This window comes from Protopterus annectens, chromosome 4.part0 (genome assembly GCF_019279795.1).
Source record: "Protopterus annectens isolate FY-2018-M chromosome 4.part0, PAN1.0, whole genome shotgun sequence".
Classification (NCBI taxonomy): domain Eukaryota; kingdom Metazoa; phylum Chordata; order Ceratodontiformes; family Protopteridae; genus Protopterus; species Protopterus annectens.
Window position 1 is genome coordinate 1,747,525,641 of NC_056733.1, and position 144,179 is coordinate 1,747,669,819.

The following is a 144,179-nucleotide window of genomic DNA, read 5'->3' on the forward strand; positions in this document are numbered from 1 at the left end:
TGATGCCTAAGAGTTTGGTTTGCACATCTGAGGAGATAATGGTACCTTTATTAGATTTTATGGTAAAGAGCAGTGAGGAAGACTTACAAGTGGGGGAGAAAAGAAGCAACTTTGTTTTGTTAGGGTTTAACATCGACTGACGGTTAGAGAGCCAGTTTTCAACTATATTGAAAGTATTCTGGGTTAATGTCATTAGATCTGTCAGGGAGGTGGCTGAACAAATCAAGGTGGAGTCATCCACATATTAGATACAGGTAGCATTTGGGATGAAAGTGGGAAGGTCATTATTAAAGAGAGAGAAAAGAAGGGGTCCTAGTATGGAGCCCTGGGGGGCATCTATGGTGACGGGTAGATGGGTTGATAGTTTGTCCTGCCATAGGATGGCTTGTTGTCTACTACACAGGTAAGACTGGAACCATTGAAGCACATGGCTATTTAGTGAGAATGCATTAAGGGTGTGCATGAGTATTTGGTGGTTGACCATATCAAAGGCCTTAGAGAGATGTAAAAAGAGGGCTGAGGAAAGCTTGTTATTATTTCAGTCATGGTCTATGGTGTTAGAGAATGATAGAAGGGCTGAGGTGGTACTGTAGTGTGGCCTAACAGAATGCTGAGAGTTAGCCAACAGCTTATTCTGGGTAAGATAATGGATAAGTTGTTTATGGACACACTTCTCCATAATTTTAGCCAATGGTGACAGACTAGCTATGGGTCTAAAGTTTGACAGTTTGAAGGAGTTACCTTCTTTATGGAGTGGTATTACATGAGATATTTTCCAAATGGAGGGGATGGTGGCTTCAGATAAGGTTCTGTTCATTATGATGGAGATGAGGTATGCTATGGCATCTGCTGCTTTTTGCAGATACTCTGGGGGGAGGAGATCAGCTACCAGAGTAGTTGGTTTTAATTTCTTTATTAGAGATCTGACAAGTGATGTAAAAACAGGCTGAAAGCTAAAGGACAATGGGGTATTGGTTTGGCAGAATCTGGGTTGGCTGGCTAGGGATTGGATAACCATTGTGAAGAAACTGTTTACTGTATTTGCAATATCCTCTGGGGATTTATGGTTGGAAGCTGATGGGGTAGGAGTGGAGGACTGTCCTGGATGAAGAAGTTTGTTTATTCCTGCCCAAACCTTTTGACATTTGTTATGATGTTTTTGTTGTAGATGGTAGTAGAAGATTTTTTGTCTAGTATAATAGATTTTTTGTGTGATTCCTTAGCTGTCGGTATCTGAGTTGATCTAGTGGGTCTTTTGTGGCACACCATTTGTGCTATGCCTTATTTCTAACTATGATTTTAGATTTGGTCTCTTTTGAGTGCCACGGGGCAGTTTTTGTGTTGGTTCTAATGGAGCGAGCAGGAGCGTGAGAATCAAGAATAGTATAGAATATGGAATTAAAGTATGCTACTGCATTGTCCAGTGAAAGGTGCTTTAGGATTGACCAATTGCAAGTTTTATGTTCATTTTGAAAACTGGTGGAGTTGAAGTTCTTATTATTTCTGAAGGTTGTAAAGGTGGTCTGGTGGGGGTTGTCCACCTTGTGCTTGATAATGTACGTAAGTAAGTGGTCACTTAAGTCATCTAGGAGGGTCCCTGACATATAGGGGTGGCTATTGATAAGTATCCAATTTAGGATACTGTCTTTGTTATTGGGTTTGCCTATCCTGGTGGGGGAGGATATGAGCTGTGTAAAACTGTGTAGGTTGACATGGGTTGTAGGAGATTTCAAGGAACAGGTGTTCCAATCAATTTTAAAATCTACAAGCACCATAGTTTATTGGGGGTAGGTTCTAGATAACCAGTGGAGGATGTCCTCTAGGGTGTTTGTATTATTAGCTGGGGGAATGTAAACACAGACAATGTTTATGCATTTGTTATTGTTAAACTGTAGTTTGTTAATAAGAATTTCTGCATTATTAAACTGGGGTGGTTGTAGGAAGACCATAGTAACATCTACTGTATTTTTATAGAGTACAGCTACCCCATCACCCTTCCTAGTAGTATGATCTAATCTACGTATGTCGTACCTTGGAGGTATTACCTCATTGTTACAGTACAGTTACTCCACCACCCTTCCTAGTAGTACGATCTAATCTAAGTATGTCATACCCTGGTGGTATTACCTCATTGTCTTTAGTTACCGGTTTTAGCCAGGTCTCCGTAAGACATAATGCATCGGGAGAGTAAACTGCTAAGAGGGCATGCAGATTATGGACCTTATTGTTACTGCTTTTGCTATTTAGTTGTCAGGTCAGGTGAGAATTAGGGGGTCTATTAGCCAGTGTCATGTCAGAAGGAATATTAGTTTGGGAACTGGAATCAGCAGGTGGGGATGGGCCAGGGTTTGGGTGGATGTCTCCATCCATTGTCAGGCTGTAATGTAAGCTAACTATGAGTTTCATAATTTTGTTTATAAATTTTTGGCAATGTTTAGTTTTGGGGCTGATATACCCTGGTCTAATCGGGTAGTAGTTTTTAGGAATGGTGGGGTCTGGTATGTGGAGAATTATGAAGTGGTCAGCATTGTTTGATAATGATGTAGTGATAGTTTTGGATTTTGGGTAGTGGAAACCTAGGTAGGGCTGATTTTCATAGGTGCTGAGGAGATATGGAATGAGTAACAGGGGTAACAGTGAAAACAGTAGCAGTATTTTGAGGGATAACATAGTGCCTGGCTGGGGCATTATGCTGGAACTGTATTTGGAGCAGGAGCAAATTAAGAAGACTAGGAAGATTAGTGGCAGGTAGAGTGGGGTTGATCTAGCTGGTTATCTTTGATAGGTTATAGTGGAGTGGGTGTGGTTTTTAGAGCTTTAAATTTAGCACTACTGGGAACGGGTGGGATTTGGGGGCAGGGTGGGGTGTGGAGCAAGTCTGAGCACAGTGAGGGAAGCGGATCGGGGCCAAACCATAAGGTACCTGATTTCTGCGCATGCAAGGTAAGTAACTGTAAATGCTATATTTTATTTCTCTAGTTTTATACTGCAGATTGATAGTACACACTTGGAGAGGTAAAGAAGATTATATTTGCCACTAGTAGCTTTTAACTAGCTCTTTATGACCTTTGTTATTTTTCTATCAAATTTCATTTATCAGCCATTTCAGCATATCTGCCCATGATTGCTCCTCTTTCAATACAGTCTTATTCCAAAATGTTCTTGAAAGGGATTTTCATAAATGCCTCCAAGAAAACTGATGCCCCCTGCTTGGGATCTTTATTATTGCATTAGAGAAGCTAACACTTACTCCATTTGAACCAGATAATGTGGCTGACTTGATATCCTTAACTTGGAAAACGGTTTTACTGGGTGCTCTGATCTCTACAAGAAGGCTGAGTTGCAAGGTCTTATGGTGAGCCAATCCTATCTCATTTTCCACAGGGACAGGATTTTTTGAGAATTAATTATTGTTTGGTTAAAGTGGTATCTGAGTTTACTTTAAGCCAAGTTATCCATCTCCCCATTTTCTTTTCTGAACCTAAAAATGTGGGAGAAAGGGTACTCCATACCACTGATGTCCACAGACAACTCAGGTAATATCCCGACAGAACTAAACTTTTTAGATCTTCAGATCACTTTTTCATTTCTTGTGAAGGTAAGAAGAAGTCTGTGAAAACAGACTATTTCCAAATGGTTGTCTAAGGGTATTACTTTTTGTTATACTCAACATAACAAAACTATTCCAAGCAGGGCCAAATCCCACTTTACCTGGGCCTTGGCTTCATGTGTGGCTTTTTGGAAAAGGATAGATTCTAGAAGTGTTCTAGAAACTGCTACTTGTTTTTTTTTTTCTACATACTTACATACAAGTTTTGCTAGGACCATTCTCCAGGGGCTCCTGGACTCTTCTCCTTCCACCTCCCAAATGTAGTTAGCTATGCTAATCTATCCATATAGCTAAGACTACTACAGCAGTGATCAATATAATGAACATAATACACTTGTCAAACTTAAACTTACTGTAAGAGTAGATGTTCAAATAATCACTACTGCAGTAGCTGCTCCCTCCCAACATTCCCCTTGTTTTTTCTGTGTGTTTTTTATGCCATGGCGCGTAGACATTTGTTTTTGCTGTTCATAGCTTTGTCCTTTCAGGGTCTCCCTCTCTCTGCTGGCAGGAAAGCTCTGAAGGACTTCACGCCCAAACTTACCTTTTAGTCAGCTCATCTTGATCTGCTGTACATTTTGGGGCACATGGAAGGTACCCTGAGGCTTTGGAAGCTGGATAGTTGTTATACCCTTCACAGGCTATAACTCACATTGCTAAGGCTACTGTAGTAGTAATCATTCACACATCTATTGTTATGATAAGTTTAGCTTACACAGCTGTACTTCATTTTAGTGAAACCATTTTGATTAACTGCACTGGGCTGCTTCTAAAATGGAAATACATTTCTAGCTTAATAAAAAAAATTGTGGGACTGTTGAAACAGTACAGATACATACTGACTGCAACTTGGATAAAGTCTGAGTTCATATAAGGCAAATAATTAAGGAAAGAATGTCATTCAGAATATCTCTCCCTGAGTTAATACAATGAGGTTGACAGCCAGATACATATTTGTGTATAGTTAGGATTACATGTGATGTATCTGCAGAAGAGATCTCAGAAAGCATGTTGTTAATTTACAGCTGTAGAATTTACTATATGATCAGAAACAAATGACAAACGTGCAATGTATGTTTTCCTAGTTATAGCAAGACGTTATCAGAAATCAAAATTCTATTCTGTCGTGCAATACTCCATAATGTACTTTTTTAAAAAATGAGATAAATGCAAGATATTTGCTAACATTATCAGGAAAATATTTAAAAAATATCCTGCACAGGATCAACATTTGTTTTTGTAGGTATGGAGAAAAAATTCTAGAATAAAGACCAAACTTTTAGTAGAGAGGAAGAATTCCCAGGAACCTTAGGAGAATGAGGCATTCATAAAATGCTGCAGTGACTATAAACTTTAGAAAGTTGAATTCTGCTACGTCTGGATTTAAAAAAAATGACACCATCATCTTTATATACTGTTTGTTTTTTCTTGGATTGTCCATTCTACCATTCAATAAACAAGAAATTTTGTTACACAGGCAGTGCTCTGAGTGACTATATATATATATATATATATATATATATATATATATATATATATATATATATATATACATACACACACACACACACACACATTCCTTCCATATTTACAACCAGCTGCATCTGCTCAAACATGGTGCAAAGAAACATATAAGCCAGAAGGATTTTATTTCACAAAAGCAATTTATATCATTTGTCAACAGCTCTAGGTGGAGCTGCTGTTAAGAACATTCATCTGCCTGGGACAGGGCTTAGAGATGCTAAGCCAGTCAGACTTTTCCAGGACACAGTGCAGTTATAAATATCAGTGTTAAAATACATCAACAAGTAGAGTCTATTTAAAAAAATCAAGATGTTGTTACTGACACATTTGTCTACAGGCAAACTATGGACAAGTGTCTGCTTCTTTCAGCATGTTAACAAAACCAAGATTATGAATATCTGATACAAAGTAAAATAATGAAACTGCAATTATAAGCTAAGTAGAACACACTTTTTTCATGTTAATTTGTTCACTCTATAAACAGCTGCGCATGTGAAAGTGTCCTCTAATAGGATTAATGCCGACAATTTTGATTATAATATACCATAAATCATAATCAGCAAGATGCATGACTATCACAGTTCAGGTACACAAACTCAACAAGGTTATCATACGGTCTAATATGGCTTGATATCATAAGACATTTGTTGTAACTAGGTATGTGGTTATCTATTAGGCATGCAGTTCAGGTAATTGAAGAGCCTGCACCAATTTTTCAATTGCCCAGAGCACTGTCTTTCTCAGGGTTGCACAGTACATAAACTGTGGTTAAGGGAATCAAACCCTCAATTATAGGAAGCAGCTCATTCATAGATCATTTCCTTAATCTACTGAAGTTTGACCCCGCAACCTTTTATGCGTGAAGCAGACATGCTAGCTACTACAAATGAACCAAGCTCAGTACAGTCCCTGTTTTGCTTCTGCAAAGAATTAAATATGAGGCTGGCAATGGTGCACAAAATGTATTTTTTCATAGTAATTAAACAAATCATCTCCATCCAGTGTATTTGTAAAGTTAGCATCCTCACCTCCTTCTCCATGTGAAGCCTCATATAGAATTTCTAGCTTTTTAAAATATCTGTATCAGCTTTTTCTTCTAGGCAGAAGCACACTAAAATTAAATATTTCACCTTGACTATAGAAATTCATCTTGAGACTTTCAGTCTAAAGGAAAGCATCCTGCGTCTGTCCTCTTTTTATGACTGAAAAGGATACTTGTGCAACATCCTGTGTTGTTACACTGCTGATTAATTTCCCCATCACATCTCAACATCCTGTACTGAGAGCAAACCTCTGTCTCTGTGGACTGTAACCCACTCCAAACTGTCTAAAGATCTGTTACAATTGCAGAATATCCTAGCGATTGTTCTCATCAGTTTGATAATAATACTGAATCACGTCACCATCACCTTTCAGCAGTCTGTACCATGATCACACCTCCATCCCTGTGAATTTCAACCCATGTCCAGCTGCTTGAAAATCTGCTGCAAGTGAGACATATCTTACATAGTTCTATTCCATTATCGAGAAAGCAACAGGTAGCATGCTCATCTTTGGTGCAGAAGGCTGTGGGATCTATTCCCACACCAGGTAGATGGATTGCTGACACTGCAGTGTAGAATAGGGGGTGCTGCACTCCTGAGTGTGCTATCCTTCAGATGAAACATTAAACCAAGGCCCCATTTGCTTGAGTTAGTTGTAGCTCAGGTATAAAATATCCCAGTGCACCTCACAAAAAGAGTAGGGGAAGAGCCATGATGCCCTGGCCAAATTTTCCCCTAGTAGCATAAATACCACCCTGGGTCTCATCTAATAAGAAGCTACTAGCTTAGTGGGACTAACCCAGTAAATAAAGGACAAATAAATAAAAAAAAAAGTATTTGGACTGTCTGAATCGTATTCTGTCAGTCCATCTCATTGGTTGTACAAATAAAATGTTCTTCTGGATTACATGTAACTGCCACCCCTCCAGTACTACTGTTTAGTCCAGGGCAAAGGTTCATCAGTGGTATATTTCTTATAGCTCTGCTGTCTTATAGGTTCATAGGTTCATAGGTAGGTACTAGGCTATCTGCCCGAAGGCATTTATATACCTATCCAGAATGTGTTGGCATTTGCCGCCGCCCCCGTAGATTAGTTCCCTGTGCCTCTGTCCAGCAGAGCCAGTGAAGTGATCCCTGGGGTAAACGTTCTGTTTTCCATCCACTCATCAAGGTTTCTCTTGAAGAGTGCTAGCGAGGAGCTCTGCCTAATATAGATTGGAATCTTGTTCCAAAGCATGGGAAGTCTCTGTGACAGGAATCTATCCCTCCAGCACGTCCTATTTATTGTTGTGGTGAGGTTTAGATCCCTAGAGCGTGTAGGTGGAGCATGTCGACCAGTTCTGGGTTGGACATGGCCTTGTATGTCAGGCAGAGATCACCTCTGAGTAGGTGGTATGCAACCGAGTACAGCTTGAGTTTCTTCAGTCAAGCTGCATAGGGCATCTGTTTGAGGCCAGTGATCCTCTTGGTGAGGTACTTCTGTGGTCTCTCCAGTTGTTGCAGGTGTCTTGTAAGATACATCCCAAATGGGGTGTTGTACTCTATGATGGTTCTGATGAGCAATGAGTAGAGGGGCACAATGACCTCTTTTGATCTGGATGCGAACCCTTTTGTGATAAGGTGTGCCATGTAGAAGGATTTTCTAACTACTTTGGCAATGTAATTATCAAAGGAGAGTTTACTATCTACTTGGGTCCCCAGATCCCTTATTTCCTCTTCTGTATTTAGGGGACTACCACCTATGTGGTAGTTTGTGGGTACTTTGTTTTTTCCAAAGGGGATGACTATGCACTTTTTGACATTTAGCTTGAGGCCATGATTTTGACACCAGGTGTCTGTCTCAGTGAGACCCTTTTGGAGGATGTCTTTGTCAGCCAGAGAGTCAATCATAGCCCCTAGTTTGCAGTTGTCTGTGAAGTTGGTCAGTCATAGTCCTCCTGTGCTTGCCTGTACCTCTGAAAAGTATATGCTGAACAGGAGGGGTCCTAGGACTGAGCTCTGGGGAATGCCACTTGTAACCGGTTTAGAGTCAGACCTAGCTCATGCAACTCTTACCATGTGGGTTCTGTCCGTGAGCCAGTTGGCAACCCATCTTGTGACATAGGGGTTTATGTTCAGGCTGGTGAGCTTGTCAATCAAATATGTATATAAAATAATTTTTCATTGTTAAATATAGGCATTTATATACTTTGGTAATGCACAATATATTTAGGCAGGTCATAACTATATATTGTATTTGTTATGTAATTAGTATTTACTGCAGGATTATATCTTACATTTGATATTGTTCCTTTTATGTACTCCATGCATTTGTCATATTTTATATGAAACATTCATCTAGTATGTATTATTAGAGTTGGGGTATGGTTCATATTCCACCGATAGAGAACTTTTATTATATGATTGAATTTTTATGCTGTTTTAGGCATTTTTTAACCATTATTAATACTGATAATATTTAGAAGGCTGTTTATATGGGTTTTACCAAATCTATGTTCTTATGTCTTTAAAACTTAATGGTAGTTTTATTGGTCAGGTGGTGTTTTAGGCGGGAATTTTAAACTATTTAAGAGACAAGGTTTGATATATTCAGTGTTCTGATGAAATCTACATTGGGTAGATGAAAGCGCTCAACCTTCGTTTTGTACTTCAATAAAAGAAGTTCTTTGTGACATATTCGTGGATCGTGGTTTGTTCTGGGAACAGTTTTTGGTGCTGTCTTTCTTGTGGTGAGCTTGTCTATAATACCAGAATGGGAAATGGTGTCAAAGACCTTTGTGAGGCCTAGGTAGGCTGTGTGTACCACCTTTCCCTCATCTATAGCCTTGGTAACTGTCTCAAAGAAGTCTACCAGGTTTAGGAGGCATGATCTGCCCTTAACAAAGTCAAACTGGGTAGGGTCCAGTGTTCAGAGATTCCTAATGTCTCTGTTAATGAGTTCCATGATTATGTGCTCCATAGCGTTGCAGACCAAGCTAGTCAGGCTTATAGGGCAACAGTTCCCAGGGTCTGTTGTGGCTTCACCTTTGTGGAGCGGAATAACCGTTGCTGTGCAACACTCTATGGGTACGTAACCTGTGGAGAGGCTGAGTTTGAATGGTGTATTTAGGTGAGGGGTTAGTTAATCTTTGAGTTCATGTAGGATGCAGCCTGGGACACCAGCAACATTGCCAGGCAAATACAGATGAGAAGTGCTGAAGATGGATGTGTTCAGATATAGCTTTTAAATTACTATCAAACATTTCTGCTGGATTTCTCAGATTGCATCATTCTTGTCACTTCTGCCTTTAGTTCCCACGCTAACAGGAACTTAAAATATAACACCTCTGTGTTAAAATTACTTATCTCTTAGACATTTTGCCTAAAACTGGAAGTTGTAAAGCTGTTAAACACTTTTACCTTGGAAATCTGCAATTATTTCTGTTTCCAGACAACAGAAAGAACTCTTAGCTGTAGACATCCTGTCTCCTAGCTGAAACTGAGAGACACTACAGTCATAAACAATTTTAGCTTATTTTCTTAGAGTTTTTATCTTTTCCAGTAGGGTGCACTGTGGTTACAATTTTGAAGCTCAGTACATAACATATAGTTTTCTTACATTTGTAAGACAAGCATGTAAACCATATTACTATTCACAGCTGACATAGAATTATTTACAAAATTCCAGCTAGCTGGGCTGGCAGAATTCACAGTCAGTAGGGTGGCTTTTCAGGATTGATCAAGGGGGAGCTCAGTGGATGGATATTTCTGCTTGTTTTTTTTTTTTGGCTGGTAATTTAATAGGTTTCAGCTCACTAGCAGTATTTCTTTGACTGGGAAAGTACTAAGGGTAAGGGCTATACTAATGTGCTACAGCTGTAACTAAGGGAAAAACTGTTTAATTAATCTGTCCGTCTATGGTTCACAATTGTGTGGCAGTGCACAATCCTCCATGACTCCCAAACAATCAGAAACCTGCTCAAATGCAGGGCTTAAATACCAGAAGCTAAAAACTTGAACAAACATTTAAAAGGTTCAAAAGCACCAATGAGGATGCTTATTCCAAGCCCTAGACCAACTACCCATCACCAGATAGGTTCCAATCAATACAATTCTCTCACTAGAGTACAGAAAGGCTCCTTCCAATTCAGGATGGCCTGAAAAATGTGCCCAGGACAAACAGCCACTACAAACAGACTCAGATGCAGCACACCTGTATCTGGATTATGCTACAGTGACTAGCTACCCTAATTTCAGCAGAAACCACTAGAAAATGTTTAACACATCAGAAAAAATAGCAGTGAGACATTAAAAAAAAATAAAACAGCAGAAAATCAGCAAGGAGATCTAAAGAATTTTTTAAACAGCTAACAAATCAGTTATTATAACATCACTTGGAGGAAAAAAACAGAACAAGCAGAACAGATTTCTTTGCAACAGTGAAAAAACACCAGAAAGTGCTTAACAGTGAAAATAGCAAAAAGAACTTAATAAACAGGAAAACAGCAATCAAATTTGATTTAACAGGTACAGTAAGGCAGACAATTTCAGTACAACAGTGTAGATTAGTACACAATATATAGATACAGTATTAAAATAGGCATCAGGCAATTAAACAGTGCAGTTAAATAAACAACATAAATAAATAAATAAATAATAGATATGATGCAGCTTTTCCTCACCTTTTGCCAGTACAACTCCTGTTGCAATTGGTAGACTGCTGTTAACATCAAGAGACTAACTGGCACACAGAAGAGATAGATTTTGTTTTTTGTAAGTTTTAATATGCTCTTTAACATTTTAAGGAATTTCTGTATTCTGTGTTTACTGGTGGTGTTGCCTTACTGTTGTAGTTTTCTTTCTTTTATTAACACTGCTACTCTGTACAAGCTTTTTCAGTGTGAATTGCTGGCTAGCTATTCATAACTTACTACATAATCCATACTTCAGATCACTTGTACGGGGTCTGTTCTTCTGTTCACTTATAGCAGCAGATGTGTTATTTGTCTGCATTTGGTTAGTCAGTAATTGTGGAAACATGAGTCTGTTTCAGTCCAGTAACCCTCTTGGAAATCTAATCTATGTATTTTATTTTGTCACAATGTATACATGCTGCACACATGCTTGCCTATGTATCTTATTTTGATACAATGTATACATGCTGCACACATGCTTGTCTATGTATCTTATTTTGTCACAATGTATAGACGCTGCACACTTGTCACAATATATACATGCTGCACACATGCTTGTCTGTGTATCTTATTTTGGCACAATGTATACATGCTTCACACATGCTTGTCTATGTATCTTATTTTGTCACAATGTATACATGCTGCACACATGTTTGTCTATGTATCTTATTTTGGCTACTCTTATATAACTTTCTAGCTGCTAATGTAGTTACTGATCATTTAATTCTTTGAGAAGGTTGTTTTCTGACCTTAGGTATATACCTCTCAACTGTCCAGAAAGTTCAAATTTGCTTCATATTTTTTGTATGGTCTTCATAAAATAAATATTAAAGACTAAACTGGACTACTTAAATGATCTGGTAGCTTGGTTTAAGCTGAAAATCTGCAAGGAACTTAGAATGCAGCACTAAAAACAGTGAGTGTACAGGTCATGCCTTGATGAGTTGATCCTTACTGCTGGATCTGCCAGTGTCTGCTTCTACAAGTTTCCTGTTTCTGTCACTTTTATTTATTTGGCAATATTGTTGTGTGCCTTGTTCCTTTACACAAGGGCACTGATTGATGGAATATTTCCAGGAATATTTTGAAATGGATTAATGAAACATCTGTTGCACATTTTCCTTAGACCTGATTAATTTTGGAGCAGGTTGCTGTGAATAAAACTGAAAGTACAGATCCCTGCATATATCTTGAAATGATAGGATGATGCAAAATGGAATAGCTGATGGCTTAGGCACACCAATCCTCATCAACTCTGTATGTCACTTCTTAGGGGAGGAAGGTTGTTAGCTGCTTAGTTGCCCACTTTAGAAGATCTTTCATTTGAAATATAATGCTTCCCCAAGCAAGACATAGAATGTGACTGATTAACTGATTAAAGGGATTATTCATGTCCAGAATCATTACATAAAGCAGCTATTGAGTTTTCTTTGTCCTTTTAAGAAATTAAAATAAAACCCATGGTAAATAGTAAATTATATTAATTCATTAAAATAACCTTTAATTAGTATTAATATATCTTAACTGTGCTGTGAGATTCCTAGTTGAAGTACTTAGTATGTTGGAGGTATAGTATTCCTCATTTTCTAGATGGAAGGTTGAGGGCTATGTGCTCCATGTAAAATGTGTCATTCTCAGGCAGAGTGCTGTGGATTTCAGACATTTGAGTTTTAGACTTCATATCCTTCTGAAAACATACTGTAATGCAAAAGATGTTATCATACCAAACTTATTAGTCAACAAGAGCAAAAGGTAAAATCTGTTTCTGATTTGGGACCTTAGTCTCCTTGATCAGCTGTGTGTTTTCACAAGCTGATAGTAATTTACATTACTAAACATATGAATGTCTCTGATTTTGTTTCACATCTTTGTTATGTTCTTCATGAAATACACGGTTCTCCAGCAAACTGATTTATGTCATAAACACTTGAGTTTCAGGCTGCATATTCTTCATAAACTATATATTAATGCAAAAGCCATTTTTGTAGCAAGTAGCAGCCCTATTATCCATCTATCCCTTGTTGACTGGGTTGGTCCCACTAGGCTAGTATTTTTTTTACAGGGTAGACCTGAGGTGGTAGTTAAACTAATAAGGGAAATTGGGCTAGGGTGCCTGGAAACTTAGAGGGTTCATAGGTACTAACTAGGTTATTGATCTCCGAAGACCTTAGGAATCTTAGCCTTGCATTCCCATGGTAGGTATTAGCATCTATATTTCACAATAAAAACAACCCAACAATGGTCTGAACAGGGATATGCTGGGGTATTTACATGTTTCCCCTATCCATAAGAGACAGTGGTGTTTAACTGGGGGTGAATTTTTTATTAACCATCCATTCGCCCAAATTACATTTGAATAGAACATGAGAAGTACTTTGCTTTATGTGGAGTAGAAGACTCTTCCACAGAAGAGACATTCTCTGTGATACCTACATATCCCTAATACATGTTCTGTTAATTTTGCAAAAGAGATTGAGGACTCTTGAGTGGGTGTTTATAACAAAAGTGGACTTGCAAATATGTAATAGGTTTGATAGAATAGGGTCTGTTGAGGCTATAGGTGAAGCAGAGGTCACCTCTCTGTAGGGTGTCAGACACAGACAAGACAGAAACAAGGCTTTGAGATAGTCTGCATAGTTTTTTTTATGATTTAGACCTCTGACTTTTTTTTTAGGGAGGAAGCATTGTGGTCATTTTGAATTATGACAAGTGTTTGGATAGGCACATATCAAAATGGGAATTATACTCAATGACCAGCATGCTTCCTAAGACAGAAGTGTCAAACTTCATAACACCGATGCAGATGGACAATACAGTTATGACTGCTGAATCCTACACAAATGCACTCTATAAGCACTTACATGAGTGCATGGATTGTGCTATCCCAAACAGACCCAATACACTATCCTCCAAACAAAAGAAGCCAATCTGCTGGTCCCCTGCCATAAACAAACTGTACAAGAGAAGGAAGAAACTGTTGCAAAACAAGAGTAAAATCCCCATGAGTGGAGGAGCTCCCTGGTCAACCTCAGTAAGAAGCTGAGATCCCTTATAAGATCCAAAGTTAGCTACGAAAACAAAATCGCCACTGATTCTAAGGACAACCACAAAGCATTCTATAACTATGTCAAGAATATCAATGGCAACACCAAGATCTGCTCTGAGTTACAGCACAATGGCACAAAAGTTACAGAACCAACTGATATTGTCAACATCCTGGCAGATAGGTTCAGTGCTAACTTTATCCCCCTCTCACCCCCTAAAGGGCCCATATCTATACAGGAAGAATGCAGAGTACCTGTAATCACAACTATGCAGAGGTGTACTCTCTAAAGCCAAAAACACAGCATCCATGGGACCGGACAACATCCCAGGCTGTGTTTTACATGGACTTCAGAATGAACTGGCTCCCAACCTAAGTACCATGTTCAATTATAGCCTCACATCAGGCTTTGTGCCCACTGAATGGTGCACAGCAACAGTTATCCCACTCCACAAAGGAGCCACCACTGATGCCGGGAACTATCACCCTATTAACCTGTCGAGCCTGGTCTGCAAGGCCATGGAACGTATCATTATGGAACTCATAAACAAAGACATTGGTAACCTCCAAACTCTGAACTCCACCCAGTTCGGGTTTGTGAAAGGCAGGTCATGCCTCTTGAACCTGATCAACATCTTTGAGGCAGTCACCAAAGCCGTAGATGAGGGTAAGGTGGTTCACCCAGCCTATCTTGACCACACCAAGCCTTTCGACACCATCCCCCATTCTGGAATTATAGCTAAACTCACTAAACTAGGTATAAATCCCTACATCACAAGATGGGTTGCCAACTGGCTCACTGATAGAACCTACACTGTAAAAGTTGCGGACTCCAAATCTGACTTCAAACCAGTTACAAGTGGAGTACCTCTCCTGTTTGGTATCTACTTCTCTGAAGTCTAGGCTAACACAGAAGGCCTCTGGCTAATGAAGTTCGCAGATGACTGCAAACTAGGAGCCATAGTTGAGTCCCCAAATGGTGTGGACATCCTACAGAAGGGCCTCACTGAGACAGATGCCTGGTGTCAGAGCCATGGCCTCAAGCTCAATGCCAAAAAGTGCATTGTCATCCCCTTTGGTAAAAACTCTGTACCCATGAACTACCACATAGGCAGCAGTCTATTAACACCAAATGTGTGATGAGAGACATTGGGACCCAGGTGGACAGTAGTCTCTCCTTTGATAATCACATTGCCACAGTAGTCAGGAAGTCCTGTGTGGGTTCTCATCCAGGAAAAAAGAGGTAATTGTTCCCCTCTACTCGACACTCATTTGACCCATTATAGAGTACAATGCCCCCTTTGGAATGTACCTCACAAGACATCTGCAGCAACTGGAAAGGCCAAAGAAGGACCTCACAAAGAGGATTACTGGCCTCAAACAGATGCCCTACACTGACCATCTCAAAAAACTCCAGCTTTACTCTGTAGCATATCACCTACTCTGAGGTGATCACTGCCTAACATATAAAGCTATGTCAAACCCAGAGCTTTTGGACATGCTACACCTAAAGAAATACCAATCCCTCCGAGCTACACGCTCCAGGGACCTAAACCTTGTCACCACAATAAACAGAACATGCTGGAGGGATAGATTCCTGTCCCAGAGACTTCCCATACTCTGGAACAAGCTACCCATCTATGTCAAGCAAAGTTCCTCATTAGCACTCTTCAAGAAAAATCTTGGTTTGTGGATGGAAAATAGGAAATACTCCCTGGGGATCACTTCTGTGACTCTGCTCGACAGTGGCACAAGAAAATAACTTTCTTGGGTGGCATAACCCAGAGAACCTTTTTGGTTAGGCTTACTTAGGCCCTTGGGCCAATAGCCTAGTACCTACCTATAAACCTATGAACCTATAATAAGAGCCAAACAGTGGAATGATTATGTCCCTGGACCTGAATACCATACCTTTAGATTTAGACTGTGAAATGAAAAATGATTTCCACAAGCAGTGGCCATATGGTGTTCAAAGGACAGTTTATTTTTAACATAGATTTCCAGATCTCTAACTACAGGGTCAATTTTTAGGGGTGTGTTGTCAGTGTGATAGTTAGGTTCATAGATTAGTACTAGGCTAACTGCCCTTGCGAGCCATTTTTAAGCCTAGCCAATTATCCCTTGTGAGACTCAAACCCTGCACCTTGTGTTTGTAAGGCAAACACTTTAACCATTAGGCCACCCTCCACTTTATTGCAAGTAGAGTTTTGCTTGCTAAAGGATGTGATTATATACTTCACAACATTAAGTTTTAGGCCATGGTTTTGACACAGACTATTAGTTTGGGATTAGCCTTCTTGTAAGAATTTGGTGTCCTCTGGGTGTTTATGATGGTACCAAATTTACAATCATAGCAAACTTGGCCAGCCACAAAACTCTAACATTAACTATGACCTCAGAAAATGCTAAAGAGGAGTGGCTCATGGACGGAACCCAAGAGTACTTTGCTAGTGGCATGTTTTTTTGCAGGAAGCAGACCCACCCACCTTTACTTCCTGAGTTCTGTTTGTAAGCTAATTTGCTATTCAACAAGATACATAGGTGTTTATATTTAGTTGAGAGAGTTTATCTATGATACCAAAATGTGGGATGGTATTAAATGCCTTTGAGAGGTCTACCTAAGCAGTGTACACTGATCTGCCTTGTCCATTGCTTCAGACTTTTTCAAAGAAGTTGAGCAGATTAAGTAGGCAGAACCTGCCCTTAATGAATCTGAAGTGGGCTGGGCCAAGAGTATGTAGATTGCCTATATCCTTATGTATCAGTTCCATAAAGATCCTTTTCATAGCCTTAGAGATGATACTGGTGAGGCTTATGGGACTATAATCACCTGGATCTGTTGCAAGTAACCCCACCTTTCTGCAAGAGTATGATTATTGCTATACTCCATTCATCCATCCCAAAGCTTGTAATGAGGCTGATATTGAATATCCTCTGTAAGGAGTCTGACAAGGCATATTTTAGGCTGAGTAGTAGGTAGCCAGGTATGTTATCAGACCCCATAGACATAGTGTTCCTGGCCTTAGATAGTGCCTTGAGAACTTGATCATGGAAGATCTAAAGAGTGGGGTGTAGATGTATGAATGTGATCTGAGTATACTGGAGATGAGAGGGGGGATGAAGTTCAAACTAAATTTGTCTACTAGTAGACTGTCTATGTCCTATGGGACCATATGGTATAATTTACTACTGGCTCCACATAGTGGCAGGCATCATTTTTTGAGACTGTTGACACTTAAATAAATCTTTTCTTCTACTCTTTTTTGATAAGTGCCATGGGATCCTTTATAGCCAGCAAAGCTACCACCTGCTCAATTGTTAGAATATTAAAGTAATACTTAAAATCCATCCTAACTTGGGACAGACTTCATTTCCTTCAGATAACATATGGTACAGCTCCCACTGAAGTGAGGTCTGCCTGAGTGTAAATGGAAAGGCATTTTGTGGTTTTCCACCTAAGGAAAATGCACTTTTGGAATAAATACCCACACTGGTTCTTCATGGAAGTGACTAACATCCTGACATATGGCTGTCAGTGATGAATTCAGAGGGCAGCATCATGAAGGGGGCATGTAACGGGGAGCAGTTTGGAAGGGAGTGGACATAAGCAATGTGTTGATGTGGTTGTGGCTTGGTGGAGGCAGTAGTCTGGGAGCTGTGAGTACAAATTTGAAAATCCTGGTTACACTCTTGACTGCCCATATATCTTGCAGAATAAAAACACTAAAATGGCACATGTTTTTAGTTCTTTTTTCTTTCCAGCAAAACATACCCTGTTGTGGACTGAAGTTCCTACTGTCTTAGCCCCTGCCACTCCCTATCTCCATATTTATGTCCAGATGGTCTGTTCTGTGGGATAATTCTGGGATCATCGGATCCTGTTTCCTTCTGCCATTTCCTTTGCTATCTGTTCTTCATATCTGCTGTCTGTGTCATAAATTTTAGAGGCAGATGAAATAACATGCTAGGTTCTTTTAGAAAAACTGGCTAAGCTCACCAATGTTAAGAGGTTCCTTACTACTATCAATTTTCAGTAAATCCACTGAGACACAAAAGCAGTTCAAGGCAAGACATTTATGGATTAGAACAGATTAGCAGCATAGTCTGAAGTCTAACATGATTTTACATAATCTAAAACTACACTGACATGGCAGAGCTGCAGACTTTTTTATTATATGAAACAAAGAGCAGACTAGTTCCGGAAAATTCCTTTCAATCATAATTCATATCCTGGATTGACAATAGAAATATGCAATTATTATTCAGAACCAGGCAAATTGTTACATCTCACCACATTCTATTTACTGTCCTGGTTTTCACTACGTCATCTATGCAGTACACAAACAAGACTGTACCCATTATAGAGCATATAACAAAACAAGGCCAAACTATAATAGTCTATTTTCATAACAAAGCAGTTCAACAAGCTTTATCTAGTTTGTAGCATACAGTTGCTGTACCCATGCCTTTCAGAATACAAACATGTTTCTAATCTGAAATACAGAAATCCATTTTGTCAGTTGTAATATCTAAAATAATTATACTAGAGAAAATATATTTTATGATATATCAGTATTATGTTCTACAGGTTGCATTATTTTTCATTAAATCTCCCCAGTACTATCCCATGGGGCTGGGATTGCACTGTGGTGAGTGGGACAGGTGAAGTAGAGTTCTGCAGGCTGCAGCATCAGATACTGTGGACCTGTACACCAAGCAGTATTTTTAGCATACCCTGAATGCTACTTGAATGCCATCTTATCATTCCACTGCAGTTCTACAGTGGACAATAAGCTGAGAACATGAAGACTTCCCTATATTTGCATTGGAGTTTGATTAACATGAATCTGTTAGTGAGTTTCATGACATCCCTCACTGTCTTAAGAGGAATCTCTGTCACCACAGTTCCCACACCATTTTTTATTCACTCCTTGCAGTGAACAGTAATCTCTGCATCCCAGTCCAACAAACTTCACTGCACTGCTCTCCACCTTGTCTTATGAATACACAGACTATCCAGTCTCCTCCTTACCATCATGTAATCCTCCACCTCCTCTTTATCATCATGTTGTTCATTTACAAACTGCATCTGCCCAATGAGCTTATATTCAGCATAACAATTCTTAGATCATTTTCAGTATGTTGGTTTTACATTCAGCTTTCATTCAATAGAATTATTCCTAATCTGGGTAACTAAACACTGGCCATCCAGTATCTTATTGACCCAAGGATGCTAGGCTTTATGGCGGGCGCTCACTGGACAATAGGAGCACATAGACTCCTCCCACCATTAGTATAGTTTCCTGATGTAGCTCAGAGTAGGCTTGGTCCTCAACCCACTTAGCATTGGCAAATGCCCATGTCCTTTCCTGGTGACACTAGCTGACATGGGACCCTATAATTTACAACAAATTTATACACAGGCAAGTGTCTAACCCTGACATGGTACACAGTATGTGGCCCTTGATCTTCCAATTAAAGGATACTCTGCACCACAACAGATACAAAACATTGTTAGTCCACATGACTCATGCCCTGATAGGCACTACCTAGGGTATGTGCTGCTGCTGCCCATTGCTTTGTACAGTTTTGTGTGCCCTGTGATGACAGACCTTCTAAGTACAACTGGAAGGGCTGAGTTTGAACCTGACACCTTCCATCTTTATGGTGGAAACACTCAAAATGTTTTGGGAGGTGGAAGGAAACCCACACAGAGATGTGAATAAATACAGTCACCAGAGGTCAAGAAGAAACCCTAGACCTTTTGTCTGTGAAGAACTGAGCATAACCATTAAATATCTGTGTCATACACAATTATACTCGCTCACACACAATGTTCAAGTTTATGTGCTTATTTCATAAGCCCAATTACAAGCACAACTTAAACATATTAATAGTTTGAAAACCATTTCAAATAAAATTGCATGTAAAGAGTTACTATTACAGCATGCTACTAGTGGTGGATCCAACAGGAAAATAAACTGTAAACTGCTATGTTTAATAAAATTGCAAACATAGCAAATAAAGGTAGCTGAAGGAGGAACCAAGCCAAAACATAAAGCAAAAAAAAAAAAAAAAAGCATAAAAGGCCGAGTTTAATAAAAAAAACAAAATGTAAGCTTTCACACTATTCCAGTACTTCAACAGGCAGTAAAATGTTTCTTTCACATACACTACTCATTAAATAACAAATGGTTGTTTTATCAATATAAAAACTAATAGAAAATTAAAAGAAAGTATATGTCAACATCTATCAGATATTAGGAGAGGTGTGGGTACAAATGCTTTATACGAGCATTCTAGGGACAAGGGTGTTGCCCATCGATTTAAGTTTGCGGTGTTAACTGTTTTTAAACAAAATATTAGAGAGGTGACATTGTTTCTATAACAGAGAGTGAAGAGTACAGGTGGATTTCCATTCTTAGAGCTGACTGCACTCCCATTTTAAATGAAGTCGTGTCAAGTAAATCTGTTTTGACATGCAAACATTTTAGATGAAATTGTTTTTATTGATGTTTTATAACATGCGACTGCGACCATTTATTTAATGAGCATTGTATGTGAAAGAAACTTTTCATTGCCTGATGAAGCACTGATATGATGTAAAAGCTTGTGTTTGTTTTTTATTAAACTCTGTGAATTTAACTGAGCCTTGAGTGTTTATTTATGTTTAATAAAATCATGAATTACTGTGTAAAACAACAATTTGCCAAAATGGTGTTAACAGAATTGATAAAAAAGTCCAGCTTCCAAATAAGCATAATGTTCTATCAAAATGTCCATAATATTAGATACACTGACAACAAAACCCAACACTTGACTATGCCATCTCAACAATCCAGAATACACCGGCCCAAAGTCACCACCCAACACTGATTCATCCAAATGCGGTTGAAGGCATGAGTAAATTCACTGCCACAAACTGAAGACTGGACTCAAATCCCTTTCTAGAACTTCAATAACAAATCATAGCTGTTGAAGCTACCAGCAACACAAAACACAGAAACCAGTGCAGTTACCACTACAGTTCCTGTTGCATCCACACTAGTCTGTAACTAAAGCCCTGAATATAACAATAATTTAGTAGTTCAAAAGTTTGACAACTTAAATCCAAATTCATTTAATTTTAATAACCAACAAGCAGATGGAATAATAAAACTAATGAATAAAATCAGGATCTCATCCATAGGCAGTCAACTATAATCATCTTGAAACAAGGACAGCTGATCAAGAGAACTCTGTCAGCTGTGCATTTTTCTTTCTATCTCTCCCACCAACACACACACACACACACACACACACACACACACACACACACACACACACACACACACACACACACACACACACACACATGCAATTACACATATCTCTCTAATCTAGTTGTATTAGATTAGAATAAGAATTATTATGATGTTTGCATGATGTAGCAGCAGTTACATTTTAACAATTTAAAAAGTGTGTTAAGATATATGTTGGATATTTACTAAAGTTAGCTAAATGCTTTCAAAAAGTAGACTGGAATATTTTGCACCCAATTAAACTGACACCTTCTGAATTAAAAGGAATCACTGCTCCATATCTTATCTGAAGGATAACACCTCAGAAGTCTAGCAACCCTGTGACATCCCTACTCTGGCCCAGTAATCAATGAGCCTGAATTCTCATCACTGGCCCTAGAGAGGGACATTCACTTGGAACAAAAATGGATACATTCAGTATATCCAGATGCAGCTCTCTGCATCAAGCACAATTTCTCTTAAGCACACACAGGGAACACACCCAGTCTGGGGTCTGGGTTTCTCTATCTGTCTCCCTCCAGGTTCATAATAAGACTCTCCAGTGCTACAGCTATAGAGTTGAGACCTCAGCTGAGTGTCCAAGCCAAGTTCTCCGCCACTCTCTCTGTGAAACCAGTGCTTTGTGCCCCTGCTCCAAGCAGCTGACACACACACACACACACACACACACACACACACACACACACACACACACACACACACACACACACACACACACACACACACATACACACACACACCCTGGGAATGACTGGCACAGATTTACTTGCTATGCCCCCTTCAGCCCAGACTATAAGGTAGTTACACCACCACCAGACACTCCAAAGCCAGCTACTCTAATGCTCTTGCAAGGGTACCCATTTATACTCATTGAAATTAATATTAATACAAATGGTAATGTTGATCAAACAGCAAGGCTTTCAGGAGTAGCCACAGTGCCACTAAATAAATATAAGCACCCTCAAAGGTTAAAATATTCTCTAAAGGACCAGCCACAATGAAAGTTTAAATATATTTAATAATAAATAATAAAAGAACATGAAAATACTAAATGTCCATTTACAATAAACACCAGAGTTTCAATCACAGGAAATACTAAAAATAACACAGGTGGTATGAAAACAGCAGATGAGGCAAATATTTGTTCCACTCTCTCTTAAACTGGTCTGCAAATGCATATAGCATGATCTTTTGTTTAGAGTTTAACCTCTCCACAAGACCATTAGTCTGGGGATGGTAGGGAGACACCTTTAGGTGTCTCACCCCACAGCACTTCTACAGACAAGCCAGCAGGTCTGACATGAAATTGGCACCTCTGTCAGTCAGTATTTCTCTCAGGAAACCTACCCTGCTGAAAATCTCTAACAAAGCATTTGCCACCTTTTCTGCCTCAATGGAGGACACAGCCACAACCTCAGGGTATCTAGTAGCATAGTCTACTACCACCAGGATATACTTCTTCCCTGTGATACTTGGGGTACTCAGAGGCCCCACAATATCCATAGCTACCCTCTAAAATGGCTCCTGAATCACAGGCAAAGGCCTCAAAGGAGCTTTGACCTTGTTTCCTGCCTTGCTTACTTTTTGGCATTGCTCACAGATCCTGCAGTACCCTGTTACATCCCTTGCAATCCCAGGCCAATAAAAGTTCTGCATAATACGTCTCTTAGTATGCTTTATGCCCATATGACCTGCAAAAGGAATTTCATAGGCTATTGTTAGAAGTGCCAGTTGGTAGGCTCTAGGCACTACCAACTGCTGTATTATCTCACCCTCTAGTCCTCCCTCAGGAGTCCATTCTCTATACAGTAACCCTTTGTTCCAGTATACAGACTCCCCTTTTTCTCAAGAATCAGGCACCTTCTTAGCTACCTCCCTCCAAGCCTCTTAGTGTAGGGTCTGAGAGCTGAGCCTGTCTCAGCCCTGTCTTTGTTACTCTTCCCAGCTCCCCTTCTGCAGGAAGTGTGGTATCCTCTGACAGAAGTGCCTCACTGTCAGCCTGGGTACTACCACTCACCTCTGCCCTTCCAGTCACTCTGTCCAAGGGAATATCAGTACCTACCAGTAGCTGTGGCTCACTTTCAGGCTCACTGCTACAGGGGATCTCCCTCCTTGAAATAGCCAACTCACTACCTCTGCCTTCAGGTGTGGGGTCCATATGTGTCTCCCCCAGACTATCACACCCACATGCCTGTTTCCAAGACTGACTTTGTGTAACTGCATGCACACAAGGTACGGCATTATCAAAATCATTCCTTATCAAGACATCTGTAGGGATATCCTCAAATATACCTCCTTGCTTGCTTCATTTTCTACCCTCCCAGTCAAAGTGAACCATGGCCAAAGGAATTTAGAATGGAGTCCCTCCTAAAGATCTGACTGGAGTGGACTGCCCAAGCAAGTACTGCTTTTCTTTAACCACTGCAGGCTTAACAATGGTTATGTCAGAGGCTGTGTCTCTGTCAGCAGTGGCCTGTTTTCCATCTACTAAGAAAGCATATAACCTCTGGTGATAGTTTGGTACCCCTGTTGTCTCCAGACAACTTACCACTGGCATACTGTTATTCCCACTTGCTGGATCCCCCACCATTTTTCCTCCAACTTGCCTCAGTGGGCATCTATATGATACATGACCCCACTGGTTACATTTAAAAAAAATAAAACTTGATCCTGGCCATGTACCTGAACTAGTGACTTCCCCTGTTGCTGGTGGACTCTGTTGGAGTGGTTTAGACTGGCCACCATGGGTTCCCTTATATCCATGTGCAGCACTGGATATCCCCTTCTTGTGCAGTGATGCCCTGCTTGCTAAGTAGAGAGCCTCCTTTTTCCCTAGCTCATGTGCAGAGTTACACTTTCAGTCTGACAATCAAATTCTCATGTCCTTAGGCAAAGTGCTAAGGGCTTCTTCCCTCATCAAAAGGTCTGTTAGTCCTTCAAAAGTGGTGACCTGACACCCACTCACCCACTCTCTGAAAATAAGTGTTTAACTCAGCACTATAATCACACACATTTTCATCTGCCTTGCTTCTATGTTCAAAAAACTTTTTTTTCTGTAAGCTTCAGGTGTTAACTTAAAACATTCAAGTATACATTTCTTTACTTTATCATAGTTTAAACAATAAATATCAGACAATTTAGAAAGAGCAGTTACAGCTTTACCATGGAGCAAGGGGTCAGGAACCATACCCAGAGCCCTTGGTCAACAGTATAGTGTTTACATACTCTTTCAAATATATGAATAAAACTATCAAAATTATCACCTTCTGTAAATTGTTGAAGAAATGTACTGACTTTTGTTGCTTCTGTGGTTTGGTTATTCCCTTCTGCATTACCTCCATGACCCTGACAAAGAGTCAGCATCTCCCTCTCATGTTGACACTGCTTCTCATTTTCTTCAGCATCTAAAAGCCACAGTCTCTCTGCTGATTCTAATTCCATCTGTTTCTCCTGCCCAGGTCTCTCTGCTGATTCTAATTCCAAACACTTGGCCAACAGTTCAAGTCTCTTTCACTCCAGATAGATTTTTAAGTCCTCTGAGGAAAAGGTGATCTGTCCTGTTTCTGAGGTTTGTACATCACCATCACCAAACTGGTTGTCCTCCTGGTTGCTGGTCTGATTTGCGACTAAGGCAGAAATCATTTTCTCTTTAGACTGGTTGGCATACACCAGTCCTTTGGCTTCACACACCTTGGCCAACTGGTTCTTTGTCAGCTTGCCATAATCCTCTGCTGACATCTTTGCCTGATTTACATGACTAAATTAAACTAATAAAATAAATAAATAAATAAATAAAAGTGCTGAGAAATGAAACACTGTATGTTTACCTTGTGGATAATTGAGAGTACACCCACCTTCAGTAACAGCTGCCTACCGACTACAGAAGTTCAATTAATAGCCACACCACTGCTCACCAATATGTGATGTCACCACTATGGGCCAGTAATCAAGGAGCCTGAATCCTCACCACCAGCACTAGAGAAGGGCGTGCATTTGGAACACAAATGGATACATCCCAGTATTTCCTGACGCAACTTTCTCTATCAAGCACAATTTCCTTAAGAGCACATAGGGAATAAACTGAGCCTGGGTCTGGGCTTCTCTATTTGTCTCCCTCCATGTCCAGAGTAAGACTTTCTAGTGGCACAGCTATAGAGCTGAGACCCCAACTGAATTTCCAAGCCAAGATCTCCACCACTGTCTCTCTCTCTGTGAAATCAGTCCTTCATGCCCCTGCTCCAAGGAGCTGACACACACACTGTTTGAGATTTGATTTTCAGACTCACACACACACACACACACACACACACACACACACACACACACACACACACACACACACACACACACGCGCGCGCGCGCGCACGCACACACCTGGGTAAGGTTGGCAGAGATTTACTAGCTATGTCTCCTTCTACCCAGACTATAAGATAGTTACACCACCACCAGATGCTCCAAAGCTAGCTACTCTAAGGATCTTGCAAGGGTACCCAATTTTACTGAGTGAAATTAATATTAATACAAATGGTAATGTTGACCAAACAGCAAGGATTTCAGGAGTGGCTGTAGTGCCACCAAATAAATATAAGCACTCTGAAAATTAAAATATTCTCTAAAGGACCAGCTAGTGAAAGTTGAAATATATTTAATAATAAATAATAAAATAACAGAAAAATACTAAATATGTATTTACAATAAACGCCAGAGTTTGAAACACAGAAAATATTAAAAATAATACAGGTGGACAGGTTCACACATTTACAGAAAAAACAGTACTTAACTAATCTCACAATATTTTCCTGATTGGTCTAAAGAATTATTATTCCCTAGTTACTTACTAGAGCAAGGTTAGATGAAGTAGGTGAGAGATCCTTCTTTGTCAGGTTACAAAAACAGAGTGCCCTGAGACTTCAGTCTCACCTAGTATTAAACATTATTTTTAGTGATGGGTTACAGAATGACATCACATACGTCTGGTCATCTGGCTTCTGGTTCCCATGCTTCCCCCTTTGCCTAGAAGCTGTCAGTAACACATATGTGTCAATCATACACACACACACACACACACACACACACACACACACACACACACACACACACACACACACACACACACACACACACACACAGCCTTGCTAAGATCTGCTGCAGCTCCTGGAAGTCATAAACAATTTCAAACCTCCACCCTTCCAGAGTAGCAATTCGTTCACTCCAATGACAATGCAGGAAGCTTCCTAGTACAGACTTTCTGTCTTTGGCTGCATTGAGAACTGTAAGATACAATCTTTATGGCCTAAGCCAGGTAATTTAATTTCAAACTATTTTCAAAGTTTGAGATTAACATCTTCTTTTTCAGTATCCTCTGTTAAAGCATATACATTTAAACAGTTAAATTAATACATGTATATTTCTTTTTCTGTCTAGCAGACATACTGTTGGTATATTTTTAACACAAGCAGCTTTACAAATGCATTTTTCAACACAAGCATCTGTACAAATCAGTTTGATATATAAATGACATATAATTATTTACAAAACTCCAGCTTGCTGTGCTGGCATATGTTACATATCCACTGCCCTATTTCTCCTGGCATAGCTGGCAACACCTCACATCATCACAATCCCCATGACACTACAATGCATTGTAAGTAATGAATCAAGAATCCAAGATTTTGGCACAGGAGAAGAACCTGTTGCCGTCCAATCTTTTCAGCATCAAAGATGAATATATAGCCTTCTGGGTCTGGGCTTCTCTATTTGTCTCCCTCCATGTCCCCAGTAAGACTTTCCAGTGGCACAGCTATAGAGCTGAGACCCCAACTGAATTTCCAAGCCAAGATCTCCACCACTGTCTCTCTCTCTCTGTGAAATCAGTCCTTCATGCCCCTGCTCCAAGGAGCTGACACACACACTGTTTGAGATTTGATTTTCAGACTCACACACACACACACACACACACACACACACACACACACACACACACACACACACACACACACACACACACACACACACACACGCACGCGCACACCCCTGGGTAAGGTTGGCAGAGATTTACTAGCTATGTCTCCTTCTACCCAGACTATAAGATAGTTACACCACCACCAGACACTCCAAAGCTAGCTACTCTAAGGATCTTGCAAGGGTACCCAATTATACTGAGTGAAATTAATATTAATACAAATGGTAATGTTGACCAAACAGCAAGGATTTCAGGAGTGGCTGTAGTGCCACCAAATAAATATAAGCACTCTGAAAAGTTAAAATATTCTCTAAAGGACCAGCTAGTGAAAGTTGAAATATATTTAATAATAAATAATAAAATAACACAAAAATACTAAATATGTATTTACAATAAACGCCAGAGTTTGAAATACAGAAAATATTATAATACAGGTGGACAGGTTCACACATTTACAGAAAAAACAGTACTTAACTAATCTCACAATATTTTCCTGATTGGTCTAAAGAATTATTATTCCCTAGTTACTTACTAGAGCAAGGTTAGATGAAGTAGGTGAGAGATCCTTCTTTGTCAGGTTACAAAAACAGAGTGCCCTGAGACTTCAGTCTCACCTAGTATTAAACATTATTTTTAGTGATGGGTTACAGAATGACATCACATACGTCTGGTCATCTGGCTTCTGGTTCCCATGCTTCCCCCTTTGCCTAGAAGCTTGTCAGTAACACATATGTGTCAATCATACACACACACACACACACACACACACACACACACACACACACACACACACACACACACACACACACAGCCTTGCTAAGATCTGCTGCAGCTCCTGGAAGTCATAAACAATTTCAAACCTCCACCCTTCCAGAGTAGCAATTCGTTCACTCCAATGACAATGCAGGAAGCTTCCTAGTACAGACTTTTTGTCTTTGGCTGCATTGAGAACTGTAAGATACAATCTTTATGGCCTAAGCCAGGTAATTTAATTTCAAACTAATTTCAAAGTTTGAGATTAACCTCTTCTTTTTCAGTATCCTCTGTTAAAGCATATACATTTAAACAGTTAAATTAATACATGTATATTTCTTTTTCTGTCTAGCAGACATACTGTTGGTATATTTTTAACACAAGCAGCTTTACAAATGCATTTTTCAAAACAAGCATCTGTACAAATCAGTTTGATATATAAATGACATATAATTATTTACAAAACTCCAGCTTGCTGTGCTGGCATATGTTACATATCCACTGCCCTATTTCTCCTAGCATAGCTGGCAACACCTCAGATCATCACAATCCCCATGACACTACAATGCATTGTAAGTAATGAATCAAGAATCCAAGATTTTGGCACAGGAGAAGAACCTGTTGCCGTCCAATCTTTTCAGCATCAAAGATGAATATATAGCCTTCTATGCCATAGGCAGTACAGGTGTATGCTGTAATGTTTTTTATCATATGAGTACTGCCTTGACTTTATAATCTTATTTCTGTAATTGAAGAGGATACAATATACTAATTATCTTATTTTGGCTTTTCCCGGTTAGGGGTTGCCACAGAGGATCACCTTGTCTGCTCATGATTGGCAGTAGAGTTTTATGGTGTCGAGTTGCCAGCCCGGCACCCAACCTTCCACAGAAGGCACACACACGCACTCATGCACTTATGCCTAGGGCCAATTTAGAGTGTCCAATCCACCTACAGTATGTCTTTGGGAGGAAACCAGAGCACCCGGAAGAAACCCACGTGACCACAGGAAGGACATGCAGACTCCTCACAGAAGGCACCCCAGCCGAGAATTGAACTGGAGAACCTCTTGCTGTGAGGCAACAATGCTAACTGCTGCACCACTGCGGCCACCTAAAGTATACTAATTATAATCGTGGAAGTACAAATTTGTTTATTTTTCATGACCTTACCTGAAAGGTTTTAAAGCTAAAATATACTAATTATAAGAGCTTTAAAACCTTTCAGGTAAGGTCACAAAAAATAAACAAATTTGTATTTCCACGATTTTTGCACCACTTGGAAAAAAATACTGCACTTAATTAAATCGAGTTATTCTTCTATAGCCTGCATACACCTTCATTTCTTGTTTAATGTACTTTATCTCAGAAGTGTAGAAATACAATAAACTTTACTTTTGGCCCTAGAGTCATAACAATAGCATGTAGTCTTCTCAATGGGAGCTCAGCACTACCATCTGGTGGCTTAGCTGACTAATGTCCGTTATCTTGCGTGTTCATTTTTACTGCTTCTCAACTGCTTTATTATCCTGATGCAGCATCCATGGTAGTTCTCCAATAAATCTTGTATTATTTCAGTGGAAATTATTTGTATTAGGTTTGATTGCAATATATGTGTTTTCCAAGGAGACTTGGCATTATTTGCATGATTTTGTTATCCTGTAAGTATTCCATTGCTGCATCTTCACTCATCCACTTCCCATTTATCCCCTTTCCATGTAAAACAAACATCATTGTGTCAAATTAATTTTCTGGAATGTCTCATTCCTCACTGTTCCAGTTACTTTCTTTGTACATATATATATCATACAGAACATTTGATTCTGCTATGGCACCTTTAATGAAAAAACAGAGTAACCAAAACACTGAAAACTAATGCCTGAAACAGAGAAGTGCAAAAAATGAAATTGTATTGTATAAATTGGTGGTCAAAGCTTTGATTTCTGTTTGCATATTTTCATGTAGGTTCTGTGTTTGTTTCTATCATATGATAAATGCAAATATTTAAAAAAGAATGTATATATATGAATGTATAAGAATGTATATATATATATATATATATATATATATATATATATATATATATATATATATATATATATATATCATCATTATGACAGCAAAGCTCACATCTACTTGGAATATAATATGCAGGGCGAGTGCAGCCTACTAGTATTTGCAGTCAGTACTATTAAGTAAAGAAAAAATGTAATTTGTTAGAAAGTAAGCTGATTTGATAACATTCCAAATTTTACTTCATTATTTATTTTATTTAACATTTGTTGACCAGGAAAGTCCAAGTAGGTTCCACAGAGCCTATTTTCAGCAGAGACCTGTGGAGAAATGCTCCAGGCACATGTCTTTGGGAGGAAACCCATGCAAACACAGGGAGAACATGCAAACTCCGCACAGAAGGCACCCCAGCTGAGAATCGAACCAGAGAACCTCTTGCTGTGAAGTGACAACGTTAACTGCTGCACCACTGTGCCACCCATTAGATATTTGAAGTAAATATACTCACATATTTAAACATATTATAGTCATGTATCTTAAATTTTTAAAAGTGTCTTTCTTTTAGAGGTAGTCATTTAATTTTTTTTTGATAGAAAACAAAAGTCAACTCTAAAATGGTCTTTGGAGTCTTTAGGAACATGTGTATTCCTCCACTGTCTTTATATTATAATTTATATCCATTGCAATGTTAGAAATATATTTACACAATGTTATCTATGAACTTGCTAGTTGAAGTTAGTTGTGACATTTTCATTTTTTTTTCATATTTTGAAAAGAACTGTTTCACATTTGAGAGGTTTTTCTCCTTCATACTCATTTTCTTTTGGGCAGGATGCTTCATGTAATTTTGCAGTGTTCCTGACCTCTAGTGGTTATGTTAAATTACTGCACAATATCCCTCTGCTCACAGAGTAGAGCCCTTGCTTCTGCAGTGACTTATAATGATCAGGCATAGGAATGTGCAACATGGCCCAAATGTAAATTGTGATATCTAAACATTGCCCCACCTTTGTACAACCTAAATGGATTATACTTTAAATTACCAAGTTATTTAAGGATGCAAATTCATTTCCACATGAATTGTGGCAGATTTAAACCTTTGGATGCTGAACCCATTGTCTCTATGAATGTATTAACATCTAAAAACAGTATTTACCACATTTAAGAGATGCCCACCTAGATTTATTGAACAATAATAAAAAAAAAAAACATATAGGATACTACTTTTGCTGTGATGTGCAATTTTATTTTTGGAATTCTATTTCTCTTTAGGGATAGTAATTCCAGTGAGAATTTTAGATAATGTCATAAAATAAGACAAAAGTACAGACGAACAAAAAACTTGACATTTCTTGTTTTCCCCTTTCTTTCCTGAAGAAAAGCACAATGCAATTAACAATAAGAAGAAGAAGAAAAAGAAAATTTCATCAGAACAATTACAGGAAGACTGCCATATAAGTGTACATACAGAAGGGGAAGGGAACTTAATTATAAAGAACGAAAGTCTTTGCATCTTAGAACTTTAGACATCTAGTATGACTCTGGGTAACATTATTAACACAGTTCATTAGTCCATAACCTCACAGGAGCTAGTTGGGCCTACCGCAATCTCCAAAGGAACTATCCCTATCATGTACTGCCAGTTTTTACTTGCAAACTGGTATTGCTGACATTAAACCTTCACTTGTAGAACCTGGATCCCCACATATGGGAACATAAAAAAAAAGAATCTTTAATTAGGGGATCACTGACATAATACAATTATACCTAAGGTTAGTAATTTAGAGACATGTTTACTCTCTAAACAAAGCTGTTATTTATTATATGGAAATAAGAGTTTCAGGGCAAATGACTAAAACAATAAAGTGATACAGGCAGTAGAAGAAAGAGCAGTTTTATGTTGTAGAGAGAATGCACTGAACTCTTCATGTCTCACTCCCCGAGGTCATCCAACCATGGCTATTTACTGTATGTCCAGTTTCTAAGTGTAACAGATGCTTTCAAGGTTCTTCTCCTAGCTGCTAAAGATCAGAAATCATTTGTATGGCATGCGCATAATATGAACATTTCAGCTGCAGTTTAGCAGTGCATCAGATATGAAGTGGCATTTTCTTCATTTTTTGTTAAATATTTTTTATTAAAGAATCACCTCTCAATGACACTGCAGAAGAATACAATGAGTGAGTCATGTTCCTGTTTGGATCTTTAAATATATTGCACCCTGCAGAATTATATCCATAGATCAAAATCATAACCTGTGTTGTCCAAATAAAGTTACCTAATATATTTAAGGCCAGCACAGTATAGTTCAGTTTACACTTGGGATTCTGATTTTTAAATTAATAACATGATCTAAGAAACACAGCTACTTGAGATGCACAAGACTTTTTTATCCTTGAAATTTACGGACCAAAAACATTTAGTCGATGTTACCACTCTCCTGCATCACATCTTTCTCCATACTATAATTATAGGGGTGAATCTGATCTAAAAATACACTCATTGCAATCCTGGCTTACCATGCAGATGTTTATTAATTGGATAGGTAAATTGGTGCATGACTCTTTTCAGCCACCAAATGAACCATGTGTCAAGGACAATGATAATTACAGTAAAATAAAAAGTATACCCCATGTCAAATTATGTGTTTAAACAAAACCAAACATATCAAAAGAAAACAGCAAGGCAGCTACTTCAAGTACCACCTTTAATCATGTAAAAAGTTAAGTGCATTTGTCCTTACAATTCATGGACTCTATCAGAGATAAACATTACATATAAACAGACGCTTAAAAATAACATCAAAAAACACTTTTTTTTTACATTTGTTAACTGGGAAAGTCCGACTTGGAACAATCCAATTTTCAGCGGCGGCCCGGGGAGAAATGCTCCAGATGCATGTCTTTGTAACATGGGAGGAAACCAGAGAAAAACCTACACGAATGCAGGGAGGACATGCAGACTCCACACAGAAGGCACCCCAGCCAAGAATCAAACTGGAGAACTTCTTGCTGTGAGGCTATAATGCTACCGCTGCACCACTGCGCCATACAAATAAGCTGCCTCTCTTAGGACTTGAAATATGAACACCTGCATGTAAAACTGCAACTCTAACCACTACACTCTGGTGACTATTAATGAGTAATCCTGCCATAACATTTATAGAAACTGGTTCAAAGGCTCAGCAGTCCTTGTTTCTGTGGTTAGATAGTGTGATATCTACCTGAAATGGAGGCATAAAGGCAAGTTTTCTTTCTTCGCTGGCTATACTAGTTTGTACTGTTAAACTTACTGCAGAAGATTATGTTGCTTTCCATGACTTCAGGATATTTAGATGGTGTATTTGGGGGTCTACTTCTTTCCTCTTCTGTCCATGATCCTTCTCTAAATGTAAAATCCCTGTCGCCCTCCCTAACGTAGTGTTCCCTTGTCCATTTACAGTGCACTCCCCAATCCCCTCCCTAAACTTAACAGCACCCTCCTCTCTCTCCTTCCTCATGTATCTAGTTCACAAGCACTTGCTTCAATTCCTCTCTTAGGACATTAGGTTCATAGGTGTGTACTAGGCTAATGGCCCTGGAGCCTTTACAAGCCTAGCCCATAGAAGTGCCTTGGCACCATGCCGCCCGACTTTAGTTCCCAATGCATCTATCAAGTAGAGCCACTGGAGTGATCCCCGGGGTGACCTTTCTATTTCCCATCCACTCATCAAGATTTCTCTTGAAGAGGGACAGTGAGGTGCTCTGCTTGACATGTATGGGAAGTCTATTCCAGAGCATAGGCAGTCTCTGGGTTATGAACCTGTCCCTCTAAGCATGTTCTGTTGATTGCGGTAATGAGGTTGATGTCTCTGGAGTGTGTGGTGCAGAGGGACTTCTTTAGATGTAGCATTTCTAACAGAGCTGGGTCAGACGTGGCTTTGTAAGTTAAGCAGAGATTGCCTCTTAGTAGATGATATGAGACAGAGAATAGCTGGAGTTTTCTGAGTCTGTCCATGTAGGACATGTGTTTAAGGCCTAGGATCCTCTTCATGAGGTACTTTTGTGGCCTTTATTGCATGTGTCTAGCGAGGTACATGTCAAATGGGGCATTATACTTGATGACTGGCCTAATGAGGGAAAAGAAGAGAGAGATGATGGCCTTTCTTCTTGGATGCAAAACCCTTAGTAATGAGATGTGCCACATAGAAGGACTTTCTGACCAGACTGGCAATGTGGTGGTCGAAGGAGAGGTTGCTGTCAACCTGTGTCCAAAGATCTCTTATAACACCTTCAGTTTTCAGTGGGCTACCATCAATGTGGTAATTAGTGGGAACTGAGTTTTTCCCAAAGGGGATGATGACGCAATTTTTGGCATTAAGCTTAAGGCCATGGTTTCAACTCCAGTCATAGGTCTCAGTGAGGCCTTTCTGTAGGATGTCTGTCTGTTTAGCTGAACTCATGTTTGTGTTTTAGCATGAGCAGTTGCTCCCGCAAGTGAACAGCTGGTCAAATCTGTGGCTGTGAGTTTGTGGAATTCAAGCAGCTGAGGCTCATGTGGCTGTAGAACACCGATGTATTTGTTCTGGTTCAGCAAAGGTATAGCTAGCAATTCTTGCACAAGGGACCATCCCTGACTGTAAGCTGAGGAGAAAAAAATAATAATAAATAAATAAAAAATAAAAGGCCTCTGCCACTGAGCACTAAGCCCTTCAATTCTACCAGAAAAAGTATGTTTCTTTCCTTTTTAACTGTAGCAAACTGCAGATGCGAGTGTTTATGCTTCACACGAAGTATTAACTGCTTCAGTTTAAAAAAAAAAAGCTTCCCTTTATAAACTATGTCAAACTGCTTGCCAAAGTCTAAGAAGCATATATTACAGTTTATGCTACATGCCAGGCACTAAAGTACTTCAATTCTAACAAAAAAAGGAAAAAAAAAAAAAAAAATCTCATTTCCTTTTTAAACTGCTGCAAACTACTTCTACAATGCAACAACCACTTGCTACAGTTTATATAGGTTCACAGATTCATGGGTAAGTACTCAGCCAGCTGCCCTTGCTTGAAATAACCTATCCCATTTGGCTATAGCTTGGCCTTGCCCATCCTATGTTCAATAATTACATCTTAACCTTAATAAGAATAACTGAGATCAAATCATAAATAATTTGAGGGGACCCATGCATGCGATAAAGCATTTAGGAGCTGCCTCTGTCCAAAAGTAGTACAGGGGACAGTTCTGGGGTATATTTTCTGTTTCCCATCCATAGATCTAATTTGTGCTTGAATATGGACAGGGATGCACTTTTTTCATGTGGATGTGGAGTCTGTTCCACAACAGCAGTATCCTATACACCTGTCTCCCCAAATTGTTTTGTTGATGTTGCAGAAGAGGTTTAGATCCCTAGACTGAATGTTTCTGATGCAATTTGATTTGCTGATGTGCAGTAAATTCATCAGTAAAGGGTCAGAGGGTGCCTTGTATGCCAGACACAAGTTACCTCTTAGAAGTCTGTAGGATACTGAGTATAGTGACATGGCTTTGAGTTGGTCCATGCAGGACATGCTGTTTAGGCCTTGAATCCTTTTAGTAAGATATCTCTGTGGACATTCCAGTTATTGCATGTATCTGGGCAGATACACGCCAAAGGGGGCATTATATTCAGTGACTGGCCTAATGAGGGCTGAGTAAATGGGGACAATAGCATCTCTACATCTAGACACAATCCCTTTGTTTATATGCTGTGCAATATAGAAGGACTTTCTTACAACAATGGACACATGTTGATTAAAAGTTAGGTCAGTACCGCATAAGTTCCCAATTCCCAAACAACTGGGTTATCTCTTAGGGGCATATTGTCAATGTGGTAGTTCCCTGGGGAAGATGACTTCCTAAAGGTTATATTAATCTGTTTTCTGGCATTTAGTTTCAGTCCATGATTTTGGCACCGTTTATTTATTTGCGACAAACCTTCCTGCAGGACGGCTAAGTAATTTCATGATTCAATGAGTGGTCCCAGATTGCAGTCATCTGCAAACTTAGTTATCCTGAGCCCTTTTTATTGTCTTTTACTTCAGAAAAGTAGATAGCAAACAGGAAAGATCTCAGCACAGAACCCCGAGGGACTCCACTGGTTATGCATTTCTTTGTGGAGTTAACCTCCCCTGCTTTGATTATCTTCTTTCTATCTGTGAGCCAGTTGGCAATCTAGCAGGTGACATAGGGGTTTATTCCCAGTTTATTTACCTTTTCAGTTATGCCTGAGTGGGGTATTGTATCAAAAGCTTTGGCCAAGTTGAGGTATGCAGTGTGTTCAATTTTGCCTTCATCCATTGCTTTAGTGATCTTTCCAAAAAAATCCACCAGGTTGAGTAAGCATTACCCACCCTTAATGAATCCAAATTGAGATGCTCCCAGTGTTTTGAGGTTCCCCATGTCCTGACTGATTTATTCCATGATACGTCTTTACATGGCTTTGCATATGAGGCTGGTCAGATGTATAGGTCTGTGGAAGTTCCTCTGTTATGCAGGGGAATGGCTGTAGCTGTTCTCCATTCCCTAGGTACAAAACCTGTATGGAGGCTGAGGTTCAACAGTGTTGTTAGTGGTGTGGGCAAATCATGCTTCATGCTATTTAAGATGCATCTGAGGATACATCAATGCAGTATTTGTAACTTTTGATAGCAGTTTTAGGACCTGGTCTTGTGTGATAGCTGGAGACAAGCCAGTTTCAGGTATATCTTGAGGAACAAATGGAGGGGAAAGAGTAGATTCACTATATCTTCAGTCTCAGTGTCGATCACAATCAGCTCAGGGCATTGCTGCATTGTGCTTTTGAGATTATGAGCATAACTAAAAAATGCCTTGTGATTGTCTTAGGCTTGAGTAGCTATTTTAGCTTCAAACTAGGCTTTGGTGGATTTTATTAAGCTCCTGAGTTGTTTGTTTGTTTCAGTGATAAGGGCTCTAACATTCTGGGAATTGATCTTCTTACTTTTGGTCAAAATCCTTTTTCACTTATTGTTGATATTATCTTTCCACCGTATGGGTTTATTTCTGGGGTTTGCCATACACTAGTTCCTACAGGATACAGCTGCATCTGTGCAGGTGTTTACATGCTGTTATAGTGTTGTGCATATTCAGTTGAGTTAATTGGATTTGGTGGTGATTTGAAGCTTGTCAATCAATATATTTCTTGGTGGTAGGTAGTTTGTCTTAAAGAAAATTTTAAAGGGACCCTGGGTGGAAGAGATCTCTGGTTTCAGTTTTTTTTTGAAGGAGACTGTTTCATGATCAGTCCTAACAACTGATGAAGCTACACGAAGGATGGTACAAGATGCTTTCATATTAGTAAGTACAAGAACCAGGATGTTACTCCCCCTAGTGTGTACTCTGACAAATTCCTCCAGGACATTCGTATTGACAAAGCCTAGTAATCTCTGTGCTCTATGCACTAATGGTGGTGTAGGTTTCCCACTCTATAGGTGGATATTTAGATTACTTAAGAAAATAGTATTGGTTTAATACTGAGTGATTCTAGTTCCTTTAGATAGGCATTGTGGCTTCTTTTTGTCATAGAGGAAGTTGTATAGCTAGCTAATATATGCTACAGGACTTTCCTGATGGTTATTTGGACATGAAGAAGTTCTAGTGCATCATGTTGCTTTACCAGCCTTGATGTGAGTCTCTTCTGGATGTAGACTAAGATACTGCCACCTTTTTTACCTATCTGCACAGTATCTTGTCCAAATGAGTGGAAGACATTATAGCACTGTGCACCTGGAGTGCTCTCCACTGTTTTAAACCATGTCTCAGTCACTACACATACCATGCATGGAGCACTAAAAGACCAGTTCTAACAAAAAATATCCTTTCCTTTTTAAACTTTAGTTGAAATGTAGCAAGCACCTGCAACTGTTTATGATGCACACACAATACTAAGTAGTTCTGCATTGAGGACGATGGGCATCTGCTAATCATGCCCCCTAATACTTTTTGCCTGAGATGGGTGCTACCTTCACACCACCCAAGCTATGCTACTGCTTGCCATTTTATAACCCTGTAGTTCACATCATTTTCATTTTTCTACTATTTCAAATAGACCCTACCATTTAGCCAAGAACGTGTTTTTCTGTGGTGGAAATGAAACTAAAACCTGGGTTTCAGTTTTGAATTCCCTGGCCCCTGCATTTCTATTTATAGCCTTTGTTGTAGTCTAGACTCTTTCCATGTGTTCCTATATGATGGCCATTACTACTTTTAGCCTATCTGGCTAGTTGGTATAATATTCTGTGACAATGTAAATGGAGTTTCTTTTCTTCGTAAGTTTCTGTGGTTATGTGTAATAGTCCGTGAAGGTGCCTGCCATATAGCTACTCAGAAGGACTGAACCATGTCTAGGCTTGCTTATGGTACTTTTGTAATGGTAATGAGGAGCTACAGTATTAACTTGTTCCAGTTTATTTTTGTCATCTTCATGAATAAAGTTTGTTCAGTTAAAAGACAGTGTTAGCCCATCTCTCCGGGGATGGTATATTAAGGTTGTTAATTGTTTGACCTTAAAGCTTTGACACAGCTTACACATTATTCTGGACATAAATGGAATCCTCTGGTTGGTGAAATAAAAAATAAATAAAAATAACTCTGTATAAGTAAATTTTTGCATTAGATTTATGTAGGGGACATAGTTGCAGAATTACTAATATGTACTAAAACCTATTACTAGATATTGCCAATTGGCCTTACAATGTCAGTAGCAGTATATTCAAATGGCACCCTTATAAAGAGTATTGGGTTGAATGGATTTTTAAAGCCTGAGTGAATGTCTGTCTTCTCTTCTTGTACTCAGAGAATCTGTTCTCAACTTTTGTCATTATTCCTGTCCCTTAAACCTTGCTAGGATCTGTGCTTTCGTTTTGTTCATTTCTAGGTGGCCTATTACATTGCTATGTGCTAACATCATCACAAGGTTTCTGAAATGTCTGAGCACAAATAGTTGACATACTACTTCCTTTATGTCCTTACCTACTCTTATTGATACATTTCTTCATAGCTGGAAATACAGGTAAGAAGTGTAAACATTTTAATTGGCTTCTTTGCCCTGCACAATAGGTTCACAGGTAAGTACTAAGCTAGCCGCCCTTTTGGGCGATTTTAATTCATTTTGAGCCTAAAGAAAGTCCCATTTGGGGCATGAATTAACCTATTAAAGTAGAGTTAGTAGAGTGTTTTAACCTAGTAAGGTGTGATCTTCTCATTGTGCCTTTCCAAACTTTATTTGGTGTACTTGAAGGTCAGCCATCTTAGGAGTTTCATCAGAGCCAGTCTTTCATGAAGAAGGTAGAACTTCCTCCAACCCTATCAATACAGACATTGGGGTGTCAGTGTGTAACACCTCTCCTAAGAAAGGCAACTCATACTAGTATTCTATAGCTTACTCACTTTTTCTTCTTACTTTTCTTTATAAAACTGATACAGAGAACTTCCTTTCTCCGGTTAAAGGTTTCTGTATTTTGGCTCAACAGGATTATCATTCCGGTTGTTTTCATTCTTGTCTGTCAGTGTACATGACTATCTACTTTTTCTTTTCTTCTTTAAGTTGCCCTCCCTCTGTCAAACTGAGAGTGAACACAACCCTCATTTTTTTTACTTCCCTAGGTTGCTCTACCTCTGAAAGGCCTCTCAGAACAACATGTGTCTTCAGTTTTACTTTTTTCCCCTTAGTTACCGCACCTGTTGCATATGACATTTGATTACTTGTGTTTTCTATCACAGTGACAAATTATTTTAGAACTCTGATCAGGTACTTTTACTACACTACAAAGGCTTTCTTTTTGTGAAGTTTTTGCTTTTCATTGCCCTCCTGCTGTTTAGAATTCTCCATTTTTGGTACTTTTGGGTTTAGCTTGACAGAAAGTTTAGAATTCTGCTGAGGTTGTGCACTTTCCATACTTCCTACCATCATTTCTTTGGAATACACTATTTCACTGAGTAATTCCTTCTGGTCACTTGTACCCCTGGCTTTATAGCACTTTCAGGCTGCATTATTTTCCATGTAACTTCTTTCCTTTTGTTATCGTTGTTCCTGTGGGCTGATTTGTCATAGCTATGTGTTGACATGTCTCTATACATAGGTTTTGGAAATGTGCAAGTTCTTCTCTCTGTATCTTTAGCCAAAGGTTTGTACCTCTGAGTTTTCTAACACCATGTTTTGAGCTTTGTTAGACTCTACTCTTATGAACGTGGTGGTTGATCCCCCCTTTTACCATGTTATGAAGAGGCATATTTGTAGGCTTATTTATTTGCTGATTCCTCAGTCCACACTGATAAGGTGGTCTATCAAAAGGAATACCTCCTTTATAATGCCTCCATATATCTTTAAAGTGGGAAAATCTTTCCATAGTATCATAGCATGTTCTACACTGATAACAGCAGCTGGATGAATGGTCTTTTCAAAAACAATCTGTGTATCTAATTGAGTAACTATTAACCACAGTCAGAAACAGCTAGCTGTCTTTACAAACTTTAACATCTTGTCTGGCAACTTTGTTACTAATATTATAAATGACAAGAAACTATCTTAACTTGCAACATTTACTGTATATACTGTTGATCATCAGTATCTTGCTTTTGTATTAAAGCCAACAACCTGTAATGTTGTTTACTATTGCTGCAACTTCGTATCTGTATTTATCATGTACATGATGTGGAGCTTTTCTCCGTGGGCATCCGCTGAAAAAGTCAGAATTTCCCAGTAAACAAATGTAAATAAATAAATAAATAAATAATGGGATACTGTTTTCTATCACTCTCTGAATACAATTACTTCAAGTGTTTTCAATAAGGGCCATCTTTTTTGACACATACTGTACTTTGTAGATGTGATCATTCGACCTGAATCTAGAAGTCCCTGCAGCTTCTAACCATTAGTTTAATACATTGCACTTAGTTAACTTTGCTCTAGCACAACAGCAAAATGTCAGTTCTATTATTCCTGCAGCAAATTCATCCCATTGTTTAGGCACAGCATCATTAATTGCATGCTTTTCACTGTCTATAGTTTTGACATGTATAACAGTGGTACAACTGCTTGTACAACAGCTAACCATGTGCCCTCTTCCCACATTCACAACAAAGAATATCTACAGCTGATATTTTCCTTTTGTTACCAGAATTTGTCACGTTTTACTATATGTCTATATTGTTCCATTTTAAACAGAAAGTTTCATTACATAACAATTTCTGTACTAGTAAACATAATTTTCAGTGTTCTTAGGGTTACTTTGTAACATCTCATTTTGTAAAGCAGCAGACGAGGCCCTTTTAAATTTATTAGTAGCTTAAGGTATCTTTAATTTTAATTTTATTATTTCAACCATCAGAGTATAACCACAATTTATGTACATATTTGAGATCACATGACTCAGGTTTTCACATTTTGGCAGAAGAAAACATCTTGCTTTGAAACTTTTAAGCGTGTGTCTTACAAGCAAAATAAACAATATGATTCTCAATATAATCAAACAAAAATAATTTGCAATATCTGGCAACAAAAGGAATCCTGAACAAAATATAATGAAGTGTTTGTTAATAAAACACTTGCCTAACTGAAATTTTATACAAAATTTCCCACCTTCTTCTCCCAATTTATGAAAAGCAGTAAATAAAAATGTTTCCTCCCACATCCCAAAGACATGCAGTAGGTGGATTGGACACTCTAAACTGGCCCTAGATATGAGTGTGTGCATGTGTGTGCCTTCTGTGGAAGGTTGGGTGCCAGGCTGGCAACTCGAAACTGTAAAACTCCATTGCCAATCATGAGCGGACAGGTGATCCGCTGTGGCGACCCCTAACCGGGAAAAGCCGAAAGAAGAAGAAGTAAATAAAGTGCTCTCATCTCTATGTTAGGATATGGTCATTGGTTGATTGCTGTGCAACCTGAATGTTAGGATATGGTCATTGGTTGATTGCTGTGCAACCTGATTCTAACGTCAACAGACAGCAAATGGCTGCGAATAAAAGCTGCAGATTTGCTCTGCTAATTAACTCCTAAATATATCACTGCAACCTTATAAAATGAATCAATTGGCTTCCTCTCCATAGCAAGGCCACTCTTTTGCTCAGCTCATCTTTATTTAAAATCATAACACTATGCTGATATTTCTGATTTATAGCCAAAGTACAATTTAAGGAAGAGTCCTACTCACTTAGAAAAACTCAAGATAATGCCCCTCACCTTAATAAGGCTGGGGTACAAAACAAGCATAGAGTAGAAAGCCCTGACTTGATTTGGACCCTCCCTCTATATGGAACTGCATGCTCACAAATATAAGAAAACAAGACACACTGATCTGCTTTAGAACTAGCCTGAAGGAATACTTCCTCAAATAATGTGAATATTCATGCTTCAAGAATTCTGCTTAAGAAAACACAATGGATGTATTTCCTTTTCAAATGTAAATGCTTGTGTGCATACTGTAATTAACTATTCTTGTATAATCAAACAACCTAATGCATTGTTCTTGCAAATGTTCTATATTGCCGTATATACTTACAGCATTATTGTGCTATTCCTTGGAGCCCAAGAAGTGGCTGAAATGGGTCAGTAAACTGGCCCACCCACCCGGTCATCAAATAACAGTAAATACCAGCTTGAACTAAAAATGCCTTCTTTACTTTTCATAGTCCTGATAATCAGTCCCTTCTATGTCCATGATGGCTTTTAAAGGTCCCTAGTAAGCTGATCTGAGAGAATTCTATCGCAGTCACTCAGGCCTCAACGTTCCTATTGGGCATACTGCTCAAATATTACTAGGCACATCCTGACATCTTTTCTGGTCAAATTGCCTTTGGTGTTTAAACAGTAGCTATGATTTGCAAGAATTCTATGTAACCATCTTAACTTTTAGGCAGCTGTGGTCTAGGTGTACTCTACCCAACAACAACACAACACACACAGCAGGACTTTTTAATTTGTAATAGTGCAGAAATGTTTTCTCTTCAGGTAGGGTAAATTTGCTCAAACAATTTGACTGTTTGCAGGCAGTGAAAGGTGATGGTCAAATGACGGTTGGCTGCAGACCTTCTGGTTCTATCTTTTACCTCCTTATTCAGGCTTCCCTTTTCTTCCAATACTCTTTCCAGGTACTTAAAGCTGTTAACTTGTTCCAGTATTCTTCCTTCTGTCTCACTTTTCAGCTTCCTCTTATTCCCCAGTTTGCTGCCATTATACCTGTCTTTTCTGTACTCTGTTTCATTCCTTGTGCCTTCACTTTTGCATTCCATTCCCCTATCATTTGCTAAAGTTCTTGTTCAAAATCTGCCTGTAATGTTACATTCTCTGCATACAGTGACTTTGTTTATCTTTCCCCTCTGACCTGTTTGCTAATGTAGTCCATCACCAGTATGAACAGCAGTGGGCTCAGTGTGAAACCCTGATGCACACCCATACCCACTTCCACTGGGAACCCCGCTGTGAGTCTCAACACTGTCTGCACTTATGTCATTGGCTCATTGATCATTCATCCATCCATAACCCCCTCTAATGCATTTTTGCACATGGAGTTCGGTGTCACATCAACAATGACATTCATCTAGAGCCATTCATACCACTGCTGTATAATGTGCACTAATTCTACCAATGTTTCCTTGACATTAAACCATCATACGAATGTCCAAATTAGCTTTCATGGCACCTAGTCATATGCTTTCTCTAATTCTGGGACTGCTTAGCTGGAATCTTTCCTCATCTCTATCTTCTTCTCCACTCATTTTCTCACTGGAAACATTGAGATGCATGTGTTGCATCCTGGTAAGAATCCAAACTGCTCATTTCCCATCTTAGTAATTCTGCATATTTCTGTATCAGAAACCCTCTCCAGCACTTTCATGCAGTCTGATCTGAGTTTGATACTTCTGCTCTGCCCACAGTTGTGAATGACCCATTTGCTCTTTTACACTGGCATTGAATGCTTGCTCTTCAGTTTTCTGGGATATGGCTCCATACTGCTATGAGTACCCTCAAGAAACATTTGTCTCCCAACTCTGCTAACATCGTGATTACAACTGTTGTGATCTCTTCTGGCATGCTGAGTTCCTTGTCTTCATTTTCCTTGTTGCAGTTCTTAATTCTTGTTCATCTTTTATGATATGCTATGTATGGGACAGTCCGGTGTCTGTGGGATGTTCTTCATTCAGAAGCTTCTGAAAGTACTCCTATCATCTGCCTATGATGTCCTGTGGACCAGTGAACAGGTTTTTGCTGGCCTCCCTTATGTGTCTGATTGTTATTTTCTTTACCTTTTTCTCTTTACCTTGCAACCTGATCGAGTTTCTTTGTGCCATCTACTGAGTCACTTCTCAGATGCTGATGTAGTGCCTCTGCTGCCTTGTTCTTCACCACCCCAACTGCTCTGTTAGTCTCTTTGTTAGCCAACCTATTTTCCTTCTTAGTTTAGTCCATTTTTTTCTGTCTCCCACATACTGCTTGAATGTTACCAGGCATGTCCGGACATCTTCCTCCCTGGTCACGTTTTTAATGGAAGAATTGCCTTTGGTGTTGAAGTAGTAGCTATGATTTAGAAGAATCCTTTGACTGTAGCCATCTTGGCATTTAGGCAGCTGTGATCTAGGTGTGCTCTACCAAACAGCAATACAAGACTCCCAGCAGGGCTGTTCAATTTGCAATAGTGCAGAAGTGCTTTCTCTTCAGGTAGGGTAAATTTGTCCAAAACAATTTGACTTTTTGCAGGCAGTGAAAGGTGCCTTTCTGGCACTCCTTATTTCTTTTAATAGCTTCCTGGACTTGTGCATTCTACCAGCAACTTTCCATATGAACCTTGTTCATGTTTCCATACCTCTTCAGTAGTGTTCACAAATGCAGTTTTGAGACACTGCTATTCTTCTTCGACTCCACTTATTGTTTCTTTCTGAGATCCCAGAGCTCTGTATATTTGCTTGTGCAGTCAGTCCAGTCAACTTTCAGATCTTCAGTCAAGAGTCCTGTGATCTTACAGCCTTCTCTGATCACTGCTTACAGCTGATTGCGGCTATCAGTGGTTTATGCTGTGGGCTGACTGTTTCTCTGGATATAACACTGCAGTCTCTGATTCTACCTCAACACCTTTTCCTTACTAGGAGAAAGTCAAACTGAGTTGCATGTTCATAGGTTCATATGTTCATAGGTAGGTACTAGGCTACTGGCCCAAGGGCCTAAGTAAGCCTAGCCAACATGGTTCCCTGACTTACGCCATCCAAGAAAGTTAATTTCCTGTGCCCCTGTCAAGCAGAACCACAGAAGTGATCCCCGGGGTGTATTTCCTATTTCCCATCCACTCATCAAGATTTTTCTTAAAGAGTGCTAATGAGAAATTTTGCTTGACATAGATGGGTAGCTTGTTCTAGAGTATAGGAAGTCTCTGGGACAGGAATCTATCCCTCCAACATGTCCTGTTTATTGTGGTGACAAGGTTTAGGTCCCTAGAGCGTGTAGCTCGGAGGGATTGGGATTTCCTTTAGGTGTAGCATGTCCAACAGTTCTGGGTTTAACGTAGCTTTATATGTTAGGCAGAGATCTCCTCAGAGTAGGCGATATGCTACAGAGTAAAGCTGGAGTTTTTGAGATGGTCAGTGTAGGGCATCTGTCTGAGGCCAGTAATCCTCTTTGTGAGGTACTTCTGTGGCCTTTCTAACTGCTGCAGATGTCTTGTGAGGTACATTCCAAAAGGGGCGTTGTACTCTATAATGGGTCTAATGAGTGCTGAGTAGAGGGGAACAATTACCTCATTTTCCCTGGATGAGAACACTTTTTTGATGAAGTGTGCCATATAGAAGGATTTCCTGACTGCTGTGGCGATGTGATTATCAAAGGAGAGACTACTGTCCCCCTGGGTCCCAAGGTCTCTTATCACATATTCGGCATAAAGTAGACTGCTCTTTATGTGGTAGTTCATGGGTACAGAGTTTTTACTAAAGGGGATGACAATGCACTTTTTGGCATTGAGCTTGAGGCCATGCCTCTGACACCAGGCATCTGTCTCAGTGAGGCCCTTCTGTAGGATGTCCACATCATTTGGGGACTCAACTATGGCTCCTAGTTTGCAGTCATCTGTGAACTTCATTAGCCAGAGGCCTTCTGTGTTAGCCTGTACTTCAGAGAAGTAGATGTCAAACAGGAGAGGTCCAGGACTGAACCCTGTAGTACTCCACTTGTCACTGGTTTGAATTCAGATTTGGAGTCTGCAAGTTTTACAGTGTGAGTTCTGTCAGTGAGCCAATTGGCAACCCATCTTGTGACATAGGGATTTATACCTAGTTTAGTGAGTTTAGCTATAATTCCAGAATGCAGAATGGTGTCGAAAGCCTTGGCGAGGTCAAGATAGGCTGTGTGAACCACCTTACCCTTGTCTACAGCTTTGGTGACTGCCTCAAATAAGTCAATCAGGTTCAGAAAGCATGATCTGCTTTTCACAAACCCGAACTGGGTGGGGTCCAGAGTTTGGAGGTTACCAATGTCTTTGTTTATGAGTTCCATGATGATACGTTCCATGGGCTTGCTGATCAGGCTTGTCAGGCTAATAGGGCGATAGTTCCCAGGATCAGTGGTGGCTCCCTCTTTGTGGAGTAGGATAACTGTTTCTGTGCACCATTCAGTGGGCACAAAGCCTGACATGAGACTATGATTTAACATGGTGCTTAGGTGGGGAGCCAGTTCATTTTGAAGTTCGTGTAAAACGCAGCCTGGGATGTTGTCCGGTCCCATGGATGCTGTGTGTTTGGTTTTAGAGAGTGCAGCTTTTACCTGCATAGATGTGATTACAGGGACTCTGCATTCTTCCTGTATAGATATGGGCCCTTTAGGGGGTGAAATGGGGGTAAAGTTAGAACTGAACCTATCTGCCAGCATGTTGGCAATATCAGTTGGTTCTGTAATTTTCGTGCCATCGTGCTGTAACTCAGAGCAGATCTGGTTGTTGCCATTGAGATTCTTGACATAGCTACAGAATGCTTTGTGGTTGCCCTTAGAATCAGTGGTGATTTTGTTTTCGTAGCTAGCTATGTAGGATCTTATAAGGAATCTCAGCTTCTTATTGAGGCTGAATAAGGAACTCCTCCATTCATGGGATTTTACTCTCTTTTGCAACAGTTTCTTCCTTCTGTTGTAGAGTTTGTTTATGGCAGTGGACCACCAGATTGACTTCCCTTTTTTTGGAGGATAGTGTCTTGGTTCTGTTTGGGATAGCACAATCCATGCACTCATGTAAGTGCTTATAGAGTGCATTTGTGTAGGATTCAACAGTCATAACTGTATTGTCCATCTGCATGGGTGTCATGAAGTTCGGCACTTCTGTCTTAAGAAGCATGAAGTTGGCTTTGGAGAAATTTTTTACTGTGGTTTCCTTAATGGTGGATCGGGGTGGGATGTGGATATCTAGGGTCATTAGCTTATGGTCGGATTTGACCAATGAGGAGTTGACTTCAGGAGTGGAACACCTGTCACTCATGTTGGTAATGACTAAGTCTAGGATATTGTTACCCCTCGTGGGTGTGTGGATAAGTTGATCCAGGGCATTGGAATTTATGAATTCAGAAAGCGTTGAGTGAAGGAGTTGGTACATGAGTAGTTTTCCCAGTTAATGGTGGAGTAGTTGAAATTGCCCATTATTAGGGTGTTTGGTTGAACCCTAATATTTTCCAGTATATTAAGAAAAGAGGAGTGGGAATCCTGGGGCATGGTGGGGGGATCTGTAGCAAGCTACAATTTGGACTGCAGTTTTGCCCAGAATTAGTTGCACTTGGATAACCTTGGATGCATTATGCTGCGCAACTAGCCTGTAGCTGTGGATATTCTTAATGGATATTGGCACACCTCTGCCTTTGGTGTTCTGGTCCAGGTTGGATGGTCGAAAAGTGTGGTATAAGTTATAACCTGGTAATGCAGGGGTGCTCTCTAGAGCCTTGAACCAGGTCTCAGTCACTGCACAGATATTGATGTTCTCCATTTTAAGGAGTGCCTCGAGTGTTGTCCACTCTTATACCTGATCGTGTGACAGCCTGTCTTGCTGAAGCATGTGTTGACCACAATCAAGCTATTTGCCAGGCAGAGGTCTAGGATGGCCTTTACTTCTTTATTCCTGTTGCCCCACTCCCATGGACCTGGGAAGTACTCTTATCCAGTTCTATCTGCCCCATTATGAGCATTCAGGTCGCACATTATCAACAACAACTTGTATTGTCTTTGTTTATCTAGTAGGTCCTGCAACTGTTGTCTGAATGTCTTTACTTCATCACAGCCCTTCTGTGGAGCACAGACTGAAATTATGAAGGCCACCCTATCTTTACACTGGAGCCTGACTGCCATAAGCTATCACAAATTCTAATGACATCCTCAGAAGACTCCCTTACCACAATTCCCACACCATATATATTCTGTCTTTCACCTCAGACTCCGGATTCCAAATGAAGTGGTGTATCTGCACTGCCCTTCCACCTTGTCCCTTAGATGCACAGGATGTGTACTCTCCTCTCTACCATTATAACCATCAACGTCCATGTTGCATCCAGTCAGTGAACTTACATTCAGTGTAGTGACCCATAGTTCATGTCTGGTAAGTTTATTGGTTTTTCATCAAGGTAACATTCAACAGTGCTATCTCAGGGGACCCAGGCTGAGAAATGGATGATGGCCAGTAGATTACTTACCCAAGGCTGCTGGGCTTTATGGCAGTCACACACTGGCCAATACAACCATATAGATTCTAACCACCATTAGCATGGGTCCCTGAGTACATCGTAGTTGGTCACGTCTTCAACCCAGCTATCACCAGCAAATATCCATGCCAATTTTTGGTGACCTTCCTCAACATGACCAAATCACCTACAACTAATTTTTGTACCACTGAATAACTACCTCTAATATGAGTCTGTGATCCATGTAGAGAATATTGCATGCCACAGTTAATGCATAAAGAGGCTGGCCTACACAGCTCTTTCCGTGATATGCACCACATAGAGTCTGTGGTACTGCTCACACCTTCATTCAGTTTTAGGTGCATTCTGTTGGCATACCTCTCAAGTCTGAGGTAGAAACATCCAGGATATATTTTCTTTTCAACATCATAAGTTGTTTAGTAAATTATTTTTGTTTAGTATGTGTTCCATAGTAACTAGCTCATGAAACAACCAGTGTTCTTATGCAGGGCTTATAACACATGATAAATATAAGGCAGTTTGAGATACTTGTAAAGAAAACAAAAAGAATGGGTGGAGTAAATGGCTATATGATGGCAGTTTGTGCTTTAAAGTGAATCAGGTATTACAGGAGCAGAATTTCACGTCTGCAAGAACAGAATGGCATGTGAGCATAATGAAATCCTACTTCTGTATTCCAGTTTGTGAATATTTGGAAAGGATTTGTAGGAAGTCACAAAGAATTGAGAACAGAAACAGTATAATCAGTGACAATGTAAGAAAGTTTTTTTGGATGAGCAAATGAGATTTTGTAAGGCGATTAATACACTGGGAAATTACTGGTGACATGTGGATTCAAGTGAAGCATATGAAGAAAATGGGGTTACCACCTCTTAAAATGCCCAAAGGGGGACATTTGTTGTAGAAATGTGAGATTTTGCAGGACAAAACATACCCCACAGCCAATGCAAAGGACAGAGCTTCACTTTTTTTGCCAAAATAAAAGCTTATTCTTGTAACATTTGAGTTGCTTATGCGATTTCATATAGCATTTAGGTGTTTTAGATACAAAACAACTGTTTTATGCAACTATTAAAGAACATTTAGGAACTATTTTTTGTCCTAAGATCTCAGGATATTTGCCATTTTTTATTTTTTCCACAGGGCACAACTGCCCTAAGAGGGACTGTCCCTTGTAAGGAAGGACAGGTGTTAACCCTAGATGAAAAGCTGTTGTTGTTGTCTTTCAGCTTTTCCTGGTTAGGGATCGCCACAGTGGAACTCTGGTCCGCTAATGATTGGCAGTAGATTTTTACGTGTCGAGTTACCAGCCCTGAAGCACAACCTTAATGGAGGTATGCCCATTCATGCATGTCTCTACACAGAAGACGCTCTAGCTGAGAATCGAACAGGACAACATCTTACTGTGAGGTGACAACGCTACCGCAGCACCACCACCGCACTCTTCCTAGATGAAAAGCTGTATACAGCTGAAAGCTGCAGAGGAGACACATGCTACTTGTGCTCATATTTCATGCATTTTTTAGTAAACACCACAGAATCTTTAAAATAAATCTACAAATGTCTCATCTGAAGGATGGAACTACATGAGCTGGGATTCCCCTAAATATTGCACTGCATCCCAGCCACTGGGGATGCACAAGCCAGTGCATTTCTTTGTGCCAGTCCCAAGCCCGGATAAATGGGGAGGGTTGTGTCAGGAAGGGCATCTGGCGTAAAACTTCACCAAAACATTTCATGCAGTCACCAAGAAAATTTTTTATACCGGATCAGTCAAGGCCCAGGTTAACAATGACTGTCACCAGTACTGTTAGCCTACAGGGTGCTGGCGGAAATTGGGCTGCTGTTGGCCGAAGGAGGAGAAGAGGTGGAAGACATGGCTGAAAGCAGGATGAGAGGAGAAAGGCTAGGACTGTGGTAGTGAGGGTTGGAACTTTGAATGTTGGCAGTATGACTGGTATAGGGAGAGAGCTAGCTGATATGATGGACAGAAGGAAGGTTGGTATATTGTGTGTGCAAGAGACCAGATGGAAGGGGAGTAAGGCTAGGTGTATCGGAGGTGGGTTCAAATTGTTTTATCATGGTGTGGATAGGAGGAGAAATGGCGTAGGAGTTATTCTGAAGGAACAGTATGCTGCGAGTGTTTTGAAGGTGAAAAGAGTGTCGGATAGAGTGATGTTTATGAAGCTGGAAATTGATGGTGTAATGATGAATGTTGTTAGTGCGTATGCTCCACTAGTTGGGTGTGCAATGGATAAGAAAGAAAAACTTTGGAGTGAATTGGATGAAGTGGTGATGACTGTACCCAAGGGTGAGAGAGTGGTGATTGGAGCAGATTTCAATGGGCATGTTGGTGAAGGGAACAGAGGGGATGAGGAAGTGATGGGTAGGTATGGTGTTAAACAAAGGAATGCAGAAGGTCAGATGGTAGTGGATTTTGCGAAAAGGATGGACATGGCTGTGGTGAATACGTATTTTAACAAGAGGGAGGAGCATATGGTGACATACAAGAGTGGAGGAAGATGCACACAGGTGGATTATATCTTATGTAGGAGGGCCAGTTTGAAGGAGATTGGAGGCTGTAAAGTGGTGACCGGAGAAAGTGTCATTAGGCAGCATAGGATAGTGGTTTGTAGGATGACGTTGGTTATCAAGAAGAGGAGGAGGAGTGTGAGGGCAGCACCAAGGATCAAGTGGTGGAAATTGAAAAAGGGTAATTGTGAGGTGGAGTTCAGGGATGAGATAAGGCAGGCACTGGGTGGCAGTAAAGAGTTACCAAATAGCCGGGTAACTAGAGCAGAGCTAGTAAGGGAGACGGCTAGAAAGGTGCTTGGTATCACATCTGGACAGAGGAAGGACGACAAGGAGACATGGTGGTGGAATGAGGAAGTACAGGAGAGTATACAGAGAAAGAGGTTGGTAAAGAAGAAGTGGGATTGTCAGATGAAGAAAGTAGACAGGAGTATAAGGAGATGAGGTGCATGGCAAAGAGAGAGGTGGCGAAGGCTAAGGATAAGGCATATGAAGAGTTGTATGAAAGGTTGGACACTAAGGAGGGAGAAAAGGACCCGTACCGATTGGCTAGACAGAGGGACCGAGCTAGGAAAGATGTGCAGCAGGTAAAGGTGATAAAGGATAATGAGGGAAACATACTCACAAGCGAGGTGAGTGTGTTGAGGAGATGGAAAGAGTACTTTGAGGGGTTGATGAATGAAGAGAATGAGAGGGAGAGAAGATTGGATGTTGTAGGGATAGTGAATCATGAAGTACAATGGATTAGCAAGGAGGAAGTAAGGATAGCTATGAAGAGAATGAAGAATGGAAGGGCTGTTGGCCCAGATGACATACCTGTGGAAGCATGGAGGTATTTAGGTGAAATGGCAGTGGAGTTTTTAACCAGATTGCTTAATGAAATCTTGGAAAGTGAGAGGATGCCTGAGGAATGGAGAAAAAGTGTTTTGGTACCGATTTTTAAGAATAAGGGTGATGTGCAGAGCTGTAGTAACTACAGAGGGATAAAACTGATCAGTCACAGCATGAAGTTATGGGAAAGAGTAGTAGAAGCAAGGTTAAGAAGGGACGTGATGATTAGTGATCAGCAGTATGGTTTCATGCCAGGAAAGAGCACTACAGATGCGATCTTTGCTCTGAGAGTGTTGATGAAGAAGTACAGAGAATGTCGGAAGGAGTTGCATTGTGTTTTTGTAGACTTAGAGAAAGCATATGACAGGGTGCTTAGACAGGAGTTGTGGTAATGTATGAGGAAGTCAGGAGTGTCAGAAAAGTATGTAAGAGTGGTACAGGATATGTACGAGGGTAGTGTGACAGCGGTGAGGTCTGCGGTGGGAGTGACGGATGCATTTAAGGTGGAGGTGGGGTTACATCAAGGATCAGCTCTGAGCCCTTTCTTATTTGCAATGGTGATGGACAGGTTGACAGATGAGATCAGTCAGGAATCCCCGTGGACTATGATGTTTGCAGATGACATTGTGATCTGTAGTGAGAGTAGGGAACAGGTGGAGGGCACCCTGGAGAGATGGAGATATGCTCTAGAGAGAAAAGGAATGAAGGTCAGCAGGACTAAGACAGAATATATGTGTGTGAGTGAGAGGGAGGATAGAGGGAATGGTGAGGATGCAAGGAGTAGAGGTGGTGAAGGTGGATGAGTTTAAATACTTGGGGTCAATAGTTCAGAGTAACGGTGAGTGTGGAAGAGAGGTGAAGAAGAGAGTACAGGCAGGATGGAGTGGGTGGAGAAGAGTGTCGGGAGTGATTTGTGACAGACGAGTACCTGTAATAGTGAAAGGGAAGGTCTACAAGAGGGTAGTGAGACCAGCTATGTTATATGGGTTGGAGACAGTGGCATTGACAAAAAGGCAGGAGTTTGAGCTGGATGTGGCAGAATTAAAGATGTTAAGATTTGCACTGGGTGTGACAAGGGTGGACAGGATTAGGAATAAGTATATGAGAGGGTCAGCCCAGGTTGGAAGGTTTGGAGACAAAGCCAGAGACGCACGATTACGTTGGTCTGGACATGTGCTGAGGAGGGATGCTGAATATATTGGGAAAAAGATGCTAAGGATGAAGCTACCAGGTAAAAGGAAAAGAGAAAGGCCTAAGATAAGGTTTATGGATGTGGTGAGAGAGGACATGCAGGTGGTTGGTGTGACAGAGCAAGATGCAGAGGACAGGAAGAAATGGAAACAGGTGATCTGCTGTGGCGACCCCTAATGGGAACAGCCGAAAGAAGATGATGATTGTTAGTACTGGAATAAGAATGAGCTCTCTGATCTTCCTCTATTGAAGAGCTGGCATTTGATTTCTAATATTATTATTATTAAAATAAAGTCAGTAAATAAGGGTGAGATTCCACACTTACACTACTCAAAGTTTGTAAAGTAATTTAAGGTGAATGTAAGAAGCAGTATTCATGTATGATGTGCAGAATAGCAATAATATTGACAAGGCAGATTTTATTCAATGGGCTAATGTAAAGTTTGTTGGCTTTGGATACATTATGGTTATATGTCCACACGCAGGTAGGAATTCCAAACAGTTTTATTCTACTGTATGTTTTAGATAATTAAAGGAGCAATGTACCAAACAGTGATCATGTGTGATGTGCACAGAAATTGTAACACAGACAAGGCAGATTTTTATCTGGTGTACTGAGTGTGTCCTGGCTTTGGTAATACACACACACACACACACTGTCACGTGTGTGTGTGTGTGTGTGTGTGTGTGTGTGTGTGTGTGTGTGTGTGTGTGTGTGTGTGTGTGTGTGTGTGTGCATACATGTCCATAATGTAAGCAAAGCCAACATAGACTGCATTAGTGCATTATCTAATGGATGAGGATAAGAAAGCTGGATAAGGGAAAATCACAATTAGTTTTCTGTCAGGGGCCAGAATCCACCATATCACACACACACACTCAAGTCTCTCAACAACAGGTACAGTTATGACCTGTCATAGTCCATGTTGGTGTGAATGATTTGAGATGTACTTCCCCAGACTATATGAAGAGAGACATGATTGAACTTGCTGAATATGTGTCCCAGGCAGGTATGTCCCTAGCCTTAAGCAGTATTCTACCATCACCCAGAATGATGCCTTAATGCAAACAGAAAATGATTGACTTTAACAATTGGCTTAGTTTCTGGTGTCATTCCAGGGGGATACAGTACCTGACAGCCTGGGAAGATATGATCGACAGACCATGATGCTTTGCCAGAGATGGCCTGTGTCTGTCTCACCTGGGCTTCAGGATTCTGGCAGAGGCTCTTGCCTCCTTTATAGTACCTTTTTTAGGAGAAGTGATGAGGGTAAAACTACCAACATAAAAATTTCAACGAAACACAAATTAAAGGTCATGCTGCTAAACGCTAGGAGTCTAAACATGAAACTGCGCTCATTGCAAGCATTCCTAACCCTGGAAAATGCTGACATCTGTGTAGGACATCTGTGTTGTCACAGAAACCTTGTTCAAAGCTGTGGAGAGCACGCTAGCCTTACCTGGTTACTCATCCTGTCATACATTCAGACCCCAAACTGTGGGTAGTAAAGCCAAAGGAGGTGGAGTTTCAATATATATTAAAGACATACACACCTCCAGGCTGGTCAAACAGTATGATGCACTGGAGACACTCCAAGTGCAGTTAAGTATTGACAAGACTCCTATGCAAATCATAGCTAGCTACCGGCCCCCAAATCTGATCCAAGATGCCCAAACTGCCTATCTAGACCTCTTTGAATCTATCGAGATTCAACCCTTTATCCTGATCCTGGGTGACTTTAACTACTAAAACATAGATTGGAAGAACTACTCTTGCCAGAATACAAATGCCCAGATTCCTCGATTTTGTCAATGCAAATGCTTTGGAACATCTAGTCGATACCCCCACTAGAGGTGATAATATCTTGGACTTGGTATTAACCAACATGAGTAACCACTGCAGCATCCCTGCATTATCATCCTCCCTTGTAAGATCCGACCATAAAGCGGTCACGTTTGAAGTCACCATCTCCCCCGAGCCCCTCTAGCTAGGGTCAATCAAAAAAAACTTCTCCAAAGCTGATTATAGCCTCCTGAGGGATAGTATAAACAGCTTCACAGCCCCCTCCCCCTCTCTAGGAACTGGCACCAGTATCTAAAGCTATACCAAATTACTATACAAACATTTATATAGATGCATGGAATCAGGAATACCTGACAGGACTAAATCATCCTCCACAAGGAAAAGTAATCCTGTCTGGTGGAAATCTGTAATAAATAAAATCTATAACAAAAGAAAAAAATTGCTGACTAGGACCAAGAAGAAGCAGGTACCCACTTGGAAGCAATCTCTCCATAGCCTAAACAAGCAAATAAGAGCACAGGTGAAATCCTCCAGAGCAAACTTCAAGTCCAAATTGGCCACATCTACTAGAGACAATCATAAGGCCTTCTTCACATATGTCCGTAATCTCAAAGTTGGCACCCAGATCTGTTCAGAACTGATGGTCAAGGATACCACATATACAAATGACATAGATATAGCAAACTTGCTGGCTGACAGATTCAGCAAAAATTTCACCCCTCTGTCGCCCTCATCAGTAAATCAGGACATTCCCAGTACATGCACCCTTCCCCTTATATCTAGGGAACCAGGATATCACTGCTGTCTCAAAGGCAAAAAAAATACAGCCTCCATGGACCTAGTGACATCCCAGGCTGCATCCTACATGAACTCAGGCAAGAACTTGCAGCACCATTAGGCACCCTACTCAACCAAAGCCTGAGTACCAGTTTTGTCCCAGCTGAGTGGAGGACAACCACTGTCATCCCTTTACACAAAGTTGGAGCATCCACTGATCCCGAAAATTATAGACCCATCAAGCTAACTAGCCTGATCTGCAAGGTCATGGAACAGATTATCATGAACATCATTAACAAGGACAATGGCAATCTCCAAACACTTGATCCTACACAGTTTGGCTTCATCAAGGGGTGGTCATGTCTGTTAAATTTGGTCGACTTTTTTGAGACAGTCTTTCAACTAGGCATCAATCTATATGTTACCAGATGGGTAGCCAAGTGGCTCACTGATAAAACCCACCTAGTCAAAATAGGAGAAGCCACCTCAAGGAGTAGACCCATATTGAGTGGTGTACCCTAGGGTTTGGTCTTGGGGCCTCTGCTATTTGGGATATACTTTTCTGAGGTACAGGCCAAAACCAGTGGGCTATGGCTGACCAAGTTTGCATATGACTGCAAGTTGGGAGCTGCCATCAATTCCCCTTGTGATGTGGACATCCTCCAAGAGGGTCTCACCCAAACATATGACTGCTGCCAGAAACATGGCCTCAAGCTGAATACAAAAAAATGCATCATCATCCTCTTTGCGGAGAGAGATGTCCCCACAAATTATCACATAAATAACAATGTTCTAAGCATGCAGTCAGTCGTAAGGGATTTGGGCACCCATATTGATAGCAGCCTGACTTTTAACCACAATGTTGCTTCCATTGTACAGAAAGCTTTCTATATGGCCCACCTCATAAGTAAGGGTATCTCATCCAGGGACAAGGAGGTCATAACATCCCTGTATTCTTCCCTTACAAGGCCCATTATTGAGTACAACACTCTATTTGGGATGTACCTCGCAAAACACATGCAGCAGCTGGAGAGACCACAGAGGTTCCTCACCAGGAGAATCTAGGGCCTCAAAAATCTGCCATACACAGATAGGCTAAAAGCCCTATGCTTCTAGTCTGTTTCATACAGACTCCTCAGAGGTGACCTCTGTCTGGCATACAAGGTGATCTCAAACCCTGCCTTGATGGGACTGCTGCATATCGCAAGTAAAGCTCCACTCGAGTAACCCACGCACGTGGCCTCAACCTGGTCTGTGACATCAATAGGACTTGCTGGTGGGGCAGATTTCTGTCCCAGAGATTCCCCCATCTATGGAATAGAATCCCTCTCCACGTCAAGCAGAGTACTTTTTTACCCCTTTTTAAGAGCAATCCAGATAACTGGATAGGAACTAGAAAATACATCCCTGGGATCCCACCCATGTCCCTGATGGACAGGGGCATCAGGTGGTGATTTGTCTATGCATATGCTAAACTCTTGGCTAGGCTTATAAAGGCCTTAGGGCCAATAGCCTAGTAACTTCCTATGATCCTATGATCCTATAGAGCTGCATAGTCAATGTCACAATTCATATGCATATTACACATGGACTCTGTATGTTTCATTGTCTCATTAATTTCTCCAAAAATATTAAAATGCCTTTTAAGTACTCCCGAAACTTATAGCAGTATAGTGTAAGATTTTCTGGATTCCCACCCTAAGATTCTGAATTAGTTTCTTGTGCTGTATAACTTGAGATTTTCTTTTACATGCAGCTAAGCAACTGTAAAGTTGAAATTCTAGAATTTAGAACAAACTATAGCAAATGAAAGAACTCTTTTTCAAAACCTTGAACAAAACACCGCACCACTGGTAGATAACGTGTACCTTGGGCCCTGGTTGGTATTCAATTTATGACCACCTGACATACACACACACACACACACACACACACACACACACACACACACACACACACACACACACACACACACACACACACACATAATACATAAGCACACACACATTTTTAGGACTATTAATAAATGCATGTGTTCTTTTGGATTCACCCTCTTGCTAGTTTCAAATGTATACCTATCTACCTGATTGTTTTAAATAATATTTACTGTTTAATAAAGTAACATTTCTGAGTGTCCCTTAAGCTTGCACTTTTGAAGATTTTTCCATCAAAAAGTAAAAATTACAGAACAATAACATTTTGGAACATTTCAACCATAAAATAACATTAATGCTGCTGTCATTATGATCCATCAATATCTGTATTCGTTTTTTTTTTTTTATAATTTATAGCTCATGTGTCTGATTGTGATAAATATGGCCACAACAAAGTTTTCTAATTTCCTTTATACAAATATAACATTGTCCTGCAAAGCTAACCTAATGACTGTTTAAATTGATCATGACTGCATGGTCAGTCATTTTCATCTATATACAACGTCCGTACCTAGCAGTTATAGCTACATTGTTGACTGCCCACTTTGTATGTTTAATTCTGGAAAACATAATAATAATGGCCACGGGAATATATTTCAAGTTTCACACAAACACACAGTAACCATAGTAAAGTATTCAAACTTAATTCATACAAATGCATAGTAGTCCTGCAAATCCATGTTAATGATGGTTTAAATAGTAAGAGGAAAACAAACTCTAATCCCCCACTACTCCCAACTGGTAGTTATAGTAATTTTGTTAATTTACAGTTCAGATGTCTGAATGTGATAAAAAAGTAATGGCCCACAGTAATATATTTCAAGTTTGTTTGATGTGAACACATACACAGCAGCCACAGTAAAATAGTTCAACTTGCTTCCTAAAAATTTACCCTAGTCAAATAAAGCCACACTAAAGACTGTTTAGAATGAGCAGATGGCAAGAGGATAAATTATTTTCATCCACAGACAGGTCAGCCCACCACACCGCCTAGCAGTTATAACCACTTTGCAAACAGTACACTTCAGCCATCTGATTGTCATAGAAACAATAGAAATAATAGTCACAAGATGTATTTCTAATTTGTTTCACACAATCACATGGTAGCCAGTGTAGCCACAATAAATCATCCCAATTTAACATTGTACAGAAGCAAACTAATCCTGCAAATCCAGATTAGTAACTGTTTGAAATGAGCATATGATAACAGGGTGAGATACTTTCATCTTCATACAATCTCCACCAAAATTCAGTTGTTGTAGGCACTTTATTGACTGTGTATATTTCAGAAGACTGATTGTGATAAAAAATAATGGCTACTCAATAAATGTATTACATTTTTGTTTCAGAAATACAGTAGCCTCAATATTCCAACTTCTTTAACAAAAATCTCATTATCTATAAAGCCGGAATAATGAACAAAAAGTATCAGTCTGTCCTACTGTCAGCCCACATGCCCAGCATTTTTAGGCACTTTGTTGAGCACACATCTCAATTGCCTAACTGTAATAATAGAAGCTAATGTCTGCGTTGCCACAACCCCAGCAAAGTGCTCTCATCTATATTCTCACTTTTTAGCTCAAAGTAATGGGCATAATTTAAATGTTGCTCTTATAGCCTTAGAAAACTGCCAGAATAACAGGTATAACAGGTTTTGCATTAACATACATTTACTGAAGTTTACAAAGTCCAGGACTAAAATATCTGTTACTATTTGATCATTGTAATTCTCAGTGATCTGATAGAAAAACAACTTTTCCTAGGAACAGATAAAAAATATGAGGTACTATCAATCATAAAGATATGCCTGTCAGTCACAAACTCTTTGCAAAAGAATGATGGACAAGGCCAGAAAGTAATGGACAAAGACCCAAAAGTAAGGACTGATTTTAAATGTTACTGCTGTAGACTTAGAGAGCTGCTAGAATAACAGCTTTCTGCAAGTATTTTCTGAAGGAGATGAAGTCAGAAACTTAAATTCTGACATTATTTAATAACAGCAATCCTCAATGCTTTGTCAGAAATCCACAAGTTGTACAAGTAAGAGACCAAATATATGTGGCAGAAATCAGTGATACAGCTGCTTGACAACAAGCCTGCCCCCCAGCAAAGCAATCTTGCCCATAGCAATCAAACTTTTAGTGCATAAATCATGGGCAGAGTATTAAAATAAGAAGGAACAAATACAGTAAATCATGCAAGGATTATATGTATTACTTACAAAAGCATCTAAAACAACAGGTTTTGCATTAGCATGCATTTAAGAAAACTTAAACATCTGTCATTGCTCATTGTGGGGTTACAGTTACTAGACAGCAACAGAGATTTGAGTTTCATACTCGCAGGCTGTAATCCTCAATGATCAGCTAGAAAACAACAAAACCTTATGAGGAACAGATATGCGGCAATATTAGGGCATTCCTCAATAAATGCCAGCAAACCACAACTGTTATCAGAAAAAGACCAAAAGATGTCAAAATTATGGACAGGAGAAAGCACTGTCCACTACTAAGATCTAATTGCCTCATATCAGGATATCTATGGGAGAAAAATGAAACTTGATCCACAATATACTACAATATCCCCCACCAGTGACTTCCCATCACCAATTTCTTTACTATGTAATATTTGGTGTCTTTCTACCTCAGCAAGGAACAAAAAGCTAATGAATTGATTGTTCAGCCAATCACCTCTCCTGTTAAATGAAACAATGCATTTCTTTAACAGGAGAGGTGATTGTTCAGCCAATCACCTCTCCTGTTAAATGAAACACAGCATTTTTTTACATTAAAAAAATACCATAGAAAAATGGCCAATATCACTTTTCTGCTCCACCAGCCATGCGTCACCTAGAGCTGTGGGCCTAGAGGAACCTACTGATTCACCCATATTATAATCTGCTATTGCAATGGACTGGATATTATTCATTAAATCATTTTAATCTCCTCATAATACAGAAATATTAAACGATAGCCAAATACATGTGCAGATACACACACACACACACACACACACACACACACACACACACGCACATGCACACGCACACACACACACACACACACACACACACACACACACACACACACACACACACACACACACACGTCAACTTCAGAAAGTCAAACAACCAAAACATTGACTTTCATAACATTGAGACACAAAACTGAAACTTCATAACACTGACTCCCATAACATCGAATGGCAAAACACAACAGAACACACATTCCTACAACATTGGATTACTAAAAGCAAAACAAAACCAACTCAAAACTTTGTGTACTTTTTCTATTCTCATGTTGGCTTAGTTCTTAGAATTCTTTCTGCTACTTTATGAATATAATATTCTGCATGTCTGTTGTTTTTCTCCTTAAAGACCTGCATCCAAAATCCCGTTTTCCCATTATTTCTTGAATTTCCCTTCTGCTTTATCATTGTCCCTTTCACCTTTGAATTACAACTTGCTGCTTGTGTATATATTTGAGCCATAATTGTGCAGCTCAAAAATATCCTTTCAAACCAGGTAATCCTAAACCACCTTGTTTTACATTAAAGGATTAACTTATTCCATGTAACACTTGTCCTCTTCTCCTCCCAGATAAATTCCTTTAATTCTTTATTAATTGCTGTCCAACATTTCTCCTGTGGTTGATACAAATATGCCTGACCTGTATATATAACTAAAGAGACTAAAAATACTTTCATTGCTTTTATCTTGTTATCCATATCTACGTCCATATCCATATCCATAAACAAGAACTTCCAGTTTCTCAGTTTTTGTATTATATTTGTAGTCTCTTCTTACGTATCATTAGCTGTCATAACATGAGCCTTTTAATCCATACTCCTAAATACTTCATCTTATGAAGTCCTCACAAACATGGATATTGCTGAACCAATTCATATGTGGGTACATAATTTATGGCTAAAACCTTTGTATTATCTTCATTAATTTTCTATCCAGAAAAAATGTAAACTGTCTCAAAATGTTCTACAGCACTGAAATACCCTTTTCTGGACTTATCAGGTGCAAAATAATATTGCCTACAAATAAAACCACTTTTGTATTACCATAGCAATTATATTCTTGGATTTCTGAGTCTCATATTTTCTCTGCCGATGGCTCTAAATATATAACAAATAACAAAGGGGAAAGAGGACACCCTTGCCTGGTTCCTATGTTCAAACACACCTTATGAGAGAAGAACCTTCCCACATTAAGTTTTCTCTCTGATCTCTCATATATCACTCTAATTAACCTTATTATTCTATCAAGGAATGCAAATGCTTCCATTGCTCTACTCATAAAATTCTTGCTTACTCTGTTGTATGTTTTCTCAGAATCAAGAAATATCAACAACAGGGGCATTTTTTTTGTATTCTGCTTTCCTCTGGATCATCATTTTTCTGTTAATGTTATTAAATTTTTTCCTCCCCTCCACAAAACCACATTGATCCATATCTATCAGTGTTGGCAATGCTTTCACCATTATTTTTGCTAGTATAGACATAAACACGTTAATCATTATTTAAAATTGAAATGTGTCTATATGAACCTGGGTCTGATGGGTCTTTACCATCTTTATGTATTGCAGCCACCACAACTTTTTTCCAAGATGTTGGTGGCTCCCCTCCATTTAAAATACTGTTAAACAAATCCTTCCAGATCTTTATCACTTTCTTCACTCCTAACTTCCAAATTACACTGGAATACCATCTGTTCCTGGAGACTTTCCTGCAGATTGATTATATATCACTATATAACTCATCTTCTCCTATTTTAACTGTTAATTGTTGAGCCTCATCTACATCTAACCTTGGCATACTTAAGTCATCCTTAAGTATTTCAATGTGTATTATTTCTTGATTTCCTTATTTCTCTACTTTACATAAATTTTCATAAAATGTCTGAAATATTTCTTATACCTCAGGATCTTTGGTTGCTTTAGCTGTTATAGGCTCCCTAAATTTGGATGGAAACCTTTTTACTTTTTGTTGCACAAGTCGTTGTGCTAAAAGTTTTTGTGCTCTAGCTTTATTATCAAAAATAGTTGCAGCAGTCTTTCTAAACTCATGCATATTATACAGATACTCCCTTATCTTTTCTTTAGCACTCCGCAGTTGCTCGTCTTCTTGCTTTGTGAGACTCCCCTTATTCTGCAATATGTTAAACTTTGTCAGCCCCTCTAAACCCTATTACTTCTTAACCATATTTCTTTTTCTTTTATTTCTACCCTATTTTTACACTTCATTTTCATTTTTATTCCATTCACTAGCTATAACTTCTAAAGGGATTTCTATTTTTCCTAATAACTCTCAAATAATTTACACTACACATTCAGTAAATTCCTTGCTTTTTAAAAGGTAGGTGGAAAGCAGCAGTCTCATTTTTACTTCATTACCCTGCATTTTTACCTTAGTTTTTATTAGTGCATAATCTGAAAGAGTTTTTGGATGTATGTCAAAGCTTTCAATTAAATGCACATGATCCTGTAAAATATAATTTACCCTCTTGTCTTGCCCAGGTATTGTTCCTTGGGGAATAAAATATAAATTATCTCTGAGTTCCTACTATTGAATTCATGTCTTCCATACCAAATATTTTCATATGTTTTTCAGAAATCTACCCTTTTTTGTTATAGTTTTCTTCTAGATCTCTCAGATACATCCTTAATGTTGCAAATCAAGTTTCAGTCCCCTCCTATAGGTAATATTCCCTGCTGAAAGCTGAGTATTTCTCCAAAGTTTTCGTAATCTCCATGATAGCAGTTTTTAGTGGAATATAAATACATGCCAGAGTAATTTTCCTTCCTTGGCAGTAGCACCTCACTACCACAAATCTGCCATTATTATCATTCCCCCCTCTTCTATCATAATTGGAGATCCTCTAACAATTTGTTTAATTACTTGCATTTCCTCATTAGCCTATTCTACATAAAAAAATGTCTTTGATCCTCCAGGTAAAAATATTCTGAAGACAGCTGGATACAGCAACTTAAATCTCACACCTGCCTCTCAACATTTCCCTGATTGCTGGGATAAATTTGCTTCATTTCTGCCTGGTGTACTGTAAATAACCATTTTCTACAAACACTCTGCTATCTCTAACTTTTAATATTTTGCTCTTTTGCCACAGTTTTATCAAGATCAACTCTTTCTGCTGGTATGAATGCATCTTTACTAATACATATCTTGGCTGCTTTCTAATGGCCAGTTATGGAACATACACTAGATGTGACTTTCATTTATCAAATCCTGCTGGGCAATACCAGTCTAGTTGCTTATTTGTGCCTTCACAAAAGTAATTGTCTATTCATTCCAGTTTCTTTGGTTGTTGTTGTGTCTTTCAGCTTTTCCCGGTTAGGGGTCGCCACAGCGGAACTCAGGTCCGCTAATGATTGGCAGTAGATTTTTTTTTTTACGTGCCTAGTTGCCGGCCCTGACACATAACCTTCAATGAAGGTACAACCATTAACGTATGTCTCCACACAGAAGATGGTCTAGCTGAGAATCGAACAGGACAACGTCTTACTGTGACGCGACAATGCTACCGCAGCACCATTGGTACAGCAGAAAATCTCACATTTTCTTTGTATGCTCTGCCATCTAAATCTACCATTTTTTGAAATCGCTTTTCTTGAGCAGTCTCATAGTCAGTGAGCCTTTTGTTTATTTTGACCTCTCATTTTTGCAGTTTTATCAGTTCATCTTAATAGCTGGTTAAAGTTTCTTTCATTTTTTCTAGCCTTTTGTTATTTAATTTGATATACTATTTCGATATTTAATTTATTTTACTCAGCTGTGAGTACATTTGGTTTATTTTCTTCTAAATTACTGAAAGCCATCTCTTGTACTAAAGGTGGAGCTTGAACTGCTTTTTGCTGAACAGCTGCAGAGTTCTTCCCAGTCAATGCTTTCTCTTTATCTTTTTTAGTTGACTTTCTTTCAGGTTCTCTAAATTTCTTCATTGCTGGTACCCAGGCAGTGTATTTATCAGCCAGTAACTGAATTTTACTTAAGCTGGCAGAATTACTAGCTCGTATTTTTCAGTTTCTTTGTCCACACTGGCAGACCTGAAATTAAAGTGTTGATCAGTGTTGTAGGGATTTTGGAAGCCCCAGTGCTGCTGCTGTATTAAGCAAAGATCTAAAGTTATATAACATTTAAGACTGACATAAATATTTTAATAAGAGTTGAATATGTTATGCTATATGTTCATCTTGCTAGCCAGGCTTATTTTTCTTTTCTCAACTATTCCAGAAAGGTACACTTTAGCACATAACTAAGGAATAATAAATGCTGTATATGGAAGGGTGCAAGTAGGGAACTCAACACTGCATTGGCTATCATGTGGCTCATTCAGCCTATTTGTCACATCAGGAATATATACAGAATTAGTATAGTGAAACTGCAATGTTCATTGCTTCATCACGAGCTTCTGCACAGTAATGAATATTTCAGATCAGTGTTTAACAGCATTCAATACTGGTTATAAAACAGCTCATAACAGTACAAAAGGGACCCGGGTCTGCTGGGTTATTATGGAACCATTGTTATAGTCCAGCAACTTTTGTTGTCATGTGGTGACATAGGCAGGTTATATAGGTGTGAGCAGTACAACGCAGATAATACTGGTTTTGTGGGGAATGGAATACTGAAAAAGAAAGATTCCTACCGTTTAATTTCCTTACTTTTCAGGACTTAACATTTTTGGGCAAGGAAACCATAAAACAATTGAAAGGCAATTTATTTTTATGAACAATACTTTTGTATAGGTTTTGGTGGCTCAGTTTAGGATACTTACAAAGGAAAATAATGCTTTAACATTCCTAGAGCTGACAGTTACACTGTTTCTGTTTATAATACCAGCATGGGCAGCATGTGACTGACTGATAAAATTTCTAACTCACTTCCAGTGCTGAGGGGTCAGTCTTGATGTCTGGCCACTCACTATTTGGATTGTATAATCTCTCCATGTCTGCGTGAGTGATCTGGTTGATTAGCCATTTATCTGATTAGTAAATAATTAAAACAACTTTCCTTCACTGTTTGCCAACATATTATTCTGATAACATATAAGGACAACAACCACCTGACTCATTAGTTCTGTTAAACTCCCACCTGTACTATGATTTACTGGCTGTAATTATCTGGCAAACAGCTCACCCACACCTAGTTAAGCTATTCCATATGTTTTCATACAGTTTTAAATTTGTTACCAAACTGACTATACTGTCTGTTTATGAAACATGACTCCATGAATGTATAGTATCTAATGAGTAAAAAAATGTTACATTGTGACTGATTGTATTATTTTTGTTCACAGATTGTGTGTCTCTTTCCACGAGCAGCTTTTGAAAGAGATCGTCCACCTGGACTATTAAGTCTTCTGAAGCAGTTGGAGGTTACTACCATTTCCTCCTCTGATTTCCTCAGGGATGCGCGAGCGCAGGTGTGTGTGTGTGTGTGTGTGTGTGTGTGTGTGTGTGTGTGTGTGTGTGTGTTTTGTTTACTTTCTTTTGTGCACTCTCCTACATTGTGAACTACAGTATGGCAGTTTACTCTAGGGTAGTAAGGCTATCAGCTGCTAACATGCTTCCTTCTTAGGCACAGGTTTTCTTCTCTCACTCTGTATTTGACTACTATGTGTGACTACCATAGTCAGTTATTCAGTCTTCCAGGGCTCCTAATAAAAGAGGCACTTGTGCCTAGTGGGTTAAAAATACTTTACTTGCAGGCTGCTTCCAGTTTGTATATGCTCTTGCTAAGATTGGAGTGATGGTGGGGGTCTCCAAAACTGTCTGAAACATGTCAGACAAAATCTCACTAACTTAATAGCAATGCCCTAGATTCTTTTGATAGTGCATTTTATTTTACACCTAAGTATCTCATTTGTCCACTTTTCTGCCCTCTTACATTTCTTGTTTACTTTTAGGACTCTAGGTACAAACAGTCTCAGTTATGTGCATGTGTATATGTGTATATACCCCCCCCCCCCCCCCACACACACACACACACACACAGGCACACATATGTTTTCCTTATTGGCTCGCTAACCTGTATTGTTCAGTTTACTAGTTTGACTACAATGTCCATAATTCTCCAGTAGATGGCGCCCAGTTGTTATACATGTTGCTGTAAGTGACGCAGTTTGCAGAGGGTAGGCACCTGATTTAGTTGAAGATTTCATGGTGGAAATTATTATTTGAGATAGCAGCAGAAAAAGATGACTGTGTGTCCAGAGGAAATGCACTATAAACATACAGTTAGTGTCATACATTAGGTTAAGAAGAAAAGATGTGTGTGGTTTGGTAAAAAGTTATAGGGAGGCTCATTTATATGAAACTGAAAACAAGATGAGCTATACTGTTAAGAATGTGAAGTCCTTTTGGGACCAAAATAATATAGAAAATATTCTCCTGTGAAATGGAATGGATAAGTGAATGGTTTATACAATACAGTTAAGTAAATTATGAGATTAAGGGAGGAATATAATTCACTTAGGTACTTTCACTTTCTCATTTGTTTTGTAACTGCAGATGCGGGATTAGAAAAAGTGATAGGTTTTAGAAGAAAGGAAGTGAAGCCTATATGGTTTTGTCAGATTAAGCACATAGATTTTTTTTAAAGACAGGCAATCCTGCCTTGGTCAAAATCTGTTAAATAAAGGTGAAGAGAATATCAACTATGAGACTGAATAATGTAAATGAACTTTCAAACATTATCACAAGACAATGAAAATAATTTAGTAGAGTGATAATATTTAAAACAGCTGTTCTATGTAGACTCTAAGATTAGTCATGAAATATTTACTTTTATGAATGTGGTTCCATTCAATTTCTGTAATAAAGCTTGGGACAAACTATTCACAAGTGTATTTAAAATGAATGTTTAAAAAATGATGTTAATGTTTGTTAAATAAAATCTGAGGTTCTAAACACAACTATTTTAATTCTGATAGCAAACAAATGTAGGATGGTGAATGGAAACACATCAAACCACAGAAAGGGAAAATATTCTCCTCTGAAATGGAATTGATAAATGGAATGGATAAATGAATGCATGAATTTATGAGTAAGTTTTTATGTGTCATTTTGCAGTTACATTCTGACAGTATTACGTGCAAACATTTGAGGTAGTGAGTTGGTGAGGATGACTTCTGTGTCCTCTACACTCCATTGCTTCTTAACAAATGGCTGCTGCTGCTGGCAGACAGAGATCAACTGGTTCTTTAAAGTTAGAGAATGATATGTGTATAACAAAGCAGATAGTATAGTTAATAAGGATTCATTCATTCATTCATTCATTCATTCATTCATTCATTCATTCATTCATTCATTCTCTGGTAGCCAGCTTTAGTCAGTTCACCATCACAGAAAATCAGTTTCTATCCCAGTACTCATGGGGTGCAAGGCAATGAAACTAGGCTGGAACATGGGGCCATCCCATCATTAGATACATATGCTCAGTCACTGATGACATGCACAACTATCAGCAATTTAGGGGATGCCAGTTTACCTCAAGCACTTCAATGCAATGTGAGAGAAACCTGGAACTTCCAGTGAAAACCCAAGTCGACACAGGCAGCACATGGGAACTTCTCACAGAAGATACTCTAGCTGAGAAAAAAATGGATATCAAAGCTACACTCATTACTGTGCCACCCGTTCCGATAATTTTACTGCTGAACTGTGTCTTTCGGCTTTTCCCGGTTAGGGGTCGTCCCAGTAGAACTGCGGTCCGCTAATGATTGGCAGTAGATTTTTACTGCTGAACTGTGAAAACAGTAAAATCATTTAGTCTTTCATGTGGCCAATCCATAAACATGTAGGATGTGCAAAGTAATTATCCTTTCAGCCCTACTGGGAGTTGAAACAATCAAACATCTAGATTCCTCACAGAGTGCGTGTTCTAGCCTGATGACTTAAGGATGTTTAGACAATGGACACTCATCACTGCCAGGCACTGAATGAGTCTCAGTAATCTACTATGTGGGTGTAAATGGCCACAGTATTTTAGTATGTGGGTTTAAACTGGTCTCATTAATCTAATATGTATACTTAATGAAAGCATTGGACTGTGGTAGCGTTGTTGCCTCATAGTAAGATGCTGTCCGGTTCGATTCTCAGCTAGAGCGTCTTCTACGTGGAGACATGCATGAATGGGCGTATCTTCGTTGAAGGTTGTGCATCAGGCCTGGCAAGCCGGTACGTAAAAATCAACTGCCAATCATTAGCGGACCGGAGTTCCGCTGTGGCGACCCCTAACAGGGAAAAGCCGAAAGACACAAATGAAAGCATTGGACATAATGTAAAGAGCAAGGGAGAGAGTGCTTCTGGGAGAATTTTATTCGGGGAAGACAAAATCATCTTTTTTAAACTGTTTCAGGTTAAAAATGCTCTCTCTGCTTTCAGAATTTGCAGTCACCACAGCTATTTACTTATGAAGAGTTTCATCTGTTTGAACCTATTTGTTCATTGTTTTTAAACACCTTTATTTAATTATTACTTGTGACACAGACAAAATTATATTTATATAAAAATAAACAAACCATGTTAACAAGTTCACGTTTACAAACATTATACATCACATATTTTCTTCTGTACAATATAATCAATCCAGCATTATATGAATTGTTCAATTCCTACCTTCTCTTAAACTCCATTCTTCCTTCAAAACATTTTTCTGCATGTATTGTTCCAACATCTTCCATTTTTTATGTAATTTGCTCCTACCCTTTTCTAAAGATCCTACTTCCTGCCCTTTTGTCTCTGTTACAGTATTCACTACTTCATATATGGTAGGTTAAGATTTTATTTATTTATTTAATTATTTATTTATTTCAGTTTGATGACTGGGGTAGTCCACTGGGCCTAATAAAGCCCGTTTTCAGTGGAGGCCTGGGGAGAAAATCTCCACAGACATTGACAATTTTACAAAACAATGAAATCATTGGTATCATACAGACACTATAAAATCAATTTGTAAAAAGATGAAAAACATGTAAATTATGCAGTCTTGGACATTTTTAGAGTTTATACACAGTATAAAATTATTTGCAAAGAAATCTTACAGTTGTACAGTCATTAGAATATTTTACAAAATTAGAATTTAAAGAAAGAAGGAAAAAAGGGTTGATTATTAATGGAGTTTGGAGTAGGTTCAAAGAGGAGTTACAGAATGAAAGGGAGTAAAAGCAGTATATATGCAGGAATAGCTGAGCACTGTAGTAACAAGTTAAAAGGTTAGATGAAGGTGTTTGAGGGAGTTATGTAGGAGAGGAACAAGAGCATTTCCACTTTGAGAATAGGTAGGAGTGGAGGAGTGATTTGAAACTGGAGTGACTGAGTATTTCAAAAGGAGGAAGGAATTGAGTTCCAGAGTTTAGCTAAGGAGCAGGATAGTATCAGGTGACCTGGGGGCCATAGAGGTCTGTAGATTTTTAGAAGGTTTTGGTTTTCTGGTCTAAGTGAGCGGCTGGGAATATAGGGGGTTAAGGAGGTGGAGAGAGAGGGACAACTAGATAGTTTGAATATGAGTTTATGGGCAGTGGTGAGTTTGAGGAAGTTGAGGTAGTTAGGAAGTTCAAGCCATTGCAGAGAGTGGAGGGAGAGACAGTGATGGGATGAGTTTCTAGAGTTAGTGGCGAATTTGCAGATTTTATTGTAGCAGGTTTCCAGTTTGGTCTGTACGCCAAGCTGAAGATTAGTGAAGAGGGGAGCACTGTACATAAAAGAGGGCAGAAGGTAAGTGGAGGCTAGGGTTTGTCTGGTGGAGAGGGTAAGGTAGCGATTGTGGCTGTATAGAAGACCTAGCTTTTGGTGTTTTAGTCTTTATATGGATATCATATGTTATACTTTCATCAATTATGACACCTAGCAGTTTAGTATGTAGTACAATTTCTATGAGGATGTTATTCTAGGTTGTTATTTTGAAGGAGTTTTTGTCGATAATGGGGTTTTTAGATGGAGAGAAGATCATTAATTTTGTTTTGGTCGCATCAGAATTGGAGAAAGCTAGCTGAGTTTTGTGGAGAAGGTTGGAGGGGGGTGTCTGCTGAACAAATGATTGTTGAATCATCAGCATATTGGATTAGAGTGGTATCTGAGATAGACTGGTGAAAGTTATTAATGAAAATGTTAAAAAGTAAGGGGCCAAGGACAGAACCCTGGGGTACACTGGTAGGGGTGTGTAGAAAGGAAGAGGTTGAGTGTTTCCATTTAACAGCTTGTTGTCTTTCAGAGAGGTAACTAGTGAACCAGGCTATGATGGAAGGGGAAAGATAGAGAGAGGAGAGTTGAGCTAGGAGTTTAGGGTGGGAAACAGTATCAAAGGCTTTGGAGAGGTCTAGGAACAGGGTCGATACTATCTTGCCAGAGTCATGTGCATGGTTGATGAAGTCTAGGAAGGAGAGGAGGGTACTATGGCAGGGTTGGAATCCGTGCTGTGTAGGGGTTAGGAGGTTATTATGAGTCAGATATGACATAATTTGTGATTGAATACATTTCTACATGATTTTTGAGAGTGGAGAAAGAATGACTATATGCCGAAAATTAGAAGTGTCAGTGTTTTTACCTCCTTTATCGAGTGAAATGGTGAAAGCATGTCTCCAAAGTGAAGGGACATATGATTCTTGGATCGACCTGTTTGTTATGATAGAGTTAAAGAAGGCAATGCTGTCTGCAGATAGTTTGAGGAAGGATGTGGGTAAGTTATCTGGGGTGGAGGAACATGGTTTTAGTTGAAGGAGGAGTTTTTGTATTGTGTTTGTTGAAACAGGAGAGAGGCTAAAGAGATTGGTATGAGCAGTAGGGTCGGAGGAAGAGGTGGAGGGGGGGATAAAGTGGAGAATAGTGGGAGAAGCTGGCAGTAAGTTTAGCTATAGATTCTAAAGATTCAAATAGAGAGGCTGTTTCTTGATCAGTATACTTTGGGTTTAGGCATGGGTTGTCCTTATTGCCAGGATGAAGGAAGAAGGAGATAGAATTCCAAAGTTTTCTAGGGTTGGATGAGTGTTCATATTGAAGCTTGGTGTAGTATGTTTTACGATCTCTAGTTATCACTTTTTTACAGTGTTGCAAAGTTGTTTAACTTCTGTTAGGACATTAGATAGTTTATTTTTTTGGTATTGTTTCCACCTTTTATCTCTTAGGTGCATCATTTGTTTTGTTTCCATTGGCAGCCAAGGGGAGATTGAAGTTTTGACTTTTTTAGTCCTGAGGGGAGTGAGGCTATTAAGTAGGTTCAAGAAGGTTTCATTAAAATAATCAATAGTGTTATCAAGTGGAAAAGGTTTTAGGGGTGACCAATCTGTTAGTTTTAGGCAGTCTGAAAATATTTGTTTGTTAAATTTAAAGAGGTTTCGAGTTTGTATGTAGTGATATTGTTTTTGAAGAAGAGAGGAGTGCTGGTCTGCAAATGCGGGCAGGTGGTCACTAAGAATGTCAGGAAGGGTTCCAGTATTTGAGATTAGGTTGGGATGAGATACTAAGGTCCAATTGATGATGGAGCCAGAGGGTCCATCTTTATTTAGCCTGGTAAGATAGTTTATTAGCTGGGTGTAGTTAAAGAGGTGGATGTATAGAGAAGGGGATTCAGAGTTAATAGCGGCCCAGTTAAGGTTTACGTCGTCTACTATAAATCTTTTGTTCTTAATGTTAAAGGAAACCAGGAGAGTATATCTTCAAGTATTGGGATTTTGTTGCCTGGGGGATGTAGAGGGCAGCTATAAATATGGATATATATTTGTTAATTTTTAGGAGGGCTATAGATAATTTAGAATTGGTGAATTTAGGAATGGGATCAGTGTAAGGAGTAACTGTATAGGAGGAGGAGTAGAGTATAGGTATGCCACCACCTTTTTTGCTAGGTCTATCAGAGCGTAGCATTTGGTAACCTGGTGGAAGAATTTCATTGTCTTTTATGTTTGGTTTAAGCCAGGTCTCTGAGATGGCGACTATGTTGGGCTGGTTATGGGACAACCAGGCATGGAGGTTAGGAATTTTATTTCTAAGGCTTTGGGTATTAATTGTGGTGAAGCAAATTGCCTTAGGGATGAGGGGTTGTGATATGTGGGGATAGGAATTAGATGGGATGTTGGTGGGGCCAGGGTTCGGGTGGATGTCACTGGAGATAGAGGCGGAGATTCTGTACAGTATGTGTTTAATATAGTATAATATGGAAGGAACATTTGAGTGGTGATGTAGAGAATGTTTGATAGGGTGAAAAGGGAGGGGAGAAAAGGACAGGGTAGGTTGGGTAGCACATTATATTTAAAGAAGAGGTTTGTGTTAGAAGAGTAGAGCTCATGGGTTATACAGGAGAAGGAGGGTTGTATAGTGTGTTGGAAAGTTGATATATAATGTAAAGATAAAGTATGGCAGAGAATAGGGAGGTATGTAGGATAGGTGAAGGTGCAAAATTGTGTAGTGAGTAATGACAGGCTGAGAAGTATGTTTTAGTTTGAGACATAATATGGGTGGAGTTAATTGCTTTTAGGTTGAAAATGGGCGGAGTAGGAGGGGTGATGGGTGATTGGGTAGGTTGTTGGTGTGCGAGGAATTAGGGATAGAATAAATGTACAGGTGGTGGGGGCAAGTGGGAACTGGGGGCAGGATAGGGGAGCCGAGTAAGTCTGAGCGGAGCAGGGCTACACTGACAGCGAATCAGTGGATACAAGAGATGGCAATAAACAATCAGTGAAGTCAACAAAAAATAACAGTCACTTCAGTGGCATATAGTCAATTCAGACATTTTCTTTTTGCCACAACAATCAGGTAGGTGAGTTATGTGCTGACTGTGCTGGATTCACAGACAGGAAATGGCCTTTGTCATTGCAAAGTTCGTAGGGCTGGAATGCAACACAATACATTGCAAGAGCACTGAACCGTGACAAGTTAGGGTAGGAAGGGTAAAGAAAGTGGCAGTCTACTGGTAATATCGATGAGGGCCACAGCACAAACCTATTTGATGCAAAACTATTGGTGGGACACAGATAAAGGAGAATCAAGAATTTACTGTTAGTAAAAAAGTGGCTGTGGAAGTGTGGCAGTCATGTGCAACAACTGAAACCAGCTTTCCATTTTCTTACAAGTGTTTTTTGGCGGCCACCAGAATTAAACTTAGCAAGGCCTTACTATGTACAAGTAAATTAGATCCTGTATCCCAGCTCAAAAAACCATTACTTTTGTTACACTAATTTGCTTGCCCTGTATTTCTGATAAAGTACTTTGTAGGGAATGTTTAAAGTCTGCCAGCTCATTAAACTTCTGAAACATATGCTCCAGGCTAACTCTTTCTTTTTTGTAACACCTTTCCACATTTACCATCTGCCTGAGGAGAAATTCTTTGGAGTGTGCTTGGGGTATAAAGTACCTATGGAAACACTCTCAGGCAAGCATCCTAAATCTACTAGACTTTGTTGCTTATTTGGGAGCCATACATATGTCCTCCCATTGTTTATTTGTGAATTGCTTATCTAATCTTTCTTCCCAGTCTTTTCTGAACTCCTCTGATTGATTCATATAGTTATCATGCAATATTTAATATGCCCTTCTAATTATCCCTTTTTTCACGGCAGCTTCTGTTCTAGATTCAACTAAAAAGTCAACCAGTGTAAGTCTTTCACCTATGATTCCCTTATCCCTTTATCTTTGCCCATACTCTAAGTCCCTGATAGTGAAGACAGTCTCTAGCCTTTAGTCCAAATTCCTTCTTGGCCTCTTCCCATTCTGTTACCTTTCCTTCCCTATATCCTGATATGTTCATTATTAAGATCAGGAATGTGCTTAATGTTGGTTAATGAACTGCCAGATAGAAGTTTACTTTCAAACTTCCATTTTGTGTCACATTTGACAATCTTGGACATGTTTTGTTCTGCTTATTGAAATACTGGCAAAGACATAAGGGAAATGCCTTGCTTTGATGCAGGGGACCCATCTGAATCCAGCTCATCACTTTTGGTAAAAGAACTGGCAGTTGTTGGATAATTTTCACCATTATCCCTTTGCCAATGTGGAGCTTTTCTCTTCAGGCCACCACGGAAAATGGGATATTATCCCTGTTAGACTCTGCTGGTAAACAAATGTCAAATAATTAAATATACTTCTGCAGTTGTGTTTTTTAGTGTGAGTTCAGTAATCCATTTCTCAGTTAGGAATGAAGCTTCCCAGCTGGGCAGCAAGCTCTCCGTCTCCATCTTCTCTGTCTTCTGGTGGATATTTTTAGCCATACTTAATTATTATAATAGCTGTTTAGTTGACGGAAAAGTAAATTCAATATCTGGAGATGCTGTTATCCAAATAATGGAGAAAGTGTTTTCATTACTTGGCATAGCTTAGATTACACAAACTGATAAGGGATCACCATTTACTGGACAGCAATTTGTGGATTTTTGCCAAATGCATGTGTTTTAAGCACAGGAAGAAAGTACCCGTAAGGTTACAGGCAAATGCATCAGTAAAAGATTTATGTATTTAACTGGGAAGACTATGAGAGCAGCACACTCTAAGGTATATCACCAAATCAATATGTACAGATTTTCCTAAGAATAGGGCAATCTGTTACAGTGTTGCACGCATCCTTGTAAAGACTGACTTTAAGATCAGGCTTATTTCAACAAACAGAACTAAAATTAATGAGGAACATACTATAAGAAGTGTTTACACTGTGAAGAAGACTGAAAGTAAAAATGCTGCAGGAAAAAACATTGCATTTGACATAGTTTTAAAGACTGAGACAATATACTAGTAAAGAAGTTACTGTACACAAAGCCTTTTAGACTGAATCTTACTTTAAAACTGACATCAAGTATTTAGTGACAGTTTAGCTCTGAAGCACAGAGAGAGGGAGCTCTGATTGGGACCCTGCTGACTGGGGTCCGCTCAGTAATTGTAGCACAGGAGGAGTCAGGCAGGGAGAAGGAAGTAGTGAAGGTGCGTGGCTGACTTGGCTCTGCTACTGACTGTGGAGGGTAGTACACACTCAGGGGCATGCTGGATCATGCAATCTCCCTGGTGAAGACAGGAGGACCACTCCCCATGCTTCTGGCCAGAGCCAAATCATGGTCAAATGGGCCCTAGGCACTGTAATGAATCAGAGCCACCCACACAGCCATTCTAGTGTCCCATTACTTGGCTATGTCTCCCCATTTACCATAAACACTACTCAAACCTGTCAGTGCATATATCATTTTCTTCATTACTTCTACAGTGATTACAGATATTTGGATTTAGTTTAAAACTTTTATTACAAATTTTATTGCACAAACACTGATAGCCATTTGCTAAACAAAACAATAAAATCTCAGAATGAAAACAGACTTTGCGAGAACAGTAAACTTCTCTGCTCTTGAAACTCACATTAATTGAAATTGCATTGAAACCTACATTCAAAGAAAATACATCTGTCCAGTGGTGGATTAAGTTTACCTTTGGGCTGTTTTCAAACTATAGGCCCCTTGCACACATTTTTAAGACCATGTATATATTCTTTGATTCATTATCTTGATTGCATTAAATTATATTCCTTGTATAGTGCAGCAACACTTGTTAGAGTGTATTTGAAATTTGTAGTTTTCAACTTTTTTTTTCATTTAGCAATGAAACTAAATGTATGAACCAATAATGATAACACTATGCATTTCAAAACATTTCAACCATAAAAGGCTACTCAAACTTCTGTCATTACAATCCACCAATATCAATCAGTATGCACACTCTCTGCAGCAGTAAACGTCATCTGAATAATTCCACATTAAAGACAGCTGTAGCAAATGAAGAGGTTGCTGCTGGCAAACAACTTTACATTTCAGTGTTTCATCTACAGATTCAGTGTCTGCTGCCCTTGAAGAATAAATTGCCCATGTTAAATTAAAACATGAAAGGCTGGTAACATTGTAATAAGGAATGGCTGGCAAACCAGCAACAGGTTCATAGTTACTATGCATCTTGTCCAAATGAGAACACACTCAGGAGTGCAGTACCCCCATCCCCCCTTAAAGTACACTGCAGTATCAGCACTCCATCTAAATGGTGTGGGAGTAGATCCCACACCCTTCTACACCAAAGGTAATTATGCTAACTGTTGTGATACTAACACTATTTTCAGATTCTATAACACAAACACTGATGGCCATTTGCTAAAGAAAACAGTTGCACTCTGAATACAGACTTGGCATGAGCAACAGTAAACTTCTGTTCCTTTGAAACTCTCAATTCCTTAAAAATGCACTGAAACCCACAATCTTTAGCAGACTGATTGCTGGTGTAGAGGATTCAGGCTCTTGTCTCCTGCAACCAAGGTACAGGGTTTGAGCCTCAGCAAGTCAATTAACTAACCTGCCATTCTTAACCAGGGCATTACCCCACACACATATCTCTGAAGGAAGAAACTTCTTATTTAAAAGGACTTTATCAGCAAATAAGTTTCAATTCTGTATGTGGAAAGAAGAAGCAGTAGGAATGTTTAAATGTGCATGGACATGTACAGATGCAGAGTGCATTCTTAAAGAACACTGTCAAAAAAAGACAAGTAATTTCATTTTTTAAGTAAAAAATAAATATTGTGGCAGCCAGAGGGGCCTGGGCAACTGCCTAGGTTGCCTACTGCTGGGTATCGCTTTGCTTCTGGCAGAAGGGCAAGACTGATTAGCAAGTATAATCCTTGTGGAAGTGATGGGGCATCTTTCACTAAAAGCCCATGGCACACCCATCCCTATCACCTTGCTGACGTGATGTGGGTACTAGGCATAGAACAACTACCCCTGATGGATGTCTGGATTGATAATTCCACCTGGTTTACCTTCACTCCACTGATGAGGAGTGAATGAGCTGAAGCCTCAAGGGGGGGCTGATGATCAACAGATAGCAGGGGGGAAAAGAGAGTTAAAAAGATATTTATTAAATATAGCAAATTACAACATGTGAAAATAAGTAAGAAATTATCAGTTATCATTCCTTTTTCATCCTGCTAGATTCTGAATGCGGACAAGATTAGGATACAACTATTAAAGATAATGGTGTAGGCAAAAGGTTTTCCAGAAGAATGATAAAGTAGATCATTTGAAAGATTGTCCACTATTACTATCAGCACTCAAAAGGCTCAGTTCTAATGCGTTATTTAAATCCATGTACAGTCATTAGTATATACTTTTACAAAAGCATTATTCCAAAGTTATGTACAAAAGAAAAAAATACTGCATATTTAATTATGTGTATTACAGTTTTGAGTTGACAATAGAAATTAGCCTACTGAGTACGTTTTTTAAGTTGAAAAGCTGGTGTAAATGTCCTTCATCTGAAGTATAGACTGTGGTATACTTTGAAAATATAAGAAGCCTGTTTTAATTGTTTCATTAAAAATAAAGGATAGAAGAAGCATTTAGAATTCACTCTTCTTGCCTTAAACTCCTAGCCAGATCATTGACCCAGATCAGAACTACAATGACTGTTAATAAGCCTCATAAATGACTTGGGAACCATCCAAGGCTTGCTGATTGTGATCAGTAGCTTTTATGTACAGAAATTGCACTGGAATCTATGTCTCAACTTCTTAGCATAAATTAATTAGGGGACAAAGGACCAAAATCAAGATCAGATTTAAATATTGCTCTTATAAGCTTGGAAGCTGATAAATAACAGGTTTTGATTTTGCATGCATTTTCTAAAGAATATTAAGTCTGAAACTCAAGTGACTGTTATTAATGACTTTAATGTTCAGCAACTTGCCAGAAAATCACACATTTTATGAAGAACAGACCAAGAATATGAAGCAAATTCTGAACATTCTGTGAAAGTCTGGACAGCTGAGGGGTATGGTTTCAACATATACCTCTATACACTCTGGGAATATTTTTTTAATGCAGAACGTACAACTCTATGTGACTGTTAAGTGCCTGGGTCTTGGCTGAAAAGGCTCCATTTTTAGATAAGAACTTTATCAAACTTAAAAAATAATGATGTAAAGTAAAACAAATATGGTAGGAGTGACACACAGTAGATCCACCAAAAGTTCATCTAACGTCCCCAGAACTTCAGTAGTCCAATTGTACCAGCGATAGAATACTGTAGCGAAAAAACAACAACTCATTCAGTTCAAGGACGATTTTTATTAAAACAATAAACGAATGCAGGTTAGCGCTTTCACCATACGGCTTCCTCAGACCTATTAACATTCTATAACTCATCCAGTTTAAATCTGAAAACTGGCGGGAAGAACATTCTCTTTTAAAGTGCCAATTCTAAAAATATCAACTCTAAAGCAAAAGCATATAAACATCTTCATAATTACATGCTTTTAAATATATAACTTTATCGAATGCATATTGAAAGTATGCTTAAAACCTATTAATAAAACCTATTCACATATATTCATATAAAAATATATAGTTATGTGGAAAAACATGTGTATATATATATATATATATATATATATATATATATATATATATAAGATGACAAAATATTTATCTATAAATCTAGAGTATATTTGTCTAAGCACTCATATAAATATTAATAACTATCCTAATGAACAATCCATTCAAGATAAAAGTATATAATAGAAATGCATGGGCATAATAGTCTACTTTTACTAATTCTAGCCTAAAATATTAGGCTCTCAACCTCCTTGATTTATGAAAAGGTTTAATTGGGACCTTACCATTAAGACCTGGATATGAGTCAGACCTCAATCTCATGATCCATATAGTTTCTCTAGTTTCGATGTATGTCCTAACGTCACCCCCTCTTATTCCTGTATGAACTTTCTCAATTATCCTGAATCTAAAAGTATGAGATTCACCATTCTCTGCCACATGCTTGGCTAGGGCATTAACCTTACAGGCTATCCTAATATTATACATATGCTCACGCATCTTATCCCTTAGACACCTGTTGGTTTTCCCTATATAAAACATGTTACAGGTTTTACAGCAGGCTAAGTAGACCACATCTGTGGACATACAATCCCCACTAACCCTGAACGTATAATACCTCAAATTAATAGGATGTATAAAGGTAGGATCAGAATCAATTAAATGGCAAAAATTACAGTGACCACATGGTAACGTACCATAGGGTGACCCCATTTCTCCTTCTGATATACCTCTGGGATAGCATAGCAGCCTCTTTAAATTCTTTTTATTTTTATAAATAAACCTTGGGGCTGTACCCACAATTCCCTTAACTTCTGGGTCTACTGATAAAATATCTCAATGTGTTCTAATAACATCCTTGATTCGGCCTACATCTTTAGTATAAAATATTGGACATACCACTTTGTCATATTTCACTCTTCCTGAAGCTGACCTATGCCTGGAATTACTAGCATTATCTGTATTACTGGAGAAATAGGAAGCTGCTGCCCCATGTCTCAATATATCTATGCCTACCACTCCACTATCTATATCACTAACACTATAGCCACGTGCCATAAATCTCTCACATAAATCGCCCATCTCATTTCTGAACCCTAAGTCAGTAGGGTTGTATCTGGATATTTTCATTGCTTGTCCCCTAACAATATTATTATAAACGTATCCTAGATGCATACTGTGGCGATGTAATAAGACATTTTTATGACATGGCTTCCTATAAAGCCCTGTGTTTATCAGACCATTGTCTAGCTTCTCAACATAGATGTCTAAAAATGGTATCTTCACCATGGAATATTCAAAACTAAACTTGAGGTACTCAGTAAAAGAATTTGTCTCATCAACAAATAATTTCAAGTCATTCAATGACCCATTCCATAATAGGAAAAGGTCATCTACAAAACGTCTGTAAAAGGGCACTGATCTCATAAAACTAGGCATCTGGAACATGAACCTATTCTCCCATTCAGACATAAAGAGGTTGGCGTAGCTATTGGCACAAGGTGTGCCCATAGCCACGCCATCCCTCTGAAGATAACATTGTCCTTCAAAACAGAACACATTAGATTCTAAAACTACCTCTAAAAAAGTCATTAACAGGTCAATCTGTTTCTCATCTATTTCTGACTGCCTCTTAAGATACCTGTCCATCATTTCTATCCCATCAGCATTCGGAATAACAGTGAATAGTGAATGGACGTCCATGGTGACAAAAATATAATCCTGATTTCCACGTGTTCCCCTAATAAAATCATAAAAATCTAACAAGAACTGTCTAGTATCTTTCAAGATGAAAACATTGGCATCAACTACTGGCCTCAAAAATTTCTCTATATAAATGGAAAATGGTTCCGTGGACCAGCCCCTCCCCGCAACAATGGGTCTCAAAGGGGGATGTTCCCTGTCCTTATGGATCTTGGGAAGGCCATGTATGATGGGGATAAGTGGATGAGTCACTTCCAGTGTCCTAGACAACTGTGTGTCTATCACATGGCTCTTGACCAAATCATCCATCATTTTATATATCCTATCAACAAGCCTGTCAATCACTTCTCGGCCTATAGGGACATAAAATCTAACATCGCTCAACATCTCAATCATACTATCATGATATTTCCATGTGTCCATAAGCACTATCCTACCTCCCTTGTCAGCTGGCCTGATGGCTATAGTGTGATCATTGTGTAGTCTGTGTAGTGCTACCTTCTGTGAAGAAGACAAATTACTCTTATTATTCTGCTTTATATCTCTAATATCTCTCATTTTATATAAATCATTTTCAACCATCTTACTATAAGCTGCCAGCAGAGGATGTAAGGGAGGTATGAAAGTACTAGGCTTCCTAAAGCTCTGATTCACTACTCCTTCATCATTATTCCTAAACTCTATTTTTGAGGATAAATTACGAACAAATAACTTAAAATCTCGTAAGGTCTCTTCGAAATTACTATAAGTAGTGGGAATAATGTGATTCGGGAGCCGATCTAAGGACAATTTCCTTTTCTGTCTCCCTCTGCTGGTTGAACGTGTTCTCCCTTCCCTGTGTTCGAACCTGATGGGGAAAGGATGCCTAATGTCGTAAACTATATCATTAGAAACTCTTTGACCTCCCTGAAGGTCCTTAATGACTCCATCAACAGGAGTCATTAAGGACCTTCAGGGAGGTGGAAGAGTTTCTAATGATATAGTCCTTAGATCAGCTCCCGAATCACAACATCAAGAGGATGTGGGAAGGGAAGGGGACAACATAATCTTTAATATATCATCTCGTGATTTAACTAGAGATGAGGAAGCTGTACTGTCTAGAGGCCTTTCGTTTATTATCACAATGTTGCCAAATAAATATAAGTACTCTCAAAGTTAAAACATTCTCTAAAAGACCAGCCACAATGAAAGTTTAAATATATTTAATAATAAATAATACAAAAACATGAAAATGCTAAATATCTACTTTCAGTACACCCCAAAGTTTCAATCACGGAAATATTAAAAATAACACAGATGGATAGATTCACACAGATAGAGAAAAACAGTAGTTAACTAATTTCACTATATTTTCCTGACTGATCTAAAGAATTTTTAATCCCTGGTTAATATTTTCCTGACTGATCTAAAGAATTACTAATCCCTGGTTACTTACTAAAGCAGGACAAGATGAAGTAGCTGAGTGAACTCTCTTTGTCAGGATTCAAGAACAGACTGCTCTGAGATTTCTGCCTCATCTAGTATTAAAACATATCTCAGTGCTGGATTACTGAATGACATCACATACATCTGGTCATCTTAATATGGTTCCCACACTACCCTCTTTTCTAGAAACTGAACCAGAATCAGGCACACATGTTACTATACACACACACAAAGAGCTTTGCTAAGATGTGTTATAGCATCTGGAAGCTATAAAACCATTTCAAAACTTCCACCCTTCCATGGCAGCAATTAGTTCATCCCTAAGAACAATACAGTAGGATTCCTAGTCCTGGGTTTCACAGACATTTGTCTCTGGCTGCAATCAGAAGTGTAATATACAATCTTTATGGCCTAAACCAGGTAATTTAATTTCAGACTTTTTTTCAAAGTTAGCTGGACTGAGATTAACCTCTTCTCTTCCAGCATTCTCTGTTACAACATATTCCTTTCAACAGTTGCAATACAGTCTGACATAAAGGTGTATTCTTTTCTGTCCAACAAGACCCACTACTGGTACATTTTTATCACAAGCAGCTTTACAAATATATTTTCAACACAAGCACTTGTACAAATCAGTTTGATATACAAATGACATATAATTCTTTATATAGCTCCAGCTAGCTATGCTGGTATATGTTACACCTCCACTACCCTACTTCTCCTGGCATAGCTGGCAATACCTCACATCATCGCATCTCTCCCCCTTTGAAGTCTAAAGATAATTTCTCAAGTGACCCTGGAAAAATGTTGCTTGAGAGGAATGAGCCTGTCTGGGAATACATTAACCCATACCCTGTCTTGAGAGTCCATCTGCATTGGCATTGCTGACCCCACTATGGTGTTGCACTGTCATGTCATATGCCTGCAACCCTAGGCTCCACCTTCATAACTTGGAATTTTGGTGGCTGGCTCAATGAATGTAACCATGCTAAGAGATTGTAGTTTGTAACTATAGTGAATTTCCTTCCATACAGCTAGGGCTGAAGTTTCTGCAGTGCCCATACTATGGCTATATATTCTTTATCTACTGCCGCATAACATTCCTCCCTAGGTTGGACTGTACGGCTGAGATATTACACTGGGTACTGTTTCCCTTGTGAGAAAACATGGCTGATTATAGCCCCTTCCCAATGGATCGAAGCATCCACCTGCACAACAAATTCTTTGCTGTAATCTGGACTGGCTAACACAGGGGGTCCTCTCAAAGCCTCTTTAAGCTTTTAAATGCCTGCTCACAGGCTGGGGTCCACACTACCTTATGTGGCCTGCTTATCCTTGTCAGGTCTGTGAGGGGAACAACTATGGTGCTATAATTTGGAACAAGCATTCTATAATATCCCACTGTCCCTAAGAATTCCCTCACTTGCTTTTTGTTAACAGGGGCAGGCCACACCTGAACAGCTTCCACTTTGGCATGTTCTGGACTGATCTTACCACGCCCCACACTATGTCTTAGGTATGAGACCTCTGCCATACCCACTATACACTTTCTGGGCTTAATAGTCAACCCAGCCCTTTGCATTCTGCCTAGGACCTCCTTGACATACTGAAGGTTCTCTTGCCAGGAATGGCTGTAGATAGCAATATCATTCAGGTAAGCAAAGGCATAATCTCCTGATCCTGCTAGAATATGATCTACTTGCCACTGGAAGGATACTGGGCCATTTTTTCATCCCAAAGAGCATCTTTGTGAACTCATATAATCCAAAAAAAGACACAAAGGTTGACCTCTCTCTAGTGGTAGGAGTCAAGGGCACCTTGGTAGCCCTTGGTCAGATCAATAGTGGTCAGATACTCAACCCCACCCAGCTGTTCTAATGCTTCATCTGTCCTAAGCATGAAGTAAGCATCTGACTCTGTGACTATTTAGTTTTCTGTAGTCCACACATAACCTGGTGCTGCCATCTTTCTTTGGTATCAGCACCACTGGGGAGGCCCAGAGACTGCTGGATTCCTGGATTACTCCCGGTTCCAGTATTTCCTGTATGTTATCCCTCAGAATCTGCCTAACTCACTCAGGTACCCTGTAAGTGGCCTGCTTGATAGGCATTTGGGGTCCTGTATCCACATGGTGCTGCACCAGGTGGGTACACCCAGGTTTTCCAATAAAGATGCTCCCAAACTTCTGTAACGCTGCTCGGATTTCTTGAACATGGATAGGGGATAGCCACTGGAACATTGCTACCCCTTACTCTGACATATCAGTCTGAGCCTCACTGAGGAGATCAGTCACTAGATCCCCCTCAGACTCTTCCTCCCATACACTGCAAATACTCAGAACCAGGGCCTCCCTTTCATGGTAAGGTTTCATCACATTAACATGACACGATTTGTGCCCCTGCCTCCTGCCTAGCAGGTTTACCATGTAGTTAACATCACTGACCTTCCTTACTACTTCGAATGGTCCCTCCTAAGCTGCCTACAGCTTATTGTGCCTGACAAGAATGAGCACCATAACCTGCTGTCCCAGAGCATACGCCCAGTCTCAAGCATTCCTGTCATACGATACCTTTTTCTGCTGTTGAGCTCCTGACAGGTTCTCATGGGCTAAGCCCATGAGCTCCTTAAGACTTGTGCTGAGATTTAGGACATATGCCACAAAACACTCCTTGTGAGATTCACACTCACCCTCACACTCATCACAAATCAAATCTAAAGGCCCTATCACCCTATACCCATATAGCAACTTAAAGGGTGAAAAACCTGTGGATTCCTGGGGCACCTCCCTGTATGCAAACATCAGATGTGGAAAATATTTGTCCCAATCTCTCTTAAACTGGTCTGAAAATGCCCATAGTATGGTCTTTAGTGTAGAGTTTAACCTCTGCACAAGACCATTAGTCTGGGTGTGGTGGGGGGGGTTGGTCTATAGCACTCCCACAGACAAACCAGCAGGTCTGACATGAAATTGCCATCTCTGTCAGTCAGTATTTCTCCCTGAAAACCTACCTTGCTGAAAATCTCTAACAAAGCATTTACCACCTTCTCTGCCTTAATGGAGGACAGAACCACTGCCTCAGGGTATCTAGCAGCATAATCTACTGCCACCAAGATATACTTCTTTCCTGTGGAATATGGGATACTCAGAAGCCCCACAATATCTGTAGCTACCCTCTGAAACAGCTCTTTAATCACAGGCAAAGGCATCAAAGGAGCTTTGACCTTCTCCCCTGCCTTGCCTACTTTTTGGCACTGCTCTAAGGTCCAGCAGTACCCTGTTACATCCCTTGCAATCCCAGGCCAATAAAAGTTCTGCACAAATCATCTCTTGGTATGCTTTATGCCCATATGACCTGCAAAAGGAATCTCATGGGCTATGGCTAGAATTGTCAGATGGTACACTCTAGGCATTACCAACTGCTGTATTACCTCACCTTCTAGCTCTCTCTCAGGAGTCCACTCTCTATACAGTAACCCCTTGTTCCAGTATATAGACTCCCCTTTTCCTTGAGAATCAGGTGCTTGCTTAGCTACCTCCCTCAAGGCTCACAATGCACAATCTAAGAGCTGAGCCTGTCTCAACTCTACCTTTGTCACCCTTACCAGCTCCCCTTCCACAGGAAGTCTGGTATCCTCTGAAAGCAGTGCCTTACTGTCAGCCTGGCTACTACCACTCACCTCTGCCCTTGCAATCACTTTGTCCAAGGGAACATCAGTACCTACCAGCAGCTGTGGAACATCTTCAGGCTCACTGCTACAGGGTAGCTCCCTCCCTGAAATAGCCACATCACCAGCTCCAGCTAAGGGTGTGGGGTCTTTCTGGGTCTCCCCCAAACTACCAGACCCACATGCCTGTGTCCAAGCCTGACCGAGTGTAACTGCATGCACACAAGGTGCTACATTATCAAAATCATTCCCTATCAGGACATCTGCAGGGATATCCTCAAACACACCTACTTGTTTGATTCCTTTTCCACCTTCACAGTCAAGGTGAACCCTGGACAAAGACATTTGGAATGGGTTCGCTCCTAAAGCTTTGACTGGAGTGGACTACTGAAACAAGTACTGCTCCTCTTTAACCACTGCAGGCTTCATAATGGTTATGTCAGAGTCTGTGTCTCTCTCTTAGCAGGGGCCTGTTTTCCATCCACTAACATAGGATATAAACTCCAGCAATAGTCTGGTACCTCTGTCATCTCCAGACAACTTACCACTGGCATACTATTATCCCCCACCTTGCTTCCATGGGCATCTGTATGCTACAAGGCACGGATGATTACATTTAAAACATCTAAGCCTTGATCCTGGGCATGTACCTGAACTAGTGGTGGACTCTGTTGTGGTGGTTTAGGTTGCCCACCATGGATTCCCTTATGTCCATGTGCAGAAATGGGTATCCCCATCTTGTGCAGTGGTGCCCTGCTTGCTAAGTAAAGATCCCCTTTCTCCCAAGCTCATCTGCAGAGTTACACTCTTGGTCTGCCAACCAGATTCTCATGTTCTCAGGCAAAGTGCTAAGGGCTTGTTCCCTCACCAAAAGTTCTGCCAACCTTTCAAAAGTGGTGACCTGACACCACTCACCCACCTATGAAAATAAGTGCTTTACTCAGCAATATAATCACATACACTTTCATCTGCCTTGTGTCTATGCTCATAAATCTTTTTTTCTGTAAGCCTCAGGTGTTAACTTAAAACATTCCAATGAACATTGTTTTACTTTATCATAGTTTAAACAATTAGTATCAGACAATTTAGAAACAGCAGTTACAGCTTTACCAAGGAGTAAGGGGGTCAGGAACCGTACCCAGATCCCTTTGTCAACATTATACTGTTTACATACTCTTTTAAATATATGAATAAAACTATCAACATTATCACCTTGTGTAAACTGTGGAGGAAATTTACTTACCTTTATTGCTTCTGGGGTTCTGTTATTCCCTTACCCATTACCTCCATGACCCTAATGAAGAGTCAGCATCTCCCTCTCATGCTGGTGCCATCTCTCATTTTCTTTTGCCTCCAAATGCTGCACTATCTCTGCTGATTCTAATTTCAAACATTTGGTCTCCAGTTCAAGTCTCTTTAACTCCAGATGGATTTTTAAGTCATCTGAAGAAAAAGTGAACTGTCCTGTTTCTGAGGGCTGCACAGCTCCATCACCAAACTGGTTATCTTCCTGGTTGCTAGTTCTTGCAGCTGCTATTAAGGCTGAAATCATGTCCTCTTTAGTCAGGCTGGCATGCACTAGTCCTTTGACTTTGCACACCTTGGCCAACTGGTTCTTTGTCAGCTTGCCATAATCTTCACCTGACATCTTTGCCTGCTTTCCCTGACTAAACTAATCTAACAAAAAATAAATAAAAGTGTGAAAATGAAACTCTGTATGTTTACCTTGTGGCTGCTGAGAGTACACACACCTTCAGTGACAACTGTGTACAGGCTACAGAAGCTCAATTTATATCCACATCACTGCCCACCAATGTGTGATGTCCATGGTCTAAGCCAGTGATCAAGGAGTCTCATTCCTCAGCATGGACACCTGTGAGGAGCATTCACTTGGAACAAAAATAGATGCATGCATTATTTCCAGATGCAGCTCTCTGCATCAAACACAATTTCCATTAAGAGTACACAGGGAACACAGTCTTCGGGCTGGGTTTCCCTCTGTCTCCGGGCCCCACTGACACATCTGTAGGGTTTTGTTCTCAGCTGAGTGTTCCAAGCCAAGTCCTCCACCACCCTCTCTGTGAAACTAGTGATCTGATTCCCTTCTCCAAGTAGCTGACACATACACTCTTTGAGATTTGATTTTCACACACACACACACACACACACACACACACACACACACACACACACACACACACACACACACACACACCTGGGAAAGGCTGTCACAGATTTACTAGCTATGTCCCCTCTGTCCAGCTATAAGATAAGTACTGTCATCAGAACAGTCCAAAGCCAGGTACTCTAAGGCTCTTACAAGGGTACCCAATTATACTGAGTAAAATTAACGCTAATATAAATGGTAGTGTTTGACCAATGCAACAAGGCTTTCAGGACTGGCCACAATGTCACCAAATATTTATTTTATATTTGTTTACCAGGATAGTCCTACTGGATACATGTCCATTTTCAGCGGAGGCCTGGGGAGAAAAGCTCCACATAGACAAACTTACATAGATTACACAGAAGTTAGCAAACAATTATAAAAACAAAGTAATTATATACAACGGCTTAGTAATGTTCCCTAGTAGGGACTCACAATTCTCATGGACAGACACAATTAAAAGTAAGAGACATAAGATTGGAAGCAGAGCTTGGTGACGTAGTTACAAGTTATGATAATTACAGAATATGCTCCTAGTTTATAACTTAATCAGGGTTGGTACACGGACATAGCCAATTCACTTTGAGATACTGTTCGAGGTTTTTTTGAAGAGACTTTTGGATGATTGTAGGTTTATATAGTTTGGCAACGAATTCCAGGTTTTGCCAACAAAGTTGGCAAACAGGGATTCACCAGCAGAGTTAGTAGCTTTGTGGGTTTGGACCAGTAGTTTATCGACTGACCATAGGGATCTTAGGATGCTATATGGCTTAATAATATTTTTAAGTGAGGGGGTATCCTTAGGGTGGTACAAAATTTTGTGCACTATTAAGAGTTGATTGAATTGAATTAAACTGGGCAGTTCTAGCCACTATAGTTGTTTAAGGTTCTGGCAGTGGTGGGTTCTCTAGGTGGAGCAAGTGGCAAATCTGGCAATATGATTGTAGCTATGGGACAGTTTACCTAGTTCGGATTTGTTGAGGTTTGAGAGTACAGGTGAGGCATATAAAATAGTAGAGAATAGGTGTGATTGGGCGATTGCAGTCCTAGCCAGTGGGGTTAAAAATGTCTTGTTTCTATACAGTGATCCAAGCTTTTTATTGATGGTCTGTATGGCTTTGTTGACCTGTAGGTCAAATTTGAGATTGTTGTCTATGATAACCCCTAGCAGTTTGGTGCGATTATCTGGGGAAATAGCAGTACCATTGTTAGATGTGACAGAGAATGAAAGTGTGGTGGATCTACTAGTGGAGGAGAACAGTAGAAGTTTAGTTTTATTGGGGTTCAGAAGTAGGCATTGGTTGGTGACCCAGTTCTCGATAGTGTTAAATGTATTTTGGGTTAAGGTTTGCAGTTTGGATGGGGAAGTGGCTGAGCAGATCAGAGTGGAATCATCTCCATACTGAATGCAGGTAGCTTTAAGGATAGCAGTGTGAAGGTTGTTGATAAAACTAGAGAAGAGTAGTATGGACCCTTGAGGGACACCAAGTGTGAGAGGTAGCTAGCTGGAGTGTTTGCCCTGCCATATTAATGCCTGTTGTCTACCAATTAGGTAGGTCTGGAACCACTGGATAGCAGGCTTCTTGAGGGAAATAGATTTTAGTGAAAGAATGAGAAGTTAATGGTTGACCATGTCAAAGACTTTTGATAGGTCAAGAAAGAGGGCGGAGGTTAGTCTATTGTCATTCCTGTTTTGGTTTATGGCAGTAGTAAAGGAAAGGAGGGCTGAGGTGGTGCTGTGGTATGGCCTGAAACCATGCTGGGAGTTGGTTAATAAGTTATTCTGTGTAAGGTATTGCATTAGTTGCTTGTGTACACATATCTCCATTATTTTGGCTAGTGGGGGATGAATGGCAATGGGCCTATAGTTGGATATGTCTGAGGAGCTACCACCTTTATGGAGTGGGATGACATGAGATATTTTGCAGAGGGAGGGGATAGTGTTTTCGGATAAGGTTCTGTTGATGAGGATAGACATGTGATATGCAATGGCATCTGCAGCTATTTGTAGGTACTCTGCAGGGAGGAGGTCAGCAGCGAGGGTGGTAGGTTTTAGTTTTTTTTAGAAGTGTTTTGATAAAACTAGTGGATATTGGTTGGAAGATAAATTCAGAGTGATTATTGGGTAGTTTAGGCATGTCTTTTAAGTTAGAGGGGGTTAGTTGATTTGCTAGGGATTGTATTGTTTCAGTAAAAAAGTTATTAAAGGCGCTAGCTATGGGGAACTATGGGTGTAGTTGGCCAGGGTTGGGGTGGTGGAATGACCTGAACAAAGTAGTTGATTTAAGCCTGCCCAGAACTTTTGAGAGTTGTTATAGTGTTTTTGTAGGAGATTTTGGTAGAAGCTTTTTTATCCAGTAAAATAGATTTTTTTGTATCATTCCTGAGCTGATGATATTTTAGATGGTCAAGTGGGGCTTTAGTTGTTCTCCAGCTGGCCCAGGCTCTGTTTCTAGTTTTGATTTTTAGCTTTGGTATCTTTTGTGAGCCATGGTGCTGTATTTGATCTAGTTTTTATTGTATGTGCTGGAGCATGGGAATCAAGGATACTTAGGAATTTAGTGTTAAAGTGATCTATGGCCTCCTCTAATGTTAGATTTTTTAGTTTTGACCAGTCAACTGCTTTTAATTCATTTTGGAATATAGCAGCATCAAAGTTTTTCCTGTTTCTAACTGTTTTATATTTGGGCTGGTGAGGGTTTCCTGCCTTATGTTTTATAATATAGGTTAAATATAAAAACTCCGTGTGACCAGACCAAAATATATTTTAATAACAAAAATTAAAAATCAACAGATTTAGCGCTTTCGTCTGCCGTATGCAGACTTCATCAGAATAATGAATACACAGTGCCTCTTGTTTTATATACTGTTATTCTAAAACAATTTAGGTATTTAATTGATTAATAAATTCATTAAACCTGGAATTGGAATATACTGTTAACTAACTAAACCATGAATGAATTTCTTCCTAATATGGTCGTAAGATTGAGAACAGGAAATGCCAAGAAACAAGTGCATTTTAAAGTGCAAACTTTTTAAAGTGCAACATGTCCATTAATGATTTTTACTTTTCCAAATTAAATAGTTAATTCATAAACTAAAATAAATCTTTTATACATTCACTTTGGTTTTATGTATTATATGGACACCAGCGTTAACCATACACTACGAGGCTTGTATTTGACATATAATAAATTGTTGTTTTTTAAAAAAATCAATGAACTATTCATACTAATAACACATAAAACAATGTGCATATAAAAAAATAATATAATATATAATATGCTTTCATCAATATTGTTAATACATATTATGAAGTTAAAAAAACATATATATACACTCTTGTAAATTTATATGCAAAATTCTTATCAAATAAAATACATTTCTAGATAAAATATATATATTTATTTACATATATATGTGAAAATTGTTCACACATACATGTATGTTAACCTAATCCTAAAGTTGCTTCATAGTATATAGTCTCAATATTGGAAACAGGATAAAAATTAACTTGTGGTACCCCTAAAAAAAATGTGTGTGTTACCACTGATAGAAATTATGTTGTTCTATATGGTATTGACCTTATTTTTGGTGGAATGAATAGATGACCTAAATTGGTGTATATCAACTAAAAAATAGAACAATTAATTGAACCCTTGGGACTTTGTCTATTACGGGTAAAAAATAAATAAAAAAAATTGATATTAGAATTGACAGAAATAGTTCTTGACAACAATTTTATCACATTTCAAGGGGAATATTACAAGCAGATTACTGGAGTGGCTATGGGGGCAGCATGTGCCCCCATATATGCCAATTTGGTTCTTCTTGGATGGGAGGAGGAATATATTTTTCCGAGCCCATATATGAAAAATATAAAAATATATCTTAGATTTCTTGATGATATTTTTTTATTATGGGAAGAGGATACCCCAGATGACTTAAAAGATTTTATGTCTTATATAAATCAAACCACTACCTTCTTGTCTTTTACCCACGAAATTAAACAACAAAATATAAACTATCTGGACATTACCTTAAGTAAAACAACTAGTGGTTTCAAATCTAATATTTTTCGTAAAGAAACTTGGTGTAACAGCTACTTGCAATTCAACAGCCAACATCCCCTACATCAAAAGAAAAGTATTATTAAGGGTCAGGCTGTCAGGATTGCAATAATGACCTCACAACATCAAGATCTACAGAATGAATTTTCCTTTTTAATGGAAAAATTCTTAGAAAGGGGTTACCCAATGCAATTTGTAGGTGACATCTTGGAAGAAGTATATCAGGGATGGGGTACTAAGTATAGACCTTTATTAGGAGAAAAGTTTATACCTAAGGATAAAAAGTTAGACAAATCCATTGACTACATGGGTGCTTGCACGGTTGAATATAATGGTTTTTCAGACTGTTTCACTGACATTATTAAAAACAATTGGTGTATTTTTAAAACCAACAAAGAAATTTATGAATAAAACAACCAGGACCAAACCAAACAGAAGAAACAACAGCAGCAAGATCCTCTAAATAGCAATTTATTCCAAAGAAAATATCCTCTGACGTCTCGGCCTGAGCCTTCAAGGAGTACAAAGAAACTAAACTCTAATCAAGTATATATACACAAACACTAATTGAATCAATTAATATAATGAATGCTAAAAGCACAATTATTCAATTAACAAGCATTCTCCAGTTAAAATCTTCATTAAGACCTTCAGGACACAATGTTTTAAACTTTAAAATAAAAACTGCCTCTTTCTGTTGCAATAAACATTTTGCATTTATATTATTATATTTACAATTAGGTATTTGTTCCAAAATTGTTGCACATAGATCATTAGGATTACTATTATGATATTGTAGAAAATGCATTGCTACAGGACTCTCTGCTTTTTTATTCACAATGTCCCTGATGTGTTCTAAGAGCCTTGTTTTAAATGCTCTTTTAGTTTCTCCAATATAGAACTTCTGACATGAACAACGAAAGCATAAATTACTCTTTCTGTATGGCAATAAAAGATTGTTTTACTTGAAAAGCCATATTGTTAATGTGTTCAAAGAAGGAACAATGAATTTACATGCTTTACATTTATTACATTTTATGGTACCTTTCCTAATAAGATTATATTGTAGTGTTTCACTTGGAAAATTGAACTTACTTTTAACCAGCATGTCCTTAATACTTCTACCCCTACAGTATGAAAATTTTAAGTCAGCATTTAACCAAGTTTTAACATTGCTTAATGAACATAGATAATTCCAAAATTGAGAAACTATCTTAACAAGTTCACCAGAAAAACAACTGTATTTGGTTACAAAATACATGACTTCTTTATCTTCTGTAAAGTTATTAAATATTCTTACATTTTTGTGCATCATATGCTTGTGACTATTATTAGTTTTTCTAAAAAGTTTATTAAAAGCTTCACTTAATAAAGTATCACTATAACCTCTATGTTCAAATGAATCCACCAACAATTCTAGTTCCCCAAAAAATGTATTTTCATTGTTACATAGTCTATGGATCCGCAACATTTCACTATATGGAAGTGACTTAATAGTATGGGGGGGATGACCACTAGAACTATGTACATATTGCATATTGCCCATAAATTTTCTATTTACTGACGTAACAAGTTTTTTGCCATTCTGAATTTCTAATTTAACATCAAGAAAAGGAACACAGGTATTAATCTGTAAACCATCAAATTCCAAGAGAAATCTATTGGAATTTAAATCAGTAAAAAATTGACGTGCCAGCCTGTGATCTCCCTCTACCAAAAAAATTAAATCATCGACATATCGATAGTACTTAATTACATGTTGATGAAAAAATTGATGTTTATATATATACTCCATTTCAAATAATCCCATTGCTAGATTTGCATACATGGGGGCAAAAGCAGCCCCCATGGCAGTTCCCTGTTTTTGACGATATAATTCATTGTGAAATTCAAAAAAATTGTTAATTAAACAAAATTCAGTAAGCTCCACAATATATTCAGTTACAGGAGAATGACCTAAAAAGAATCTAACAGCTTCTATGCCAAATTTATGGCCAATACTTGTGTATAAACTCTTTACATCAATAGTTACCCAATACATATTTGAGTTCCATTTTACATCTTTTATCTTATTTAAGAAATCAAAAACATCTACCAAAAAAGAAGGTAGAGCCTTTACATAAGGGGAAAAGTGGTGATGCAAAAATATACCCAAGTTATGCAGAAAATATCTGCGGCCTGAAACAATGGGTCTTCCTGATGGTTTTAGCAGGTTTTTATGTATTTTTGGCAAACAATAAAAGTAAGCCATATCACATTCATTTACTTGAAATTTTTTCTTAATATCACTGATGGTAAAATAACCCAATCTCAAGCCTTTTGATATCAAAGCTTTATATTCCGTAATGGCAACATCATAGTTCTCCATATTAGTTTTTTCATATGTATTAGCATCCTGAAGATGTGTTATACACATCTGAAAATAATCATGTGGATCAAGAACTACCAACTTGTTGCCTTTATCGGCAGGTTTAAAAACTATGTCCTTCCTTTTACTAAGTGAACATAATGTCTGCCATTCTTCAAAAGTCATGTTATATTTAATATTACTTTTGTTACATAAAAAAGAATGATATGTTACATCAATAGTATGGTTGACCATTTTTACAAAATTCGAAACTTCATTATGTAAAAATTGAGGTGTAAAATGGCTATTAGCAGGAATTTTGTCAGTATCTAAATTAACATAAGCGTTAGATGGCTCGTCAGATGTACATGAAAAGAAACTATCTGACGAAGTGTAAGAACTGTTGTCAGATTTATCCTGTAACTGCCTAACATTTTGGCTAAAAAAATGTTTAAGATGAAGTTTTCTCCCAAATTTGTATACATCAATCTTCAAATCATGTAACCCAGGTATCACTGTGGGAATAAATTTCAAACCAAGATTTAAAACTGCAATCTCTTTGTCATCAAGTACACATTTAGATAAGTTAACAATATAGTCACTGGCATGTCTGAAAACTGAATTACCATCTGCCTCTTTTGTGGCCACCCCGTCCGTTTTGTTCATTGACTGTGTATTGAATGAGTTCACGTTGACGTTTTTGTCCCTGTGGGTTCCTGTATGGTTGAAACGTGTCATTACGAAAAGTCTGACGAAAACCTGCTGGTTGCTGAGCAGTCGGTAAGCAGGGAAATTCCGCATCTTCAAATTCTTCCTCTCCCGAAGTAAAACCTCCTTCAGATGCAGAAGCTGACGAATTTGGATGACGTGAATGATTAGCGTCAGCTTGGAATCTCACTCGCTTGCGCTCTTGCTTTCGATAGGCTCTCGAGAAGAACGCCTTGTTCATCTCGTAATCACGCAAGTCCCGAACAAGTTTACCCTTCTTGCGTTCTATCAAATTCAGTTCAAACTCTTTGAGTTTATCTTGAGTTTGAACTAAAAACTCATTTAAGGTGGAAATCGGAACACATTTGGAGATGTCTTGACAAATGTTCTTAATATCTGTACACAATTCAGTTTGTTTGAGTTGATCACGCTCCACTAGAATGTGGAGCCATTCGGTGACACAGTTATGAGCTGCTGCAACCCATCGTTTATGGAAAGAGACCTCCGTTTCTATGGTTAAATCAAAGGGTGTAGTTGGATCTTTGTACACCCTTAAACCCCTAGGCGTGGTTTCGGTGTCAATATACCTTTGCAAGCCACAGATATTGAAGAACGTAGATGTCTCCTTCCACATTTTCTTTTCCAAATTTTCAAACAATGTTTTATGTTCAGTATTTGATGGCAAAGAAATTTTCCTGCCCACAGTAGAAAACGGATTTGGGAAACGTTTTTTACGATCATGTTCCCATTGTTCCCATATGGGTAGATTTTTGTCATTAGAATTTCTAGTTAAAGGCAGACGCTCACCTCTCTCTGTAGAATTAGTAGAGTTAGTGAGAAAGTTATCCAATGATAACTGGCTGCCATCCATCGTCTCACGAAAAATTCTAGGTAGTTGTAGTTGAGGATCCGTAGACATGTATAAAACAACCAGGACCAAACCAAACAGAAGAAACAACAGCAGCAAGATCCTCTAAATAGCAATTTATTCCAAAGAAAATATCCTCTGACGTCTCGGCCTGAGCCTTCAAGGAGTACAAAGAAACTAAACTCTAATCAAGTATATATACACAAACACTAATTGAATCAATTAATATAATGAATGCTAAAAGCACAATTATTCAATTAACAAGCATTCTCCAGTTAAAATCTTCATTAAGACCTTCAGGACACAATGTTTTAAACTTTAAAATAAAAACTGCCTCTTTCTGTTGCAATAAACATTTTGCATTTATATTATTATATTTACAATTAGGTATTTGTTCCAAAATTGTTGCACATAGATCATTAGGATTACTATTATGATATTGTAGAAAATGCATTGCTACAGGACTCTCTGCTTTTTTATTCACAATGTCCCTGATGTGTTCTAAGAGCCTTGTTTTAAATGCTCTTTTAGTTTCTCCAATATAGAACTTCTGACATGAACAACGTAAAGCATAAATTACTCTTTCTGTATGGCAATAAAAAGATTGTTTTACTTGAAAAGCCATATTGTTAATGTGTTCAAAGAAGGGAACAATGAATTTACATGCTTTACATTTATTACATTTTATGGTACCTTTCCTAATAAGATTATATTGTAGTGTTTCACTTGGAAAATTGAACTTACTTTTAACCAGCATGTCCTTAATACTTCTACCCCTACAGTATGAAAATTTTAAGTCAGCATTTAACCAAGTTTTAACATTGCTTAATGAACATAGATAATTCCAAAATTGAGAAACTATCTTAACAAGTTCACCAGAAAAACAACTGTATTTGGTTACAAAATACATGACTTCTTTATCTTCTGTAAAGTTATTAAATATTCTTACATTTTTGTGCATCATATGCTTGTGACTATTATTAGTTTTTCTAAAAAGTTTATTAAAAGCTTCACTTAATAAAGTATCACTATAACCTCTATGTTCAAATGAATCCACCAACAATTCTAGTTCCCCAAAAAATGTATTTTCATTGTTACATAGTCTATGGATCCGCAACATTTCACTATATGGAAGTGACTTAATAGTATGGGGGGGATGACCACTAGAACTATGTACATATTGCATATTGCCCATAAATTTTCTATTTACTGACGTAACAAGTTTTTTGCCATTCTGAATTTCTAATTTAACATCAAGAAAAGGAACACAGGTATTAATCTGTAAACCATCAAATTCCAAGAGAAATCTATTGGAATTTAAATCAGTAAAAAATTGACGTGCCAGCCTGTGATCTCCCTCTACCAAAAAAATTAAATCATCGACATATCGATAGTACTTAATTACATGTTGATGAAAAAATTGATGTTTATATATATACTCCATTTCAAATAATCCCATTGCTAGATTTGCATACATGGGGGCAAAAGCAGCCCCCATGGCAGTTCCCTGTTTTTGACGATATAATTCATTGTGAAATTCAAAAAAATTGTTAATTAAACAAAATTCAGTAAGCTCCACAATATATTCAGTTACAGGAGAATGACCTAAAAAGAATCTAACAGCTTCTATGCCAAATTTATGGCCAATACTTGTGTATAAACTCTACCTTCTTGTCTTTTACCCACGAAATTAAACAACAAAATATAAACTATCTGGACATTACCTTAAGTAAAACAACTAGTGGTTTCAAATCTAATATTTTTCGTAAAGAAACTTGGTGTAACAGCTACTTGCAATTCAACAGCCAACATCCCCTACATCAAAAGAAAAGTATTATTAAGGGTCAGGCTGTCAGGATTGCAAGAATGACCTCACAACATCAAGATCTACAGAATGAATTTTCCTTTTTAATGGAAAAATTCTTAGAAAGGGGTTACCCAATGCAATTTGTAGGTGACATCTTGGAAGAAGTATATCAGGGATGGGGTACTAAGTATAGACCTTTATTAGGAGAAAAGTTTATACCTAAGGATAAAAAGTTAGACAAATCCATTGACTACATGGGTGCTTGCACGGTTGAATATAATGGTTTTTCAGACTGTTTCACTGACATTATTAAAAACAATTGGTGTATTTTTAAAACCAACAAAGAAATTTATGAAGCAGTTGGAAAAAAAACAATTTTCACATATAAGACGGCAAAAAATTTTAAAAGAATTTTTGAAGCTGGAAATATTAATATTGATACAAAGGAAGGCACCACAAAGTGTGGTAGATGCAGGCAATGCACATATATCAATTTATCTGCGGAAATTATATTAAATAATGGCTTAAAAAGTAAGATAGCCTTTTGTAAAGGTAATTGTCGAAGTAAGATGTTGGTGTATTTGGCTACTTGTTCCAAATGCTCCTCCTTCTACGTGGGTAAGACCGAGAGGACTCTCAGAGAAAGAATCTATGAACATACCCACGATGTTAAAAAGAGAAAGGAGACAAGTGCATTGTTTAAACATTCATTAGAATGTGAAGGTTTTATAGACTTCAAGTTTGGAATTTTGGAAACCATTAAAATAGACAATAGGGGTGGTGATTTTAAGAATATTCTCCTTCAGAAGGAAATTAAATGGCAATTAAGGTTAAAATCTAACACCCCCCCTGGGCTCAATGAATACATCAGTATAAAACCCATCTTAATAGACAAAGCCTCAAGGGTTTAAACACATTTTTTACCCATTTTTTACCCATAATAGACAAAGTCCCAAGGGTTCAATTAATTGTTCTATTTTTTAGTTGATATACACCAATTTAGGTCATCTATTCATTCCACCAAAAATAAGGTCAATACCATATAGAACAACATAATTTCTATCAGTGGTAACACACACATTTTTTTTAGGGGTACCACAAGTTAATTTTTATCCTGTTTCCAATATTGAGACTATATACTATGAAGCAACTCTAGGATTAGGTTAACATACATGTATGTGTGAACAATTTTCACATATATATGTAAATAAATATATATATTTTATCTAGAAATGTATTTTATTTGATAAGAATTTTGCATATAAATTTACAAGAGTGTATATATATGTTTTTTTAACTTCATAATATGTATTAACAATATTGATGAAAGCATATTATATATTATATTATTTTTTTATATGCACATTGTTTTATGTGTTATTAGTATGAATAGTTCATTGATTTTTTTAAAAAACAACAATTTATTATATGTCAAATACAAGCCTCGTAGTGTATGGTTAACGCTGGTGTCCATATAATACATAAAACCAAAGTGAATGTATAAAAGATTTATTTTAGTTTATGAATTAACTATTTCATTTGGAAAAGTAAAAATCATTAATGGATATGTTGCACTTTAAAAAGTTTGCACTTTAAAATGCACTTGTTTCTTGGCATTTCCTGTTCTCAATCTTACGACCATATTAGGAAGAAATTCATTCATGGTTTAGTTAGTTAACAGTATATTCCAATTCCAGGTTTAATGAATTTATTAATCAATTAAATACCTAAATTGTTTTAGAATAACAGTATATAAAACAAGAGGCACTGTGTATTCATTATTCTGATGAAGTCTGCATACGGCAGACGAAAGCGCTAAATCTGTTGATTTTTAATTTTTGTTATTAAAATATATTTTGGTCTGGTCACACGGAGTTTTTATATTATACGTTTTTGGTGGACTACTATATTTATTATAATATAGGTTAGACAATAGTCGCTGAGGTCATCAGGGAGAGTACCAGGTATGTACAGTTGAGGTTGGTTATTAACTAGGATCCAGTCTAGGATACTTTCCCTTTTGGTTGGTTTGTTTATCCTAGTGGGAGAAGTTATGGTCTAAATAAATATAAGGTTAAAATATTCCCTAAATGACCAGCCACATTGAAAAGTTTAAATATATTTAATAATAAACAATAAAAGAACATAAAAATACTAAATATCTATTTACAATAAACACCAGAGTTTTAGGCACAGGAAATATTAACAATAACACAGATGGCTAGATTCACATAGATACAGAAAAGCAGTAATTAACTAATCTCACTACATTTTTCTGACTGATCTAAAGAATTACTATTCTGTGGTTACTTACTAAAGCAAGGCAAGACGGAGTAGGTCAGTGATCCTTCTTAGGTTTCAAAAACAGACTACTCCAAGACATCTGCCTCATCTAATATTAAAACACCATCTCAGTGCTGGATTACGGAATGACATCACATACATCTGGTCATCTGACTCTGGTTCCCACACTACCCCCATTTCTAGAAACTGAACCAGGATCTATGTGTTACCATACACATGCATAGAGCTTTGATAAGATGTGTTATAGCATCTGGAAGCTATAAAACCATTTCAAAACTTTCACCCTTCCATGGTAGCAATTAGTTCACCCCTAAGGACAATACAGTAGGGTTCTTAGTCCTGGTTTTCACAGACATTCTGTGTCTGGCTGCAATCACAACTGTAAGATATAATCTTTATGGCCTAAACCAGGTAATTTAATTTCAGACTATTTTTCAAAGTTAGCTGGACTGAAATTACCCTCTTCTCTTCTAGTATCCTCTGTTACAATATATTCATTTCGACAGTTTCAGTACAGCCTGACATACAGGTGTATTTCTTTTCTGTCCTGCAGGACCTACATTTTTAACACAAGCAGCTTTACAAGTATGTTTTCAACACAAGCACTTGTACACATCAGTTTGATATACAAATGACATATAATTCTTTACAAAACTCCAGTTAGCTATGCTGGCATATGTTACACCTCCACTGCCCTATTTCTCCTGGTATAGCTCGCAATACCTCACAGAAGATCTGATATAAGAGATAAAGAAATATATGGCACCTCAAAAATGCAGCTTAAAAGGCTTTTAAGTCACAGACATTTTATTTTATTTTGTATTGAACTTCTTAACTGGAGTAGAGCATTGATCCCATTGCATTTAGTTTAGTTTCGGCCTGGGAGGGTAAAGACAATAGCTAAATGACATTATATACAGAGTGAATGACACAATGTAATATATACATGCGTTATAAACATAGTGAATGCCAGAGTTGGCCTGGAGATATAAATACAACATAGACTAGACATTACCTACAGAGTTACTGACAAAATACAATACATAACATACATACATACATACATATATTATATACAGACAGAGTGAATCAAGCGGTATAAATAGAACACATTCTTGAGATTATATGCAGAGTGACTGAAAAAAAACACAATATATAGAAAGTATGATATTCAGTTAGTATATAGAGTGGATATTAGAGCTGACATGTTTAAAGAATCGCAATGAAAGCTAGAATCAGTACAGGCTATGTAAAGGAATTAGGATAAAAAGAGATTTAATTATATGACCAGAGAGAGAGCAAGACTGAGACAGAGCAGTTACATTTTCCTTGAGTCTTGTAATGTGGCTTTAATTCTCATTGGAAATTGGGGTAAGATGAATTATCTTTAAGATTTAGAGGGGACAGATTCTCACAGCTTGGGTTTGAAGACTGTGAAAAGCATGGTTTGTAGAATGAAGCCTAGTTTTCAGGATTTTAGGAGAGGACCTGAGGGGTTAGGACTTCTAAAGTTGCATGTTGACACATCCTTGACTAGTTTGGATGTTAATAAGAGGAAGGTTTCATTCCTGATAAGTTTAAATAGCTGTTGAAAGTCAACATGTTGCTTCACAGGTAGACTGCTTTTTCATTGGTTTCACAACATGAAGAAGTACATATTTTCTAATCTCACACATTTCCATCCTACCAGTGAGTGAGTTGCTGACAAGGTATCACTTGAGAAGTGAGCAATGCAATGGAGTTGTGCACCACTAACCCTGCCTTTCATTACTGACTAGGATTTATTTACAGTTTATTTACCATAATGCAACAGGAGATGTGAGGCCTAAATTTTATTTATTTATTTATTTATTTATTTTATATTTGTTGACCGAGTTTGTCCGACTGGGCTACAAATGTCCATTTTCAGCAGAGGCCTGAGGAGAAAATCTCCAACAGAAAATAGAAATTTTACATATCAAATACATATAGAAATACATTCGTCAGTACCACAGATTACTGCATTACAGTGCCACACATTACATTCATCAGTACCACACATTATTGTATTACAGTGTCATACATTAAACTGTGGCAAGTGAAATGCACAGAAATACATTCATCAAAGGGATACATTCATAACTACATAGTATATACATAATAGTGCAATAGTTACATAGCTGAAATATTTTACTAGTTATGTTTGTACAGTGATATACCAAGAGGAGAAGATAAAGTAGTCAGTTTGTTTATTGAAGGGAAGGAAGAGAGAAGAGCTATAGAAGGTTATAGGGGAGTATTTACGGGGGATAATTACATTGGCAAGTCCATTTTTCAGGAAGGTATTTTTTGTAGCGGTTTTGAATTGATTGGGATGTTCAAGGGATCTTATATCTAGTGTTAGGCTATTCCAGGCCTTGGAAGGGTTAAAGCTATAGACTAGGTGACCCATTTTGGTCCTTGGTTTGTAGATTTTTAGTAGGCCTTGTTCAGAACTGCGGAGTAATCTAGTGGGTAGGTAATGAGAGATTAGAGATGAGATAGTTGGACAGAAAGAGGGTTTGTAGAGAATGGAATGAATAATCTGAAACTGATTATACCAAAGAGGGTTAGATAATTCTAGCCAATTTAGTTCTTTTAGTGAGAGAGAGTGATGGGACTTGTAAGAATTTTGGGCAGCAAATCTGGCAATCCTGTTATAAGTTGTTTTCTAACTTGTTTAGTAGTCCAGTGTTGAGGCTGGTGAGAATATGGGAGCTATAAAGTAAAGTGGGTAAGAGGTAGACATTTGAAAGGGTTAGTTTTGCTGTTTTGGTAAGATATTTTTTGTTTCTATAGAGGAGACCTAGCTTAAGATGTGTGTTTCGGATACAATTATTGATGTGTAAATCAAAGGTTAGTCTATCATCAATAGTAACACCTAAGAGTTTTGTAATGGTGTCCACCTGTATTTGAGTATTATTTTGTGACAGTATGGAGAAGGAAGACTTTATGTGGTTAAGGTTTTTAGGGAGAAAGAGTAGTAGTTTGGTTTTCTTTGGATTAAGGATAAGTTGGTTTTCAGATAGACAGTTTTCTATAGAGTTAAAAGAGGACTCTGTGTCTGATTTTAGTTGAGTTGGTGATTCAGCAATAGTGATGTGTAGAATAATCTGCATATTGTATCAATGAGGATCCAGGACAGGAAGAGTAGAGAAGGCTGGTAAAGATGTTAAAAAGAAGGAGCCCAAGGATGGAGCCTTGTGGAACACCCATTTTAACAGGAAGAAGAGAGGAGAAAACTGAGAGCCATTTGACTGATTGGAGTCTATCAGAGAGAGAGAGCTGTAAAAACCAAGATATGGTGGATGGAGAGGAGTGTAAGTTTGCTAATTTAAGGAGAAGAAGTTTATGAGAGACTGTATCAAAGGCTTTAGAGAGGTCAATGAAGGCAGGAAATAAGTCTGTTACTGTCTCTAGCTAGTGATACAGAGTTTAGGAAAGACAGGAGAGCTGTTGTAGTGCTGTGCATGGGACAGAAGCCATGTTGGATAGGTGCGAGTAGATTTTCTTGCAGAAAGTAGTGTAAGACTTGATTGTGTATATATTTTTTCAGAATTTTGGAGAGTGGTGAGAGTATGGCTATGGGTCTAAAATTAGTTATATCTGTAGAGTTTCCTCCTTTGTGTATTGGAAGGGTGTAAAATTGCTTCCAGATGGAAGGGACTGTGGATTCCATAACAGAGCGGTTTATTAGAATAGAAACTGGGAAAGCAAGAACATCAGCAGCAACCTGAAGGAATGGGGAGGGAATGTTGTCTATGGATGTGGAGCAAGGTTTTAATTTAGATAGTAGAGTTTTAATATAGTTAGTGGAGCCAGGTTTGAGGGAGAAGGTAGTGGTAGGATTACTACTGATAGAAGAGTTTGAGCTATTAGGTCTATTATTGTTGGTGGGATGGTTTGTGTCTTGATTTAGTAATTTGGATATTGAGTCTAAAAAGTAGTTGTTAAATATGGAGGCAGTTTCCTCATGTGTTTTGTCAGGATGAGGGTTAGGGGAGGTTTGCGTACCTGGGTGTAGTATTTGATTCACAGAGTGCCAGAACTTTTTAGGGTTGAATTTAAAGGTAGAAGATGGATTATTATAGAAGTTTTTCTTATCTTTATTTATGTGACTTTTGGCAAGATTTCTTCTTCTTCTTCTTTTGGCTGCTCCCATCAGGGGTCACCACAGCAGATCAACTGTTTCCATTTCTTCCTGTCCTCTGCATCTTGCTCTGTCACACCAACCACCTGCATGTCCTCTCTCACCACATCCATAAACCTTATCTTAGGCCTTCCTCTTTTCCTGTTACCTGGCAGCTTCATCCTTAGCATCTTTTTCCCAATATACTCTGCATCCCTCCTCAGCACATGTCCAAACAAACGTAATCTTGCCTCTCTGGCTTTGTCTCCAAACCTTCCAACTTGGGCTGACCCTCTAATATACTTATTCCTAATCCTGTCCATCCTCATCACACCCAGTGCAAATCTTAACATCTTCAGCTGTGCCACGTCAAGCTCTGACTCCTGCCTTTTTGTCAGTGCCACTGTCTCCAACCCATATAACATAGCTGGTCTCACTACCCTCTTGTAGACCTTCCCTTTCACTCTTACTGGTACTAGTCTGTCACAAATCACTCCTGACACTCTTCTCCACCCACTCCATCCTGCCTGTACTCTCTTCTTCACCTCTCTTCCACACTCACCATTACTCTGAACTGTTGATCCCAAGTATTTAAACTCATCCACCTTTGCCACCTCTACTCCCTGCATCCTCACCATTCCTCTATCCTCCCTCTCATTCACACATATATTCTGTCTTAGCCCTGCTGACCTTCATTCCTCTTCTCTCTAGAGCATATCTCTACCTCTTCAGGGTCTCCTCCACCTGTTCCCTACTCTCACTACAGATCACAATGTCATCTGCAAACATCATAGTCCACGGGGACTCCTGCCTGATCTTGTCTGTCAACCTGTCCATCACCATTACAAATAAGAAAGGGCTCAGAGCTGAACCTTGATGTAATCCCACCTCCACCTTAAACGCATCCGTCACTCCCACCGCAGACCTCACCGCTGTCACACTACCCTCGTACATATCCTGTACCACTCAAACATACTTCTCTGACACTCCCGACTTCCTCATACAATACCACAACTCCTCTCTAGGCACCCTGTCATATGCTTTCTCTAAATCCACAAAGACACAATGCAACTCCTTCTGACATTCTCTGTACTTCTCCATCAACACTCTCAAAGCAAACATCGCATCTATAGTGCTCTTTCCTGGCATGAAACCATACTGCTGATCACTAATCATCACCTCCCTTCTTAACCTAGCTTCCACTACTCTTTCACATAACTTCATGCTGTGACTGATTAATTTAATCCCTCTGTAGTTACTACAGCTCTGCACATCACCCTTATTCTTAAGAATCGGTACCAAAGCACTTTTTCTCCATTCCTCAGGCATCCTCTCACTTTCCAAGATTTCATTAAACAATCTAGTTAAAAACTCCACTGCCATTTCACCTAAACACCTCCATGTTTCCACGGGTATGTCATCTGGACCAACAGCCTTTCCGTTCTTCATCCTCTTCATAGCTATCCTTACTTCCTCCTTGCTAATCCACTGCACTTCATGATTCACTATCAGACAAAAGTACACAATTTTGGCAAGATTTCTAAGTTCTTTATATTTCTGGAGGTCTGGTTGATGTTTAGTTTTAGTCCAAATGTTCCATGCTCTGTCTTTATATTTTAGTAGTGCACGTGTGTTTACGGTCAGCCATGGGGCTATGTTAGACTTTATGCGGACTGTTCTAAGGGGTGCCACAGAATTTAAAATACTAAGGAAAGTGGAGTTAAAAAAGTGGACAGCTTTATCCAAAGGGAATAGTTTTAAGGGATTCCAGTTCACCTTTGATAGTAAAGATTTGAAAGTTTCAGGATTAAAGTTTGTTAGTTGTCAGTGTTTGATAAACCTTTGAGGTTTAGCTTGATGGGATGTGTATCTTAGTATTTTTACTGGACAGTGATCACTTAGGGAATTTGGTAGTGTTTCAGGGTTATGGTATTTGGAAGGGTGAGAGACAAGAATCCAGTCAAGGAGAGATGAGGCTGTATGGGAGTTATTGAAATAAGTGAAATCAAAGATGAGTTGAGTAAAGCCGTAGAGATTAAGGTGTTGTGAGGAGTTTTGAGAGGAGAGAGATAGCCAGTTAATGTTGACATCCCCAAGAATGATAGTTTCATTTGGGATGTGTTGAGAGATATGAGAAGCATATTTTCCAGTAGGGGGATATTATCACGTGGTGGAATGTAAATTGCTACAATGGTGATAGTGGAATGGCTATTAATATTTAGGTTTACAGATAAAATTTCGGCTGGGGAGAAGGCTTGGGATGTAAAAGTAGAGTTAGAAATGGTAAGGTGGTTAGTGTGTAGGATAGCAATGCCTCCACCTTTCCTTTTTGGTCAATCTAGCTGGTGTATGCTATAGCCAGAGGGCAAGATCTCTATGTCTTGTTGTGATTTCAACCAGGTTTCAGTCAGAACAAGGATAAAAGGAGTATGGTGGGGGATCCAAGCATGTAGTTCACTTACTTTGTTCAGAATACTCCTAGTGTTTATTGAATAGAAGGAAAGATGTTTGGGAGATTATTAACTTTGGGGTTTGGAGGGCTAGCAGTGGAGTGTGTAAATAAGATTATTGTCCTTGTTATTGTTCTATTATTTAATCCCTTGCACTTATTTAACTCAATTTCAATAAATGTTCAGAGAAGGAATTCACAAATTGAAAGACATACTTTTATTTGTTTCTTGAAGATTAAACTGGACATTGCTGTGATTCAAGTGCTGAAAAATGTAAAAACATAAGCATTGCTTGGGTAAAGTATAGTTCCAGGAATACTGTTCTGAAGTACTTGCAAACTCTGAAAAGGGGCATCATGTTGTGTATCACTGAGAAAATCTGCTGGCAGTTAGGTACCAGTACCCATGACCTTGAGAGAACATGGGTTCTGGGGAAAGCTGCAACGCCTTCAGGTTCATCTACTACTAGTAGTAAGCCTCCATGGACCCAGTTTTGATCCCCTTAATTTCTTTTATTTTTTTCTTTCTTCACAAGGGCATGGAAATTCAGTGTATATAATGACCCAGCTTTATTAGGAGGAGAGTGGACTGTTATCAGAGGCTCATGTTACTGGCCAAATGAACCCTATGTTTTTTGAGACACTTGAAACTGCAAAAGATTGCACAGATCGGTATGGACAAAAGTTAGGCAGACTTGTGGGAAGCTCTTAAGCCTGTAGTTCCCAGTTTCACTTACAGCACTCTATCCCTACAGAGCAGCAGTAAGTTAAAAGGTAATTGGCAGTCACAAAAGTAAATTAAATACTTAGTCTGTGTGCAGATTCTTTGGTGATAAGAAAGAGGATATGCTGTTGTTATGCTGAACTTGGATGTTATAAAAGTGGGATGCAAACCTTCAATCCCGCAGATGTGAACATACACCAGTGACTTCAACTTATAAAAGAAAAAATTGAAATTCACTGTTATAACTTTGAAGTATTTTTGAAGAGGGCTTCACCCCATGCCACCCTCAATTTATGTCTGCACTACTCGTATCCCAACTAACTTTAAGATCACTGCATCTTGGAGCAAGGGAAATATTCTTGCAGTACCACACACTTTTAACCATTTTTTTGCATTTATGGTACTTACATTTATGAGTCTTACACTTACAAACAGCACTCATTCCATTCCATTTCTGTCAGTGAAGGACACTACATGAAGGGCTCATCCCATTATGTATTTGAGGTAAAGGAGCAATGCAGGTTATAAAAACTAGGATATGCCATTTTATCATGCTTAATGTGATTGGGGGTATATTTCCACTCATATGGTTAGAGTGCCTTAAAACTTAAATAAGGGACTGCTGCAAAACATAGCTGTAGTCTTGGATAAGTTCAACAGGGCTCTAACAAAGGAGGAAGAAAGAGCGTAAGTGTCCAGTAAGGAAGGTTTTAAATCCAATGTTACAAATAAGACTTATTCAAAGTTCTTAGCATGGCTAAGTGCGATGAAAATATTTTGTTACACATAGGAGTGTAACTACATTTTAAAAGATTGATATTTGAAAGCTGTCTGTGTGGGGTGGGGGGGAAACGTGTTAGCATGCCAGGGAAACAGCCAATAAACATGGGCAACAAAAGTAAATGTAGGTTAGCATCCACAGGGCACTGTGTGACACAACATGTACCTGGTATTTGGCTGAGATTAAAAAGGCCTTCAGTTAATATTATCAGGAGTTGTATACCAATGACTGTATCTCTGACAGTGATTGCATCTTGCTTTCTAGGGTTTTGTGGAAGATACTGCACTACCCCAAGTAGGCTCTAAGGGCACACAGTTTTTGACATCTCCCGTTTCTCAGGAGGAACTTTATCTAACTATTTTTGAAAGCCCAATTGTCAGATAGCCTTAATGCAGAAATGTATAATGTACTGGATCATCACATTTCAGAAGGATTCACTGCAGTCTTAATTGATAATATGATCATCTTGTGTGTGTTTCATTCATCCTCATTATTCATAGTTACAGCTTCATATCAACCAGGGAAGAACCTTACTAAGGTGAGCAGTTTTAGATTCAAATACCAGCTGAATATACCTGAACAAAGACACAAATGTGTATACCCACATTTTAGCTAGGAAACCCCAAAATATTCTTCCTTATTTGTAAGTCCTTAAGATGCAAGCTTTGTGTAAGCCTGATCAGGTACTGACCATATGAGCGACCTTCCTATTTTGTTATAAATTTGTTTACTGGGGTAGAGAACTGATCTCTATGGACCATTTTCAGGATTGGTCCAGGGTATGAAACCAGCTGTGAAAAGACAAGCAATCAGTAAGCCAGTCTTTGTTGCAGAATGCTAAAAAAAGTCTCAAAATATGGATGTTGTGGTCTTGCAGCAGTCTGTGCATGTCTGAAATGTGGCTCATTCTCCATTACCTAATCTTAACACAACTGTTTACATGAAAAGAATGGAGAATGTAGATTTCTGTGAGTGTTACGGCATATGTTCTTCATGATTCTTCCTCAAGTCACACATTTTTTTGGTAATGCATATATAAATATATGGGTCCCATTTAGAAGATCAAGTCATCAGAAAGTCAAACTTCATATGACTGAGACCATGTGATTAACTTTTCAAAATGTCAAAGCTTTTGTATAGAGATCGCTGAACAGTGGAGATTGGGGAATTTACCCTTTTCACCACTGTAGTGCAACCTTGAAGTTGGCATATATAAACACAGGGGATGTGGGGGGTGCAAGGGCTTGCCCCTGCAAAAATGTAGATGTTTGTTGTTTTGTGTCTTTTAACATTTCCAAAAGTCAATCTTATGGTCTCGACCATATGAAATTCGACTTTCTGAAGAGTCAGTCTTTAGAAATAGATCTGAATATTTATATCTGTGTCATGACAATGGCTCAGTGGTTGGTTTTGTCATAGTAGGAGTCATCACCCTGTTTAATTGATTCTTATTTCATTGCAGTGCTTTTATATAAGATTTTATTTATTTTATTTATTTATTAAACATTTGTTTCTGGGGAAAGTACGAGTGGGACAGAGCCCATTTTCAGTGGATGCCGAGGTAGAAATGCTCCAGACACATGTCTTGGGAATGTGGGAGGAAACCAATGCAAATGCAGGAAAGACAAGCAGACTACGCAAAGAAGGTGCCCCGGCCAAGAATTGAACTGGAGAACCTCTTTTGATATGAGGCAAAAATGCTAACCACTGCATGGACTATTATATATATATATATATATATACATATATATATATACAATATGATTGTCATTTTTTCTGTCACTGGCTGCTAGTTGATTGAGTAAATGACTGTTAAATGAGACTAAGTGTTCCTTTCATCGAAATTTGAAGATTTTTGGATGAAGTGAACATCATTTAGACTGGGAAACCTACACCACCATTAGTACAAGAACAGACATTCCTGGACTTTGTCAAAACAAATGTCTTGGAACAATAATCAGAGTTCCCACAGTGCAGGGACAACATCTTGGATCTTGTGTTTACTAATATGGGAGCATCTTGCACCATCTCTTGCATATCTTCAACATTTGTAAATTCTGACCATCAAGCAGTCTACTTTGAAATAAAACTTACACCAGAGATCCCTTCCACCAAGGATGCACTTAGAAATTTCTTTAAGACAAGCTACCTATCCATACGTGATGCATTGGTAAGCTACAAATCCCTACAAAACCCAGTTAACACTACTGAATATGCAGAAATGTGCACAACTGTACTATACCAATGATGGAATGATAATATCAAGAAGCTTTATAATAAGAGGAAAATGATTGTGACCAAATGTAAGAATACTAATTCCCAAAATGTTAGAGACCTTGTCACTGAAATAAGCAAACAACTCAGGAGCTTAATAAAATCCATCAAAGCCAAGTTTGAGACTAAAATAGCTACCCAACCCAAAGACAATCAACAATCACAAGGCATTTTTTTAGTTTTGTTCGTAATCTTATAAGCACAATGCAGCAATGCGCTGAGTTGATTCGGAACAACTTCAGCTACACTGAGACTGAAGATATAGCTAACCTACTGGCAGATAAATTTAGTTCTAACTTTACTCCTCTCTCCCATGCATCTGTTCCTCAAGATATGCCTAAAACTGGATCACCTCCAGCTGTCACACAAGACCAAGTCCTAAAAGTGCTACAAAAAGTTAAAAATGTTACATCAATGGGACTTGATAATATCTATGGATGCATCTTAAATAGAACGACACATGATTTAGCCACACCCCTAACAACACTGCTCAAACTCAGCCTCCATGCAGGTTTTCTAGCAAGAAATGCAGTGCAGCTACCATCATTCACTTGCACAAGGGATAACCTTCCACAGACAAAGGACACATAAGCCTGACCAGCCTCGTATGCAAAGCCATGGGAAGACTTATCATAAAATTAATCAGTCGTGGGGAAGCTCCAGACACTGGACCCATCTCAGTTTAGAGTTGTCAATGGCAGGTCATGCTTTCTCAACCTGGTGGATTTTTTTGAGAAGGTCACAAAAGCAATGGATGAAGGCAAAATGGTGCACACTACATAGCACGACTTGGCCCAAGCTCTTGACACAATTCCCCACTCTGGCATAGTAGAAAATCTAAATAAACTAGGGATAAACCCCTGTGTCACCTGCTGGATTGCCAACTCACTCACAGATAGGATGTAGATAATCAAAATAGGTGAAGTTACTTCCACAAAGAGACCAGTCACCAGTGCAATCCCCCGGGGTTCTGTACTAGGACCTCTCCTGCTTGGCATCTATTTTCTGAAGTAAAAGCCAATACCAAAGGGCTTGGCTGACTAAGTTTGTAGATGTCTGCAGACTAGGAGCAGTCATTGAATCCCAAAATGACTTAACCATCCTGCATGTCAAATCATGGTCTGAAACTAAATGCCAAAAAATGCATTATTGTATCCTTTGGGAAGTCATCTAACCCAGGGAACTACCACATTGACAATATGCTTCTACGAGTTGACCCAGTTGTTCAGTATTTGGGAACTTATGTGGACAGTAACCTAACCTTTGACCAACATGTGTCTATTGCTGTAAAAAAGTCCTTCTATACTGCCAGCTTATAAACAAAGGGATTATGCCTAGATCTAGTAATGTCATTGTCTCCCTTTACTCAGTCCTCATTAGGCCAATCATTTAATATATTTCCCCCTTTGGCATGTATCTGTCCTGACACATGCAACAACTGGAACGTCAAAAAAGATAACTTACTAAAAGGTTATAAGACCTTAACAACATGTCCTACATGGACTGATTCTAAGTCCTGTCACTATATGCTCAGTATCCTACAGACTGCTAAGAGGTGACCTGTGTCTGGCATGCTAAGAGGTGACCTGTGTCTGGCATATAAGGCATCCTCTGACCTAGTACTGATGGATTTATTGAACATCAGAAGTCAAATGGCGTTGGGGGGCATGGCCAAGGATGAACACAGGATAGCAGCAGATTTCTTCAGCTCCACCAACTTAACTGCACTGACAGGAAATAATTACTTTAAAAATCAACTAATGAAATAATTTTCTTTCTAAATACGTTTGGAATATCAGTTTCTTGAATAATATCTAAAAAAGAAAGAAAATTTCAATAATTTTCCTGTCAGAAATCATCTTGGAAATTTCTCTTTCATCACCTCTGTTCAAAATGAGTTCCAGTAAGGCAAACACTCAGGATTCCAGCATCAAGAAAGAGCTTCAGTCTCTGATATCTACTATTCAGCAACTAACAACCAAAATGGACAAACTGGATACTAAAATTGATAACTTCATAGAAAAAACTACAAAACAAATGGATTTGTTTCATCAAGACTTGCAACAACAGAAGGCTCAGATTACAGGCATAGAAGAGACTGTTAATGATATGGAGAACAGAATCCAGGAAGAAGAAATTAACATTGAGTTTTTGCTGAAGCAGAACACACATCTACAATCCAAACTTGATGACCTGGAAAACAGATCTAGACGCAATAATATTAGGATTTTTGGACTGCCAGAAAATATAGAAGGTAACAACATTACTTCCTTTTTAAATACTTGGCTTCCCAAAACTTTAGACTTGTCAGAAGCATTTTCTTTTGGTATTGAAAGAGCCCATAGGTCCTTATCTAATTTTAACTCTAACAAAAGTATCCTAGATCAGTTATAGTAAGATTTTTATCATCTTATGACAAGGAGATGGTATTAAAATCTGCATGGGCTAAAGCACCTATTAAAATTAATGAGGCAACTGTGTGTTTTGACAATGACTATTCTTCCTTGGTAATAACTAAAAGAAAAGTTTTTTTGCCATTAATAAGAGAGGTTAAGAAAGCACAGTTCAAAACTTACCTTTTATTTCCTGCCAAACTAAAAATCTTTTTACCTGATGGCCCTAGAATTTTTGAAGACTTGGACTCTGCTTTGCTGTATATTAAAAAAAATAAGATATTAGATAAAATAGAAGATATGGAATGGGCAAGTCCTTCGTTAAAGAGGATGGCAACAGAAACTTCTTGGAAGACTTCAGAGAAGCAAAAAAGACTAAAAAACAAATGACATGTTCTATATATTTTTTTCTCCTTCTCTCTTAATCTCTTCAAATACAGTTACTGCATCTCCAGAAAGCCACAAATATTTTAAAGATGTACTTAAAGTTATTTTTCTGTGTGCAAAGAACTGTTTTTGTTTCATAAATAGTCACACTCTCTGAGGAACAAATTGTTTCTCTTTGTGATAAAGAGACCTAAGGTTAGTAATTTGATACATTTTCTTTCTCTTCTTGTTTTAAATAATGGCATTCTTTTTAAACTATGCATTTAGTGAGGGGGTGGGGGAGGGCAAGGAGAGAAGTATGATGAAAAATATGGAAAAAGTGAAATAATAACTTATTAGTTCTTTAAAACTATATATGCTGTTTAAACACTGTTGCTAAATATTATACCATGACTTTATTGCTTATACATGATTACAAATAATATGTCATGATATAATTGCAAATAATTAGAACTAAAATAGTTGTAAGTAATATGTTTCATGTTTAACTTTATTAATACAAACAGCAAGTAATATTTCTTTGTAGATACTCTTTGTAGCTTCCTTTTTTTCTTTCTTCTCTCTCTCTTTCTTTTTTTTTCTCTACTCTCTTTCTTTTCTTTTTTTTCTCTCTCTCTCTTACTCTCTTATAAGTACAGTTATATGCTTCTGATAATACTGATATATGTATATAATAAGATTTGTATGAGAAAATGAAATGGGGCATATAAAAATAAGTTGTATAATATGTTAAATAACTGTAGGCTTGGTTTCACTGTCATAGACTGTAATGACTTGTAAAATACTTCGCGAAGGTTTTGCACTGTTTAGTTTCATTTGTATTACTAAATGAATGTCAGTCACTTGCATTTACTAAAATTCCCTCCAAAATGTTAAGGGAGACAATTTGGGATGTGGGTTACCTCGTGAACAGTGTCCTCGAGTTGTTTTAAAAGCTTCAACACTCAGAATACACGCAGAGAAGCTGAATGCAGTCATTTTGAACTTTGACCCCTGATTTCCCACTGACACATCGCAGATTCAAGAAGAACACTGTTCCAGGAAGTAGAACTGCTGTAAATGCGACTTTGTGATGAAAAATGAACTTTATGACATCTAAATGTGAGTTATTCTTTATATCAACTTACTTATTTAAGATGTAATTTATAAAATATGAACGTTATAATGATTTTAAATGATTCAGTAAGCCATAGTAAGCAAGAGAGATATTTTAGAAGGCATAGAAGGTAAAACATATATACACATGTTTTTGAAAGCTTACATGACTGCAACATATTAATGTATATAAATACTTATGATTTAAACATATATATAATGTTATAAATCATTTGACTTATCTAATTGACAAGCACAAGTATCATTATGATTATATCTTAGAAGAAACTGTCATGTGACATATTTTAAAGCAGCAGTTCAGATATATAAAATACAGATGGCTTTCTTCACAATGATTTATGTATAACTAGGAATTTACATTGCTGTGCAGTATGATTTGTAAACATATGTATGAGTATAAATATTTTATTTAACTGGCAATAATAAGTATGAGAAGAAAGCTTTGGTGCAAGTAATTTAAAGTTTTTAAAACTGTTAACTGCATTTCTTTGGCAGAAAGTAGGAATACCCTAATATATGTAATGTCTGAACCATAATAGCCTAAGTTATTGAATCCAAATGAACATAAGAACTTATTTTTACAAACTTTTAATAAACTAATATATAGATATGCCCCCCTTTTTTTTTTTTTCTTTCTCTCTCTCTCTTCCTTTCTCTCTCTCTCTCTCTTCTTGGTTCCCATTATCAAGTTTATCAGAATGCTATTTTGATTATGAGTGTATTATACAAAATAGATGTACATAGTAATATGAGCTGTTTCTAAATGTTCTTATTTGTTTATATGAAGCTGATTTATAAATTGTTTAGTTTTGTCTTACTAGATAATCTAATTAAATGAGGTTAACTTTAGTTAATAATAGTTAGTATTGAATTGATATGGTGGCAGCTGAGGTACTGCTGCTTAGGATAGGGGGATAACTTGAGTGGTATGTGCTACTCAAAGTTGGAGTTCTTAACTCCAGGCTGGGTGCAATGTTTAATCCTAATATTATTTTCACCTGTTTATTGTTGTTTGTATATAGTTCTGACATCCACAACACATTTTATAAACTCATTGTCACTACAAATAAAAGTGAAACGTATACAAAATCCCATAAGATTTTCAATAAACACAGCTATAATTAATGGTACACCTAAAGGAGGAGGTATAATATCACTTATTTTGTTAATTGTTATTCTGATTATATGTTTTATATGTTTATAAAAGCCAAATGATTTCTCTAAAAGGAATTTCTTTAAACATTAATGGACTGAATAACCCATGTAAAAGGGCAAGTTTAATGAGATACATTAATTTGCATAGGGCCAACTTAGTATTCCTTCAAGAAACACATCTCCTGAAAAAGGATATTGATAAATTAGCCACTAATAAATATACAGTCTTGGTTAGTTCAGAGCACACTCAGAAAAAAAGAGGAGTGGCTATTTTATGGAATAAAAGTATGCCCATACCTAAAACTATTAAGTCTTATAAAGATGATAAAGGAATGTTTTGTATGGTTACAATACAGATTAATGGAAAGACATATACATTAATCAATGTATATTGGATACCAGGAATTGGCATTAATACAGTGAAACACCATCTCAATAAGATCATATCATTTTCTATAAGAGATATTATTTTAGCAGGTGACTTTAATTGTATCCTACATGAAAAAGATACTACTATTATAGGAAAAAGGAAAATTACATCTAATGCAAAACATTTAAAGGATTTTGTTAATTTATATCATTTGAATTATATTAATAATCAGATAGATTCAAAATCATTACCATACACTTTTTTTCTAACAGATATAAAACTTATTCAAAAATAGATAGAGTCTTTATTTCTAACCAGATGGTAACAGACTTAATTAATTCTAAAATCATTTCATGTCCTATATCAGATCATAATTCAATTGTCTTTGAGTTTATGATAAAAAATACTTACAATGTTCAGATCAAAAGGATACCAGCATACTTAACTCAACTAAAAGACTATAAAGATTATATACTTTCAGAAGTGCAACATTTTTAGACTTAAACAATACACCAAGTCTCCATTGTTTATGTTTGGGATGCTTTAAAATCATATTTATATGGACAAAGTATCAGATGGTATAATAATAAAAGGAAATCTTGGGACAAGGAATTACTAGATATTCAAAGCAAATTAGACTCATGCAAACATAATAATAAAGAAAATATTATGGACAAAAAAGTCATTGAAGAAATAAATAAATTAAATGAGAAATACAAAGAAATTTTAACTCATAAAGTTAAAATAACATTAGAGAAATATAAGTTTTGTCTTACTCAATAAGTCCCAAATACTTACATAGACTTAAAAATAAAACAAAAGGTTGAATAAACAAAATCATATCAAAGAAATTTTCTCCAAGGAAAAGAAGAATGTTTCTAGTTTACCAGAAATATTAGATGAATTTAGAAATCACTTTCACAAAATTAATCATAATAACATTAACATGGAGCCTAAAGATAAAATAAAGAAATTTATAACTACAAACATGAACAAAAAACTTAATAAACAACAGACTAAACTATTGGATAAAAATATATCATATACAGAGGTTATTACACAAATAAACAAGCTTAAATCAAACAAAGCACCAGGTAATGATGGTATTATACCAGAGATCTATAAAATTCTTCCCAAAAGTACTTACTCATTAATACATAAGGTTTTTATTTTGGCCCAAAATGAGTTAACAACTCCCCCATCTTGGCAATACACATTTATTTCGCCAATTTTAAAGCCCAATAAAGACCCAACCAGATGCACTTCATATAGACCTATTTCATTACTTAATGTTGACTATAAAATGTTTATGAGTATTTTTGCTGATAGATTAAAGACAATCATCCCAGGCATTATAGATATAGACCAGACAGGCTTTATTGTAAATAGAAATACTTTTGATAATATAAGGAGAACTTTAACGTTAATTGATTTTGCAAATAGGAAAAAGAAAGATTTAACACTTATTAGTCTCGATATAAGTTCAGCATTTGATTCAGTAAGTTGGGACTACTTGTTTATCTTACTGAAGTGCACAAACTTCTCAGATGCATTTGTAAATCTAATTGAACATCTATATAAAGGAGCATTGGCTTACATTAAGATAGGAACATATGTCTCACAAAAATACCCATTTTAAAAGGTACAAAACAAGGGTGTCCACTCTCTCCACTATTATTTACTTTAATAATGGAGCCTTGGGCTAATTTGATCAGAAACAGTACTGATATAGAAGGATTTGATATAGATGAAAATACAATATCTAAAATTCAACTTTTTGCAGACGATGTTCTAATTACATCAGCAGGATCTAACTCTTCTATGCAGTCCTTATTTGATAAAATGATGGATTTTAAAAATATCTCTGGTTTAATATTCAATGAAGAAAAAACTAAAATATTACCAATATACACACGAAAAAATTTCCTCATTAATGATTTTAACAAATATATACCCAACTCAGGTCAGATAACTTACTTAGGTATAATATTAACTAAAGATATCAAATCTATTATACATAATAATTATAGTACCTGTCTTCTTAATATATAAAATCTTTTCAATAGCTGGAACAATATGTTTTTTACCATGGAAGAGAGACTCACAATTATTAAAATGATAGTATTCCCTTTGATATTATACTTATTACAATCAATAATACTCCCACCTACAAAAATAATTAATAAGAAATTGAATTCACTAATGTTAAATTTCTTATGGGCACCTAATAGACCTAGGATTGCATTAAAGAAACATACTAATAGCTGGTCTCAAGGGGGCATTTCATTTCCAGACTTTAATTTATATACTATCTCTTCTATTATAAAAGTTATTACTTTGTTAATAGATCAGTCATATGTTGCAAGATGGAAAGATTACTGGGAACTAATTAGCATTCACTTCATGAAAATCTCTTTAATACATAAAAATATTATTGTAAATAACCCCATGTTATGGTTACTAAAAGAATTTTGTACTTCATCCATTACACCAAAATATATAGTTAGTTACCCATTAAACATTATTATCAGTTATCGTAATTTTATATTCATGCATCCTAAGTATAAGGAATGGAATTTTATTCTATTCCTATAATGTATACACAAGGTATGCTTTTGTCAACCACTTCTGAAAGAACTCTTTTAGTCACAGAGAATGATCTAAAGTATTGGTATCAGTTGCTGTCTGATAATAAAGTAAAAAATTTAGACTTCTTAAAGCAAGAATTTGATTTGAGAGAAACATGTTGGTTAGAAATTCAGACTATTAGACAACATCTTATTAATAAAATTGATTTAATGTCTTTAACAGTTAAAGAATCTGTTCCAATACTGATTGATTACTTGATATTAAATTTACAACATAGAGTTTCTGATAAAGGTAAGCTCTCATACATACATAAAATTATCAGAGAAGAAACTCATTACAGTTCAGATACCTATTGGAATTATTTCATTTCCATTAATGGTGAATCACCAACACAACAAGATAAACAATATATATTGGAATCTGCTTATAAAACTACTTCTTCCATTAATTGGAGACTTTTTACTTGGAAATTTTTACATAGATCCTTCTATACACCTTTAATGATGAATAAAATAAATAATAAAGACAACTTATGTAAACGATGTAATGTAGAAATAAATGCTGATTGGGCACATATGTTTTATGACTGTATAAAATTGAAGGAATATTGGAAGTTAATCAATGATTTTTTGCAGGCCCTTTCACAGATAATTTCATTGTTTCTAAATCACTTATATTATTTAACACACCTGTTCCTAAAAGTGTTAAAAAAGTTAAACTTCCCTTATTATGGTCTATTCTAGCAGTGGCTAGAAAAATAATAACCAGAAATTGGATTTCAGATACCCCTCCTTCATTTAATGAATTTAAAAATGTTATGACTGAAGTGTGTCATATGGAATTGATGACAATAAAATCAAGAACTACTAGAAAAACATCTTATTATATTATATGGGATACTTTACAAAACCTGTTAAAAAATCTTAGTTTCAATAGCATGACATTATAGTTTAATCAATTGATTTGATTTGTAGTGGATGTCTTTGTAAATACTTTGGTTATTTTATTGAATGTTATAACTATTTCTATTTTAATTGCTTGTATAAAATTGTTATGATATTTATTTTGTATGTTAAAAACAATAAACTTGTTTTAAAAAAAAAAAGAAGTCAAATGGCGTCAGAAATACTCAGTCTAGGGATATAAACCTCTTCTGCAACATCAACAGAAGAGTTTGGAGGGATAGGTATATTTTGAAGAGGATACCACTGCTGTGAAATAGACTTCCCAACTACATAAAACAACGTTCATCACTGTTCATTTCCAAATGCAATTTAGACCTATGGATGGGAAACTGAAAATGTATGCCCAAGACTGTCCCCTGTGCTGCTAATGGACAGAGGCTGCTCCTAAATGCTTTAGCCAATGTATGGCTCTCTCAAATTATCTATAGTTTGATCCCAGTTATTCTTATTAAGGGTAATATATAATTATTGACCATGGGATGGGTAAAGCCAGTTTATAACTAAATGGAACAGGTTATTTTGAGCACAAAAAGGGAAACTGACTAGGCTAAAATGGCCTTTAAAGTCAGCTAGCCTAATACTTACCTATGAACCTATGAACTTATCAAATGTATGTGGATAAGGCAACTGTGGATTTGGGGAAACTAATGCAGTAACTTTCAGATATTCTGAAAGATTTGGCATTATTGGATGAGAGAGATTGTGCATGTGTAGGCCCTTTAGGGTCAGGTCAAGAATTAAGTATGTATATAGATTAATGTAGTGCATTGTTTGTTTGTGTGTGTGTGTGTGTGTGTGTGTGTGTGTGTGTGTGTGTGTGTGTGTGTGTGTGCATCCAAGTTGTCATTTGTCATGGCAACCCCAATCTACCTGTAAAAGAGGAAGAGATACAAATACAAATGCTTGAGCATGCAGCCCTCATTAGGCCAAACATTGAATATATTTCCCCCTTTGGCATGTATCTGTCTTGATACATGCAACAACTGGAACATCAAAAGAAATAACTTACTAAAGGGTTATAAGACCTAAACAACATGTCCTACATGGACTTATTCAAAGCCCTGTCACTATACTCAGTATCCTACAAACTGCTAAGAGGTGACCTGTGTCTGGCATAAAAAGCAATGTAAAATGTATTGGGAAAGACTGCAGCTGTTCTATTACACATAACTTTACCATTGTAAGACAACAGGGAAATAAAATTACTAAATGCAAATACCTGCTATAACCCCTGTTTCTATCTGTATAAACTAAGCTTCTATTACTAATTTAAATAATGGCCAGTTTACAGCCTTATATGATGAGGATGTTGTATGTTAGTCTGAACAAAATGGAGGATGCCTTCCCAGTGTAATATGCATGCCAACAGTGTTCTATCAGGTAAGATGAAAGTTTACAACAATTTAGTATAGCAATAAGTTCATTCATTGAGAGAATTACTAATTACTAATTAATCTGCTGTCATCACAGATACAGTTTTACCCACAGTCCTAGCTATCCATGTGGCCCACCCCTTACAATCCTCTACTGATAATTTATTCCTGCTTTGGGGCCAGAACATGTTCATTCTTTGTCCATTTGCTCTCTGGTATGGGTGGGAGCTAATCAGCCCTTTCTTCCTCTTTGAATGTGAGGGTTGAGAGTTATCAGGTCATCATTCATATGAAAGTCCACTTCTTTCTATTTACTTCCCTCCCTCCCTCTCTCTCTCTCTCTCTCTCTCTCTCTCCCTCTCCCCATGACTGCTGGTGGCTTCTACTAAGCTGCTCCTAGGAGGTCACTGTTCATACTTCTGCATACACCTGTGATACCCTTTTGGCTCTAATTTCTTCACAAGCCACAAAAACTCAATAGTTAACACTGACAACCACATTTAGTCAGTAGTGTATTGGATCACGCCATATCTCCCCTCAAGAAACTGTGTGACTGGCATCAACTGCTGCTTCCCTCCAACCTTGGTCCTTGTGGCACTTGGGGTACTAATCGAATTTGGATCATCAGGGCTTTGTCCCACTGTATCACAGGGCCACAGTCCACCTTGGATGCATTAAGTATCCTGAATATATTCACCTCAGTGCCCAATTTAGTCAGAACATTATGAAGAAACTGTGACTTAAGAATGCACTGCATAATAAAGGTAAATAAGATATAAAGGCAAAATATCATGCAATGATTTGATAAATCAGGGAAAATGTGTTTTAGCAACTCCCATGGTTCATCAAAGAATGCCTACTGAGTTCAATGAGATCATGGAAATCTTGGTTAAGAAAATGTCTTCTTACACCCAAAACTGTACAATCTCAGATTTACAATATTTAGAGATGTGGGAGGTGCAATCGGGTTTTGCCTACCTGTAAAAATGCTGTTGTTTTTTTAATTACTTTTTGCATCCTGACTTTATATTCTTCTATTTCCATTACTTTTAAACATTTCTTTACTTAGCCGCAGATCTACTAAATAAGACAAACTGTACACCATTGTGAATATGCAGCATTTACCAGCAGGTATCCTTCGCTGTATCCTATTTTTATTTCCTGGTTAATAGGAAAAAGACATGATACTGAGAAATAACACTGTTCAGCAGATTAAACGTGAATTATAGAGTTCTGTTCTGCTTTGGCAAAACTGGTTAAATAGGGTTATGAAAAAGGCTTTGAGACACAAGATTGTCCCCTGCCTACAGGCATAGGATTTGAGACAGCACTTGTTTCATAGCTATAATGTCTATATGTGTGGAAGCAGCATATTACATTTGCCAATTAAATGAAAACATAAACAAACCAGTTAAGAGTTTAGCATTGCAGACAATACCTGCCATTTTAAATAACTGACCATAGGTCTTACAATGTATATCTTCTATTTGAAATTGTACCCCAGCAGTTAAGATTGACAGCAGCATTGAATACCACATCAACATTTAGATTATATAGCACATAGTACGTAAATGTACTTCAGTCATGCCTCAACCTAAAGCTATTATTTTTTAACAAGGCTAAGACACAACCTTTTAACACAGCCTTACTGCATGCCTTGTACTTATGACACTTCAGATTAAAACAAACATTAAATTCCAATAAATGTTAACTTCCCATATTTTAGGGCACAGCCTCAATTAACCATGACTTACTGATGTGTCATCTGCAGCCTGTAGAAAGGCAGAAGGGTAGCGAATGGGTGACAGCATATAGATTTTTGCATTAAAAAGTGATGTCCCATGCTGTGCTTTAAAACTTCCATCTCTTGTACACCTATTTGACAGTAGATGTATGATTGTCATTTAAACAAAAGAATGAAATGTTTGCCTTCTTGAGCAGAACTAGAAAATGCCTTGATATATAAAAATGAATAGAAAGCAGTCTTCTGTTTTGTAAGTTCTAAATAAATAATACATCCCCCTCTAATACATTTATAAGATGTGTACATACCTCTCAACTGTCCCCTGATTATGCAGAACATCCCTGATTTTGCTTCATATTTTTATCCTGTTTGTCCCTCATGAAATTTTTGATTCTCTGGTAAATCACTGAGGATTACATTTAGTTAATAATGCTGGAAATTAGAGTTTTATTTATTTATTTTTAGTCTTTAGAACATATCTGGAGATATGAAACCGGTTGTTCTATAAACTTTTAAAATGAATTAGAGTAATATTTAAAAACTGTCTCTGATGTTGGACCTTTGTCCCACCATTATTTTTGTCTTTGCCCAGAATTCATGAGCAAAGAAGTTGACCGAACCAATGTGTATCATAGCAGGGGAGACAATGATCATTATATTTTAATAATTGTCTGAATTTTAAGATTTTCTCATAACTATTGAAGAATTATTTGCCAATGACAAATATGTGACCCTTTAGTTAATCAAGTGAAACACCTGTTAGTATCATGTAGCTTCATATTATGCAAACAATAATCAGCAAAAAACAAGGACCTACACACATCTATTGATGTCCAAGACTGAAATGTTCTTGAAATTAAAAGATAAAGCTTAGACTGATGCCTAGTATGTAGGGAGTCCTGGTAAATATTCAGATTTAAGCTTATGCATTAAAGTGTAAATTAATTCAGCAAGTACACATAATCAGTCACTGTAAACAGTACTGATGATTTTGTAGTTATACATAAAGCTGACCAAAGGTGGGATACATTTTGTTCAGAATATAGGTGATTACTTACATACAGATATAACAATAAACACCTAAAAAATGCATGAGGAGGACACTAAGTTACATACACACTTGCAGAAGATGTAGGCAATGTAAACCTGCATATTTATACAAGTAGAAGTGATATAACTTTGCATCAGACACAGTTTTTGTATGTTATGCAAGTAGGTGAACATAAGGTCTAATTTCTGATAAGACATAACCTATTTTGGGTATCAAAAAGCCTAATCTTCTCTTAATGTGTATACACCACTACAATACAGAAATAACCATCTACCATGCAGCCCAACTGTTTAAGCCAGGAGTTCATCATATGAGCCCAGTTCTATGGTTTGCTACATTTTTCATGCAATTGCCAACAATAATGACTTACTTATTTATCAGGCCATCAGACCTCAGATGATATATTCTGGACATGAGCCAAGAAAGGAGCTGTCAAATGTTCATCTCCTGGTAGTGATTTGGGTCCAGTTGTCAGGGTAGTGGCAGGATAGACTCAGAAACCTGAAAGTATAGTAAGGGCATCCTGATGCCTCTATGCTGGATGAGCTAAACTCCTACATCCAGAAGAGCTTTGCCCATATACTGTTGATGACAGATGATACTGACTCTGAGTGGCTCCTATTCAAGACCTTGGTGGCTGTTATAGTGGCAAGGTGCAGTCATAAAATAGTGGAAGGTGTTTGGTATGGTGGAGTCCTTATGACCACTGGTGAGGGAAACATCATATTAAAGAAGGACACATTCTGTGCAGTGCTAGCAGGGAATTTCTCAGGATTTGATCTGTAGCTACCAAAAGGCCAGGAAAAAACAGCAGTCACAACAGTCAACAAATGCAAAGGTCCAGCTGTAAAAGAAGTGTACCAAGGCCATGGTGAATGATTTTTGAATGTCTTTAAAAAGGTTCTGGAAAACATGTGGTGATTTACTGGGAGAAGGACACTCCACAGACTGTTTTCAGCAAGGGTGGAGAGGTGCTAATTTCATTTTGGATGGTGCCAGAAGGTGACATGAACACTTAGAGGGACTATGGAATGTAGTAGACGTACCTTCCTTTGAGGAGGCAGTGAGTAAGACAACTATTGGTATATTTCTGCAGATAAGGTCATTGCAACAGAAAAAAAAATGTTTTGCTACAGAGTAGATGGGACTGAGAAAGAAATTTTGACAGTGTTGGATGTTTCTGAGTTTAGTTGTTAATGCATATTTTCAATGCTACGTGGACGATAGAAATGGTATCTTCAGTCTGGCAAATTGTGGTAGTCATGTCAATTTCAAGAAAGGTGGACAGGACCATGAGTATTATTTACAGAAGCATCAGACTCCTCAGATTCCCTAGAAAAACCTATGCTGGGGTGCTGGACACAAGGCTGCATCCTCATAGCACAGTTCTGATTCTTGAGGTGCAATTCTAATTTTCTCCTGGATGTGGAACAAATACTTGCTGTTACATGCATAATGGAGGACCACAAGAGTCTGCCTATGTGTCCCACACGTGCTTTATGGCCTAAGAGAATTGCTATAAAAGTGTAGTGTATATGTCTTGTGTGGACAATGCTATGATAATGCAGTGCTGAGTAGCAGTTACTGTATCCCATTCTGACCATGTACTTACGTAGAAGGTGTTCCATTCACATTCTTGTAGTTAAACAAGATATGCTGTAGCTGGGGATGGCACTACATCAAGGTCGTGTTTTGTCTATGCTTCTATTTATTAGTTTCAAGCACAGGAATATAAGTAAATAAAAGGTTTAGAGAGTAACCAGTATAAGGACATTATGGTTTCATCTCTAATGAATGCAGATGATATTGTCCTTCTGGCTTCAAATGATTGTGATGGGTTTATTTGTCAGTATATGCCTCCTAATGGTTATGAGTATTGACTCATGATAGTAAGTATAAGAACACAGACATGAGAGGTGAACATGAGGCTACTGGCATTCTGTAACTCTCTGTTATAAAGTGTAGAGTTCAGAAGTCTAGCAGCAAATCAAAGTAGAGCTGCTGCTTCTTTGAATTGAGAGGAATCCATTCATGTGACTTGGGCTTTTAATGAGAATGGCATTTGGGCAGTTACCTTGAGATCTATCAAGCATGGCTGCTTAGTATGTGGCTTTAGTGCAAATTAGCAATATACAGGAGAAGTTATGAAATCATTGAATCATAAAAATTACTAGGCAACCGGAGTATTTGGAGAGGATGTTTGTTCTGGAGAAGAGGTAGACACTTCCTGATAAATCTATTTCTCTACCTTGGCTTGTTTATTTGTTTAAATAGATTTAAGACTCTGGTCCTAATATCTGTAGGACTGTTTGATTTATGAAAATATAAGGGAGATTGTATTACGGATCTCTTTTATACCCTGGTAAGTGAGGCACTTATCATCCCTTAGCAATCTATAGGATGCTGAATACAGGAATAGAGCTTCAAGTATGTCCGGATTGCTCAAGTTTTTTTTAAACCCCTGGTCTTTCTGTTAAAAACATTTCTGGTCTTTCCATTTGCTTGATGTGTCTAGTGCATATCTCTCAATTTCTTAGAGCAATAATTCTGGACAAAGCCAAAAAAATAATGGTGGGGGGACAAAATCCAAAATCAGAAACAGATTTTAAATATTGCTCTTATTCCGGATACTGGCCAAGGCTCTTGCCACCCCTATAGTGCCTTTTTTAGGTGGTGTTCCAAAGACCAAATTACCACCGTAACAGCTACAAACAAATGCAATATGAGAGTCATGCTGCTAAAAGCTAGAAGTCTAAATCTCAAAATGCACTCGCTCGAAGCACTCCTTAAAATGGAGAACATCGACATTTGTGCTGTAACAGAGACCTGGTTCAAGGCAGCAGAAAGCACCTTTGCACTTCCAGGCTATAACTCATTCCACACCATTCGGCCCCAGAACTTGGACCGAAGCTCCAAAGGCGGTGGTGTCTCCATATTCATAAAGGATGTGCACACCTCCAGATTGGTAGCCCAACATAATGCATCTGAGATACTGCAGGTGCAGCTAACATTGGGTAAAACAGTGATTCAGGTCATAGCCTGCGATAGGTCCCCAGCCATGTCCCAAGACTCACACTCCATGTTCCTAAGCACCTTGGAGAATATTAGGGTCCAACCTAACACTCTAATACTGGGCAACTTCAACTACCCCTCCATTAACTGGGAAATCTACTCATGTACCAGTACACTTGCCCAATGCTTTCTGGAATTCATTAATTCTAATACTCTGGACCAGCTTGTTCTTACCCCCACTAGAGGTAGCAACATCCTTGACCTGGTCATTACTAACATGGGCAACCCTTGCTGTACACCAATAGTCAACTCCTCCCTGGTTAGATCTGACCGCAAACTAATCACCTTGGAAATCCACAACCCCCCCCCCCCCACACACACACACACAAAGGTAACCACCACGAAAAACTTCTCCAAAGCTAATTTTGGGCTCCTAAAAACATGGCTAACTTCACGGCACCCATGAAAATGGAGAATAGTTGCATGACTGTCAAATCATACACCAATGCACTGTACGAACACATACACAAATGCATGGATCTTGCCATACCCATTAGAACCAAGATGCTCTCCTCAAAAAAAGAAAGCCAATCTGGTGGTCCCCTGCCATAAATAAGCTCTACAACAGAAGGAGGAAACTGATGCTGAATAAGGTGAAGTACCAAGACTGGAAAATCTCCCTTAGCAGCCTCAACAAAAGGTTGAGATCCCTCATCAAATCCTCTAAAGCTAGCTATGAAAACAGAATTGCAGCAGATAGTAAAGAAAACCACAAGGCCTTCTATAGTTATGTAAAGAATCTCCACAGCAATACCCAGATTTGCTCTGAGCTACTGCACAATGGTACATCCTATACCAAGCCAACAGATATTGCCAATATACTGGCCGATAGATTCACTGCTAACTTTATCCCCCCCCCACAAAGGACCACTGACAATGCCAGTAGATTGCCAGGCACCCAGTATTACTGCTGCATAGGTTAAAATAGCACTGTCCAAGGCCAGGAATACAGCTTCTATGAGACCTGACAATATCCCTGGCTGTGTTCTGCATAAACTACAGAGTGAACTGGCGCCTCACCTGTGTGCCCTGTTCAATCACAGCTTCACCTCAGGCTTTGTCCCTACTGAATGGCGCACTGCTACAGTCATCCCTCTCCACAAAGAAGGCGTGATTACAGACCCCGGGAATTATCTCTCAATTACCCTGATGAGTCTGATATGCAAATCTATGGAACGCATCACCATGGACCTAATAAACAAGGATATAGGGAATCTCCAAACTCTGGATCCTACACAGTTTGGTTTTGTGAAGGGTAGATCATGCCTGCTCAACTTGGTCGACTTCTTTGAGTCAGTCACCAGAGCTGTGGATGAAGGCAAGGTGATTCATGCAGCCTACCTTGATCTGGCCAAGGCCTCTGATACCATTCCCCACTCAGGAATCATAGAAAAACTCACTAAGCTAGGCATCAACCCATATATCACTAGGTGGGTTGCAAACTGGCTCACAGGTATAACCCACAGTGTGAAAGTAGCTGACTCCAGGTCAGACTGCCGACCAGTCATGAGTGGAGTCCCACAGAGTTTGGTCCTGGTTCCTCTCCTGTTTGGTATCTACTTCTCTGAAATCCAGGCCAACATGAAGGGACTCTGGCTGACAAAGTTCACAGACGATTGCAAGTTGGGAGCTATTATTAACTCCTCAAGTGATGTTGACATTCTACAGAAAGGCCTGAATGACACCAACGACTGGTGTCAGAACCATGGCCTTAAGCTCAATGCCAAAAAATGTGCCGTCATTCCCCTTGGAAAAAAACCCGGTTCCCTTGAATTACCACATTGATGTTAGTTCACTGAACACAGAGGGGTTATAAGAGATCTGGGAACACAGGTTGACAGCAACCTCTCTTTTGACCACCACGTTGCCACTGTGGTCAGAAAGGCCTTCTATGTGGCACATTTCATTACTAAAGGTTTTGCATCCAGGGAGAAAGAGGTCATTGTCTCCCTCTACTCTTCCCTCATTAGGCCAATCATCAAGTGCAATGCCCCATTTGGCATGTATCTCACTAGATACCTGCAACAACTGGAGAGGCCGCAAAAGTACCTCACAAGGAGGATCCTAGGCTTTAAACACTTGTTCTATATGGACAGACTTAGAAAAAAACTCCAACTATTCTCTGTCTCATATCGCCTACTTAGAGGCAATCTTTGCTTGACTTAGAAAGCCATGTCTGACCCAGCTCTGTTAGAAATGCTACATCTAAAGAAATCCCAATCCCTCCACACCACACGCTCCAGACACCTCAACCTCATTACCACAATCAACAGAACATGCTGAAGGGACAGGTTCTTAACCCAGAGACTGCCCATGCTATGGAATAGACTTCCCTTACGTGTTAAGCAGAGCACCTCACTGGCCCTCTTCAAGAGAAATCTTGATGAGTGGATGGGAAATAGAAAATTCACCCCGGTGATTACTCCAGTGGCTCTACTCAACAGAGGCACTAGGAACTAGGGTCAGGTGGCACAATGCCAGGGTAATCTTATGGGCTAGGATTGTAAGGGCTCCAGGGCCATTAGCCTAGTACACACCTATGAACCTATGAATGTATAAACTTACAAAGTTGATAGAATATCAAACTTGGCATTAGCATACATTTTCTGAAAGATCTGAAGTGTGATATTATGGTTAATGCAATATAGTCTAAATGTCACATTTTTGTGCACTTTATGTATGGCTTATAGAACATTGTACTGCATGTCTCCTTTATAATAACAAAAAATCCATAAGGCATGCACTATTTAACAAGAAGGCATTGTTAAAAGAAATGATAATTAGCACTACACATGATTCAATTTTCTGTTATAATCTTTATGCATGAATACTAAAACATTTAACTGCACAATGGAATGCAAAAAATTTCTGAGCACTACAGGTTTCATGTATACCATGTTTGCACAAGATTTATCTAGTTAATTATATGGTAAGTAAGTCTCTTCAGCAGTGATCTAGGCTGCAAGAACAAATGCAGAGGTTATATGCAGAGAGTATATTAAGACTCAGATGAAACCTGCATGGACAGTGAGAGAACATAAAACCCCCTAAAGGGTTAGTGAAAATCAGGGCCAGACTGCTAATCCAGAGTTGTAAACCATGAATATTACCCCTCTAGCAAAATGTAGAAAATGATCTTTGAACATGGATTTAGGATGTAGAGATGGCGGGAGTGATATACAAGCACTGAAGAGGAATTCCGAGGTGGCAGAAGAGGGAAGACCTTTGGCAACAAAAGCTAAACATGAACTTTGGATATGGAAAGGGGCGACCATGGAACATTCACACTGAGTACTAATGGATGACCTTATATGAGAAACAATGAAAATAAATTTGGGTTGAATGTCTACATAGGGAAGATGACCTGACAAAGTTTGAATCTGACCCTTGGGACAGGAAGCACTGAATATGAATTTAGGTGAGCAGGTAGTAACTGTGGACAACAAGCACTAAACATGAATTTGGAAGATGATGGAGACCAAAAATATTGCAATTGTTTATTAGACAATGCACTGTAAATGCTAGTTAGTAAAGTTACATGGAAGTTTTTACCAGATTAAAACCGACTCATAACTCTATCATTATGTAGTATTTTGGAAATATATTTTCTGAGTACTCGTCTGATTGTTAAGAGCATTAACCCTATAATATCACTGTCTGGCATAGTCGTTAAACATGACTTAACTGTCTTTGTGTTAAAATAGCATTTCTGTACTGAAAAATACATTTTCTGACAGAAATGCCATTTGACAATGCACTTGTTCATGGAATAATTTACTATAGATAGTGCTTTTCAAATCTGGTGTAAAAAAATGTTGAATTTCATTATATCAGTGAGAAATGTTAACCAGAGAAAACTCAGCAGCATAACACTGAAGCAGTGTTTTGGAAAAAAAAATTAAGAATACCCAGCTTGAGACTGCTTACGTTGAAGACAGTAATATTCTTTAGATACAGTTTGCATTTAGGAGATTAGAAAAGTTTTGGGATTAAACTTTCCAGAATTCTCATCTAAAAGTTACATCTTGAAGTCTGCAAGGCCTGATAAATATCAGTTTATCAAACTGGTATAAACTATTGATGTTTAGTAAAGTCATAAGGGAACAGTCACCAAATTAAGGACATAGTATAAGTATGATAGCTAATATTTTGTGACCAAACTTTCAGATTTCTTATTTAATAGGGTTGTGCCATGAAGATTTAAGTGTCGTTGTGCAATTCTGCCCTAAATGATGATTTTGCAATGTTACATGAAATTATATATCCTTTATGTTTTCATCTTTAGGAATGGAAGTATGCAAGGGTGATGCAGTTGTTCATGAAGTGAGTCCCAAATATAAAGGTTTCCAAATTTGAACTTTAATAAGTGACAAGGGGGTGATCACCAAATGAAATGCACACAATAATTTTCAAAAGACTAATCTTCAGCACTTACATCATAAAACTTCTAAATCTTCATATATACTATGTTGCAAATTTTGTGCAAACATTTTGAATAGTGGTAAAATTATGAGGGTGTGTTCAACAGATTAAATATGAGATAATAAATTTGGTAATAAGTAATATTTTTGGCAAAAAGTACTGAGGATATTAATTTTACTGGACTGTGTCAGTGAAGTATGAAATGTCATTTATTTGTTATAATTGCTTTTTCCCTTCATGCCAGCAAACTGTCAAGCCACCCTGCCTGATGAGCTATTCACTTCCAAGGCCCACGGTACTTCACACTTCCACAGGGATAACAATAGGGTTGAATGCCAATACAGTCCTAGTCCCCCTAAAGTTTTGTACCCTTTAGGGAGGCTAATGGGTGGAGAACTCCAGCCAGGGGGAGCCAGTATTTATGCAACAATGAAGGATTCTGTACCCTTACCAACATGAAGGCATTTCTAATATGTCTTTAATTCCATCCCCTATGTAGCTGATGTGAGCAGCGCATTACAGTGGGGCATTCTCTGCCCTCCTCCCTTTATGTACATGCTCCTGCACATGAGGTATACCATCAGTGGTTTGGGATTACCAAGACATTATCACATAGGTCTAAAGCCATAGTGGTGACATGTAATCCCCTGTTTGCATAGGAGTAACTGGTTGACTAGAAATTGCCTTGCCACCCCCCCATGTATGGGCAAATAGATGTAAGCCATTCAATCTCAGCCTCCCTGCCTGGGTTTTTCTGCATCCAAGCTGCTGCTAGGAAATTCAGATCATTTTGGTCATAGTCAAGGTTTTATCACTCTATGCCAAACAGATTAGTAAAGTGTCAGTTTGCAATTCTATCTTAGAAGCCATCTTTGTAATCACTCTGTAAAATGATGATTCTTGTCCAAAACTACATTTTGGTTTCCATGTTTTTCTTATATATTATTGGTCTTCATCATCTTCAAAAATTCAACTCCTCAGTCCCCAATTACCACTTAAATTACCCTCTCCTGCCTATCTTTTAGCATCTTGCATCAATCACTGTGTGTGTGTGCGTGTGTGTGTGTGTGTGTGTGTGTGTGTGTGTGTATGTGTGTGTGTGTGTGTGTGTGTGTGTGTGTGTGTGTGTGTGTATATATATATATATATATATATATATATATATATATATATATATATACATATATACATTTTTATGTGTGTGTGTGTGTGTGTGTGTGTGTGTGTGTGTGTGTGTGTGTGTGTGTGTGTATGTGTGTGTAGAAATAACAAATTGCACCCCTGAGCAACCGTATGAGCCTTCTCTAGTTGAAAAACGGATCCAAGCTGAGCATAAAGTAAATCCTCAATTGTGTACAAAAATGTAGTTTAGTACATACAGGTGGCACACTCCTTTATCATGCATTGTTGTCCTGAATACCTTCAGGACTTCATCAGAACAAAATAGTGATCCATGTGTTCTGCCTGATTTAAATACTAGATGAATGTCACATGATAAGGGATCAATTAGTTAATGCTACATTAAAGCCATAGAGTGCCTTCTACATAAAAAATAACATTAGTGAGTTTAGTGAGTAAAGTGAATACAATTATTTTTTCAGCCCAGAGTACTTCTTTTAGTAATAGACAATTTAAAAGTGGTTGCAGGTGTATGCTAACCTATGGTTATTGTACAAAGGATGTTGTTGTGTCTTTCAGCTTTTCCCAGTTAGGGGTCGCCACAGCGGAACTCCGATCCGCTAATGATTGGCAATAGATTTTTATGTGTCGAGTTGCCGGCCCTGATGCACAACCTTCAATGAAGGTACGCCCATTCACGCATGTCTCCACACAGAAGACACTCTAGCTGAGAATCGAACAGGACAACGTCTTACTGTGAGGCGACAATGCTACCGCAGCACCACCACCGCAGTTTTCGGTTACTGTACAAAGGATGTGCAGAACATAATTAAGAAATATTGGCCCATGGTTGAACGAGTTCTGGAACTTCATATTAGCTTAGATAATACAAAAAAATTTAAAAAAATATTTAGGTTATAAGGAGCAGATTGCAGCCAATATTTTTACCTCCAGTAAGTGCGGTACAAGTAAATGTTTAAGATGCACATATTGCAAGCATATTTATACAGGTGATACTATTATACACCCTATTTTGAAAAATGATTTCATATTAAGATCTGTTTGAACATGTGATATAAAAAATGTGCATCTTGTGAAGCCTATTTATGTAGGTAAGACTAGCAGGAGGTTTAGGGAGTGTATAGTTGGCCACATTTCTGATATCTCTAGGAAAATTTCACCGAATGCATTGTATAAACATATTAGCGAAAAGGATAATACATATCAATTCTTGTTCTGTATTTTGCAAGTTACCAAAGTTGGCTCTGGGGGGGCATGATTTGATTAACTTCATGGAACAGGCTGAGTTGAAATGGATTTTGTGCTTTAGAGCTCAAGTGCCACCAGAATTAAATGGTTATACAAGTATTAAACCATTTCTGTATGAGTTACATAATAAACTTTGAAATGTTAGCTTCTTTAAGCTAATTGATGTATTTCATTATTATTAGTTTTAATTGATGCAATTAACAATTGTGATTTTGATTTTTTTATATAAGCTTTTTGAATTTGTCATTTTATTATGCCTGATGAAGTGTTATGCAAAAGTTGTATAGTAGCATTTTTATATGTTTTGAGTGTTAAAGTACCTTCTATGGTTTTAATTTGGGGTTCCAGTGAGCTTTATATTTTTTTGTTTTATATTTCTAATCTTTGCTATTTATCCATAGGTGGTACATAACCTCATTCTAAAAAAATATGTTCGAGTTTATCAAAGTCTTGCTCCAACCTATCCTTGAGGGATGCTGTTCTGGCAACTTGAATAAACTGACCCCTAACTAAATTACACTTGAGGTGGTAGGGATGAGAACTGTGAAATAACAAATATGCATTTGGAAAAGTGGGTTTCCTGAATATATCGGATTTGAAGCCTGACTGTCCTTTATAGAAAGAAGTGTCTAAATAATTTATAAACTCCTAATAGTTGAAGTTCAAAAAAGGAGTTGCATGGTTCAAATAGTCTATAAATTGACAGGCAGGCTGACAAGATAAAGGAAAGAAAACAGAAAAAGTAAGATAGAGAGTCCCAAGAATATTGGGACAATGTAGCATATGTGCTTAACAGTACCTTGCCAGATAATAAAAGGATCATCCAAAAATCTCAGCTACGTCTTACACAATGGATAGAACTGGGAGGGGAAAACATATTTCAGGTGTTTTTTGGTTTTGTGCCCCAGGACCTTTTTTCATTTTGTTTTTGGTTATACTTTGGTCTTGCATCATGTGTTATAGCTTCGGAGGAAGTATTTGAGTTTACTTCCAATTCTTTGGCAATAGAGTGCAGTGGTGTAGTGGCTGAGGCAAGACACTGTGATTGTTCATTTGTCATGGGTGAACTTAGTAAGTTAATTCAACTTTTAACACCCTTAACACAGCTTGTGGCCTCTGATGTTAGTACCATTAAGATTGTACACCAAACTTGTCTTCAGGGTTTCCCCTGAGGCAAAGGAGAGCTTGGGAAATGGCCAGCAACTCATGGTTGGCAGAACCAGTTGGAAAGGTTCCATCACTGAGCAAAAGTGGTATAAGCCATTCTCGTTTTGGTTTGGACTACAACAGCACAGACATTCTTCACACACCTGCACTTAATGGTGAGAATTCAGTTAAATAATTCAACCCTTGAAACATTTTTCACTTTTAATGACTGGATTAGTCAGATGTATGATTTTTCAGGTCAGTGTCATTTCAGACTATTCACAGTTTTAACAGGTTGAGTGTGGAAAAGATCATTGATCTTTTGGAAAAAAATGTTTATTAAAATTTAGGAGTCTACAACTTGATAACATTTTTTTTGTAAAAATATATTCAGCACAACCGTGTCCTCAAGGGTTTGAGATACAACAAATTCCCTAATTGGGCAGCAGATGATATTGATTTTTATAATGAACTTGTTTCTTTATTTAGCAAACAGGATTTAGAAGTACTTAATGTTATGATGAAACATAATGAGAAGGTTATTGCTGACCTAGTTCATAGGATCATAGGAGTTTACTAGGCTATTGACATGGAGGTAATTTCAAGCCTAGCCATTTCATCCTGATGTAACACCATAGATGCTCTAGTTAATACTCAGGACTGTATTTAGTAATGACTGCCTATGTCCACTAGGGTTGTGGGTGCTATCCCCGGTAAGAATTTATGGTGCCCCATCCACTCGTCAAGGCTTCTTTTGAATAGTGTCATAGAGGTGCTCTGCTTCACATGAATTGGCAGCCTATTCCAAAGATGCAGCAGTCACTGGGAGACACATCTTTCCCTCCAGCACATCCTATTCAAGTCACAGGCCACATTTAGCTCCCTGGAATGGGTAGCTCTAGGCCCATTTGATTTACGGATGTGCAGCAAATTCATTAGGTTTGGGTTGGAGATTGCTCTACAGGTTCAAGGTTTGAATGACAGTATAAGAAAAGATTTGTTTTTTATAGTTTATCAACAGAAATTCACTAGCATTTTTAATAATGTTGACAAGCAGGCTGACAAGATAAAGGAAAGAAAGCAGAAAAAGTTAGATAGATATGCCCAGGAATATTGGGACAATGTATCATATGTGCTTACCAACAATTTACATAGGAGTAATAACAGTTTATTAGATGTACAGGACACAGTAATCAATTACAATTATAATAATGCAGGAGTCTCCAATAATGGGGCATTCATTTTGAATATGGCCTAAGAGATGATGGTTCAGGACACATGGACACTGAGATTCCTTGTATTTCTGACCCTTTAGGTCCCCCCAAAAGATCAAATAGAATTGCAATTTGAGGCAACAGTGGGGAGGTGGTGACACATGGCATTTCAACATGACAGGGTACATCAGAAGTCCCACAGGCATTACAACAAATGGAGAGATTATGGAGGGAAGATGAGAGATTATCTAACACAGATTTAAATATTACTAGTGACTATAATAGTCTTATGTTAACACACAGAGGTTTCAACATTTTTAATTATAGTTCGGTGGATATTAATGCATCTCATAGGTTCATAGGTTCATAGGTTCATACTAGGCTATCTACCCTGGGGCATTTATAAGCCTAGCCCAATTGTGTTTGGCCTACGCCACCCCTTGATTTGAGTATACTGTGCCCTTTTTAAAGTTTAGTTTACTGTGCCTCTGTCTAATAGTGACACGGAAGTAATCCCCGGGACAAACCTACAATCCCCCATCCACTCATCAAGATTCTTCTTGAAGAGAGTCAGTGAGGTGCTCTGCCTAACATGAATTGGAATTCTATTCCAGAGCGAAGGGAGCCTCTGGGTTATGAATCTGTCCCTCCAGCATGTTCTATTTATTTCTGTGCTGAGGTTCAAGTCCCTCGAGCGCATGGCTCTAAGGGATTTAGATTTACTGAGGTGGAGCATGTCCATTAATTCTGGGTTGGACATAGCTTTATATGTCAGGCATAGATCGCCTCGAAGTAGGCAGTATGCAACTGAGTAGAGCTGGAGTTTTTTTAACCGAGCAGCATATGGCATCTGTTTGAGTCCCTTGATCCTCCTTGTGAGGTACTTTTGGGGTCTTTCTAATTGCTGCAGGTGTCGGGTAAGGTACATCCCAAAGGGATCATTGTATTCTATGATGGGCCTGATGAGGGATGAATAAAGGGGCACGATTACCTCTCTTGATCTAGATGTGAATCCTTTCATGATGAGGTGGGCTATGTAGAAGGTCTTTCTAACCACTTTGGCAATGTGGTTGTCAAAGGAGAGATTGCTATCAACTTGGGTCCCCAGATCCCTAATTACTTTCTCTGTACTTAATGGGTTACCACCTATGTGGTAATTTGTGGGCACATGGTTTTTGCCAAAGGGTATGACTATACGCTTTTTGGCATTTAGCTTTAGACCATGGCTCTGGCACCAGTTATCCGTCTCTGCGAGACCTTTTTGAAGGATGTTTGTGTCAGCTGAAGAGTCGATTATGGCACCCAGTTTGCAGTCATCTGTGAACTTGGTGAGCCATAGTCCTCCCACGTTGGCCTGTACCTCAGAAAAGTAAATACCGAACAAGAGAGGTCCCAGGACAGAACCTTGTGGGACACCACTTGTGACCGGTTTCGAGTCTGACATGGCTCCAGCAACTCTGACTCTGTGGGTTCTGTCTTTGATCCAGTTTGTGACCCATCTTGTGACATAGGGGTTTATATTTAGGCTGGATAGCTTATCTATGATGCCCGAGTGGGGTATTGTGTCAAATGCCTTTGCGAGGTCCAGATAGGCTGTGTGGACTACCTTCCCTTCATCTATGGCCTTTTTGTTTATGAAGGGATTCACTTTTATTCCCAGTCAATAAACAAATGTGACAGATGTTTTAATTGAAAGTAAGTTATACACTAGAAAACTGAACTTAGCTGTTCACTTCAATGGTAAGTTGGTCATATCAATGAAGTATTTAAAAAAAAAAGTAATTTTATTCTGCCTAGTCATCCTCTAATTGATGCTTTTGAAAAGGTTTGTGAACATGATTTAAACAGACCTTTTGCGACTCATTTTCCCAAGGTCTATAAAAAATTGAGTTTTGAGGAACAGGGGTATTAAATTCTTTAATAGATAACAGAGACACGTATATAATTAAACCAGATAAAGGCGGCGGAGTGGTTATTTTTGACACCATTGATTACACCAGTCAGTTGTTTGAGATCTTGCAAGATGACAGCACCTATGAGTTAGTATCATGTAATGAGGTTAACATTGCTTACAAAAGTATCGATTTATTTTTTGGAAGATTGTTTTCTTCAAAGGTTAACTAACAAAAATCTTCATGATTTTCTACTTAATAAAACCCCTGTGACATCCACAATATTTGGAATCCCTAAGATTCATAAACATATTTTCAAACCACCTTTTAGAGATATAGTATCAACACAGGCTGCTAAAACATATCCCCTTGGAGTCTACCTAAATAGAATTTTGAAACCTGTTGCAAGCTGGCAGTTCATATATTGCATGGCTCATGGGACTTTCTAGGTAGAATTACAGAAGCGTAGTGGACTTATTTACCTGTATACCTAAGGTAGAAGGTCTTGAACTGTTCAATGATTTTTAAACACAAAGAGAGATTTCTTTCTTTATGACCTTGAAGGATATAATTCTATCCAATAATTTTATCCTTTTCAAAGGTGAACTATACAAGCAGGTCAAAGGAGTTACTATAGGGGGTTCCTGTGCACCGTGTTTTGCCAATTTGGTTATGTCGCATAGGAATTGAAATATGTTTTCCCCACCCACTTCAATCCATTGTGTAAGACATATCTGAGATTTCTGGATGATATTTTTATTATTTGGAAAGGTACTGTTGAACAACTGAATCAATTTATAGAATATTTGATCCATACAACTCTTTTTTTGAAATTCACCTATTCGTATCACATGGAGTGTATAAATTATTTAGACAGTACTAGCTGTAAAGGACAATCAGGCTTTGAATTCAGTATATTCAGGAAACCTACTTTTTCAAATGCATATTTGTTTTTTCACAGTTCTCATCCCTACCACCTCAAACCTAATTTAGTTAGGAGTCAGTTTATTTTAGTGGTCAGAATGACATCCCACAAGGATAGATTGGAGCAAAAATTTGATAAACTTGAACATATGTTTTTAGAATGATATTATCCACCATCTATGGTTAACCACTAAGAATAGAAATATACAACAGATGGGGTGATAAATATACACTCTTATAACGACATGGCCCAGTGACACATGATAATATATTGAACATAACTTGTGTTAATGGACATGAAGACCAAAGGAATTTTAATCGATCTGAGCAAGCCTTGATTTTACTTCACAGTGTAAGTTATGACAAAGTGAAAGAGCTTATTATTAGGAACTGGATGATGTTCAGAAGTAACAAAGAATTATTCATGTTCTTAGGAGAATCCCTGAGTTTTGTATATAGAACAACAGCTAACTTTAAGAAATGATTTGAGACCAACAGTAGACAAGCAGGAAGCACCATCAGCAAAGGTACCCAATGCTGTGGGAGATGTTGGCAATGTGAGTTTATTATTCAGGAACATGAAATATTTTAAATGACTTGCACAAACACCATGTTATTTTATCTTATGGGAAGTACAATACTAGTGAATTAGTGTATATAGCGGGATGTGATTCATGTCCAGCATTTTACGTTGTTATGACCAAAAGGCCCCTTAAAAAGATTTATGAACATTGGTATGATATCAACAAAACTAACACCAATAATGCACTTTATAAATATTCTATTCTCTGTGTGAATTTTAAAAGGTTCCATGCTGGGATTTTGTAAGTAGTACCGCATGATCCTTGGGAAGGGGCTTGGCAGACTAAGCTGGAATACAGACAGCTTCACTCACAGTTGAGGTTAAACGTAACAGTTTTTTCTGGTATCAGTGATACCACTTCAATCTTGCCAGTTTTAAAATGAAGAAATGCCAAGCTTTAAACACCTAGAGAGAGTTTATAGTTTTCAGAATAAGGTTTATGTATACTATTTTATATCATTCGCACATTCTAGTAATTATCGTTAATATTAGGATTCTTTATATTTTAATATTTATATTCTTTACATTCAATATTAACATATGTGTCATTTTCTAAACCATTTTTTCACTTGAAAACAATGATTGTTGTATGGCTTTTATCAGTAGTAACATTAGGTGTGTTTACTATTATTGTGGATTTGGTAACCTGATTAGTTGATTGTACTAAGACAATAATTTTTTAAAGTGTGGGAACTTGAGGTTGCATTTTAATTCATTTTCACATACTTTATATATTTTTATACATTTTATTCACCTATAACATTTTATTCACTTTACTCACTAGCTCACTAATGTTACGTTTTATGTGGAAGACACTATGTCTTTAAGATAGTATTAACTAATTGATTCCTTATCATGTGACATTCATCTAGTATTTAAATGAGGCAGAACACAGAGATCACCATTATGTTCTAATGAAGTCCTGGGGGTATTCAGGACAAAAGTGCATGATAAAGGAGCATAGCACCTGTATGTACTAAACTGTATTTGTGTATACAGTAAAGAATTTACTTTACATTTGGCTTAGAATCATTTTCAACTGGAGAAGCCTCACATGGTTGCCCAGGGGTGCATTTTGTTGCTCCTAGTTACACTTTTCTCTCATTTCTGAAAAAACTTGTGATCTTTATTAGATTGATCAACTGTGGCTAAGATTAACCTGTGTGTGGTTGAGCCACTTTGGTTAACACTGCATATGGTTAACAGTTATGTGATAATGGATGATCCCTTGAGAAGGGACATTTGCTCCTTTCCCAGGGATCATGTGATCTTGGAGTTAGTATACATGGTTAGCAGGGTGTGTGGGGTACAACACAGTACATGAAGGTGCAGGGGTTCTTGGAAATATAATTTCTGTTTCACTTTAACATATTCCTAGGGGTGACCTCAGCCATGCACAATTGGATGCCATTTATGTTTCAGTGTTATTGCGTCAATGTTAAACAGAATATTTTTAAGAATATGTTCACCTAAAATGTTAATCCTTAAAGAATGATGTGCAAACATCATAGAAAGAGTACTGACCTCTCTGTGGTACTAAAGTCAAAACAAACCTCTCAGTCACAGAGATTAATCCTAGTTAGATTCATATCAAATTAAAATAAAATCTTGCTTTAAAATTTGCAAGGGCTTAACCCTGGCTCAGAACTGGTGGAAAAAAAAGAATGAACAATTGTTTGCAAATATAACAATGCATATAATTAAAACCATTCTCATTCATTAAATTGCTTTAAAAAGGAATTAAAATGCAAATGATATATTCAAGATGAAGACAACCCCTTTGTTTTGAGACAAAACTACTTAAGACCTTGGATGATGGCATTTCCAAGGGACACCTACATTTTATGTCAGTCCAGAACAGCAAGTGTTGCAGTGTCAAAACAGGAATGTTGCAAGTTAGCTATAGAAGATGTTTTATACTGGGACTACTCTGATTATAAAGTTACTTAATTGTGTGACTGGTCAAGGGAAAGAAGGAAAAAAGCAAAAGTGAAATTCAACTTCTCTCTGTTCTTGAGGCTGACTGATCTGAGTAAGAATATTTACTCAGCAGTACTTCACAAATGTTTCAAGTAGTTTAAGGAATCAAGCAGCATATATAAGATAATGTTTTGAAACTGTGTGAACTTTTAGTATTATATACACATACAATTTAAAGTAAAATGCAGAATTTATAGGTGATTGCTTTTTAATTCAACACTAAACAATTTCAAAGCCTTTATTTTAATTTTATGTCTTAATGTAGCTATTCATTCTGTACCTGTGAATTAGTAAACTTGATATGATTTGATACAAAATAAGGAATAATTTTGATTTTTTTATTTTATATTTTAATTTCATTATCATATATATACTTCATTCAAAATATTTATTACAGTCAAAAGTAATCAATTTTAAATTCTGTCAAAATTGTGAAACATTGACAGTGACAGAAATATACAGTAAACTTTAATTATATATGTTAGTAGTCTTCCTTATGATCTCCTAAATTAAAAATGACACATAGGGATATACAAAGCAAATGTATTCATTTCAGCAACTAAAATTTGTTATAATTCTAGCTATGGTCCTATCTAACAGGTTGGTGTGATACATATTTTAAATTTTATAAAGATGTACAAAGCAAATGTATTCATTTCAGCAACTAAAAGTTGTTATAATTCTAGCTAAGGTCCTATCTAATAGGTCAGTGTGATACATATTTTAAATTTTATAAAGTTATACAAAGCAAATGTATTCATTTCAGCTACTAAAATTTGTTATAATTCTAGCTAAGGTCCTATCGAACAGGTTGGTGTAATACATATTTTAAATTTTATAAAGACATACAAAGCAAATGTATTCATTTCAGCTACTAAAATTTGTTATAATTTTAGCTAAGGTTCTTTTTTTTCCATAATAAATTTTTATTGATATATATTTTCAAAATACAATAAAATCACACACATAATTCACTACTATTACTATCAAAACTATATACAATATCTACATGAAATGCTTCCATATAAAAATCGTCATTATTCCAAAAAAGAAGACACCAGGGAAGAAAAACAAAGCCAAAACATTTGTAGAAGTACTTTGCGTCCATACATATCATACATATTTTCAAAACATTGTTTCCTCCACATATACATCCAAACTTTAATATATTCCTAATAACAGTATTATGCTAATATAATGTTAAAAACCTTTTCCCATATTTTCGGGTTATTAATATTTTTGTTACTTTGCTTCAGGAGTAATTTATGTGCTAATATATGCTTTATAGCCACAAGCTTGAAATTATCCCATGATGTCTTATCTGGTTCTAACCAATTTGTAGCTATATATAACTTCATCAGCAAAATAATATTCATACATACTATAGTTTGTGACCTAGAGAGCTCTCTTGGAGGAACATGTAGAATCATAAATTCCCATGATAACATTGAAGTTTGATAACCCATCTTTTGTAGTTGTGTTCTAAGAGAGTTCCAAAGTTTATATATACACTTGCAGCTCCAGAACATATGAAGAAGATCCGCCTTTTGATTTGTGCAATATGGACAAGTTGGAGAATTCATAGGATTAAATTTATGTAACCTAACGCGAGTATAATAAGCATTATTCCAAATCATCAACTGTGTATACATCAATTTTTGAAAAGAGACCGATTTTATTGTTAAATCAATTGCTTTTAATACCTGATTATCTGCTACTGTCATTTTGTTTACCCAATACCCTGACAACAGAATTTTATCCTGGAATTTTAAATCTTTAATTAATTTATTTGTTGTTGTTATAAATTTGACCTCCTGTTGGAGAGCCTGCCACAATTCAGAGCATTTATCCACAATTCCAACTACCGGTTTAAAGTTTTCAAAATGACTCAGAGCAAGTTCTCTGATTTGTCTCATGACAACCATATAACTCTTAGGAAGATTCAATTCCTGCCTAACTTGCGAAGCCGATAAATGAAATTTATTAAAAACATCAATCAGAGTCAAATTAACTATTAATGGGAATTTACTAAGATCAATCAACTGATTATTTAGTTTAAAATTGGGATTCCTATGGAAAGGCTGAAAAACCATCATATATTGCAACAAGTCTACTGATTGGAATAAATTTTGCAAAGATGACACATATGTTTTTAAGTGGTCCATAATCCCATACTTTATCAAACTAGTTTTATCCAAAAACGGTAAAGCTTTAGGATTTATGTTCTGCTCTAGAATATGCTTGTAATTCAAGACCACCCAAGTTGGTATCCACTTTGTACTAATTACCTCGTAATTAGCAATTCTTAAACACCTGTTGGCGTTCACAATTAAATAGTATACTTCAAAATTCGGTAACTCAAGTCCTCCTCTACTCTTCGAGGTCATTAATTTCTCATACGATATTCTAGTTTTCTTTGGCTCCCAAATAAATTTAGCTAGATCTTTATGAATTTGTTTAAAAACTGTCTTTGTAATTGATACTTGAGCAGACCTAAAGATATATAACATTCGTGGTAATATATTCATTTTCACTATTGATACTTTTGCCAATACCGGTAGTCTTAAATTCCTCCATCTGCCAGAATCAGCTACTATTAGTTCCCATACTCGTTTAATATTATTACTATAAAAGTCCTTATTATCCATAGAGAAGCTAATACCCAAATATTTGATATTTTCTTTACATGATACCTTCCCCAACAGGGGCATTAATGAAAAAGGTTTAGGGGTTCTTAACGGGAAAATACTAGTTTTCTCCAAATTAATTTTGTAATTAGAGACTTCTGAAAATTCATTTATAACATTTAATATCTTTTCACTATCAGAAATTGGGGTTGTACAATAAATAATAAGATCATCAGCAAATGCAGACATTACTAATTTATTCCTATAAAGTATTGGTGCATTATGATACAAATTTTGCTTA